This window comes from Pelophylax lessonae, assembly GCF_965119305.1.
Source record: "Pelophylax lessonae genome assembly, chromosome: 4".
Classification (NCBI taxonomy): Eukaryota; Metazoa; Chordata; class Amphibia; order Anura; family Ranidae; genus Pelophylax; species Pelophylax lessonae.
In genome coordinates this window covers 603,870,426-604,014,604 of record NC_138771.1, presented here as the reverse complement: position 1 = coordinate 604,014,604, position 144,179 = coordinate 603,870,426, and the positions used below count along the sequence as shown (strand labels likewise).

The 144,179-nt window shown below is 46.0% G+C and overlaps 2 protein-coding genes across 4 annotated transcripts; both read right to left on the bottom strand.

Annotated features, from left to right (window-relative positions):
- Positions 1-48,707: 48,707 nt before the first annotated feature.
- On the bottom strand, positions 48,708-77,584 carry ZNF653 (zinc finger protein 653). 3 transcript variants are annotated; one of them, XM_082255486.1, is made up of 9 exons: positions 77,253-77,584; positions 75,611-75,654; positions 73,520-73,743; positions 71,917-72,340; positions 68,796-68,973; positions 64,664-64,772; positions 61,754-61,868; positions 61,572-61,671; positions 48,708-49,093 (listed from the first exon to the last, which is right to left on the bottom strand). In XM_082255486.1, the coding sequence occupies exons 1-9, from the start codon at positions 77,522-77,524 to the stop codon at positions 48,916-48,918; spliced, it is 1,644 nt and encodes a 547-aa protein (XP_082111612.1). In that variant the 5' UTR covers positions 77,525-77,584; the 3' UTR covers positions 48,708-48,915. The 3 variants fall into 3 exon arrangements, with proteins under 3 accessions (XP_082111612.1, XP_082111613.1, XP_082111614.1); XM_082255487.1 differs by having other exon boundaries at positions 71,917-72,360; positions 73,543-73,743; XM_082255488.1 differs by having other exon boundaries at positions 73,520-73,740.
- Positions 77,585-88,669: 11,085 nt separating this feature from the next.
- Positions 88,670-113,796, bottom strand: ECSIT (ECSIT signaling integrator). Its single transcript, XM_082256934.1, has 8 exons — positions 113,676-113,796; positions 110,433-110,531; positions 107,177-107,549; positions 105,173-105,396; positions 104,590-104,647; positions 96,207-96,355; positions 92,770-92,869; positions 88,670-89,143 (listed from the first exon to the last, which is right to left on the bottom strand). The coding sequence occupies exons 2-8, from the start codon at positions 110,517-110,519 to the stop codon at positions 88,914-88,916; spliced, it is 1,221 nt and encodes a 406-aa protein (XP_082113060.1). The 5' UTR covers positions 110,520-110,531; positions 113,676-113,796; the 3' UTR covers positions 88,670-88,913.
- Between the last annotated feature and the right edge of the window lie 30,383 nt (positions 113,797-144,179).

Below are 144,179 nucleotides of genomic sequence, written 5' to 3'. Positions count from 1 at the left end.
CATGACAATGAGGTCACTGTACTCCAATGGCCTCCACACTCACCACATCTCATCCAATAGAGCACCTTTGGGATGTGATTGAATGGGAAATTCGCATCATGGATGTGCAGCTGACTAATCTGCAGCAACTGCGTGATGCTGTCATGCCAATATGGACCAAAATCTCTGAGGAATGTTTCCAACACCTTGTTGAATCTATGCCACGAAGAATTGAGGCAGTTCTGAAGGCAAAAGGGGGTCCAACCCGGTACTATAAAGGTGTACCTAATAAAGTGGCCGGTGAGTGTGTATGGTCCGCTTTATGCTTACAACACGTTACAATCTGATTGTATAATCTTTAGATCTAGTAACATGTAGTGCAAAGGCCTGCCTGATTTGATAGTTATAAATTTGATTGTTCAGAAATTGCACAATCAGATTGTAATGCTGACCATACACACTTTGATAAATTGATTGATTTTCTTTCCAATCGATATCTCCCGATATGAACAATCAGTCTATTGTCGATAAGCCAATTGATCAATATGTCACATTGGGGAGGTGGGTTTCGAGCATTAGTTAGAAGATATGATCGTAAATTACCAATCACATCTCTGTTTCCACCATACAATCTTATAATCGGATTGATCAAAATTAGAGATGCCCCGAAATTTCAGCAGGAGAAACATATTGGCTGAAAACGGTGTTATCGGCATTTTGCTGATAAGTGGAAAAAGGTGTTGATAATGGCGCCAAAAACGCACGGGATTTTGCAGCGATTTTACAGGAATTTTGCCGCTATTTTACTGTGCTTATTGTGTGTTTTTCATAGGTCATGTGACGTGACTCAAAAGCCACATAAAAAACATAACAGGGGTACGTTATTGCTGGGTTCTTGCTGCATTTTCAATGTATTTCAACGGGGAGGTGCGTTTTTGGTGCGTTTTTTTTAACTGACCAAAAATGCAGTAAGCAGGATTTTTAAACACAACAACGGAAGTGCAACGAACCAATGTGAAGACATACATAGAATTCAGAGGGATACATTCTTCTTCAGCTTTTCTTGTGCTTAAGGTGCAGATAATGGTCGACAAATTAATATTTATTTAAATTCATGATACTAATTAAAAAGTCCAACATAATAAAATTATATATATAAATATATATATATATTTTAAAAACTGTAATTTTTGGAATTTTTTCCTGCATTTTCGGTTTCAGCACCAACATTTTCATTTGGTGCACCTCTAATCAATATACGATTGCATTCATGATGATTGTAGCTCAGTGCTGCCAATCGATGCTACGCCTTCAATCATTTTCTGCCCTGGCTGATCTACTCAGTTTGATCAAATCTGATCTATATCGATAGAAAAGGAGGTTATGGATGTTGCATGTTACTGCAGGCCACTATCAAAGTATGGGGGGGGGGGTGCCAAAGGAGATGGGCGGCACTGTGATAGGTTAGGGCATTGTCAGCTGGCTGGAGGTCCGGTAGGAGGGACATGGTGGTCCGGCCCCTGGCCATGGCCCGGTGATCGAGAACCACTGAGCTGGACAAACAGGGAACGCACTGCACATGTTTACAGTTTGGACAGTCCAGAGTGGCTAATAGGGGTGCACAATTCTAGTGACCAGTCTGTCCTGCAAACGGCAGGACAAAGGACGATGGAGGCCTGGGGAGGACTGGGCCAGGGGGCAACTGCCCCTTGTGCCTCCCTGATGCCCCCTAAAAAGGCTTCACCTCTTCTGCCACAGATGTGCCTAAAGGATTCCTGGTGAAGAGAAGTAAAATGTCCCCACTGCTGACCTACTGAGTGCGGGATGAAGACAAGGACAGACCGCAGGCCTCCCCCCCAGCATGGATGGTGTAAACTGTGTCTGAGCAGAGGCCGTTTCCATGCCCCACTGGAGACTCTCCTCCCCCAGGCAGCCCCAACCAAGCTGTCCCAGCTTCCCTAACCGCCCGCTGATGGCCAGGTTGGGAACCCGGATTCGAACAGTAAATAGAGAGTACCTGGAGCCAAGCTTCAGCCTGGAATGGGGGTCAGGAGGAGGCCTAGAAGAGTGAGATTGGGAGGGGGACAGAGTCATTGTACCATGGGCCTCTGGTTTGTACTTCCCCCCTGGGCTGAAAGTTGCCAGTCAGGCCCTGATGAAGGCCCCCCCCATAGCTACATGTGTAGTGGGAGTGGAAGCAGCGATTAAAGCAGGAGAAGCACTAGTATGTAACATTTACTGGATATGGAACAGCACAGGAGGATTTTTGGAACACATTGCTGAAGGTGAACTTACACTTTAATAGAAGCCTTAGGCGGAGGCGTCTTTTAGGAAGGTGGAGGAAGAAGAAGTCAGGAGAATGTCAGAATGTTCCCACAAGGGGTTAAATAATCTCCAGCGCCTGATCAATCGATCGACCCGATCAGACCTAGAGCAGCAGATAAGACAGCCACCCCCAGACCAGCAGGGATCATTAATTATTGATCACAGCTAATGGCTGGTAATTGAGAGCGGAGCAGAGGTGGAGACATTAATTATTCAGTGGGAAGAGTGAAGACCTGATTTTTTCTCTTTATTCCTCGTCCACAAATCCCATCCTATAGAGACACTGGGTATAACTACGCCTCCCCCTCTCTGTCTGCGCACATAGGGCTATAAATGTTTAACGCGATAACGAGTCTGTCCTGTAAGCGCCGTTGTTGGCGGGACTCTTCCTGCGTTTTCCAGGAGACGACTGCTGAGCTCTGCATATTAAGTCCAGTATGACCCGTACACAGGAGCTCTGCAGGAGGTCAGCGCATGCCCCACACAACCATTGGGGTCCTGTGTGTGCAGTGTTAGGCAGGTGTGTTGACTTTGATTTTGGCGCACATTTCAAATGCATTCTTTAAATTTTTAATTTCCAAGTGGGTAGAGTTAACCGCCATTGGCCAAGGCTTGTTAATACTTATACCAACGCATCAAAACACATATTTAGGCTAGATTTCCACTAGTGCGACGCCAAAGTCGCGCGATTTAAAGTGTGACTTTGTAGTGCGACTTTGATGCAAATTTGATCTGACTTTACATTCTCTGACTCAGTCACATTATAATGCGGGCACCTTTTCAAAGTCGCTGCAACTTTAGGTCACATCGATTGGAACTGAGCCATTGAAATTAATTGGGTATGACTTGTCATGTGACTTTATGTGTTCGTGTTCACTAGTGGAAACGGAGCCTAAAGCAGGGCTCCACCCAAAAGAGGAGGCTTCGCTTGTTTTCACCCTCCCCCATTCTACTGCCACATTTGGGGTGGGGGGGAGGAGGGTGGGCAAACTGAGCCAGAAATTCGGCCCCCCTCCTCCCCCTGCAGTCTTTTAGGACACATCAGAAGACTACGGGCCATTCACAAGGCGCAGCGCGACTTGTGCATGCGCAGTAGGAAACTGGCTGTGAAGCGGCAAGGCTTTACTTCCTGTTTCCCTTACTTCAGATGCTGGTGCCTGCACCCGAAGCTGATTGATGAAGCGGCTCGGGTGAGGATATCGCAGGATCCATGGACAGGTAAGTGTCCTTATATTGAAAGTCAGCAGCTACAGTATTTGTAGCTGCTGACTTTTCATTTTGCACTGCAGAAATGCTTAAAACTTGGGCTGGAAGGGTGCGCCACAGGTGACCAGACGATTGGCTGTGCTGGGGGGGGGGTTGTACCTGGTGGGGGCTCCTGCCAGGGCCCCCCATGCTACCTGGGTCTGTCACTGAGGCCTAGGGATCCCCCCTGGGTCCCTGGAAGCCTCATGGTGCCGCCATTTTGTTGAAGCCTGTGTGTTTCTATGCACGTGGTGCTCTGTGCCTGGCGACTGGGTGATTTCCTTCCCAGCGGGATGGGGGTAGTCCCTTACAGTGTTTTACACCTGTTTTGTGGGGGTTCCCCTGGTGACTCATGGAGTCTTTGGAGCACATCTCCCCACCTGATCCCCCTCTTTGAGGCTGCGGGGCCCTCAGGGTCCCAACCATCAATTGATGCACTGACGGCGGTCCTGGAGTCCTTTGTGTCCCGGGTGGAGGTGGCTTTCAGGGGATGGGCTAGCAAAAAGCACCCCCCCCCCCCCGGCTTCCCCTGCCTAATCTGATCCTGAATCTGATTCGGCTGCCGCGGACGTAGGTCACCCTGCTGGGTCTGCAACCACGCGCCTGGTATCCTCGGATAGTGAGGATGATTCCTCCACATCTGCAACTGCGCACGAAAAGGCACTGGTGGAAGCACTGATTGCATCTGTGCATGAGACTTTGAAGATGGAGAACGGAGGTGCAGGTTCCCTTTGGCACTCCCAAGCCTTCCAGAGCGGCAAAGGTTTTTCCTTTCCCCACCTATTTTGACCGAATTGTCGCTAAAAAGTGGGGACGACCAAATTGTCCCCGTGGGGTCCCTAAACACTTTACTAGGCGTTACCCCTATGAGGAGTCCCTTATTAAGAATTGGAGTTCAACCAGTGGTGGACCCTCCGGTTTCCAGATTGGACAAGGCAACCATGATTCTGGTTGAAGAGTCCCCGGCCTTTAAGGATCCGGCTGACAGGAAGGCGGAGGTTGTGGCCCGCAATAAGTACACTCTGGCTGGTTCGGCACCGAGGTCAGTATTCACCATTGCCCTGGTGTTGCAAACTCTGACCGAGTGGGCTAAGCTTTTACGCCGTGACCTGGAGGGAGAACAGCTCCCGCCTGCCTTTGCTGAGCTGGGGTCGAAGTCTTTCAGGGCTTCCTCTGGAGGATCCAAATGAACATAGTCTGGAAAACCAAGAGTGGGCTTCTCCAGACCCGCGGACAGAGCTTCTTCAGCATTAAGGTGCGCCCTCATTGGTATTGGGGGGGGGGGGGGGGATGTCCTTGCTTCTATTGACATCAAGGATGCCTACCTTCACATTCCAATATGTGCCAGTCACCAGCGCTTTCTCCATTTTGCCGTAGGAGAGGAGAATTATCAGTTTGTGGCATTACCCTCAGCTCCTCGGGTCTTCACAAAAAGGTTAGCCCCGGTGCTAGCTTTGTTACGCCAAGGGGGATCGCGGTGCTGGGCTACTTGGATGACCTCCTGTGAACGGAGTCCCCTAATGCTATGGTGGAAAACCTGGAGATCACAATACAAACTCTGCGGGAGTCCGGTTGGATTCTGAATTTTCAGAAGTCTGCGCTGGCTCCGTCCACAAAGATGGACTATCTGTGCCTGACTTTGGACTTGGCCTTAGCCAGAGTGCTCCTTCCCCTGGACAAACTCCAGAAAATTGCAGACTTCAATTCATCTCCTGCTGTCCAGCAGATGGTCATTCCTCCGGACTTGCATGTGGGTGCTGGGCCTGATGGTGTCTACCTTCGAGGCGGTTCCGTTTGCACAGTTCCATACGAGGCAAAGGGAGATTCTGGCCAAATGGGACAAGACACTGCAGTTCCTGGACAATCAGATCCGGCTGAGTCTGGGAATGAAGGAGTCCCTGATATGGTGGCGTCGTTCTCCAGCACTTCGGCTGGGCAAACCCTTCCTCCCCTTGTATTGGACAGTGGTCACCATGGATGCCAGCCTGTCTAGCTGGGGAGGCGTCCTCGGCAAGCATTCTGCTCAGGGGATCTGGACACTGAAAGAGTGCAGACTATTAATAAATGTCTTGGAACTCTTAGCAATCAGACTATGCTTGAACCATAGGACAGATCGTCTTCAGGGATGTCCAGTGTGCATTCATACAGACAATGCCATGACCGTTGCTTATGTCACTCACCAAGGGGGCACAAAAAGTGTCCTGGCGGCTCTGGAGGTAGCCGGCATTCTAAGGTGGGCAGAATGGTTCGTTCCAACCCTCTCTGCTGTACACATTACTGGGGTGGAAAACTGGCAGGCGGATTACCTCAGTTGGCAGGCGTTGGGACCAAGGTTGAGTGGTCCCTTCATCCGGAGGTGTTTCATCAGTTATGTATCCGGTGGGGAATCCCAGAGGTGGATCTGTTTGTGTCTCGGCTCAACAGAAAGGTGCAGAGATTTGTGGCTTAGACGCCACAGCCGCGCTGGTAGCCCCGTGTGGTCATGATCATATGATTTACGCCTTTCCTCCTCTCAAGCTTCTGCCAAGACTTATACGCAGGATCGAGGCAGAAGGGATTCCGGTCATCTTAGTGGCTCCGAACTGGCCTCGCCGGGCCTGGTACGTCGATCTGGTGCGGGTGGTCGCCGATGTTCCTTGGAAACTTCCTCTCAGGGAGGATCTGCTGTCCCAAGGACTGATCTTCCATCCTGCTTTACAGTCGCTGGCTTTGACGGCTTGCTGTTGATGGGTCCATGATTCCTACACTGTTAAAAGCTAGGAAATCTACTTCTAGGAAGATCTACCATCATACATGGAAGACGTACTTTGCGTGATGTGAGTCTCTTGGGGTTCATCCTCACTCCTTCTCGGTGGCTCGGATCTTGACCTTCCTTCAACGGGGGGGGGGGTTGGGGGTTGAACAGAAATTAGCCTTAAGTACCATCCAAGGCCAGGTGTCGGCTTTGGCAGTCTTCCTCCAACGACTTTTGGCGACACAGTCTCTGGTGCGTACCTTTCTTCAGGGTGTCCGACATTTGGTTCGTTGCGGTCTCCGTTGCCGCCTTGGGACCTCTATTTGGTGCTTTCGGCCCTCCAGAAGCCTCCCTTTGAGAATCTTCAGGAGAAGAAAGGAAAGGTGGCCTTTTTGGTGGCTATCACCACTGCGCGCAGGGTGTCAGAACTGGCGGCATTATCCTGTTGTTAACCTTATCTGGGGATTCACAAAGATAAGTTGGTTCTTCGTCCCTGTCTGTAGTTCCTTCCAAAAGTTGTTTCTGATTTTCATTTGAATGAAGACATTGTGTTGCCTTCCCTGTGTCCCAGGCCTAAACATGTGAAGGAAATTGCGGTCTGGGCAATTTGGGTGTACCTGGCAGCTACTGAGTATTTCAGAAAGTGACTCACTATTTGTTCTCGTGGATTGGCCTCGTAAAGGGTTGTCCGCTTCCTCTGCGACCATTTCCAGATGGATCAGACAGTGATCCAAGCCTATTCCATCAAGGGTCAGGTTCCTCCTTTCCCTGTTAAGGCACACTCTACTAGGGTGATTAGTGCCTCCTCGGCCCTCGTCATCAGGCATCAGTGATGCAGGATTGCAAGGCAGCCATCTGGTTGTCGGTGCACACTTTCACAAAATTTTATAAAGTGGATGTGTTTGCATCTGCAGATGCTTCTTTTGGCTGCAAGGTTGTGCAGGCTGCTGTTGAGAGGACCTGATCCTCTTTGAGGGTGTATTGTTTTGTTCAGGTGGGCTCCAGTTCTTTTGGTTGAGCTCTAGTTGCCTGGTTGGCTACTGTTTAGGCTTGGGAATTTTTTTGCTGCTCCCACCCCTCACACTGCTTTGGGATGTCCCAATGGTTAAGAAGATAAGGAGCTGTGTCCGTCAATGAACGAAAGAGAAAATGGGATTTTTGACTTACCGTAATATCCGTTTCTCTGATGTTCATTGACAGACACAGCACCCACCCCTCTGTGGAGTTGTAATTCTTCTGAGACTGTTTGTAACAAAACTGAGTACCTAATAACAGTGAGAGGGAATATACCCCCAGGGACTGCCCATAGGCGTAGCCAGACTTTTTTTCTGCCTAGTGTCCTACTCCTGTAGGGTGCAGTATAACCCAATGATTAAAGTGAAGTTCCGGCCTCAAAATCGATTTTGAGCCATCCATTTGCTGAGTGTCACCTGAAAAAGAAATGGATGCTCCTGATTTTTTTTTTGTTCACTTACCTTATTATAGAAGAAAATATACTCACCTTCCTTCCACTCTCTCCCTCTGCGGCCACGGCCCATGCCATCACTCCTGGCTTGCGATGACTCCTGGGAGCTGAACGTCATCGCTCCCAGGAGTCAATGCGTCTGCACCGGCCCCGCTCGTCAGTTCCGGTGCAGGCGCGGCATACCCTGCTAAACAGCTTCAGGGCATGCCCAGAAGCTGTGCAGGGATGACGCGCCTGCACTGGAAGTGACGAGCGGGGCCTGTGCAGGGCATTCTGGAAATCCGACGTCACCGAAGAGGACGCAGAAGAGGACGCGCTGGCTTCAGCTGCCCACACCTAAAATGTCAGCGCTGGAGAAGAAATTTTCAAGGTTAAGTATTTCTTCTAAAAGGTAAGTGGGACCCGGGACAGTTAAGAGGCTATCCATTGTGGAATATACTAGCCCTGACTGTCCCAGGGGTATTTTTATCTAAATTTCACCCCCGAGGCCGGAACTCCGCTTTAAGAAGATCAGAAGCTGTGTCCGTCAATGTACATTAGAGAAATGGATTTTATGGGAAGTCAAAAATCCAATTTTTCTCATCAGCAGTATATAGCAGTCTTGTAACTTCTATCAGTGTCTGGTTAAAGCTTGTAGGCAGAGTTTTCATTCTACTCTGACTGCCCTATGAGGCTGCAGGATCCCTAACCCTCTGTTTGGACAGTGCTGATTGGCCCTGTACTGATCACATGCATCCTCCCAAAAAAAAAAAAAAATACCCCCAAGGCTCTGTACTATCAGGAGATGGATTGGGGACAGTGGAAGAAGGGGAAAATAAAAAAAGATGTAATCAAACAGCCTTTTTACACAATGCAGAGGATTAACCCCTTAGGTTCAACAGTGAGGATAACAAGCATTCTTGACTGCCTATACAGACGGATTTTACTGTTGTGGGTTTAGTAACGTCATAAGGTTTATCTTAATGCATTTTATGTATTAAGATAAAAAAACAGCTGGGGGCAGCAGCCCCCCTCACCCCCTAATACTTACCTGAGCCCATCTTTATCCAGTGATGTTGCAGGAGAGTCTCAGCTGCCCGGGACTCCCCTCCTTATTGGCTCAGAAGCGCGGCACGATTGGCTCCCAATTTGTTGTCAGTCAAGGTCAGCCAGCCAATCAGGAGAGAGAGGGGGCGGGGCCGGGTCATGGCTCCGTGTCCAAAGTGACTCAGCTCGGGTGCCCCCCATAGCCAGCTTAGTAAGCTTCTTGCTGTGGGGGTACTCAGCAGGAGGGAGGGGCCAGGAGAACCGAAGAGGGACCAAAGAAAAAGAGGGTCCGGCCCACTCTGTGCAAAACCAACTGCACAGAGGCGGTAAGTATAACATGTTTATTATTTAAACAAAAAAAACAAACAAAAACAAGACTTTACAATCACTTTAAGCGCCCATTCACACTGGCGCGACACGACTTGCTGGGGCGACCTGCACAGACTTCATATCATTGAAGTCAATGCAAGTCGCCTCCAGGTCGCCCCAAACTAGTACAGGACCCTTTTTCTAAGTCGGAGCGACTTGTGCCGCTCCTATTAGAACGGGGGGGGGAGGGGGGATCAGATAATCATATCAGTACTGTGATTGGCTGTCACAGTAGTCACATGATCAGAAGCCGGTCCTGCCGGCTCCTAACATTAATATGGACCGACAGCTCGGTCTCTGTGCTGAGAGCACGCTCTCTGCAGTGAAAGCTTTGTCGCCATACATGCATATGATGCCATTAAAGCTCACCCTCTTTGCTGCCGCTTATATCTGTTACATAGGCGGCAAGAGATTAAATAAATAAAAATAAAAAAAAGGAAAAAAAGGCAAAAAAAAAAAAAACCCAAGCACTGCAATGCAGTGTACCGTTGTGTAACAGAGCGCAGGCACAATACACACAGCACGCATAATGCGCCCATTGGTGTGAGCAGGCCCTTACCTTCTAAGGGTGGCTACAAAATTTTCATTCCATTTGTGCTTTTTGCAGAAACCGACTACAGTCCATTTAACATAAAGGGGTAGGAGAAGAAAAGCAGCGCCACCTCAGTGTAGATTAAAAGGTTATTTATTACATAAAAACAACGTAGTAACTCACACAGAGGAAATCGTTGATCAGCAAATGGTAATAGTTCTTCTGCAACACTGCAGGGATGTTCGGGAAGTACACTGTGGCGGCCATGGTCCTGGCTGTGCCGGTGGAGTCCGACACTTCCTGTGGTTCTGGCAGCGTTCAGTATCCAGGCTTACATCCAATAGTGGCAGGGGGGTGCTCGCGTTCGGAGCATGCGTGCTCCTTCCTCAGTTTGCCTGAGGAAGGAGCACGCATGCTCCGAACGCGAGCACCCCCCTGCCACTATTGGATGTAAGCCTGGATACTGAACGCTGCCAGAACCACAGGAAGTGTCGGACTCCACCGGCACAGCCAGGACCACGGCCGCCACAGTGTACTTCCCGAACATCCCTGCAGTGTTGCAGAAGAACTATTACCATTTGCTGATCAACGATTTCCTCTGTGTGAGTTACTACGTTGTTTTTATGTAATAAATAACCTTTTAATCTACACTGAGGTGGCGCTGCTTTTCTTCTCCTACCCCTTTTTGTCTGTTGCAGAGTCCCTCTAGCTCTGTATGAAGCCTGCAGCCACCTCCACCATCCATCTCCACTAACCCGAGGGATTGAACTATCCTGCATACTTCCTAAAAAGACTAACTACAGCCACAGTTGAAACTTTTTTCATAAGATCGAATGTACTTGACTCTTTCACTGGCGCAGGTCGAACGTTGTGTATAAGTCCATTTAACATGATTTCCTATGGGACACGTTCACATCTTTGCTTTTTTCAGCCGTTGCGTTATTGGAAAGGGTCGGGAACTTTATTTTTAAATGCAAAACAGTGCTTTTTTGGTTCCATAGACGTCAATAGAAAAGCTGCAAAAAAGCATGTAGTGCGTTTTTGCCACCTTTTGCGTTTTTTAAATTTGCCCAACAACGAAAAAAAAAAGCATAAAAAACGAAAAAACACTGCAAAATCACGTGTGAAAAAAATGCAAAACGCACTGTAGAATGCAACAATCGCAAACTGCATAGATGTGAACTGAGCCTGAATGACTGTCAAGCGTTGGGCTCTGAGCTAAAATACACAGCCAGAAAAAAAAAAAATGGAAATGAATTCCAGGCTGTTCATGGACACTTTGGCTGTATTGATTGTATGTTTGATTGCCGTGTGCGGATTATTGTATCTCTGAGGTGTTACTGCATGATGCGGCTGAACTGCGGAGCCGTACCAATGCAGCAATAGCAGAGACACAGAGGAGACGTGAACGAAGGATGCCGCTGATGATGATGATTGAGGGAGAAGAGACCACTGTAATAGGAATGAAGAGCCGAGTCTGGGAGCGTGCGGTGGGGGGAGGGAGCCAGAAGTCTTTAAGAATGCCCTTGGCAGCAAAGGATTCTGGGAGTTGTCGCTCCTCCTCCTCCCCATTTCCGTGCTCGCTGCATTATTAATAAAACTAAATTATTGATGCTGATTATTCAATCTCGGCTATTTAAAGGGTCGGCTGAGAAGAGGAGCGACAGCAGGAGCGAGGGGGGGCGTTAAGATCTTTAAAAAAAGGGAAAATTACAACCTGCAGGCGTCAAGCTGTAAAAGAACTACAACCCTCAGCATGATACAATGTACAGATCTACAATAGCCTTATGAGGAAGTGACTATAAAGCTATTGTAGATCTGTAAGTCGTATCATGCTGAGGGTTGTAGTTCTTTTACAACTTGACCTAGAGGACAACCCTCTATAAATGGTTGATTTAGGTGCAGTTGTATTTAAACTCTTGTAGCTCGTCTACACCCGCCCTTCTCATCAAAAAGTCCACTGTACATACAGGACTACGAGGCAGACCATTAGTAGGCTTATCGCTCTGCCCTATCCAATATCAGACAATGGTGGTGTCATGCTGGCTCTGCCCTGTCCTGTCTTTAAAGACCTATCTCCAGAGATGGCCCATCATACCAGGAAGAGCTGTATCAAGCTGGCTGAACACATTACAATCAAACTGTACAATCTGTTTTACAATGCTACGTTGTGTAACCATACATACAGTGCATTGCGAAAGTATTCGGCCCCCTTGAACTTTTCGACCTTTTGCCACCTTTCAGACTTCAAACATAAAGATATAAAACTGTAATTTTTTGTGAAGAATCAACAACAAGTGGTACACAATCATGAAGTGGAACAAAATTTATTGGATATTTCAGACTTTGTTAGCAAATAATAAACTGAAAAATTAGGCGTGCAAAATTATTCAGCCCCTTTACTTTCAGTGCAGCAAACTCTCTCCAGAAGTTCAGTGAGGATCTCTGAATGATCCAATGTTGACCTAAATGACTAATGATGATAAATAGAATCCACCTGTGTGTAATCAAGTCTCCGTATAAACCAGGCAGGTCCAAAATACTGTTGTGGAGAAGATTAAGCTGGATTTGGATACAAAAATATTTCCCAAGCTTTAAACATCCCAAGGAGCACTGTGCAAGCGATAATATTGAAATGGAAGGAGTATCAGACGACTGCAAATCTACAAAGACCTGGCCGTCCCTCTAAACTTTCAGCTCATACAAGGAGAAGACTGATCAGAGATGCAGCCAAGAGGCCCATGATCACTCTGGATGAACTGCAGAGATCTACAGCTGAGGTGGGAGACTCTGTCCATAGGACAACAATCAGTCGTATACTGCACAAATCTGGCCTTTATGGAAGAGTGGCAAGAAGAAAGCCATTTCTTAAAGATATCCATAAAAAGTGTCGTTTAAAGTTTGCCACAAGCCACCTGGGAGACACACCAAACATGTGGAAGAAGGTGCTCTGGTCAGATGAAACCAAAATCGAACTTTTTGGCAACAATGCAAAACGTTATGTTTAGCGTAAAAGCAACACAGCTCATCACCCTGAACACACCATCCCCACTGTCAAACATGGTGGTGGCAGCATTATGGTTTGGGCCTGCTTTTCTTCAGCAGGGACAGGGAAGATGGTTAAAATTGATGGGAAGATGGATGGAGCCAAATAGAGGACCATTCTGGAAGAAAACCTGATGGAGTCTGCAAAAGACCTGAGACTGGGACGGAGATTTGTCTTCCAACACAAGACAATGATCCAAAACATAAAGCAAAATCTACAATGGAATGGTTCACAAATAAACATATCCAGGTGTTAGAATGGCCAAGTCAAAGTCCAGACCTGAATCCAATCGAGAATCTGTGGAAAGAACTGAAAACTGCTGTTCACAAACGCTCTCCCTCCAACCTCACTGAGCTCGAGCTGTTTTGCAAGGAGGAATGGGCAAAAATTTCAGTCTCTCGATGTGCAAAACTGATAGAGACATACCCCAAGCGACTTACAGCTGTAATCGCAGCAAAAGGTGGCACTACAAAGTATTAACTTAAGGGGGCTGTATAATTTTGCAAGCCCAATTTTTCAGTTTTTTATTTGTTAAAAAAGTTTGAAATATTCAATAAATTTCATTCCACTTCATGATTGTGTCCCACTTGTTGTTGATTCTTCACAAAAAATTACAGTTTTATATCTTTATGTTTGAAGCCTGAAATGTGGCAAAAGGTCAAAAAGTTCAAGGGGGCCGAATACTTTCGCAATGCACTGTATGTTACATCATGCATTAATGAGCATTGCAGCAACCCGACCCATTTATTCTGCACAGCCAGTCAATGCATAGCAGGTTTTAACAGATCTGCACCTTTTTTTTTATTTTTTATTAGGTGATCATATAAATAAGCAATGTTTCGGGACCTCATAGGGACCCTTCATCAGGCATCACATACCTGATGAAGGGTTCCTGCCTGGTCCTGAAACATTGCCTATTTTTATGATCATGCAATAAAAGAAGGTCTTCACTTTAAAACAAGCTTGTTGGTGTGCCGATGACATATCTTATCCATGTTGTACACCATGACCAATCAGGAGTTGTTGCAGCACCCTTTAAGGTCCCATTCACATCTGAGCGTAATGGGAACTCAGATTTTGGAGCGTTTCTGCTTGTCGCGCATAGGGCAGCCCTTTCACTTGAAATGTATTGATTTATTACAGGTACTTATATGGTGCCGTCAAATTTACACAGCACTTTACATATACACACACTGGCCACTTTATTAGGTACACCTGGTCAATTGCTTGGTAACGCAAATTGCTAATCAGCCAACCACATCGCAGTAACTCCATGCATTTAGCATCTAGACATGGTTAAGGTGACTTACTAAAGTTCAAACTGAGCATCAGAATGGGGAAGAAAGGGGATTTAAAGTGGAGTTCCACTCAAATTTTGAACTTTACTGATTTCAGCACTGTTATGTCTTGTTAAAATGAATTCGGCTATAATTTTTGTTTTCTGTTCCGTTACCTTATTTTAGCACATTGTTTGTTTTACTTCCTCCTTCAGCAGCTGTGGCGCCATACGTCACTTCCGGCTTTGCATTGGGTCCTGGGAGATGTGTGTCATCAATCCCAGGAGGCAATGGGCGGCCGCTCCTCACATGCATTCTGGGTAGCCAGCTTGCACGGAATACAGGAAGAGGGACACAGCGGCTTCAGATGCCCACACTGGAGATGGCCGCGCTCTGCAAGCATTTTTAAAAATAAGAAATTCTGAACTAGATGTAAATCAGAGAATAGTGGTAATGTACATGGCGATGTATTAGTATTGGCATGGTTGTTTGCACCAGATGGGCTGGTCTGAATATTTCAAAATCTGCTGATCTGCTGGGATTTTCACACACAACCATCTCTCGGGTTTATAGAGAATGGTCCGAAAAAAAGAAAATATCCAGTGAGCGGCAGTTGTGTGGAGGAAAATGCCTTGTGGATGTCAGAGAAGAATGGGCAGACTGGTTCCCCATGATAGAAAAGCAACAGTTACTCAAATAACCACTCGTTACATCCATGGTATGCAGAATGCCATCTCTGAATGCATAACACTTTGAACATTATTATTATTATACAGGATTTATATAGCGCCAACAGTTTGTGCAGTGCTTTACAATGTGAGGGAAGACAATACAGTTACAATACAGTTCAAACCAGGAGGAACTAGAGGGCCCTGCTCGTTAGAGCTTACAATCTAGAAGCAGATGGGCTACAACAGCAGAAGACCACCACGGGGTGCCACTCCTGTCAGCTAAGAACAGGAAACTGAGGCTACAATTTGCGTAGGCTCACCAACATTGGACAATAGAAAATTGGAAAAACGTTGCCTGGTCTGACGAGTCTCCATTTCAGCTGCGACATTCAGATGGACGGGTCAGAATTTGGCGTAAACAACATGAAGCATGGATCCATCCTGCCTTGTATGGATCCATACAAGACCAGTTCAGACTGCTGGTGGTGGTGTAATGGTGTGGGGAATTTTTTCTTGGCACACTTTGGGCCCCTTAGTACCAATTGAGCATTGTGTAAACACCACGGCCTACCTGAGGATTGTTGCTGACCATGTCCATCCCTTTATGACTACAGTGTCCCCATCTTCTGATGGCTCCTTCCACCAGGATAATGCACCATGTCACAAAGCCCCAATCATCTCACCACTGCTTTCTTCAACATGTCAATTAGGTCACTGTACTCCAATGTAAACAAAACGCAAAAAACAGTGAATCGGTGCGCTGTTCTGATAAATAGTGTAATATCTTTAAAAAGTTTATATAGTGATAGAACTCATGGCAGTGTATAAAGGGAATCCAGAGAATAACTTGCAACAAATGTCCAACCAAAAATCAAAATCGGCTAATATGTGGTGTACAAAAAAAAAAAATCTTAAATAAACATGAATAAATAAAAATGCAATTGAAGAAGGTAAAAAAAAAGAGTAATCTTCTCCCAATGATAAATTAATAAAAAAGTCCATCAGTGCATGTGTGCTCCACAGTACACTTGAAATCTTCAGTGATCAATAGCGATTCCTATGCCTGATCCAACCACCTAATATCCACCTCTGGGTACAATGCACGCTCACCTGAATCAAACCGATATCTTGCAGTGTAAGCAAAGCACGCCTCAAAGTAATCCTCTATCTTCCCTTTGAGTCCTCCTCTATCCAGAGTAGTTAGGCTCCACAGGCACATTCAAACAAACAAGATAGTTTAATTGTGCAGTACATTTTAATCAAAGATTTATTTAGTTAAAAGCAACTTAATCCAATGCACTCACATTTAAAAGGGCTTGTAATTCGCCTTAAAATATTCCCAACAACAGAACAGCTTTAGCTCACCAGCTCCCTAGCATGGGTTGCGGTGACACCGGGTCTGATGTCACAGGCTCCTCCTACACGCTACGTCACTTGTCACGTGACTTCTTCAGGGTAGGAGCATAATTTGCCCTAAAATATTCCCAACAACAGAACTTGACAGGCAACAGCTTCAGCTCACCAGCTCCCTAGCATGGGTTGCAGTGACACCGGATCTGACGTCACAGGCTCCTCCTACACGTTGCGTCACTTGTCATGTGACTTCTTCAGGGTAGGAGCATAATTCGCCTTAAAATATTCCCAACAACAGAACTTGATGGGCAACAGCTTCAGCTCACCAACTCTCTAGCACGGGTCGTGATAACACCGGTTCTGACGTCACAGGCTCCTCCTACGCATTACGTCACTGGTCACCCGACTTCTTCAGGGTAGGAGCATAATTCACCTTAAAATATTCCCAACAACAGAACTTGAAAGGCAACAGCTTCAGCTCACCAGCTCCCTAGCATGGGTTGCGGTGACACCGGATCTGACGTCACAGGCTCCTCCTACACGTTGCGTCACTTGTCATGTGACTTCTTCCGGGTAGGAGCATAATTCACCTTAGAATATTCCCAACAACAGAACTTGATGGGCAACAGCTTCAGCTCACCAACTCTCTAGCACGGGTCGTGATGACACCGGTTCTGACGTCACAGGCTCCTCCTACGCATTACGTCACTAGTCACCCGACTTCTTCAGGGTAGGAGCATAATTCACCTTAAAATATTCCCAACAACAGAACTTGAAAGGCAACAGCTTCAGCTCACCAACTCCCTAGCATGGGTTGCGGTGACACCGGATCTGACATCACAGGCTCCTTCTACGCGTTATGTCACTAGTCACAACATGACTTCTTCAAGGTAGGGGCATAATTCCCCCTAAAATATTCCCAACAACAGAACTTGACAGGCAACAGCTTCAGCTCACCAACTCCCCAGCACGGGTCGCGGTGACATCCTCCTACGCGTTACGTCACTAGTCACATGACTTCTTCAGGGTAGGAGCAAGGTGACAGAAGTCAGAACAATGTAGTCTCCAGCTTAATTATGTGTTGTCATAGTAACGTCATTCCGAGTTCACAAAGCAAGACAGTGGCATACAATCAGCTACTGTATGTGAATGGGTAATACAACATTGCTAATAACAAAGGCATTTTAAATCACTGCTATACATTCATGTATTCCCAATTTATACATTTCATTAATTGCAGTGCTAGAGTACAAACTGAGTATTTGTATGGGAAAATGTAACGTGAAAAACATAAAAGATATCATTATAAAAATGTTATTAAAAGTATTAGAAAGAGTCAGTGTAAGTGTACTCCAATGGCCTCCACGCTCACCAGATCTCACCTTTGGGATGTGGTGGAACCGGAGATACACATCAGGGATGTGCAGCCGACAAATCTGCAGCAACTGTGTGATGCCATCATGTCACTATTGACCAAAATCTCTGAGGAATGTTTCCAATACCTTGTTGAATCTATGCCACGAAGAATGAAGGCAGTTCTGAAGGCAAAAAGGGGTCCAACCCAGTACTAACACAGTGTACCTAATAAAGTGGCGGGTGAGAGTATATTGCATATTCACATCAGTCTCTGCCCTTAAGGCGCTTACAGTCCAAGGTCCCTAACTCACATTCATTCATATACGTACTAGGGCCAATTTAGACAGCATCCTATCGACCTACCAGCATGTCTTTGGAGAGTGGGAGGAAACTGGAGTAACCCCACACAGGCATAGGGAGAACGTGCAAACTCCATGCAGGTAGTGCCATGGTTGGAAAATCTTACTGACAACCTTAGTGCTGCCAGGCAGAAGTGCTAACCACTTAACCACTGGGAATGGGCTGCCCTACACATGACAAATTCTCCAAAACTTTATTGGAGTGGAGCAATGGTGAGTTTTTTTTTTTTTTTTTGCTGCATGTTTTGGCAAGTTTTTAGTACGTTTGTTGCGCAACAAAATGCGTGGGAAAATGCTTATCTGCTAGCGGCGCTTAGGATGCCATTAACGACACCTCAAGCACAATATGTGTTTACAGTATGCTGAAATGCATGCCAAAATGTGTTTTCTGTGGCTTTGTTGGGAATGCCAGAAACATCCAGGCACTGAGTTCTGTCCTCTGAGCCACTAGCTACTCTGTGTGCATCCAAGTTGGAGCTGCACGCAGGCAGCCCATAGAAAAGGAGGCAGACGCAGCGGCTGCACAGGTCACAATCGCATGTGTCACAGTGTCCGTGTTCAGATCTGTGCACCCAATCCAACCCGCATGTCAAATTTTGACATGTAATTGTGTTTGTGCAGCTGCTGAGTCTGCATTCACTTCTCTGGGCTGCCTGCATGCACACAGTGGCTCAACACAGAAGATGAAACTCAGCGCCTGCCTGAATGAACCCCCTAATCACATGTTTGACTCCAGTATGATTTGTAAGAAGAACATACTTGAGTTACCAGGAGTTATTTCTCCGTGCACTAAAACACAGGACCGTTCTGGTGCCTTGAGTTGCCTTAGATTTACCAAAATGTATCCGAAACAATCTGTTCCATCTGTAGCCAATCAGACAGACGTTCGTACTACAAAATTCTTGGTGGATCGAAAGAAAATTGCACAATTAGATTGTTATGTTTGTGGTCAGCCTCAGAGTACCCAAAGGCTGTAAACCACGTGTGTCAAACACAAGGCCCGGGGCCGAACTCGGCCCTCCAGGCTTTATCATGTGGCCCTTGCACATCTCCTGCAGCTGCAGCACCCCCCTTGTCTCCTCCCCCACCTGGTCTCAGCAGTTGACAGTAAAGCAGAGGACAGAACACTCTTCTGTCAGATCCTGCCTTCACCCTGCAGCAGCGGAGAGGCTGGTCTCTGCCCCCCCTCCCCATCTCAGCAGTTGGCAGCAACGAGGACTGGACTCCTCCTACAGATCCTGCGCCTCTCTGTGCTGCCCTAGCACCCCCTCATCTCCAGCCCCCTGGTCTCAGCATTCAGCAGACTCTGGCAGCTTACTCCAGTCCTTCTCCAGACCCTGCACCGTCCTTCCCAGCTTCTTCCTGACAGCAGCACAAGGTAAGGGGGTGCACTGTGATGTAAGGGAAGTTGGGAGACTCCTGACTTCTGATGGTTGGGGGGCTCTTGACATCTGGTGTAAGGTATAGGGGGGGGGGGTGCTCTGGACATCTAGTTACAGATATAACCGGCCCTATGAGGGCAACCACAATGCTGATGTGGCCTGTGATGAAATTGAGTTTGACGCCACTGCTGTAAACATTGCCCCACCCTGCTCATGCCCTCACAGTGAGGCTGCCCATACACAGATCAACTCCCCCTCCTACACTAAACAGCGTGGAAGGAGGAATCTCCTGCTGATCGGAGCCGCCTGACACAGGCATCGGCTTCCCCGCTGACGAGCGGGGGCAGAAATGTGCCGCCGGTGGCACGCGCTCGCCCCCTAGACTCCCGAGAGCGAGTGCCGTATATGTACGGCGATTCGCCCAAGAGCGGCTGCCTGCCGCAGCGGTCGTAAAGTGTATAATTTAAATATAAGTATAACCCGCAATTTAATCTCCCTGGTCTCAGAGAAAGGCAAAGATATGTTGGATGACATTGGCGTGTGAGATGCAAGAATACCCAATTCATAGAAAATTGCTTAATTCCTCTGTCAACACAGTCAGGGTTGATGGGGGAATCCCTCCCGCTGCGTTATTGTGTTTTGACAGCGGGAGGTTACCCAGCCATCAGAAAACAATGATCATTGCTGATCAAAGGTAAGAAAGTCGATAGATCGACTTCAATACAACCAGCCTGCCCATATATGGATCAAAATTCCGGTTAGCGCTTAACTGGACACATTTTCATCTGTCTAAGTCCAGCTTTACACAATCATATTAGAGTGGGTTGAGTATTGTATTGGTTTATTTGTAGTTTTTTTATCATTTTTATTTTTTTTTAAATATATATTAAAAATAACAATATTTGATACCATTTTATATTTATATTTTTTTATGTGATCTAGATATAACCTTTATACTCTTCTGTATTTATTTATGAGAAGCCCATTGTGTAGTCTAAATGGAGATATATTTAGCTGGCCCGCTATCACTGTGGAGCCCACATGGTAAATAATGCTGGGTACAAAAAAATACAAGGTTGGGCAGATTTGCTGAATGGTATTTTTGAGAGATCTTTGCCTATTCTCCTGCTCTATAGAGCTTTTTCTGGGTCTTTGTAAAGATTTCAATGAGCCACTTAAGAGAAGGAGACCGATCCGCACCTGCTGCACCAGCGGACAAGTGACGGCTCTTCTGAGGATACAGGTCAAAAATACACTCACAAAACTCCAAGCTCCCTTCTCTCATCTCTTTTGGAAGAGAAGTTTAGATCTCTAAATATAACCTTCTAGTAGGTTTTTCTGATAATGCATAAATCAAATGATGTCCTAAAGAAGTTTATACTTCCCAAATGAACCAAATCCTTCGGTCCCTCTTATTTGTCCCTCTTGTTGATCCAATGTACAGACTCCTATACACAGAGTAAATGTATTATTTAACTCCCAAAATTATTATACTAAAATGACCTTTTTCAACCATGGTTCCTTCAGAGGTTTCTATGGGTTCCTTGAGCAGACTGATCTCCCATCGACTGGCTATTGTTGTTCTATGCCCTCTCTCGGGGAATCCTGCTTGGCAGTTGGATGTCTTTGGATAGGATTGTGACCCTCTTGATGTGTATGGGAGGAAAGGTTGGTGTCCTCAAAGCGTCCTACGAGATAAGGCCTCTCAGGCCTCCGGCAGAGCCATGACAGCGGAGCTCTGGAAGTGCAGGTCGGTATCAAAGTCCTGGGCAATCTTCCTGACAAGTCGCTGATAGGGCAGCTTTCGTATGAGCAGCTCTGTAGATTTTGGTAGCGATGTATCTCTCAGAGAGCCTCAGTGTTGGGCTTGTAGAAGTGAGGCTTCTTGACTCTTGCTAGTGGTCGGGGCTATCTTGCAGGTGGCTTTTGTGGTCAGGTGCTTGCAGGGAGCTTTTAGTCAATGGACATACGAGCGGTCTGGTTGGATTTTGCCCAGCTGATGCACTGCTTCTACCCTCCAGATCTCTCCCACATACAATGGCCACCAATGCCGAAGGGGCAATTTTCCAATAACCACCAAGATAGGGGGTGCTACAACACCGACCTGTGGTTCTCAACCCTAGGGAAACCAGTGCCTGGTAAACTCTTAAAGACCTTTTATGCTCCAACATTTCAGCAACTGATGGGTAGATCTTAATCGACCTGTTGCTGACCCCCATTCTAAATCTTCCCTACTCTATGCATAACAAACAAAAAAGAAAGTTTAACTTATAAGTTATGGATTTAAAGTGTATTTATTTCAATAAGAAGCTATAGGGCTGATTCAACAGAACTACGGTAGTAAGCAGCTCCTGCCAACCTGGGCCCTCCCATCTACTCCTACAGCTAGAACCTAGCAGAAAGTCAGGACCTGGAAGGAGGAAGGCTGTGCCCAGTGGGTTAGAAAACACCATAATTCTTTACTAAGCGTGGTTCTATTCTGTTATTATTCATTCCATTTTAAGATTATTACTGAAAATCATGTTGTTGTATATATGCAACGGGCTGTTAAATGATCTGCTATGGGTGTCAAATGCACAAGGTACGCCAAAATATTTTAGTTTAAACCTTTCTACAACTTCATGTTAATGTTCCATGAGCTGTTGGTATAATTATTTTTGACAGGGGTTCCCAAAGACCTAAAATTAATTTTGAGGGTGCCTCCAAGTTGCAAAGGTTGCACTACAGGTAACCAACCAAACCACTTTTTGCATTATTATTATTTATTGCATGTTGTGGAGAAGCCAAGATAAAAGAAAAGGTAAAAAGGTGATTAAAAAAAAAAAAATCATTTTTGTGCGCAGTAATCCTCACGGTCCATGAAAGGGTATGGGGCGTGGCAGCGGGCGTGTCCTTGCCTTACATACTCTGTGCTTAAGGCTCCTTTCACACTATCCGTCCGTCGGACGGATTCCGTTTTTCTCGCCGATCCCCCGCTGAGCAGCAGGAGGACAGCGGTGTGTCCGCGCTGTGTGCGGAGACACAGCTGTCAGTTCCCCATGCATCTCCAAGGGGGAAATTGGATGGGAACGGACCGTCAGTCCGTTCTCATCCGATCCCATCCGATACGCTGGACGGATGGAAAATAGGGTTTCCATCCGTCCAGATTTGACGGATCGGGTCGGATGTCAGCGGACATGTCTCCGCTGACATCCGATGCCCCATAGGAATGCATGGGGGGACCGTTCCGATCCGCCAAAAAAACAGACAGGCGGATCTGAACGGTCCGCCTGTGTGAAAGGGGCCTAAGGCTGTATCGGATGTTAGTGGAGACATGTCCGCTGACATCCGATCCATTAAATCTGGACGGATGGAAACCCTATTTTCCATCCGTCCATCGGATCGGATGTGAGTGGACCGACGGTCCGTTCCCATCCGATTCCCCCATAGAGATGCATGGGGACCTGCCAGCTCTGTCTCCGCACACAGCGCGGGGAACAGCTGTCATCCTCCTGCTCAGCGGGGGATCGGTGGATCGATCCCCCGCTGAGATAAACGGAGTCCGTCCGATGGATGGACTGTGTGAAAGGGCCCAAAGGGTGTCCCTGTGTCTCTTCTAGGAAGAATGAGAGAGGGACGCCTTTAGGGCCCAACCACATTAAGAACTGCATGGGAAATACAAAGGAAGGCACTGCGTGTTCCTGTGCAATTCACATGCAGTTCTGTGCATTTTGAATGGGCTGAAATCCCACAGCACCAAATAGAGTGCATGCACTACTTTTGGAAACGCACTGCAACCGGACTGCATGGTACTTTTGGACAATGCAAGCCGATGCGGGCAAACACACAGCGTTTGTGACCTGCGTTCGGTGCGTCGGTAACTTTGCACTGACACCCGCTGCAGATCACAAGGGAAGTGCGATTTGAATGTGTTGCTGGAAAACAGGCGCGGTAGAAATAGGCAGTTGAGACACCGTTTTACTGCTCACCCGTTTCCCTTAAAGAGGAAGTAAAGCTTCCTCTGTAACTTGTACCTATAGGTAAGCGATGATAAGGCTTACCTATAGGTACTGTAAATATCTCAAACATGCACCGTTTAGGAGATATTTACTTTGCATTCAGCCAGTGACATCACTGGTGCATGCCGTTCCTTCAGAGCCCTGTGCCGGATGGTCGGAGGATGTGAACCTGGAGAGAAGACAGGTGAACATGTTGGTCATCTCAGGCGGCACTGCGGGGGCTCCGTTCGAAAGTAAGTATTTCATAATGAGCTAGTATGCAATGCATATTAGCTCATTATGCCTTTGTCTTTTATTTTTGTTGAGGGTTACAACCTCTTTAACCTAACACAGAGGCTGGAGGAGGTTGTACACATGCCACGGCAAAAACGATACTCTGTTACGTCCGATGGGCAGTATTCAAGTGAGTGGGGCTGCTCCGCAACCGTGTGCAGTGCACACACTTGTGGCAGGCTGGTTCTAGATTTTCAGGGTTAAAACAGGCATTGACATTTTGCTTCGCAGCCATCTTTCAACTGCCCTCTGTAAAGCGATCCACCATGGATTGCTTTTCAGAGAAGCAGCAAGGGCTGCCACCACTGCAAACAAGCCCTTAATGTTTCATTTTGACCTAAGTGCACTTTTTTGACCTACCCCTAAAAATGCCAGTTGACTGGCTATCTCTGGCTCTAGTATCTTCTAGAGCCAGAAGAGTCTCCGACCTGCAATAATCATACAGCTAGGGATCTTATGAAGAAGCCAAGCCTTGGATCAGCATGAGAGCCAGTTTGATAAATAGGAATTTCAGCAAGGGCATTCTACACATGGGTCAAATCCTGGGAAATAAAGTGTGGGAACTTACCCAAGATTACCATCCCCAACTTCAAAAAAAAAAAAAGTGTTTGTTTGTGTATATTTACCTCTCTGTCTGTCTCTCATGTCTCTCCTCTCTCTCGTCTCTCTCTCTCTCGTCTCTCTCTCTCTCTCGTCTCTCTGTCGTTTCTCTCTCTCGTTTCGCTCTCTCGTTTCTCTCTCTCTCTCTCTTTTGTGTCTCTCTCTCTCGTGCCTCTCGTGTGTCTCTCGTGTCTCTCTCTCTCTTTTGTGTGTCTCTCTCTCTTTTGTGTCTCTCTCTCTCGTGCCTCTCTCGTGTCTCTCTCTCTCTCGTCTCTCTCTCATGTGTCAGGCAGAGGCGGAGTACATTTGGTATCACTCCGCCTGTGACAGAAGCCGGCACTATACAGGAAGCATCGGCTCTGCTTCCTGTAGTGCCAGCGGTTTACAGTGATGCTCCGGGATGGTGGGTCGGGAACCCGCAATCTGGATTTACCGACCCGCCATCCCAGAGCAGGAGGTGGCGGGCGCTCGGGGGAACTGGAATGGCGTTCCTGTTGTAGAATAAGTACAGGATCGCCGTTCCCATAGAACTCGAGCCCTGATTCTACATTATTTTTCTCTGGTTTCCTTTAAAATTAATGTAAATGCAATCAATAAAATCTAATTTAATTTTTTTTTTTAACATCTTCTGCTCTTAAACACCTGATGATCTTATGCTTCCCGTTATCGGGGGACAACCATCTGTCCCCGTCTACCATTTATGCTCCTGTGTTGTCATCCTTTCCTATGGACTTCTGAAGGAGGACATTTTAACATTATTGGGGATCACATTAGGTAACTCTCCCTGAGAAATGCCATGCAGCCATCGCTGGGGTGCATGTGGCCCAGAAGTAGCGGCAAATTGGCGGCAGGAGATAAGCAGCACTGAGATTCAACAAAGAATGAAAAAAGAAAAAAAAAAAAAAAGGTGAAAACAATGGTTTTAATAAAAAAAAAAAAAAAATAAAAAATAAAAAAGCAATAACTGTTTTAGTAAACTTTTCAAGCACCATTATTTTAATATGTTCAGATGTGTTCTGATCTAGTTAGCATTGCAGTATACTTTTTAAAATTAAAAAAATGAATTAATTCTCTGATAGTTTTGCGAGTACTGCTTGCGCTGTGCACCCTCCCCCAGGCCACGGTCAGTGCCGGTAACGCGTTTCTACTACTTTACAAACGCATGGCCGCACCTTCATCACAGGCTGCTCCTATGTGTGCGCAAAGGGCTCACAGGGGCAGAGACACGGCACTACCATTGGTTTTGGTCAGAGGTGGTACTAACGCACAAAACTGTACTAACCTCCAAAACTATAGGATCCATTTTTTTGTTTCATGTTTTTAGGGGGGGGGGGGGGAATGGGGCACTATGGAGGCAGTTAAATCATAACGCATCTAAACATGATATAATAAGGGTGCCCAGAGTCCAGCTTTAACTAAAGATTTATGCAGCACAGAATTATGCACAACAGATAGCTAGTGGCATAGTAAATGCAAAGCAATAATAAATATCTTCAACCCAGAAATAATGCAGTCACAATGACCAGGAGAGGAAAAAAAAAAACAGAATTCTACATCCCATAATCCCCTCCTTTCATCCATTTGCTTTCTATCAAAACCTCCTTTTATTGTGCTGTAGCAGCACGTGGATTGCAATTATAATGAAGTGTGCTTGTTCTGGCTAAGTCTGCGGCGCCCTCTGCTGGGCACATAATATATATATATATATATATATATTATACATATAAGTCGCGCTAAATATTAGATGGAGATGTGAAGTCCATAAAAGTCCAAAACAATATTATTGATAAATTCCAGGACCAAACTCCCTTAAGGGTATGTGCTTACCAGATGAAGGTAAGGAAAAGGCAGTCTCGCTGCGTGGAAACTTGTCACCTTGACAGTAGATCCAAGCTTCTATGATCGATCAACTCAGTGGACATGGGATCATGAAAAGCAAAAAAAGTACCGCAATAGCGTAAAACCCAACAAACAAATTGTGACTATCACCAAGGTGTGGGTAAATGAAAATTGTGATGTGATATGACCTCCACCACAATAAATGAAATAAATAAATCATGCAAAAATATAGGGAACTTAGGGTGAATAACCCCTACCAGAGAGGTTAAGGGTTGATGCCTTAAGTGATTAATGTGTATCGGTTGGAGTAGCCTCTTACCAAACAGAAAAAATAATGACACAGTGAAGAAAACGTTGAAAAAAAGGTAATCGTGCTGAACCACCACCAGCTGAATTCGCCTCTTACCTTGGATAGATATAGATTAGCCAAAGTGCACTAAGCAAATCCAGTGTACCACTCAGGAGCCAGCAATTTCACACCTGTGAGAGTTGCCTCTTACCACATATGAAGTTGTATCAAGCCTATAGGGTAAATCAAGTGGCCAAAGACCGACCCCAAATTGAATCCAAGCCTGTGTGTATACGAATAACCAGGGGATCCGACCAGAGGTGTAGGTAACTGGGTCTCAGAAGTTTCAGCAATATAGGATATCACCACTGCAACAGGGAGCGAGAACCGCAGATGAAGACCACGAACTGAGAAGCCGCAACACACTTGTAATCGACCGCACAGACTCATGAACACGGAGGGAGCTGGACAGAGTTGGCCTAGTGACTTGTAGTTTCGTGCACTCAGTGCAGAAGCAGCCCTCCTCTGGCAGGCAGAGGAGGGCTGCTTCTGCACTGAGTGCACGAAAGTCACTAGGCCAACTCTGTCCAGCTCCCTCCGTGTTCATGAGTCTGTGCGGTCGATTACAAGTGTGTTGCGGCTTCTCAGTTCGTGGTCTTCATCTGCGGTTCTCGCTCCCTGTTGCAGTGGTGATATCCTATATTGCTGAAACTTCTGAGACCCAGTTACCTACACCTCTGGTCGGATCCCCTGGTTATTCGTATACACACAGGCTTGGATTCAATTTGGGGTCGGTCTTTGGCCACTTGATTTACCCTATAGGCTTGATACAACTTCATATGTGGTAAGAGGCAACTCTCACAGGTGTGAAATTGCTGGCTCCTGAGTGGTACACTGGATTTGCTTAGTGCACTTTGGCTAATCTATATCTATCCAAGGTAAGAGGCGAATTCAGCTGGTGGTGGTTCAGCACGATTACCTTTTTTTCAACGTTTTCTTCACTGTGTCATTATTTTTTCTGTTTGGTAAGAGGCTACTCCAACCGATACACATTAATCACTTAAGGCATCAACCCTTAACCTCTCTGGTAGGGGTTATTCACCCTAAGTTCCCTATATTTTTGCATGATTTATTTATTTCATTTATTGTGGTGGAGGTCATATCACATCACAATTTTCATTTACCCACACCTTGGTGATAGTCACAATTTGTTTGTTGGGTTTTACGCTATTGCGGTACTTTTTTTGCTTTTCATGATCCCATGTCCACTGAGTTGATCGATCATAGAAGCTTGGATCTACTGTCAAGGTGACAAGTTTCCACGCAGCGAGACTGCCTTTTCCTTACCTTCATCTGGTAAGCACATACCCTTAAGGGAGTTTGGTCCTGGAATTTATCAATAATATTGTTTTGGACTTTTATGGACTTCACATCTCCATCTAATATTTAGCGCGACTTATATGTATAATATTTATTAGGGTGTGGTCACACTTGAAGTTGCTGCTGTTCTAATTTATCTGTTCCTTTAGCGCGGTTATTATTCCCTTATTCCACATATATATATATATATATATATATATATATATATATATATATATATATATTTTTTTTTTTTTTTTTTTTTTTTGGTTTTCTTTTTTTTTTGTTTATAGAGCAAAAAATAAAAAACCCAGTGGTGATCAAATACCACCAAAAGAAAGCTCTATTTCTGTAAAAAAAAGAAATAAAAAAGATATACATTTTATTTGGGTACAGCATTGCATGACCGTGCAATTACCAGTTAAATTAGCTTAGTGCTAGAAAGCAGAAAATGGCCAGGTCATAAAGGGGGTAAAACCTTCCGGAGCTCAAGAGGTTAAACTTTGGAAAAAAAAAAAAAAAACCTGGAAGCTGATTGGTTAGTATGTACAGCCGCAGCAGATTTTGCACTGTCCAGTTTTAGTAAATCAACACCATTGTGTCATTAGGGATGAAGGCAAATGGGCAGGACAGATGCCATATGACACCGAGTTAGCAGGTTGATAGAACAGAAGAAGGCTTACTAATCCTAAACAATGGCCAGGATCCAGACCAGAAAACTGAGCAAAGGCTGACAATAGAGATAACAGGCCAACAATCAGGACAAGCGCAGATAGGTACAAAACCAGTCCTAACAATAAACGGGAATAACCTGTATTCAGGACATGAACAGCCAGTCAGACAGCCTTTCTTCTAGGACAGTGGTCTCCAAACTGTGGCCCGTGGGCCATATGTGGCCCATTCCATGCCTTTATCCAGCTCCTGGGGATTCCTCCCACAGCTATGAAGCTCTATTCCCCCCCACTGATATAAATGTATTTCTTTCATTGACACTAATGATGGGGCACTATTTCCCCTATTGACACCAAAGATGGGGTACTATTCTTCCCACTGACGCCAACGATTGGCCATTATTCTTCCCACTGACACCAAAGATGGGGTACTATTTCTCACATTGACACCAATGATAGGCCATTACTCCTCTCACTGACACCAACGATGGGGTACCATTCCTTCCACTGTCATCAATGATAGTCCATTATTCCTCCCACTGACACCAACGATAGGGCATTATTTTTAGAACTAATACCCATTATGGGGCACAATTCCTCCTCCTAATGACCACAGTCTGGGCCCCCTAAAATCCGAAGGACAATAAACTGGCCCTTTATTTTATTTATTAAAAATGTACATTATACACTATAAAGCAGACAGGTTATGGTAAAGTGGGCTAAGAGGGACCAAAAACCCCTCCTTTGAACCAATGTGAAACACAGAAATCCCTTAATAAAATAATAGGTAATCTGCATATTTTACTTCCATCACAAATCCCAAAAATAAGGAGTTTATTTTTCATTTTAGGACAGCAGGCAGAGCCATGCAAAATTTCCATTGTGCTGCTGGACAATTCTGCATCTAGAAATGCTGGTTCATTTCACAAATACAGGGTAAGATTATAAAGTCATGCATTTCTAAATGTTCCAGGCTTGTTACTCATCATCAGCTCAGTGTATGGAAACTGTGGCTTCTATCAGAAAGAATAATCAGACAGGCAATCTAAAGGTAGGGGCGGCACAGTGGCTTAATGGTCACTACTTCTGCTTTGCAGCACTGGGATCCCTTGGTTTGAGTCTTGGCTGGGACACTATCTGCATGGAGTTTGCATTGTCACCCTGTGTTGGCATGGGGTTTCTCCGGGTTCCCCGGCTTCCTCCCACACGCCAGACATTCTGGTAGAGTAATTGGCTTCTGGTTAAATCCGCCCTAGTATGTGTGTACAAAATGGGTTACGCATGTGTTCTCACATTCTGCATGGCGGTCTGAAGCCAAGCAATTGGGGGAACATTGAGGAAAGACCTGGCGCAAAAAAAATTGCCAAGAAATTTCTATGGAAAAAAGCTTTCAAGTGTTTTAGGCATAGGGCCAAGAGAGCTGGCTGAGAGACAAATATGCAGAAATGTACAAACATGGTGGTGAGGCCCCAAAAGGCTCTCCAGTGAAAAGCATAGCAGAGCCTTGATAAACAGATGGTATCTCCAGGTCTAACTTCCATCACAAATTCAAAATGAAGCAGTTTATTCCTCATTTTAGGAGAGGGGATGATGCCAAACAAAAGGATGGCTTGGGAATTCTTAGCTTTTGAAGAATGTAGTATAGATAGGGTGGCTGCCAGAGAGAATAGCGTGGGGTGGGGAGATACCAGAGAACATAATGTGGGTTGGAAAGATACCAGAGAACAATGTGGGAATACCCAGAGCATAACGTGGGATTGGGGAGATACCAGAGAACATAGCGTGGGGGGGGGGATACCAAAGAGCAAAAACGTGGGACTGGGGAAGATACCAAAGAGCAAAAACGTGGGATTGGGGAGATACCAGAGAACATAGCGTGGGACTGGGGAAGATACCAAAGAGCAAAAACGTGGGACTGGGGAAGATACCAAAGAGCAAAAACGTGGGACTGGGGAAGATACCAAAGAGCAAAAACGTGGGACTGGGGGAAGATACCAAAGAGCAAAAACGTGGGACTGGGGGAAGATACCAAAGACGCGGGATTGGGGAGATGCCAGAGAGCAAAAACGTGGGATTGGGGAGATGCCAAAAGAGCAAAACGTGGGATTGGGGAGATGCCAAAGAGCAAAAACGTGGGACTGGGGGAAGATACCAAAGACGTGGGATTGGGGAGATGCCAGAGAGCAAAGACGCGGGATTGGGGAGATGCCAGAGAGCAAAAACGTGGGATTGGGGAGATGCCAAAGAGCAAAAACGTGGGATTGGGGAGATACCAGAGAGCAAAAACCTGGGATTGCGGAGATACCAGAGAGCAAAAACGTGGGATTGGGGGATACCAGAGAGCAGAACGAAGGAATGGGGGATACCACAGAGCATAATGTGGGATAGGGGGATTCCAGAGAGCATAGTGTGGGGTGGAAGGATACTAGAGAACATGGCGGGGGGAATAACAGAGAACATAGCGTGGGGTAGGAGGATACAAGAGAACATAGCGTGGGGTAGGAGGATACAAGAGAACATAGCGTGGGGTAGGAGGATACAAGAGAACATAGCGTGGGGTAGGAGGATACAAGAGAACATAGCGTGGGGTAGTAGGATACAAGAGAACATAGCGTGGGGTAGGAGGATACAGAGAACATAGCGTGGGGTAGGAGGATACAGAGAACATAGCGTGGGGTAGGATACAGAGAACATAGCGTGGGGTAGGAGGATACAAGAGAACATAGCGTGGGGTAGGATACAGAGAACATAGCGTGGGGTAGGATACAGAGAACATAGCGGGGGGTAGGAGGATACAGAGAACATAGCGTGGCGTAGGATACAGAGAACATAGCGGGGTAGGAGGATACAGAGAACATAGCGTGGGGTAGGAGGATACAGAGAACATAGCGTGGGGTAGGATACAGAGAACATAGCGTGGGGTAGGAGGATACAGAGAACATAGCGGGGTAGGATACAGAGAACATAGCGTGGGGTAGGAGGATACAGAGAACATAGCGTGGGGTAGGAGGATACAAGAGAACATAGCATGGGGTAGGATACAGAGAACATAGCGTGGGGTAGGATACAGAGAACATAGCGTGGGGTAGGAGGATACAGAGAACATAGCGTGGGGTAGGATACAGAGAACATAGCGTGGGGTAGGAGGATACAGAGAACATAGCGTGGGGTAGGAGGATACAGAGAACATAGCGTGGGGTAGGAGGATACAAGAGAACATAGCGTGGGGTAGGAGGATACAAGAGAACATAGCGTGGGGTAGGAGGATACAAGAGAACATAGCGTGGGGTAGGAGGATACAAGAGAACATAGCGTGGGGTAGGAGGATACAAGAGAACATAGCGTGGGGTAGGAGGATACAAGAGAACATAGCGTGGGGTAGGAGGATACAAGAGAACATAGCGTGGGGTAGGAGGATACAAGAGAACATAGCGTGGGGTAGGAGGATACAAGAGAACATAGCGTGGGGTAGGAGGATACAGAGAACATAGCGTGGGGTAGGAGGATACAAGAGAACATAGCGTGGGGTAGGAGGATACAGAGAACATAGCGGGGGGTAGGAGGATACAAGAGAACATAGCGTGGGGTAGGAGGATACAGAGAACATAGCGTGGGGTAGGAGGATACAAGAGAACATAGCGTGGGGTAGGAGGATACAGAGAACATAGCGTGGGGTAGGAGGATACAAGAGAACATAGCGTGGGGTAGGAGGATACAAGAGAACATAGCGTGGGGTAGGAGGATACAAGAGAACATAGCGTGGGGTAGGAGGATACAGAGAACATAGCGTGGGGTAGGAGGATACAAGAGAACATAGCGTGGGGTAGGAGGATACAAGAGAACATAGCGTGGGGTAGGAGGATACAAGAGAACATAGCGTGGGGTAGGATACAGAGAACATAGCGTGGGGTAGGAGGATACAAGAGAACATAGTGGGGGGGTAGGAGGATACAAGAGAACATAGCGTGGGGTAGGATACAGAGAACATAGCGTGGGGTAGGAGGATACAGAGAACATAGCGTGGGGTAGGAGGATACAGAGAACATAGCGTGGGGTAGGAGGATACAAGAGAACATAGTGGGGGGTAGGAGGATACAAGAGAACATAGCGGGGGGTAGGAGGATACACAGGCAGGTATGTGGACACCTAAAGAAGGATCCCCCCCCCAGAAGAAAACAGAAGAGGAAGGAAGGATCAGAACCTGAAAGTCATGTGACTGGGCATTTGGGTAAGTAGAAAGGGTATTTAGAAAGTGTTTTTTTTTTCATTCCACTGTTCAGAGTTGTAAGAGCGAGGGGGTTTGTTTTTGTCCAGAGTAGGATACAGAGAACATAGCGTGGGGTAGGAGGATACAAGAGAACATAGCGTGGGGTAGTAGGATACAAGAGAACATAGCGTGGGGTAGGAGGATACAGAAAACATAGCGTGGGGTAGGAGGATACAGAGAACATAGCGTGGGGTAGGATACAGAGAACATAGCGTGGGGTAGGATACAGAGAACATAGCGTGGGGTAGGAGGATACAAGAGAACATAGCGTGGGGTAGGATACAGAGAACATAGCGTGGGGTAGGATACAGAGAACATAGCGGGGGGTAGGAGGATACAGAGAACATAGCGGGGGGTAGGAGGATACAGAGAACATAGCGTGGCGTAGGATACAGAGAACATAGCGGGGTAGGAGGATACAGAGAACATAGCGTGGGGTAGGAGGATACAGAGAACATAGCGTGGGGTAGGATACAGAGAACATAGCGTGGGGTAGGAGGATACAGAGAACATAGCGGGGTAGGATACATAGAACATAGCGTGGGGTAGGAGGATACAGAGAACATAGCGTGGGGTAGGAGGATACAAGAGAACATAGCATGGGGTAGGATACAGAGAACATAGCGTGGGGTAGGATACAGAGAACATAGCGTGGGGTAGGATACAGAGAACATAGCATGGGGTAGGAGGATACAGAGAACATAGCGTGGGGTAGGAGGATACAAGAGAACATAGCGTGGGGTAGGAGGATACAGAGAACATAGCGTGGGGTAGGAGGATACAAGAGAACATAGCGTGGGGTAGGAGGATACAAGAGAACATAGCGTGGGGTAGGAGGATACAAGAGAACATAGCGTGGGGTAGGAGGATACAAGAGAACATAGCGTGGGGTAGGAGGATACAAGAGAACATAGCGTGGGGTAGGATACAGAGAACATAGCGTGGGGTAGGATACAGAGAACATAGCGGGGGGTAGGAGGATACAGAGAACATAGCGGGGGGTAGGAGGATACAGAGAACATAGCGTGGCGTAGGATACAGAGAACATAGCGGGGTAGGAGGATACAGAGAACATAGCGTGGGGTAGGAGGATACAGAGAACATAGCGTGGGGTAGGATACAGAGAACATAGCGTGGGGTAGGAGGATACAGAGAACATAGCGGGGTAGGATACATAGAACATAGCGTGGGGTAGGAGGATACAGAGAACATAGCGTGGGGTAGGAGGATACAAGAGAACATAGCATGGGGTAGGATACAGAGAACATAGCGTGGGGTAGGATACAGAGAACATAGCGTGGGGTAGGATACAGAGAACATAGCATGGGGTAGGAGGATACAGAGAACATAGCGTGGGGTAGGAGGATACAAGAGAACATAGCGTGGGGTAGGAGGATACAGAGAACATAGCGTGGGGTAGGAGGATACAAGAGAACATAGCGTGGGGTAGGAGGATACAAGAGAACATAGCGTGGGGTAGGAGGATACAAGAGAACATAGCGTGGGGTAGGAGGATACAAGAGAACATAGCGTGGGGTAGGAGGATACAAGAGAACATAGCGTGGGGTAGGAGGATACAGAGAACATAGCGTGGGGTAGGAGGATACAAGAGAACATAGCGTGGGGTAGGAGGATACAGAGAACATAGCGGGGGGTAGGAGGATACAAGAGAACATAGCGTGGGGTAGGAGGATACAGAGAACATAGCGTGGGGTAGGAGGATACAGAGAACATAGCGTGGGGTAGGAGGATACAAGAGAACATAGCGTGGGGTAGGAGGATACAGAGAACATAGCGTGGGGTAGGAGGATACAAGAGAACATAGCGTGGGGTAGGAGGATACAGAGAACATAGCGTGGGGTAGGAGGATACAAGAGAACATAGCGTGGGGTAGGAGGATACAAGAGAACATAGCGTGGGGTAGGAGAATACAAGAGAACATAGCGTGGGGTAGGAGGATACAGAGAACATAGCGTGGGGTAGGAGGATACAAGAGAACATAGCGTGGGGTAGGATACAGAGAACATAGCGTGGGGTAGGAGGATACAAGAGAACATAGTGGGGGGTAGGAGGATACAAGAGAACATAGCGTGGGGTAGGAGGATACAAGAGAACATAGCGTGGGGTAGGAGGATACAAGAGAACATAGCGTGGGGTAGGATACAGAGAACATAGCGTGGGGTAGGAGGATACAGAGAACATAGCGTGGGGTAGGAGGATACAAGAGAACATAGTGGGGGGTAGGAGGATACAAGAGAACATAGCGGGGGGTAGGAGGATACACAGGCAGGTATGTGGACACCTAAAGAAGGATCCCCCCCCCAGAAGAAAACAGAAGAGGAAGGAAGGATCAGAACCTGAAAGTCATGTGACTGGGCATTTGGGTAAGTAGAAAGGGTATTTAGAAAGTGTTTTTTTTTTCATTCCACTGTTCAGAGTTGTAAGAGCGAGGGGGTTTGTTTTTGTCCAGAGTTGGCCTTTAAGTGCCGGTTCACATTAGTGCGATCACAGAGATCGCATGTAATTCAGAGCGCACTGCTCCTAAAATTACATGCAATCTCTGTGCGGTGCAAAATCAGCCATAAAGTTTGTATGTCTGAATTCGCACCGCAATCGCACCCAACACGCACAGGACCCTTTTTTTGGTCTGCAGCAGAATCGGATCGCATGGTGGTTCACACTTGTGCGATCCGATTCTGTGCTAACTTACAGATCGCACTGCGATATGCGATCTGATCTGGGGGTGTCGTTGACTTTTAATTGACACCCCCAGCGTATCGCATATGGCAGTGTGAACTGCCAGGGGTGCGGATGCGATGCGGGAACACGCTGTATATTCGCAGCGTTCCCGCATCTCAGAAATGTGACCCGGGACTAAGTATAACTCCAATGTAACAAATCAGATACTGTAAATCACAGCAGTGAAAGTTAACCTAACCTTGCCAGCATCCACAGTGCCCCCCAACCTCCCATAGTGGCACACAGTGCCCCCCAAGAGCCCTTAGCCCCCACAGAACCTTCCAACTTCCCACAGTGCTCCCCAGCCTCCCACATTGCTCATCCCCAACCTGTGGCAAAGCCTCCAGCCCCTCATAGTGCCCCCAGTCTCCAACAGCGTCCCCCAACCTCTACCAGACCCTCTTATCACCAGCAGTGCCCCCCCACAATACCCCTACAAAGGCTAATCTAATCCATACCCCCTCTATTACATTCTACATGGCATAGGTGCTCCCATCAGGTTTCAGACTATTCTGTGCCACACCTGCTTCAATACATTAACCACAGCACAGGCATCTCTGATTTATTAAACTGGAGAGTACAAAATCTGGTGCAACTCTACATAGAAACCAATCAGCTCCCAGGTTTTATTGTCGAACCTTAAAGTGATTGTAAAAATCTTGTTTTTTTTTTTGTTAAACATAACAAACATGTTCTACTTACCTGCCCTGTGCAGTCGGTTTTGCACAGAGTGGACCCGATCCTCCTATTCCCGGGTCCCTCTTCTGTTCTCCTGGCCCCTCCTTTCTGTTGAGTGCCCCCACAGCAAACGGCTTGCTATGGGGGCACCCGAGCTGCAGCTCCATGTGTCCATTCAGACACGGATCCCCAACCCCGCCCCCTCTCTCTCCTGATTGGCTCACTGAATTTGATTGACAACAGCGGGAGTCAATGGCGCCACGCTGGCATCTTAGCCAATCAGGAGGGAGTGTCTCGGGCAGCCAAGACACTCCTGCAACATTGCTGGATAAAGATGGGACTCAGGTAAGTATTAGGGGGCTGCTGCACACAGAAGGCTTTTTATCTTAATGCATTAGGATAAAAAAAACCTTCTGACTTTTTAATCCCTTTATTTGAACAAGCTGAAGTTAGAATCTGGTGCAGCTGTGCATGGTAACCAATCAGCTTCTGTGTGCTTCAGTTTTAGTAAATCCCCCCCGTGTCTTAATTTCCCAACAAATAATCAGAAACAATACTGTAGAAATTAAATATATATTTTAATATAAACATGTAGTGAACTAGCGCTCATTAGTGAGGCAAATACTTTCCCCCATGGAGGGCAAGACAGAAAGGAGACAGTTCTTAAAATAAAAAATAAAGACAGGATCAAAAAAATATGAATGCTTAAAAAGCACCCATAGCTTATAAAACCAACATATTTCAGACAATATACCTGAGTCCGCAGCAGTGTACCCATTCCCTGAACTGGGGTTCACCAATTCCTAGCTGGGAAAGGCTGGATAATGGCTCAGGTCACAAAGAGGCTTCCTATTGCTGGTTAAAGGAACAGTGTCAAATTTAGGCGATTCTGATACTGGAGCTTCAGGAACAGACATTGAACCCTGGTTCACACTGAATGCAGCTTTGAAATCGCACTACTTCAGCGTCATTTCAAAGCCGCTGGTCAGTGCGATTTCATGCTCGCCAACATCTGTGTGACTTCATGCACAGAAGTCAACGAAAGTCGCACCCGAATTCGCCAAAAAAAGCAGAGGAACCTTTTTCAAATCGGTGCAAGTCAGAGTCGCACTTATTTGAACAGGGTGTGACTTATGCATTTATGAACTGTCAAATCACGACAAGTTGCACCAGTGTGAGATGGATTTTCGGCTCCATAAGCAGATGTCACGTCCATGGTGTTGTGCATACAGACCTCCATCATGTGGCTGCACTCACCACGTGTACATCATCACTAAAGTCAGAGGAAAGGATTGGTCGCATGACCATTGAATACCATTTAATAAAACTTTATTGTCCCTTCGGTATCAACTCCCTCCAGCAGTCTCCTGCTGACGCATTTCTCACTAGTATATATAGCCTTAATTGTAGGAGGTGGAGCTTAGGTCCAATACCAGGGCAAAACGCATAAGAAGAGGAAACCGTCTGGTGAGGTTTTACCGATGAACATCAAAGCTTTATTGCATTTAGAGGTCATGCAGCCAATTCTTTTCTCTAGTTTCTGGGACAAATCCAATGTGAGGTTGGTGCCCCTGTGGCTGGTCACCACAGACAGTACAGTCCTTGGAGCAGCACCCATGGTTCATTATGTACAGCAGGGCTCGACAAACCCGGGCGCCAGGTCGCATTTGCGACTAGAATTAGCGACCTGGCGCCTGGGGTGCCCTGCATAGGGTGTCCTGTCCCTTTTGAGCCCCCCACCTTCTCCTCGAGTGCACGGACTTCCGCGCTGTCCAAAAATTGAGGCCCCGGCTTTTCGGCCTTCTTCTGTGAGATGAGAAAGGCTAGGGCAACTGGCGCCCTCTTGTGGTGGCCGGGAGTAATGCATGTTCTTAATGCCTTTCCATCTCCTTCCAAAGAGGAAATGAAAGGAAAGTTTTTTTTTAAGGCTTCATCTCTCTGTCCAGTTACCTTTGCTTAAAGGTAAGTGGACAGGGAGTATGGTTATTATTATTAATTTATTTTTTAAATGGAAAAAAAATAAATAATTTTTTCTTTTTTTTTTTTTTTTTTTTTTAATTATTAAAAAAAAGTTTTTTTTTTTTCCAATTCTTATTAAAAAAAAAAAAATTGAGAGATAGAGATAGAGATAGATATATATATATATATATCCCTTTTTTTGTTCTTTTTTTCCTCATCGCCGTGCCACAGCCGAAGGCCCCTTTCACACAGGCTGTCTGATCAAGTCCGCCTGTCAGTTTTTCAGGCAGACCTGATCGGACCCTTCAGTCTCCTCTATGAAGCAGTAATCTGCCGCCATCTGATCCTGTCCGCCAAAAACAGACGGATGGTGGTTCTATTTTCTATCCATCCCGTTGATCGGATCAGATGGCATCGGATGGAAAGAGACAGTCTGTTTCCATCCAATTGCGCTATAGAAGAGAGTGGAGTTCTAGTCGTATTTATTTGTAAATTTAGTATCCGTTTTATTAAATAAAGCTTGGTTGTAAGCCCCGGTTCACACTTATGCGATGCGGGAAGGCTGCGAATTCGCAGCATGTTCCCGCATCGCAAGCGCGCCCCTGGCAGTTCACACTGCCATATGCGATACGCTGGGGGTGTCAATGTAATCTTAATGACACCCCCAGTTTGATCGCATATCGCAGGGCGATCTTGCAGTTCGCACAGGATCGGATCGCACAAATGTGAACCGCTGTGCAATCCGATCCTGATGCGGCTGCAAAAAGGGTCCTGAGCGTCTTTGCTGCGGGTGCGGTGAAAATTTAGCCATACAAAGTGTATGGCTAAACTCGCACCGCACAGCCGATCGCATGTAATGAAGGAGCAGTGCGCTCCGATATTACATGCGATCGCCGCAGCCGCATGAGTGTGAACCGGCACTTAGTTTAAAAAAAAAAAAAACTGGCTCCTAACTTTTTTAGCTGGCTCCTAGATTTCAGGCAAATTTGTCAAGCCCTGATGTACAGAATCAATAATACACTATTTGACCAAATGATTGTGGACACCTTACCATGACACCTATATGAGCTTCTTGGTCACCCTATTATCCTAAAATAATTATATCTAAATTCATGTGTATTAATATGGATCTAGCACCAATTTGAAGCTTGGAAGGCTTTCAACACGATTTGAGTTGGGCGAAATTCTGGCTACAGCCTGTCGGCGTTCCAGATCTATTCAGTATATATGACCTGTTCTTTTGTGATCCACTGTATTATGTGTAGTGTGTTTTTGTATATTGTCTAATTTTATCCTTGTGTAATAATAGACGTATTATGATTTTATATTTTTTGTATCATGGTTGAGTACATTAGACTGTAATGGTACCATTAAAGTCCCTCTAGCCCTCCCAGTTTCCTAAATCTTTTTTCTTCTTCTTCTTTTGGTTCCTCCTCTTTTATGTTTTTCTTCTCCCCCTTTTTCTTGTGTCCTATTACCTTATCCATTCTCCTTGTCTTTCTCTTGCTATTGGCCCAGTGGATTCACAGCCTTTTGAACCCATTGTGCCATCCATTAGGGAATACATTCCCTCATTACAAGATTTGAGCGTTTCCTGGAGGAATTTGTGCCCATATTTTTTTAATGCAAGGGCTAATATAGCACCGTCAATTTATGCAGCACTTTACATATATAATGTACAATCACATCAGTCCTCAAGGAGCTTACAATCTAATGTCCCTAACTCTAACATAGATACACATACTAGGGCTAATTTAGACAGGAGCCAATTAACCTACCAGCATTGCTTTGGAGTGTGGAAGGAATGCCAGAAGAACATTTTTAAGGTTAGGTACTGATGTTGGATGAGAAGACTTGGACTTGCAATCAGTGTTCTCATTCATTGCAAAGCTGTTCAAATAGGGTTGAGATAAGGGATGTGTGCAGGATACTCAAGTTCCTCCATACCAACCCATGTCTTTATGGAGCTCATCCCTTCTCAGAGGAAAGGGATAAAATAACCTCTTACCCTAAAAGCTGGTTTATTGAAACAAGCTGATGCACAGACATTACTAAAGGCCCGTACACACGTACCGATTGTCGGCCGAAACTGTTCGGCCGCCGAACGATCGGCCGATTTTCGGCTCGTTAGTATGATGCTTCCGACAGCCGACAGCGCACTTTCGGCCGAACAGAATCTGTCGTGCAAGCATTAAAATTTTTGTATGCCGACACCAGAACGGCCGATTGTTCGCCAGTCAGTACAGAATTTGGCCGACAGACAGCAGATTTGCAAGACTGGGCATGCTCAGAAAATAAAAAAACACAGGGAAAGTTAACCATCACATGACATCACTTCTGCAGTCGGCGGACAAAATTTGTGTGCAGTCTTTTGCACTTTTCAGCCCGGGGAAAAAAAGACAGCCGATCGGTCGGCCGATGATCGGTACGTGTGTACGAGGCATTACTTAACACGTTTTAATCCTAAACAGAGCCTAAAGGAGAAGTGCAGCCAAAGCTCATTTGGCTGCACTCCTCCTATGAATCACAGGAGTGCAGTTCCTTCTGCAGTCCTGTGACCCATTTTCAGCAGACAGCACAGGGCCGGTCCGGGCTCAGGCAAGATCGCGACTATATGGTTTGGATCCGCACACATGCCTGAACGGGCACCCGGCTCACTCTCTCAGTGAGCCACTGAGAGCCTGAGGCGGCTGCTACTGTCCCCTCCACAGCCCAGTGCTCCAGTGAGCACAGGGAGACAGAACAGAGAGCTGCTGACTGACAGTCACCAGCTCTTTGCTCAGGGAGCCCTGAGAACTGAGCGACTGGCGGTGTTTGAGCACTCGGTTCTCAGTGTTAGAGCTGGCAGGGTCCACTGCTGTATCCACCTAGATAAGTATGATTAAAAAATGATTCCCCATACTTCTCTTGTACCAATAGAGGCAATGATTATGCTCCATTTAAGAGTGAAATGGGTTAGAGTTGGTTGCGCTTGGTGAACTTGTCTGTACATTGGCTTGTTTCAATAAACTGAACTGGCTTTTACAATGAGTGGCCGTTTTCCCTCTTTCTTCTGAGGACTGATATGCTGGCTGATGGAGCGGTTCATGACCATGGGGAGCCGGCTCCTGATGCCAGGTGATTGGTGAGGAGGGGGAAGCCTGCAGCGGAACATTGTTTTCTCAGCATGTATTATTGGGGCTGGCTCTGTGCTAGGCCTGCACGATATTGGAAAATAAATATATTGCGATATTTTTTTTCAACGATATATATTGCGATATTGAGAGACCCGTCAATCCAGGCTAAAGTCAACAATTACCTTACAAGGGACACCTGGGACAGCCACGGTTAATGTTACTGTAGGGATGGGATGAGTTTTGCAGCAGCCCTGATTGTATATATTATATACTGCGCTGGGAGTCTGGGACAGCCAGGGTTAATGTTACTGACACTGTAGGGAAGGATGCTGGGAATGGATGGAAATCATGAAGCAGGCAGCAGCACAGCCTTCTAAATTTTAATTGCAGATACAGGGAAGGCCAGGGTTAATAATGGTACTCAATACTCTCAGTGACAGTGTGGAATTGGATTATTCAGTCTCTCATTCTCGTCGGGACTCACAGTGGTGGTAGGAGCGGTGGACTAGGAGCCGGTAAAAGATCACAGCCGCATACACTGACTCACTCCACTTCCGTACACTGCAGCTCACACATTAAGTCTCCGCCCTCAGCTAGTTTTCTCAATGGCACAGCAAACCAATCACGCTGTATCGGCACAGCAAACCAATCAGGTGTGCAGGCACGCGTGATTGGTTAGCTGTGCAGCTGCTCACCGCTGAAGTGTGGGACGGCTGTGAGTCCTCCTTCGAGTCCCGACTTCTCCCTGCCTATGCAAAATATCGTGACCTCGGTGATATGAATATCGCCCACGTCCGCAGAACGATAGTCGATATCATATAGACTATCGTTCAGCCCTACTCTGTGCACAGACATGCTGGAACAGAAAATGGTCTTCCCCAAACTGTAGGCAAGAAGCACACAATTACCTAGACTGTCTTGCTATGCATTAACATTACCCTTCATTAAAAAACACCTAAACTCAATCATAATGGGAGGTATCAACATACATTTGGCCATAGAGTGTACTAGGAAACTTAGACTGAGCCTGCATGCATTGGAATAGTACAGACAAGTTCCTTTATAAAGGCTTTTACATAAATAAAAATTTGAAGCACAGCAGTTGCAATTTATATGTAGTGTTACCAATAAGGCCCTGTTCACATTTGTGCTGTTTTTGGGTTATCGAGGAAAGGCCCCCCCTCCCCTCTTCCTTGGAAGTCTTTCAACAAGATTTTGGAGTGTTCCACAACAAAGGGGGGGGGGGGGGGGGAGTAAAGGGTCACCAATTAGTAAATTGGACCTACATTGACAAAAATGCATCAAATAAAACCTGAAGACAATTTAAAAACATTAACAACTCATGTGTTACCAAATATAAATACTATTAATGACCTAATGACAGATCTGTCTTTGGACAAGTCATTAATAGTATTTTAATTTGGAAACATATGAGTTGTTAAATGGTCTTCAGGTTTTATTTGATGCCTTTTTGTCAATGTAGGTCCAATCTACTGATTGGTGACCCTTTACTCCCCTCTGCCAGAGATCCGGCTGTGGACTGATCCCTTAGCGCACTGATGTGCATGGCCCTGGTTGACAGACTCCCTCCTATCATTATTCTGACTTTTCTAGCCCCAACATCCTGTACAACCAATAGGTATGGAGCTTTTATGGGAGCTTTTGCATGGCCGATTGGTGTAGTTTTCTGTGTTTGAAATTTCTATACACTGTACCAATGTATATATATATTAATTAACTGTGAACAAGTGCTTGACTGTATCCTTGTCTATCCAATAGTAAAATTCTTCACGCGTTTCCCTGGAGAAGCCGAAACAGCGAAACTGGTCGGAAATAATAAATGATATTACTTCCATATACAGTAAAACCTTGGTTTGAGAGTAACTTGGTTTGAGAGCGCTTTGCAAGACAAGCAAATTTTTTAAATAAATTTTGACTTGATATACAAGCGATGTCTTGATATACAAGTAGCGTCATGTATAAAAAATAAAAGAGGAGCCTCTAAAGTGTAGCAATATGGTTACATTTAATGAAGGTTCAATATTTAGCAACTCACATGGTTGATGATTAAAACAGGCACATCTAAGTATGCAGGCATCTGGGGTAAAGCTGTCCACATAGACCGTCCTCTGCACAGCCATCGTCATCATCCCTTCCTTGCTGCACTCCATGAGTGATTCAAAGCCTCACTTTCAGATCACTCTACTGCAGGCTATTCTTCCCGGTCACGATTGCAGACTTACAGTGGTGAGAGCCGGTGGTTCAGAAGATGGTCTACGTGGACAGCTTTACCCCGGATGCCTGCACACTTAGGTGTGCCTATTTTAATCATCAACCATGTGAGTTGCTAAATGTTGAACCTTCATTAAATGTAACCATATTGCTACACTTAGAGGCGCCTTTCATCTCATTCTGTAGCTCTGCTAGATTTTGCTTCTAATCCCCTTGGGAAGGCTGCATATTGTGGATGGACATTTTATGGTTACACAACCTATCACATTGCTATAATCTTTGTATATAGACTATAAACTGAAGGACTTGTGGAACGAATCATCTGAGTTTCCATCATTTCTTATGGGGAAATTTGCTTTGATATAAGAGTGCTTTGGATTACAAGCATGTTTCCAGAACGAATTATGCCCGCAATCCAAGGTTTTACTTAATTGAGAATTGGCTAATATATGGGTATATATCTGGATTTTTGTCTTACCGTAAAATCTTTTTCTCTGAGGTTCACTGACGGACACAGCTCCATGTCTTCTAGACCATTGGGCTTTATGCTGCTCTCTCTAAGCGGACTAGGCGGAAACCTTTTTGGTTAAGCCCCCTGAGGCAGTCCCACGGGGTTTACCATCACTTCCTGCTATAGGACTTCAGTTTGTAACAAGCAGTGTCAGAAGAATACATAACAACCCAACAGAGGGGCAGTGCTGTGTCCATCAGTGAACCCCAGAGAAAAGGATTTTATGGTAAGACAAAAATCCAGTTTTCTCTTTCGTTCACTGACGGACACAGCTCCATGTCTTCTAGACCATTGGGATGTCCCAAAGCAGTATCAATATGAGGGGTGGGAAAAACACAGCAATACGTATAATTTCCAACAAGGCTAAACATAGCTAACCAGGTAACAGGAGCTCAACTAGTAACAACTGGAGCTCACCACCAGGAAAAAAAAAATGACACCCTCAAGAAGCGGAAGCCTCTGCAACCGCAGCCTGCAAAACTTTGCGGCCAAACGCTGCATCCAAAGATGCAAGTACACCCACTATCTAAAACTTTGTGAATGTGTGTACAGACGACCACGTAACCGCCTTGCACACGTAAACCACTGATGCCGGATGACAGAAGGCCCAGGAGGCACAAAGCGCCCTCGTAGAAGGTGCTTTTACAGGGAAAGGAGGAACCTGACCCTTAAGCGAATAGACCTGCACCACCCTCTGCCTGATCCACTTGGAAATGGTCACAGCAGATGCAGCCTGCCCGTTACGAGGTCCATCCATAAGAACAAAGAATCAGATTTTTTAATTGGTTTAGTCATCGCCAGGTACACCAGAATCGCCCTGACCACATCCAAGGAATGTAAAGCAATTTGCTTAGGATGTTTCGGCTTAGGACATAAGGACAATATCACAATATCTTCATTCAAATGAAACCCCGAGACAACCTTAGGAAGGAACGCCTGACAGGGTCGTAACACCACTTTGTACTTATGAATCACCGGGTACGGTGACCATCAGGATAACGCAGCCAACTCCGACACCCTACGTGCGGAAGTAATGGCAACTAGAAAGGCCACCTTCTGCGACAGAGTGAGCACAGGAAGTCCTCAAATATTTTCAAAGGGAGGCTTTTGAAGCACCGACAGTACCAAATTGAGATCCCACAGAGGCACCAGGGATCTCACTGGCAAAGCCAAATGGCGAACTCCCTGCACAAAAGTATGAGCCAAGGACTTCGCTGCCAACGGCCTTTGGGAAAATAAAAGCGGAAATCTGGCCGTTGATGGTGGCCAGAGCCAAACGTTGATCCACACCTAGTTGTAGAAACTCCAACAGGCGAGACACAGAAAAGGAACAGGGAGAAGGGAGAAGGGAGAAGGGAGAACCCCCCCCCCCCCCCCGAGACTCACACCAAGTAATGTATGCCTTCCAAGCTCGATAAAACCTTCCTGGAAGTAGATATCCTAGCTTTCAATAGCGTAGGAATCACCGACTCCAACAGCCCTCTATCCTTCAAAAACAACTGGAATCCCTTCTACCTCGATTCTGCGTAGCAGTCTTGACAGAAGTTGTATTGGAGGAAAGGCATAAATCAGACGATACTGACCCCCAAGGGGCCACCAGGGCGTCTGCGGCGGCGGCCAGAGGATCCCGAGACCTTGACACAAACCTCTGCGCCTTCCTGTTGAGACGGGAGGCCAGCAGGTCCACATCGGGGGTCCCCCATCGAAGGCACAGCTGATGAAAAACCTCAGGGGGAAGAGACCATTCTCCCGGATCCAATGTCTGCCGACTGAGATAGTCTGCTTGCAAATTCTCTACCCCTGGAATGTGCACAGCAGAGGGCCGAAACATATAGTTCTGCCCACTTCAAGATACCGCCCACTTCCCGGGCGGCCAAGGCACTCTTTGTGCCCCCTTGATGATTGACATATACCACAGCCGTAGCATTGTCCGATTCCATCTGCACAGGGCGTCCCTGCAGACGATCTGTCCATTGAGACAGAAAATCTGATCGACTGAATCTCCTGGATGTTGATCAGCAGCCTGGACTCTTCTCGAGTCCAAACAACATCTTGGGCCAAGTACACTCCCAAGACACCTCCACATCCAGACAGACTGGCAACCGTGGTGATCGGTGAGGGGCAGGGGAGTAGAGCCACCATAGCAGAGACTCCCTCGAACTCCGACTCAACAGAATCAAATTGTCCAAAGACAGTGGATCCTTGTTCCATTTGGACAGAATCTCCCTTTGCAGAGGTCTAGCATGGAACTGCGCGAAAGGGAACAGCCTCGAAAGTGGAAATCGTCAGACCCAGAACTTGCATGCAAGTCCTGAGCGACGACCGACAGTTGGACAACAGGAGCCTAACCGCATCCTGTAGCTTCAGAAGTTTCGCCTGAGGAAGAAACACCCGGGCTGACGCTGAGTCCAGCGTCAGACCCAAGTAATCCAGCTTGGTGGATGGAGTCAGTTCCGATTTCTGAAAATTTTGCGTCCATCCGAACTCCTGTAGAGTTTGCACAGTAATGTCCAAGTCGGCATCTCAAGCAAAGGAAGACTGCACGCAGAAGCAGATCGTCCAGGTATCCTACTACCACGATCCACTTCGGTCGTAGCAAGGCCAGAACTGGGGACAAAACCTTTGTGAAAACCCGAGGAGCTGAGGCGAGACCAAAAGGTAAAGCCAAGACTTGATAGTGCTCCTTGCCCATGGCAAGAATCGCCACGGTCACAGATACCCTGGCAGCAAAGGGGGCCGCATCACAAATGTATTGTAACGCCTGGATCAACTGATACGCCAGCTCTGGAGGGTGTTGATTCCATTCCAGATCCTGACGTAAAATCTTTGCCTATTCCGTTAAGGTCTGAGCAAACACTGGTCTCAAAATTGAACCAGCCACGGTGAAAAGATAAGGTACCAGAGCCTCATGTCTGGTCAGTTACCGGAGCCACGGGATGCTTAAAGGATGGAGAATCCTCCACTGGCAAAAGTGTGGCCTTATTTAGCCTGGAAACCTGAGAGTCCACCGACGGTGGAACCGTCAAGTTTCTTCAGAAGAGGCTCCTCAAAGGGATATCTCCTAGCGAAGCGCTTAGGTATTCCAACCATGCGTTCCAGGGAAACCCACTGATTAGTGACAATCTCGTCAAAATAGGCAGGAAAGGGGAACACCTTAGTTACCCTGGAAGATTTTCAGGTGCCAAACTTCCCCGGCATTGCCGACTCAGCGTCCGCTAAGTCTTCCCACTTTAAAGTTTCCCGCACTGACACAATTAGGGCCTCCACCAGCGCTTTTTCATGCGTGGCTGCGGAGGAGGAGGACTCCTTACTAATAGAGCATTCAGCGTGTGTGGACGCAGACCCAATAGGCTGACTCTTATCCGCGGTGGCCAAATCCACCTCAGAGTCTGAGGAGGCAGAGGATACAGGTGAAGGTGGGGCGCTTCTTGCTAGGCCTCCTTTGCAGGGCCATATCTACTTTGGATACAAGTGACTGCAGGGCTTGCCTCATGGCTGCCAGGGCAGACTGAGACCCAGAGGGTCCCGCAGCTTCCAGAAGTGGGTCAGGTGATCATACACGCTCCAGAGACTCTACTGCCAAAGGGTTAAGTGGAGCCGCGCTGTGCACAAACGAAAAAAAAACGGAGACCCCACCCCTGCGCGCACCGCTGGAGCACCACAAGAATCAGTGGCGCTGTATATAGCAGAGGAAAGTTTGTATACACCCAGAGACTTACCACCCAGAGCTGAAGAGCGGTAGAGACAGTCTGCCACACTGCAACGTAAAAAAGAAGAGCAAGCGCCGACATTGACACTAGAAGCCCCCGCAGCACATCACCGCACTCAAGACTACAAGAAAATGGCCGCCATTATTCTCTATGGGGAAACCAAAAACATGGCCGCTTAACTACACAAACATGGCCGCCGAAGCTGGGCATACAGAATCCACGGCAAAATGGCGTTGACACGCGGCGTTGCACAGGACCCAGGACCCCAGGGAAAAAGGTCAGACACCAGGAGGGGACTCCCCCCGCAGCACCCAGGTACAGGCACCCCCAAAAGGAGGGCCGACAGCAGCACCCACAAACCACTCTCCGGCCCAACACCAGACAAGCCCCCCTACCCAAATGCACCCGTGCCTTAAGAAGGGCTAAGGGGGGGGACAGGGGGCAGGTGAGGGCAACCTACGCAGGGGGAACCCCGCTGTGGAGATGGGGGGGGGGGGTCGGGAAACATGAGGGGGAGGGGAGGACACAGGAAGATGCCTACCATCTCCAGGGAGGGCTCGCGACCACCCCAGCAATCCCGTATAAAAGGAGACACTACTCACCACGGCACCAGGAGGTACGCTGCGACTAATTGTGACTGCTGTCGTAATCAGGGCTATGCAACCTCGCGAGGGGTTTTACTCACTGGCAAGCACTCGTCCAGTGGGGCTATGTCGCGGTCAACCTAGCGCGGAGCTAATAATTGGGTCGTGTTCGCAGGGCAGACTGGGAAGACCATAAGGATCTAGGATATCCAGTGCGTCGCCCAGTCTGTCTGTTGATTGTGATTCACACAGGAACAAGTTAATTGTAGTTCACACAGGAACAAAAACAATAAAGAAAAAGCAAAAAATTCTATTTAAAAAAGAAAAATGCCAGGACCACAGATCCCAGCAGAGAGCCAGGTCCTTACTCCTGACTAGGCAGAAAAAAACTGAAGTCCTATAGCAGGAAGTGATGGTATACCCTCTGGGACTACCTCAGGGGCGTAACCAAAAAGGTTTACACCTAGTCCTACTCCTAGAGAGAGCAGCATAAAACCCATAGCTCTAGAAGACACGGAGCTGTGTCCGTCAGTGAACGAAAGAGAAAAAGGTTATATATATCTATCATACATATCTCTTTTCTACAAATAAATGCTCATATTTTTACTATAACAACTTGTGGTATTACGTGTTAAAGCACCTTGAAAGTCCCACACCCCTTCGACTTATAGATTATCTGGGATGTTGGAGCTAGCTATGCTTGCCTGATTTCGGTTATGTCCACAACATCTACAATTTATAATTCAGAGATGTGAACAGGGCCTTTATATACAATTGCTCTTTAGAGAGAGATTAGTTCCTTTATTATAGAAGAGTCTTTGCTGGTTGCTGTGTCTCCTGGCAATCACCAATGGATCTCTCCATACTACCCCCTACCAGCATAGAGCACACTGATTTGACAACGTACCCTCTACTCTCTCCTTAGTGTGACATGAATGTGTATCAGTCAGCTGACCCCCCCTTGTGCCATGTCACGTGACCTCTCCTTCTGGATGGCTCTTTAGTTTGTGGAATTTGACACTTTCACGTTTCTCAAAAAGCTTGCCGCAATGCTCGCAGGAGAAGCTGTACTGGATCTCCGAGCCGTGCTTCTTCATATGCCAGTTCAGAGAGGCACGCTGCCGACACTGGTACCCGCAAACTTCACACCTGTAGGGAAAATATGCCATTAATGTATGGTTGGAAGGACCATATTCATACCTTACAACAACAACACCTGCATAAAAACCAACAGATGTATAAAAATGTTATCTAAGGGCCCCTTTGGTTCTGGCCATTAAATGGTGAATCACACAAATATCAACTTTTTGAAGGCAAAACTACCTTATTAAAGGTCCTAGTATCTTACTCTTATGAGACCCAGTAGCTGGGCTTGAGAGACAACCTGGAAAATATTAAAACATCCTTTCCATTGATTTTAAAGCCAAACTTTGGGCAACTAAAAAAATGAATCCTTCCAGTGGGGTTGGGCCTGCGTTGCAAGGACTAATTGTTTGTTTTGGTCTAGAGCAGCGGTCTCCAAATTGCAGCCCTCTGCTTGCTTTTATCCGGCTCTTCGGGCACTATTGTCATCCACTGATACCAACAATGGGACATAATTCCTCCCAATGACACCAAAAGATGAGGCACAAGTCCTCCCAATGACACCAAAAGATGGGGCACAAGTCCTCCCAATGACACCAAAAGATGGGGCACAAGTCCTCCCAATGACACCAAAAGATGGGGCACAAGTCCTCCCAATGACACCAAAAGATGGGGGACAAGTCCTCCCAATGACACCAAAAGATGGGGGACACGTCCTCCCAATGACACCAAAAGATGGGGGACACGTCCTCCCAATGACACCAAAAGATGGGGGGACACGTCCTCCCAATGACACCAAAAGATGGGGGGACACGTCCTCCCAATGACACCAAAAGATGGGGGACACGTCCTCCCAATGACACCAAAAGATGGGGCACAAGTCCTCCCAATGACACCAAAAGATGGGGGACACGTCCTCCCAATGACACCAAAAGATGGGGCACAAGTCCTCCCAATGACACCAAAAGATGGGGCCACTATTCCTCCCAATGATACCAAAGATGGGGCACGATTCGTCCCAATGATACCAAAGATGGGCCACTATTCCTCCCAACGACACTAAAGATGGGGCACTAATCCTCCCACTGACACCAATGATGTGGCACAATTTTTCCCCACTGACAATGATGGGGCACTATTCCTCCCACTGATACCAAAGATGGGGCATTGTTTATTCCCACTGAAGGCAGGACCTTTTCTACTCCTAATAGCCACAGTCTGACCCCCTTTAAGTCTGAAGGACAGTAAACTTGCCCTTTGTTTAGAAAGTTTGGAGACCCCTGATCTAGGACAACAAAAGAAGATTTTCTTACCTGATCCTCTGCTCCTTCCCACAGCTAGACTGGTCCCTGCAGCATCTTCTCCCCCATAAATGGAGAGAGAAGAGCAGCGCCATCTCAGCGTAGCAACAAGACACCTTTATTGCACATATAAAAGAGCAATTCACAAGATGGAGAGATGAAAGGGCGTGAGTGTAGAGCCGATTAAGTCGTCTGCACTGGTGGCTCTCAGCGCTTCCAGTGTATACGGGTACACTTTGATGTGGGGGTGAAGTCACTTCCAGGTCCGAGGTTAGGGGACGGGGTGCGTGTTCAGAACCTGCATGCTCCTTCAGGCAGAATGGAAGCACTGGAAGCCACCAGCGCCGCCAGCTTCATTGGCTTTTCACTCACAGTGGCATGGACCCTGGCTCCGCAAGCTGATGATCACCTGTTATACAAAGCGCTTTCATCTCTCCATCTTGTGAGTTGCTCTCTTATATGTGCAATAAAAGGTGTTTTGTTGCTACACTTCGATGGCGCTGCTATTCTCTCTCTCTCCATTTTTGTCTCCAAAGTTCCTTCTAGCTCATTTTAGAGCTGGCAGCCGCTGAGGTCAACGCCACCCTTGGATTCACCGATTACTTATTATTGAACTTTATCCATCCAGCATCTATCCAGTACTAATACACCTATGCAGGTCTCCATAAGAGTTGTCCCAACCTATCTCTAGCGCACCAATAACGGGTTTATCTTCTCCCCCATAATACAGCAGTCTAGGGCCTTGACGTCATCAAGACGAAAGCAGGGTCCATAGCTGTGCAATAGACGTGATGACCCTGATGGACAGTCCAACATCAGAGCTTGAGGGAGTACCATCTGTTGGGGGAGCAGAGGAGCAGGCAAGTAAAACAGTTTCTCCTCTCCCCTAGACAAAATGAACAATTACCCTAGCAGCACAGGCGCAGCCCCACTGCTAAGGATAATATAACATTTTCTAGAAGTTGGGCTTTAATTACAGGATTAAGGCCCTTGGCAAAAAAAGCTTCAGAAGGTTTACTTTAACTATTAAATCTACATTTAGACAACAGAATGTTCTTTCACCGCTTCTGGATTAGGTACACCATGCACTGTTGATGACCACTGATGGTCCATGAGAATATTTTGGTGGTTCCCAGAGGTTCTGCTGCAAATCAACATTGTTGCGGATGTACTGTATACCATCCACTGTTTTCAGTGTTGTTCTCAATGCCCGGTGGCAGTCAATACTGTCAGCGTGCATTGATAACCAAATGCCTCCTCTGTAGTTCTGGCTCCTGTAAACTCAGAGGGAGAAAGCCCGGAGAGAAGTGCAGAGCGCTAGAGGTGAAGGAATTCCAATGGCATTGCTGATCACAGACTGTGGGAGGGAGCACGGAGCTCGAGGACATAGCTAGATAAGGAGGTGAGATCTGTGTAAGACAGCAGTGTAGTGCAGATGGGAAGGGCCAAAGAGCCCACAAACATCATTCAATATCCTAGACAGCTTAAAAAGTATATCTGTAATTTGCCAGTTCAGGACACAGCAACAGGTTTACTTTAATCTGCCCATTCCTGGCAATGGGAACTTATCTTTCTTTACTCCGTACAGCACTGGGAGCTGCAAGAGTTACTCAGTACTTTCACGTATGGAGTGACATGGGACTCACTCCAGTGGCTGAACGGAGCATCAGGACAACAAAGGAAAGAATATTGTATGCTGCTGGGGAGGTCTGCATTAAAGTGAATGAGCAAAGCACATATTCTCTTTAGTTCCAAAGTGATGCAGATTACTTTTTTCCTCCCTACTTTGAAATTACAAATCCTTTGTCATGTAATCATTCATATATTTCAAACCACTATTTATTTGGGATTTCAACTTCAAAATGTAACAAATGACATTTTTTTTTAAAAAAGCCGCACAGTTGTGCAGACCCGAAACTGTAGCACAGAGTTCTCAGCACTGATGAACAGGATAGCTATACGATGTTAGTCCATTCAACTCACCAGTTTCTTCTGAGAACTGAAACATGAGTTTTGGATGGATGCATCCTTTAAAAATGGTTCTGACAGACTAAATACAAAATTCAACTAGTGATTTGACCAAGAATATCAGGGCCATGCCAGCAGTTAACAGGGAGTATAGAAAAGTTCCAGCCAAAGTGATCTCTTCAGCCCTATGCATTGTGGTAACGCGTATTCCTGCAATAGGTTTTGATGTGTGGCAGTTTGTGTGCTGTGTTGCACAGCAAGTGCGCTGCAGTGCGTTGCGTTCAGAGTCCGTTCATTTTTTGGTCTGTTGCCATGTGTTGGCAGTCTATTCAAAATGAATGGTTTCCCTTACTGCAGCACAAATTACTGCGGGCACTAATGCACTGCAATGGACCAGAAACGTGTGCTAGGTATTTTACTGATCCCCCTCCAGCGCACCCACTGTTGGTATACACCCATCCACCCACAGGTCTGAAGAGCTGCAGTAATAGTGTAATAAGAAGATCCAAGAAAAAACAAATCTATACAGTAATACCCCAGCAATCTACTGACAGTATTGCCACTTCTAAGGCCTCTTGCACACTGCAGCTTAAAAAATCTCAGTACAGCTTTTTTTTTTCTGAGCTAAAATACAGCCCATTCATTGTAATGTGCCTATGCACACAGGCGCAAAAACAAGCGCCGTGCATTCTTCAGTAAGAACAAAATAAAAAAATCTGCATTTTTGGACAGTAATTTACACCCAATGCACGCAAATACGCGTGATTACTAGTGTTGAGCGAACACGGACTGTATTATTCGTGTTCGTACCGAATAATTGGATTTTTTGTACCCGAACACGGACACGGACACTTTACTGTATGTTCGGGTAAAAATCCGTGTTCGGTCGTTTTATTTCCGGGTTTTGCATGCTTTGGCGCTCTTTTCATGGCGGGCTTTCAACAGCCAATCAACAATCGTTTAACTGGTGTGCCTTAAGCCATCCCAGCCATGCCTGCAAATGTCTCAGTAGCTGTGATTGGCCGTCTGAAGCATGTGACCAAGTCTTTATAAGTTCGAGGCAGCCGCAGCGGCGTCATTATGCTGCTTAGATTCAGGGACAGAGCACACATCAACGTGCTGGCTGCTGATTAGGGAAAGATAGGCAGGAAAAAACCATTTGTGTCCGGATAGAATTGAGGGACAGGTCGGAGTGTTTAGGCAGGGCGAGTTGTAGGCATTTTAGGGATAGAGTCTGCTGAATTATAGGGTCAGTGTCTTCTACAAACTACAATCGATATTGCTGTGTGGGGGGTGGGGTGAATCTGCACTCAATCCTGATCTACGATCTCTTCTCAATCCTGTTAGGGACAGAGTCTGCTGAATTTTAGGGAAACTGTGTTCTACAAACTACAATCGATATTGCTGTGTGGTGTGGGATTGGAGATAGGCAGGTGTCAGTGATCCACATCCATTTTTCTGTGTGTGAGCTGCAGTGAACACAATCTTTTTGGGCTGCAGTGAACACAATCTTTTTGGGCTGCAGTGAACACAATCTTTTTGGGCTGCAGTGAACACAATCTTTTTGGGCTGCAGTGAACACAATCTTTTTGGGGTGCAGTGAACAAAATCTTTTTGGGGTGCAGTGAACACAATCCTTTTTGGTGTGCAGTGAACACAATCTTTGTGGGGTGCAGTGAACAAAATCCTTTGTGGGGTGCAGTGAACACAATCTTTTTGGGGTGCAGTGAACAAAATCCTTTTTGGGGTGCAGTGAACAACATCCTTTTTGGGGTGCAGTGAACACAATCTTTTTGGGGTGCAGTGAACAAAATCCTTTGTGGGGTGCAGTGAACACAATCTTTTTGGGGTGCAGTGAACACAATCTTTTTGGGGTGGAGTGAACAACATCCTTTTTGGGGTGCAGTGAACAAAATCCTTTTTGGGGTGCAGTGAACAAAATCATTTTTGGGGTGCAGTGAACACAATCTTTTTGGGGTGCAGTGAACACAATCTTTTTGGGGTGCAGTGAACACAATCTTTGTGGGGTGCAGTGAACACAATCTTTTTGGGGTGGAGTGAACAACATCCTTTTTGGGGTGCAGTGAACAACATCCTTTTTGGGGTGCAGTGAACACAATCTTTTTGGGGTGCAGTGAACTCAATCTTTGTGGGGTACAGTGAACACAATCTCATACTTCTGAAGGTTTGAGGGTGCTGCCTGTTCCATACTCCCCCTACTCCTCATCTAGCCTTTTAGGGGTACAAACAATAGTAATTGGGGCCTAGTGTGGTTGTGTACGTGTGATATACATACACTTTTTTGGGATCATATTTTCTATTCCGCTATTTAATCAAAAACCTTTGGGGATCAGTTAAATTGGGGGATAGTCTGTGTTGGTACGTGTGAGAGAGATCCACCTTTCCAAGTTGTTGGGGTTCATCTCATACTTCTGAAGGTTTGAGGGTGCTGCCTGTTCCATACTCCCCCTACTCCTAGCCTTTTAGGGGTACAAACAATAGTAATTGGGGCCTAGTGTGGTTGTGTACGTGTGATATACATACACTTTTTTGGGATCATATTTTCTATTCCGCTATTTAATCAAAAACCTTTGGGGATCAGTTAAATTGGGGGATAGTCTGTGTTGGTACGTGTGAGAGAGATCCACCTTTCCAAGTTGTTGGGGTTCATCTCATACTTCTGAAGGTTTGAGGGTGCTGCCTGTTCCATACTCCCCCTACTTCTAGCCTTTTAGGGGTACAAACAATAGTAATTGGGGCCTAGTGTGGTTGTGTACGTGTGATATACATACACTTTTTTTGGATCATATTTTCTATTCCGCTATTTAATCAAAAACCTTTGGGGATCAGTTAAATTGGGGGATAGTCTGTGTTGGTACGTGTGAGAGAGATCCACCTTTCCAAGTTGTTGGGGTTCATCTCATACTTCTGAAGGTTTGAGGGTGCTGCCTGTTCCATACTCCCCCTACTCCTAGCCTTTTAGGGGTACAAACAATAGTAATTGGGGCCTAGTGTGGTTGTGTACGTGTGATATACATACACTTTTTTGGGATCATATTTTCTATTCCGCTATTTAATCAAAAACCTTTGGGGATCAGTTAAATTGGGGGATAGTCTGTGTTGGTACGTGTGAGAGAGATCCACCTTTCCAAGTTGTTGGGGTTCATCTCATACTTCTGAAGGTTTGAGGGTGCTGCCTGTTCCATACCCCCCCTACTCCTCATCTAGCCTTTTAGGGGTACAAACAATAGTAATTGGGGCCTAGTGTGGTTGTGTACGTGTGATATACATACACTTTTTTTGGATCATATTTTCTATTCCGCTATTTAATCAAAAACCTTTGGGGATCAGTTAAATTGGGGGATAGTCTGTGTCGGTACGTGTGAGAGAGATCCACCTTTCCAAGTTGTTGGGGTTCATCTCATACTTCTGAAGGTTTGAGGGTGCTGCCTGTTCCATACTCCCCCTACTCCTCATCTAGCCTTTTAGGGGTACAAACAATAGTAATTGGGGCCTAGTGTGGTTGTGTACGTGCGAGATACATACACTTTTTTTGATCATATTTCCTATTCCGCTATTCAATAAAAACCTTTGAGGATCAATTGAATTGCGGGATAGTCTGTGTCGGTACGTGTGAGAGAGATCCACCTTTCCAAGTTGTTGGGGTTCATCTCATACTTCTGAAGGTTTGAGGGTGCTGCCTGTTCCATACTCCCCCTACTCCTCATCTAGCCTTTTAGGGGTACAAACAATAGTAATTGGGGCCTAGTGTGGTTGTGTACGTGTGATATACATACACTTTTTTTGGATCATATTTTCTATTCCGCTATTTAATCAAAAACCTTTGGGGATCAGTTAAATTGGGGGATAGTCTGTGTTGGTACGTGTGAGAGAGATCCACCTTTCCAAGTTGTTGGGGTTCATCTCATACTTCTGAAGGTTTGAGGGTGCTGCCTGTTCCATACTCCCCCTACTCCTCATCTAGCCTTTTAGGGGTACAAACAATAGTAATTGGGGCCCAGTGTGGTTGTGTACGTGTGATATACATACACTTTTTTGGGATCATATTTTCTATTCCGCTATTTAATCAAAAACCTTTGGGGATCAGTTAAATTGGGGGATAGTCTGTGTCGGTACGTGTGAGAGAGATCCACCTTTCCAAGTTGTTGGGGTTCATCTCATACTTCTGAAGGTTTGAGGGTGCTGCCTGTTCCATACCCCCCCTACTCCTCATCTAGCCTTTTAGGGGTACAAACAATAGTAATTGGGGCCTAGTGTGGTTGTGTACGTGCGAGATACATACACTTTTTTTGATCATATTTCCTATTCCGCTATTCAATAAAAACCTTTGAGGATCAATTGAATTGCGGGATAGTCTGTGTCGGTACGTGTGAGAGAGATCCACCTTTCCAAGTTGTTGGGGTTCATCTCATACTTCTGAAGGTTTGAGGGTGCTGCCTGTTCCATACTCCCCCTACTCCTCATCTAGCCTTTTAGGGGTACAAACAATAGTAATTGGGGCCCAGTGTGGTTGTGTACGTGTGATATACATACACTTTTTTTGGATCATATTTTCTATTCCGCTATTTAATTTAACTGGGCCTCCATGCGAGACCTGTGTGCCTTGTTGCGCTGTTTTGAGTACTCCACCAACATGGCCAGTGGCAATGACGCCGTTCTCAGCTTAACTATCCCACTTCTATGCCTCCTTGAAAAAACAATTCGGGCGATGATGGAAGAGGATGTGGCACAGGATGAGGAGGAGGAGGAGGATGAAGAGGTAACATTTCCAAGGCTTTCAGGGCAGTCATTCGCAAGGGGCTCCGAGGGTGGGTTCCTGCACACGCAAACGCCAGGGACGCAATTGTCCAGCAGGGGCACAGTTCTGGAGGATGAGGAGGATGAGGAGGAGGAGGAGCTGGAGGAGGAGATCGAACCATGTTCACAGCAGGGTGGCACCCAGGCCAGCTCATGGCCATCACTGGTGCGTGGCTGGGGGGATACAGAGGACACGGACGATACACCTCCCACAGAGGACAGCCTTTCGTTGCCTCTGGGCAGCCTGGCACACATGAGCGATTACATGCTGCAGTGTCTCCACAACGACCGCCGAGTTGCCCACATTCTAACTTGTGCTGATTACTGGGTGGCCACGCTGCTGGATCCCCGTTACAAGGACAACGTACCGTCCTTAATTCACTCACTGGAGCGCGATCGCAAGATGCGCGAGTACAAGCGCACGCTGGTAGACGCCATGCTGCTGGCATTCCCATCTGACAGCGGGGCCACAGTGGAAGCACAAGGCAGAGGAGGAGGAGGAGGAGGTCGCCAACGCAACCAGGGCACCGCCAGCACCTCAGAAGGCAGGGTTAGCATGGCCGAAATGTGGAAAAGCTTTGTCAGCACGTCACAACAAACAGCAGCACCAGCAGCTCAGATGGAACGTCTTAGCAGGAGGCAGCATTTTACCAACATGGTGGAGCAGTATGTGTGCACACGCCTACATGTAGTGAATGACGGGTCTGCCCCCTTCAACTTCTGGGTCTCCAAATTGGGCACATGGCTTGAGCTTGCCCTTTACGCCTTGGAGGTGCTGGCGTGCCCTGCAGCCAGTGTATTATCTGAACGGGTATTTAGCACGGCTGGGGGCGTTATAACAGACAAGCGCAGCCGCCTGTCCAGAGACAATGTGGACAAGCTCACGTTCATTAAAATGAACCAGGCATGGATCCCACGGGACTTTTCCGTACCTTATGCAGAATAGCAATGGATACCGACCTTACCCACCCATTGTTCCATTTTTGCTCTTTCTCACTCTTTTGGGGTGTACCCTCATTTAAAATTTTTGAAAAGAAGCAGTGTTGGCTACCTCGTCCTCCTCCTCAGGGCCAGATTAATGTAGGGGCTATTGGAGCTGCAGCTCCAGGCCCCTACCTTTTATATAGGCCCCGGGTTGGCCATATTCACTGTTACCGCTCTTCTGTCACTTGTAAACACAGAAGTCTGGCTTCTATGCTCGCTTCCCCAGGCAGCACCCTCAGAACCTCCCCACACAGCGTGAAGGCCGGACAAGGAGGGACAGTTGGCGATGCATGGATGTGTTTATGGGCTTCAGAGACAGCATCCCATGTTGAATTAGGCATGCATGGCTGCACCCTTCCTCCTCTGGGTGCATGGCAAGGCACGGCCCTTAAGGCCCTTCAAAATCCTCAGCACCAAGCCCATGATGCTGTTAATCCGGCCCTGGTCCTCCTCCACCGCCGCTTCCACCTACACCGCCCATAGGTGTGCGCAGCCTATTGCATTAAGGTGTGCACCCCAAAGTTGAAATACACATGCATGTGTTTGCCAGCAGGGAGAGTAATGTATCGGGGCGATGTACCTGTAGGCAAGGAGAAATAGAGCAGAGCAGGTCCCAGGGAGATCTTTCCCATCTCCTCACTGGCAATGCTATGTGCCCTAGGTGATTAGGGTGTGCCCAGGCACACCCAGCACACCCTGTGCGCACGCCTATGTCACCGCCACATCCACCACCACCTCAACCTCCCTCCTACTCCATATGGGCCTCGTCCTTCAGAGATGAAGAAGAACATTGTTTTATTTTTCTGTTTTTTTTTTGTTGTTTTAAGTTATTTCCCTATCCACATTTGTTTGCAGAGCACTTGCCATGCTCTTAATTACGTTTTGCTGCCATTTGCAGCACTCTAGCCCTTTCCTTTGGTGTTTTAGAGCCATTTTAGTGCCTTAAAGTTCGGGTCCCCATTGACTTCAATGGGGTTCGGTGTCCGGGAAAAGTTCGGTAAAAGTCCGGGACACGGACCCGGACTTTTTTTTAAAGTTCGGCCGAACCCGTCGAACACGGACATCTAGGTGTTCGCTCAACCCTAGTGATTACCAGAACGCGAGAATACATTTGCGTGAAAAGACGCTAATTTGCACGAACACATATGCGCAAAAATGCACACGAATGCACGAAAATGCGCGCATTTCAATAAGATAAATATGCCTGAAATTTACAGCTGAAAAAGGAGATGCTCAAACAGGAGTATTGTGTGTAAGAGGCCTAAAGCAGCATTAAACCCAAAAGCAAAACATTATATTGCAGCTTACCAATTCCTTGAAGTGATGGCTGCATTTGTTTTCTTTTTTAGGCTTGCTTTCTTCCATTTTTTTATCTAGTGATCCAGCCAGCAAGTCTGTTTTTCAAAAGCTCAAGTACTCCAGCAGAATGTATCCATTTACACGGATGAGACAAACCACTTAACACTGGCTAAAATCATCAGCTTTTATTTATTCATGTAAAAACTTTTATCCTAAAATGGAAAAAACTATTTGCTGTAACTGATTATAAAGAATGACGTGGAGTTTGGCTTCAATTAATTAGTGTATTTAAATATGCTAATACATTTAACACTGAGTTCTTCACTGAGCTGTGATTTACTAATACAGTGGTGTGTTACTGGCCAGATCACCAGGTGAAAACAGAGGGAAAAAAGCCAATGAAAATAAAATGAATGCAGCCACCACCATCACAGCCATGATTGGTAAGCTGCAATAACACATTTTTGGTTTTGGGTTTGATACCGCTTTAATTTAACCACCTTAGCCCCGGAAGATTTTGCTGCTCAATGACCAGGCCACTTTTTTCAACTTGGCACTGTGTGACTTTAACTGACAATTGCGTGGTCATGCGACGCTGTACCCAAACAAAATTTACGTCTTTTTTTTTCCCCACAAACAGAGCTTTCTTTTGGTGGTATTTTATCACCTCTGCGCTTTTTATTTTTCGCGATATTAATAAAAAAAAAAAGAAAAAAAAAGTGAAAATTTTGCAAAAAATTGACATTTTCTACTTTGACTGTTAAAAAAATATCCAATATATTCGAATTTTGTCATATATTCAGGCCAAAATGTATTAAGCTACATGTCTTTGACAAAAAAAATTCTCAATGAGCGTATTTTTATCCACTTTAAGATCGGAAGATTTTACCCCCTTCCTGACCAGGCCATATTTTGCGATTCGGCACTGCGTTACTTTAACGGACAATTGCGCAGTCGTGCAACGCTGTACCTAAACGAAATTTATGTCATTTTTTTCCCCACAAATAGAGCTTTCTTTTGGGGGTATTTGATCATCTGTGCGATTTTTAATTTTTGCGCTATAAACAAAAAAATTGCGACAATTTTGAAAACAAAAATTGAAAAATCAAAATATTTTAACATTTTAGGCTAATTTGTTTTCTGCTACATATTTTTGGTAAAAAAAAAAAAAAAAATCACAATAAGCAAATTTTGATTGGTTTGCGCAAAAGTTATTGTGTTTACTAACCACGGGAAAGATTTATGTCATTTTTATTTTTTTTCTACTAGTAATGGCGGCGATCTGCGATTTGTTGCGGGACTGCGACGGACAGATCGGACTCCTGACATTTTTGACACTTTTGGGGGTACCAGTGACATTACTACAGTAATCAGTGCTATAAATATGCACTGTTACTGTAATAATGACACTGGCAGGGAAGGGGTTAACACTGTTTGTGATCAAGGGGTTAAATGTGTGCCTCATGCTTACTGATGTGTGTGGGGGGAGGGGGTTCTGTGACACAGACAGAGATCGCAGGTTCAGCTATGCTGAATCCTGTGATCTCCTCCTGTCTGTCACAGAGAAGATCCGCCTGCTTTGTTTAAATAAGCAGGCGGGTCTTCTCACTGTTTCCACGACGATTGGGGGAGGGAGGGGGCAATCGCTGCCTCTCTTCCCCCGGCCCGACTCCCGCTGTGTCTAAACACAGCGAGAGCACGCCGCCGGAATCACATGAACTCCAGCCACGTAAGTCTACGTCACTGGACCCAGGGGAGCCGCCATGCCGCAGTAGGATTACTGTGAGCGGTCGGCAAGTCGGCAAGTGGTTAAAAAAAACCTGCACAAATACCATGTGACATAAAATATTGCAATGATACACCATCAGCTATGCTGAATCCTGTGATCTCTTCCTGTCTGTCACAGAGAAGAAGTGGTGGTTAAAATGTATATCTTTACTAAGTGCCAGGAGCATAGCTATCACTATACTTATGGTGCTCTGACACTAGAATAGCTGTACTCCCAGGGGTCAGTGAAACCGTTAGTTTTAAGTAAGTGACAATTCCACAAGCTGGCATGCACCTTGTTGGACTTAACCCAGAGTAATCCAGCACAGAAAACTGCTGAATTCCTGGAGTTCATTAACATCACTTCCATGTGCATGCAGATGCCTCTAGCACTGACAATCACTTACTGTAGAGGGGTCTCCCCTGTGTGGGTCCTTCTGTGCACCTCCAGGTGACTTTTCCTTTTGAAGGATTTGCCACATGTCTCACAAATGAACTCACGGATCCCTAATAACAGACAGGCAGATGTTACACATACACAGTGCAGAGCGTTCCCAGCCATCCTTACATAGATCACATTGGTGTATACCTGTGTGTATGATCATATGGCGCCGCAGGTGGTTGGACAAGTAGAATTTCTTTCCGCAGCCAGCCTCCGGGCACACCTTGGTCCTGCCTTTCCTGTGCACCAAATTTATGTGATTCTGTAAGGTGAATTATAGATTAGTATTAGAAATGAACATAAATACAAAGGATACAAAGCCAAGTGTTCCAAGAGACTGATACAAATTCATACATTTTTTTGTAAAAACTTCCTGCAATCTAAAGGGTCATACACATGGGCCAAATATTGGGCAGCATCAGCCAGTTCAATAGAAACTGGCCAACATTCGGCCCATGTGTACGGCAGCTGGTCTGACAGAGACCAAATGAACGTCCAGCTTCTGTCAAATAAGCTTGAGTGAAAAAGGTCTACCGATCGGTGTGTTCTGGCGGGGGGGGGCAGTCACCCTGTCAGAACACAATAGCTCAGCGGGGGAAATAGCTGTACTAACATCAGTTAGTACATGATCCACTTCCAAGCTCTTCAGTCTTTTTTCGTTCAGCCCACTGGGTTGAACAAAAAACAAACTGATAGCGTGTACCAGGCTTAAGGGATAAGTTCACCTTTGGTAACATGTTACACCCATATTCAGCGTGTAACATGTTACAAACTAACCAGCCACTGTTTCCCCCCATCTGACAGCTAGCGGGCCACATCACTCATTCACAGTGACCTGTGTATGGAAAAAACGACAAGGTCCAGCTTGTAGTTTCCAATGAACTACCATGGTACTGTGGAGCACCATGGTAGTTTATAATCTCTTCCTGTCATATTGTATCTGCTTGCCCTTATGGGATGTACAGGCACACAGATACACTGGCAGATCTTCTGGAGACCTGCATGGCACCAGCAATCTGCTGATCGTGGGTGAAATGCTTTACAGGCTCCAAAATACATTTTAAAAAAATTGCACTTTTTTACCTGCATAAAAAAAATGTGCATTTATTGTTTTTTTCTAAAAAGTAAACTTAATACTTTAAGGCTGCGTTCACACTACAGAGTTTAGAGAACCTGCAGAAAACCCTGTAACACATATGCACAATTTTGTGTGTTGCTGTGCTACATGCATAGGCACCCTATTAATTTCAATTGGCTGCAAACATACACAACAAGTGTGACAAATTAACTCTTGCCTCTTTTTGAGCTTCGCCTGTTTTTATGGGTTTGATGCACTTTTTTTGCATGAAAAACATGTGTATGGAATTTCAAAGAAGCATTGGCATTTACAAGCGTATGGCTGCGTACAGCCAGTTATTTGTATGGCAGACTGTACACGGCCCCTGCGGCCTTCCCAGGTGCAGGAAAATGCCTTGAATTTTATGCTGGGCATATTCCATCCTCAAGGGAATGATATTTGCGCTTAAGACAGAAAAATACTAAGACAATATAAAATATAGGTACACAAGGCTGCTAGCTCAATAGGAAGATCACAGTCCATATAAAGTAGTAGATATATATTAGGAGCTGCGCCAGACATATATTAAACAATCTATCACAGTAATACAGTCCATGAACAATCTAATGGAGTAGAACTGCAGGTAGAAAGAAAGGACCCGATCCAATCAGCCAATCACCAGTGAATAGTGAGAGAGATGAGTTACACCCTGTGCTGACACCCCTAGCCTCTTACCGGAACTTTTGACCCTCCTGTCACAGAGTGGTCAAACAGGCATAAGAGCAAACAGCGCTCGGCGTAAATGATGGTTCCTAGTCACATTCCTCACATTCCTTAGCAGGGAGAGAGAACTTCACAATTCCCAGATGTACAATGCCTTCACAGGACCCCACAGAAGGAATGTGAGGAATGTGACTAGGAACCATCATTTACGCTGAGCGCTGTTTGCTCTTATGCCTGTTTGACCACTCTGTGACAGGAGGGTCAAAAGTTCCGGTAAGAGGCTACGGGTGTCAGCACAGGGTGTAACTCATCTCTCTCACTATTCACTGGTGATTGGCTGATTGGATCGGGTCCTTTCTTTCTACCTGCAGTTCTACTCCATTAGATTGTTCATGGACTGCATTACTGTGATAGATTGTTTAATATATGTCTGGCGCAGCTCCTAATATACATATTCCATCCTCTCACCGTACGTGTTCATGAGGTTTTAGGTGCAATTACTGCAAACAAGCCATTTCTGTAGTGGTAAATGAGACTCCTGCACCTGCTAACCGGTAATTGGGCCTACTCTTCTTGAGCTAACCGCTTCAGCTGTCTAAGGCTTAAAAAGTAGAGATCTTGACATCATCCGCCCACTTCTCCATCTCAGCCAATCAGAAGAAGCCTTATATTCAGTCTTAAAAAAAACACTAGGCTTCCTGTAAATGGCTGAGAAGCAACTCAGCTTGATTTTATTTTGTTCTACTGACTCTACACCAGGAATAATTGAAGATTTCAACCACTTAATGTTTTTACAGACCGCCGGCAGCGTATACACCCTGGTACATGCTATAATGAGTGGACATGGTTGGTCCGTCTGCTGATTGTCACTGCCTTGGAGGCGACCATCTTGTTGGTTACAAACGGTAAACTAAAATTGTCCACTCATTATATCGTGTACCGGAGTGTAAAGGCTGCCGGTGTTGTGTGAAAACACCAAGTGGCCGAAATCTCCAATTATTCCTGGTGTAGAATCACTAGAACGCACACGGTCGGAGTAGAGTCACTGGAAGTGACATGGTTAAAGTTCTCGGAAAGTTGAAGTTTTCGACAGAACACCGGCAGCTGATAGGAAGTCCCCATACCACTGCCGAAACACAGAAGTGCATACAGCATGAAGCTGAACAACGTCGGCAGTGAGATCAGAAAGACCATACAAAGCGGGGGGGGGGGGGGGAAGAGTAGCGTACAAACATAGGTAAGAGGAAAGGGGTATAGGCAGCATACTATAGTCATACCTGAAAGCTGGCAAGAGCCGTGTAGACCTGGGCACAGCCCTCATAGGGACAATGGAACATCTCTAACACGCCATCACCATCTGTAGCCCGGGAGCGTCGATTCTTCTTCCTGATACAAACAGGAGGAAAAGCGCACACTGCAAGTTTTGGGTATATGTGAGTTGTAAAGGAAGTGCTTGTTGAAACATTACAGCTTCAATTTCAGGTTTTGGAATTCCTGCTTCCCTCTACATGCTGTGGCTTCTCCCACTGGCTCCTCCTATATCGCCACAAGACATGCAAGCAAATGAAGGAACCACAGTGTGTGGCAGGGAACAGGTAATAAAAACCCACCCAAATACTTGCAGCAGCCAGGGAGCAGCAACTGGGTGCCTCTGTGACCAATCAGCAAATACCAGCGCTGTCATGTGGCAGGAAAGGATACAAATCCACAGAATCCTTACATAGTTACATACAGTAGTTAATCATGTTGAATAAAAAAGACACAAGTCCACCTAGTTCAACCAACAGAAAAAAAAAAAAAAACTAATAGAAAACCTTCTTATACAGTAAAATAGAGTACACAGTAAAGCATGCTCTAATTTGCTAATCTCTCATAGCTGAGCTCCTCCATGCTTCTTATTTTGCTGCCCATCTCTGCACCGTTTTGATATCCCTTTTGTGAACTGGTGCCCAAAACTGAACTGCATATTCCAGATGAGGTCTTACTAATGATTTGTACAGGGGCAAAATTAAAATCCTGTTCACTCTCTACAGCTATACACCTAAATAATCACCGGTGCTATGGTGAACCATTGATAGGTAGCACCAGCAAAGCCTCAAAAAATACAAAATGTTACCAGAACACCATTTAGATGCAACATGGAGCATTTATTAATCACCAACTAAAGTGTAAGGTATGATGTTTCGGGCCCCCACGTGTCACTTTTGCTGATGAAGGGGTCCTCAGCAGGCCAGAAACATTGCACTTTAGTTGAGGTCTAATAAATGCCAAATTGTGTATCTGAATGGTGTGCTGGTGACTAGAGAGGAGCCAATCACAAGCAGCTAAGGCATTCTGCGCCCCGCAGGTGCATATACACTAGGGATAGACCGATATGGTTTTTTCAGGGCCGATACCGATATTTTGGTCACAACGTATCGGCCGATATTTTGGACATTTATAGTTTTGAAAAATAAAGACAATTTTTGACACAAATCTGGTACTGAACATGTTAATTTTTGTTAAATGCTTAATGGCTGGCACCCTGTGGTGGCTGGCACAAGGGCCTGTGGGTGGCTGGCTGGTACAGGGCCTGTGGGTGGCTGGCTGCCTGGCACCCTGTCTGTGGGTGGCTGGCTGCCTTGCACCCTGTAGTGGGTGGCTGGCTGCCTGGCACAGGGCCTGTAGTGGGTGGCTGGCTGGTACAGGGCCTGTGGGTGGCTGGCTGGTACAGGGCCTGTGGGTGGCTGGCTTGCTAGTACAGTGCCTGTGGAAGGCTGGCTGGTACAGGGCCTGAGGATGTGGGTGGCTGGCTGGCACCGGGCTGCTGTGGGTGGGTGTATGGCTGTGATACACTCCTGCGAGACTAGTCTTGACTCTAGACGAGGCTGTCCAAGGCGAGGAAGGCGGCCTAAGAAGGCAGAATGACGTCACTAAAATATCGGCAATATCGGCCAGTTCCGGGGCCAATACCAATATATCGGGAAAGTGCATATCGACCCTCAATATATCAGCCTTGCCGATAATCGGTCTATCCCTAATATACACCCCATTGTATACATGCTGGCAGGGAATGCCTTGGCCTCTAGCTTTGTGCAGTGACAGCTCAGACTAGGATCTAAACAGGCCTGAGCTCATCTCTACTGGTGACAAAGTGGGGTAACTCATATACCCAGTGCAGTGACTGGCCTCAGGTGTTACACAGAGATGAAACAGCTCCTCCTACATAAGTTTTACTTATCTGCAGCCCTTTCTTCTGTATACCCCTTCATAAGTGTGCAATTGTGATAAAAATCCTTCTGCATCTGAGAGGAGCAGAAAGGAGTGGGTGAAGAGCCGCAGTTACAGTGTGTTAGAGCTGATTGGAGGAAAAGGACACACCCCCTCCACGAACAGCACAGAGGAACAAAGGAATATGCAGAGCTGTGTTCTGAATAGACAGGCTGTGTGCTGAGCTCTCTTCCTCCATTACAAATGTATCTCATGTGTTGGGAAAACTTCTCAGAAGAGATTGAGTGAGAATGCTGATAACAGAGGAAGGAAGCACCAGAGAGACACAACACTTAGGGCTCTTTCACAAGGGCGATCAGATCCGCCTGTCAGTTTTTTAGGGGGATCTGATCGGATCCTCCATGCAGCTCTATGGGGCAGCGGATGTCAGCTGAGACACCTCCGCTGACACCCGCTGCCATCCGTATCCGATCCTGTCCGTGAAATCAGGACGGATGGAAACCCTATTTTTCCATCCGTTCAGTAATCGGATCGGATCTGATGAGAGCGGACAGGCGGTCCGCTCTCATCCAATCCCCCATAGAGGGCAGCGGGGGCTGAGACACCTCCCTCTCCGCTCTGCAAGCGGAGACGGAGCTGTCATCCGCCGGCTCAGCGGGGATCGGCGGATCGATCCCCGCTGAGCAACACGGATCCGCCTACGGAGGCGGACCGTGTGAAAGAGCCCTTAGAGCTTTGGAGAGAGACAGGTAAACACTATAGATATGCGTTTTGTTTAGATTTCATGACTGAGGTTTACCACCACTTTAAAGCAGAAGTTTACCCAGAACAGCTCGTTCTTTAGCAAGGAACATACAGTCACCGGCCACTTTTTTTAGGTACACCTGTTCAATTGCTTGGTAACACAATGTACATTCCACATTAATAATTATACTACCAAAGTTAGTGTGCACTGTAAATTGCCACCAACTTTGCTCCTGTTTCTTCTTGCTGGAGGCTGCCATTTTGTTGAAGCCCAGATCCCCTGAACAGCAGTAATTCAAAGTGGAATTAAACCCATTAATAGAACGGTTCAAAAAGCGGTAACATTCCTGGAATGTTGGGATTGCTAACTGTTACATTTGCCTGTGCTCTCGGCCAAACTGTCAAACCATCAAATGGCTGGAGTTTTAACTGATCACAAGTGCAGCACAATGGGAGCTGCAGATCAACCAGAAGCAGCTTCTTGGCTGTAAAGGATGGGAGGGTTTAATTCTGCTTTAAAGCAGAGTTTCGCCCCCCTTAAAATTAAAAGTCAGCAGCTACAAATACTGTAGCTGCTGACTTTTAAATAGTAGAACTTACCTGTCCAGGGTGCCCGCGATGTCGGCACCCAAAGCCAATTTACGTATTAGCTCTCGGGTGCCGCCGCCATCCAGAGTAAGGGAACCCGGCAGTGAATCCCTTTGGCTTCACGGCTGGTTCCCTACTGCACATGCGCAAAGCACACTGCGCTTTGTAATTGGCCCAGCAGTGGAGGAATAAGGAGGGGGCCGAACTTCCGAGGGACAGCGGCGCGGCACTGTCTTCCAGGAAGTGGGGAAGGGTACCTGTCAAAAACAGGTACCCCCCCCCCCCTCCCCCCTGAAATGTGGCACCGGAGGGGGGGGGGGAAGCCGATCAGCGGAGTTCCACTTTTGAGTGGAACTCCGCTTTAAGGCTGTCAGCAAATGGGCCTCTTAAGATTCAGTAGTGCTTACTGCTTAAAAATAGAGAGCAACTGAGCATGTGCAGAGCAGGGTGAGACAGCGTATTACTGGATTATAAACAGTATAGCCACTTATTTTTAATGTTTTACATCGCTATACCTGTAAAATGGGGCAGCCTGAAGTGATCTAGCAGGACTTCATTTTCTGACTAAAATTCCGCTTTAAGCACTTTAGTAAAAGGGAGTGAGTCGCATGCTCCCCCCGCCTGGAGCCAATACCTATTCCTCTTTTCTCCAGCAGCTGAAGGTAAATTCATTAGCAGTTTATGATTTTAGCAAATAATAAAAAACATATAAAACAATTTTGTTCTTGTAATTCTGTTAGGAAACATAAGGTTGTTTGAAAAACACAAAAAATTAGGGAATACCAGCAATAAGTATATCTATGCCTAGTGGTGCTAGATAGAAGGTGACCCACATACTAGGATAGAGAGGCGAGAGCTGGTACTCACTTCTCAGGCTCTTTTGGAACCGGCACTGTGTTCTCTGCCTGATAGTCCACACTAACCATAGGTCCTGGTCCAGATGGTTCCTCCACGGAGTCCACATCCGGTAACTGAGAACTGAGCACCAGTCTGGGAACTTCGCATTCCTCCGATTCCTCTTGCAGGGTGTACAGTGTGTCCTCATCTAGGATAAAGTACAGGAGGTCAATCTGTCCATCTTGTATGTACAATATCACTGATACCATGTGGTAAGAGAACACGCTACACCACATATCTGACTTCTATTGGTTGTAAAGGAAAAGTCTCCAGCTACCAACTATATTGCTAATGCCAATCTGGGCAGCAAGTGCCTTAAAGCGGAGTTCCACCCGAAATTTATACTTACCTCCATCTTCTCGCTCCCGGTCACCTGAAAAACAAATGGATAATCGCAATTTTTTTTTTTTTTTCACTTACCTTTTAGAGAAAATATACTCACCTTACTTCCTTCTTCCTCCCCTCGGCGGCCACGGCGATTCGTCACTTCCTGGCTTTTGCAATGATTCCTGGGAGCTGAACGTCATCGCTCCCAGGAATCATTGCGCCTGCACCGGCCCCGACGTCAGTTCCGGGGCGCGCGCGTCATTCCCTTCTAAACAGCTTCTGGGCATGCCCAGAAGCTGTGGAGGGATGACGCGCGCGACCCGGAAGTGACGTCGGGGCCGGTGCAGTGCATCGTGGGACCGAAGAAGGAGGAAGAGGACCGAAGAGGACGCGGAAGAGGATCGTGCTGGCTTCAAGCTGCCCACACCTGAGATGGCAGCGCTGGAGAAGACAATTTCAAGGTAAGTATTTCTCCTGAAAGGTAAGTGCAACCCGGGACAGATCAGAGGCTAGCCATTGTGGAATGTGCTAGCCCTGACTGTCCCGGGGGTATTTTTGTAAAAAAATGTATAACCAGGGTGGAACTCCGCTTTAAGGATAAGTCCACCTTAACACTAAAATCTCTACATCTACAGACATCCACAATCTAAGATCAACTTATCTAACCCTGTAAAGAAGAAATCGCTATACATACCTTTTTTGAAGTCGCTCCGGTCTGGTTCCACGCTGAGCTGTCAGCGGCGGCTTCTCCGTGGAGGCGGGTGCAGAGGACACAGCCGACAACAGAGGCCCCATAGTAAGTCTATGGGTGACGTCACTTTCCTTTCATTTCACAGCCATTGTCAGCCGTGTCTTCTGCAAAGCTTCAGCCGCTGAAGACGGACCAGATCAGCTTCAAAAAAGGTATGTATAGGGATTTCTTCTTTACAGGATTAGATAGGTTAGTGTTAGATTGTGGATGCCTGTAGACGTAGCAATTTTAATGTTAGGGTGGACTTCCCCTTTAAAGTGGACCTAGTAGCACATATATTTTTTTCACACATACACCTAATTCATAAAAAAACACTTTTGGGAATTACCTCTCACAGATCCAGTTATCTAAATTTCTCACCAGAAAGATGGAGCCATCTTTGTTCAGGCATCATCCAGGTTCAGCATCTATTTCCTGGACTGAGATACTGGTTTAGAGATGACACAATCATGTAAACCCTGGTGCTTCTGCGGCCCGCACCCCCCCCCCCCCCCACTCCCAATCCCCCATTTAGGCAGTGAAAGAACTTCTCCCCCCCACTCACTTTCACAATGTAAAGAAAACGCAGCTGTGCGGGACTCTGCTGCATCAGTGATCTGTGAATGACTGGACTACAACTACCGACAGCCTTTGTGACTGTCGGCTTGTAGTTCTCTATGAACTACCATGGCACTGTTGAGCATTGTGGTAGTTCGTGGATTCTTGCTGTCAGTGTGAAACTGCCTGTCTGTACAAGGTACGGGCAGACAGCTTAAACGGACAGCGTGCAGGAGAGCTGCATGGGATCAATGATCTGCTGACCACTGCTGCAATGCTTTCCAGGCTCATAGCACAAAAAGAAAAAAAAATGCACATTTTTTTTGCTGGCAAAAAATTACCCAGCAAAAAAATGTGTATTTTTTATTTTTATTTAAAAGGTGAACTTATCCTCCAACACTTTAAGAGCCGGTCCACACTAGCGCGACTTGTCAGCCTGACAAGTCGTGCTCCCTCGCGGTCCATTGACCGCTACAGGACCCGTTCTAATAGGAGCGACACAAGTCACTCCGACTTAGAAAAAGGTTCCTGTACTACTTCGGGGCGACCTCGGAGCAACTTGCATAGACTTCCATTATGTGAAGTCCATGCAAGTCGCTCCGAAGTCGTGGTGCATGGTAATGCACAAGTCGACCCCGAAGTAGTACAGAGTCGTGTCGACCCAGTGTGAACCGACTAAGACTTCAGTGTAGGCCCACTTTAAAGAGAACCGGTCATTCCAGTAATGTCAGCACTGCCCTGGGTATTACAAATCTAGATTGCAATCCTGCACTCTTGCATAAAAGCCCAATGGTGGAAAATGTGAGAAAGGGAGTAAGCCCAGGTTCATATTATTGTGACAAGCGTCTTGCATGTAGGCAGCAACGGCCCCCTCCTTTTTTTAAAAATAAGTTTTGTCGCTTTGAACTGCATTCGTGCTATGGCACCATGCGGTTTGGTGTGCAAAGAAAACGCTGCGTTTGCTGATGTGTGAGGGTGCCACTAACAATTATTGGCACCTCTGAGCATCTGCTAAAGTGAAGAGCATTTCTCTGCAGGTCAGGAATGTGCATGTTCTTGCGTGCAATCTACAACTCGCAGATATATGAACCTAGCCTAAGGGCTGGTTCATACCAGATGGAAAGGTTCTGCTTTCTGCAGATGTGCACAAGTGCCATTCATTCCTAATGGCATTTCCACACATCTAGCTAATGCGAGTGCATTAGCAGCCACCAAAACATGGCTTTGTGTGGCGACATTTTAAAAATCTTGCCGGCAATACTTTGCGTGTGTTTCTGTGCATTTGGTAACTCACTTAAATTAATGAGCGGTCCAAAATACACCATGCAGAAAAGTGCAAAAACGCATGCACTAGGACACACATTTTATGGTGCGAACCAGCCCTAAGACAGTGTGAATAAAGGCATCTGATACTGTTGAGAAATCTAGCGCCTTTACCTATGACACTATTCCTATAAACATGATCCTGCAGGCTACCTGTCATGGTCACAGCACCACTCTGCTCCTCCTCTTGCTCCTCAATCTCTGTCTGTGTGAATGCGGACACGGCCTCAAGTGCTGTCCCAGTGCCTTCCTCTTCACTGCTCCCATCCGTCATGTTCAGCTGGATCCCCTCGGCTGCCAATGCCTCATACCCAGGTCCGGCAATGATAATGACTTGTGAGGGGCAGCCAGCAGCCACCACCTGTCCCAGAGCTTCCTGAGTCACTTCTTCAAAGAGTCCTCTGGCAGTGGGCCCAATGGGGACACACACTACTGTCTCTGCGTCATCCGTGCATGGAGCCTCCCCCTCAGTCACCTTCTCTGAAGGCTGAGAGTACACAGCTTCATCCGGCTGCTCCAAGTCTTGGCACGGTCCTGTGGACTGGGTCAGGGGGTTGGACCTGGACGAGTCATCTGACTCCGCTCCATCTTCATACCCTGTGAATGTTGAAACAAAGAAATGCAGTCAGAATAAATACTGCAGTAAATGGGCATAACGACACGTTTTTAACATGTTTTTAAATCATTCAAAAGGTACAGAATGGTGAAAATAAGTAACTTGCGCATATGAAGGCTTCCCTGTGTAGGAGCTTCCTGTAATAAAGACCGGTTACTGCTACTCTCTCTCCAAGTGCAGGGTGACTGGTCTTGTCTCCATCCCTTGCTGTAGTTTTCTGCAGGCAGCCTGTAGTGGGTGGGGCCTGTTGGGCCCCTCCCACTGCTCTGCTCTCTGCATAGGCTATGTATAGCACAATGATAATATTTCTGCTGGTTTTTCAAGGTAATATTTGTTTTTTTAAAGACATTTTCTGTACACAAAGTAGATTTATATCCTTTTGGCTATTGAGGAATGTATTTTATTTTGTGTCATTAGTACAGTGACATAGCATATTTTTTAGCACTGATCACTGTTGTAGTGTCACCGGTCCCCAAAATATGTCAAAAGTGTCAGTAAGTGTCCCGACTGTCCGGGGTAATATCGCAGTCCCGCTATGAATCACTGATCGCGCCATTACTAGTAAAAAATAAATAAAAATATCCCATGGTTTGTAGACGCTATAACTTTTGCACAAACCAATCAATTTATGCTTATTGGGATTTTTTTAACCAAAAATATGTAGCTGAATTCATATTGGTCTAAATTGATGAAGAAATTCGATTTTTTTTTCAATTTTTTATTGGCTGTGTTTTATAGCAGGAAGTAAAAAAATATTGTTTTTAATTTCTTTTTAAAATTGTCAGTTATTTTTGTTTATAGCGCAAAAAATAGAAAAAAAGCAGAGGTGATCAGATACAACCAAAAGAAAGCTCTATTTGTGGGGAAAAAAAGGACATGGATTTTATTTGGGTACAGTGTCGCATGGCCGCGCAATTGTTAAAGTAACGCAGTGCCGTATCGCAAAAAATGGCCCGGGGGGGGGGGGGGGGGGGCGGAGGTAAATCGTCTTGAGGTCAAGTGGTTAATGAAAGCTCTTTATTATTATACTGTAGCAAAAAACAGTCAACATTTGGATGTGTATTTTAACATCATTATGTTGTCTGTGGGCTGTCATGTCACTCTTATCAGCGTGTATCACACATATCACATTTAAAGGACAGTTGCAGTAAAGTCTACCTTACCCATTTGGTTTAGGGCCTTCAAAGGACATCGCAATTCCTGGTAAAAGTGGTGTCCTGCCTGGCACTGCCACACTGCCGTGGTAGATAAAAGGTCATCAGCGTTGAGCTCCGATAGGCCAGGCTCATGGGGGCAGTGGCTCTTGTGACCGCAGTACCATGTCACCAAACTGAGCAGATCGTTCACACAGCCGCGCTGTCCTGCTGACAAAGGATAGGAGCTTCTGTTACTTATCTCCTGTATGGCAGCAGCTTATACCGCTATACCGACAATAAATTTACATAAATCCAAAATCACTTCCAGTCCAGGCTTGAAGAAAAAAAAAAAAAACGAAAGTGAATGATCAAAAATTTTCTTTTTTTGATCTTCTGCTTTTAAAAGGTAAAGAAGAAATTTAGGGTCTTTTTGACCCCAGATCACTTCATTAAGAGGACCAGTTATCCTTCTATTACAAGGGATGTTTACATTCCTTGTAATAGGAATAAAAGTGATAAAAAAAACAATTAAAGTGATATTTATATTTTTTTTTTTTTAAATACCAAACATATTGTACTTACCTCTTCTGTGTGGTTGGTATTGCACAGGGCAGTCCAGATCCTCCTCTTCTATGGTCCCTCTTTGCTGCTCCTGGCCCCTCCCTCCTGTCGAGTGCCCCCACAGCAAGCAGCTTGCTATGGGGGCACCCGAGCCGAGCTGCAGCTCCGTGTGTCCATTCAGACACAGAGCTGCTGTTCGGCCCCATCCCCTCTCTCTCCAGATTGGCTAAATTACTTTGATTGAAAGCCACAGGAGCCAATGGCGCTCAGGCTGTGTCTCATCCAATCAGGAGAGAGAGTCCCGGGCGGCCGAGGGACTCGTGGACATCGCTGGAGAGAGAGGGATCTCAGGTAAGTATTAGGGGGTGCTGCGGAGGCTGCTGCACACAGAAGGTTTTTTATCTTAATTCATTGAAAGCATTAAGATAAAAAACCTTCTGACTTTACAACTCCTTTAAACTGACAGTGTAAAAATAAACAAAATTTAATTAAAGCATCCCCATCCCTCTTGCTCGTGCGCAGAAGCAAACGCATACGTGAGGTTCGCTCACATATGTAAAACGGTATTTAAAGCGGTAGTATATTAAAAAAAAAAAAAAATCCTGCAAGACAAAGGCATAATGAGCTAGTATGTATCGCATACTAGCTCATTATGAAATACTTACCTTAAAACGAAGCCCCGACACCGCTGTGGGGGCGGACATGATCCCTCGGCGTCTCTTCCGGGTTCAGCGGCTCCGGCGCTGTGAGTGGCCGGAGCCGCAATGGACGTCACCCGGCGCAGGGTTTTAACTTTCCAGCAACTTCCCGTCAAGGAACTCTGAAGGTCCGCCGGACCTTCAGAGCGCATGCCCTGCTAGCGTCAGCGGCTGCATGCAGTGCAAATATCTCCTAAACTGTGCCAGTTTAGGAGATATTAATTGTACCTACAGGTAAGCCTTATCAAAGGCTTACCTGTAGGTAAAAGTCACAAAAATCGGTATACTACCACTTTAAACCACATGTGAGGAGGTGTCACTGCGAACGTTAGAACGAGAGCAATCATTTTAGCGCTAGACCTCCTTTGTTACTCTAAAAAGGTAACCGGTAAAGGCGTCTATGGAGGTTTTTAAGCACCGTAGTTTGTCGCCATTCCTTGAACGGCCACAATTTTAAAGCGTGACACGTTAGGTATCTGTTTGCTGGTCATAACATCATCTTTCACATTAGACAAAAAATTGGGGTAACTATTGTTTGTTTGTTTTTTTCATTTATTAAAAAGAAAAAAAAAGTGTTTGCAAAACCGCTGCACAAATACCATATAATATAAAAAATTGCAACAATCGCCATTTTATTCCCTAGGGTCTCTGCTAAAAAGAACAAAAAAAAAAAGCATAATCTTTGGAGGTTAGAAGTAATATTCTAGAAAAAAATACTAATTGAAACTTGTAAACAAAAAGTGCCAGAAAAAGTCTGATCTTAAAGTGGTTAAAAACTACTGGAGTTCCTCTTTAACTACATCCCCCAATAATCACCCAGGCCAATGAACACGTACTATTCCTGTGCTGCGAGCCAGACTGACGATCCTCGCATGGCTTCCTGGAACACAAAAACACAGAAAAAATAAAAAAGTGTAAATAAAGTTTAATTTAACACCCAGTATGTACACATACACAAACATGCCAACATATTACATTTGGACCGACTATCGATAACATGGAAATTTCTAAATTAGCCAAACCAAACACCACCATGTAGTCGCGTCCTAAGAAAATGCGTTCGATTTATGTAGACGGCCCGAATTCTACTGGAAACGTGTCCAGATTTGAAAATATTAAGACGCGTTAGCTGGACTTGGGCTTTATTTATTTGCCACTGACTTAGGGCTCTTTCACACGGGCGGTCCGATCAGATCCGCCTGTCAGTTTTTCAGGCGGAAATGCAGCTCTATGGGGCAGCGGATGTCACCGGAGACACCTCCGCTGACACCCGCTGCCATCCGTATCCGATCCTGTCCGTGAAATCTGGACGGATGGAAACCCTATTTTTCCATCCGTTCAGGTATCGGATCGGATGAGAGCGGACAGGCGGTCCGCTCTCATCCGATCCCCCATAGAGAGCAGCGGGGGCTGAGACACCTCCCTCTCCGCACTGCAAGCGGAGACGGAGCTGTCATCCGCCGGCTCAGCGGGGATCGGCGGATCGATCCCCGCTGAGCAGCACGGATCCGCCTACGGAGGCGGACCGTGTGAAAGAGCCCTTAAGGAACATTAAAAATACCATGCCCATCTATGACAGGGTGACAACACTGCTGTGCACTTTCACTGCAAAGCATTGATTATCAGTGCAGACCCTTGGGGGGGTTGCCACTAGAGCCACCAAGGGTTGCCCACCCATGGCCACCAGGGATGGCAATCAGGACTCAGGGACCCTTTTAGTGCCGCCCATGATTGCCATCTGTCAGTGCGTCCCACCAGTGCCCATTATTGCCCACCAGTGCTGCCTATCAGTGCCCATCAATGCTGCATATCAGTGCCCATCAATGCTGCATATCAGTGCCCATCAATGCTGCATATCAGTGCTACCTATCAGTGCCTCATCAGTGCAGGAAAAAATGTATTTACAAAATTTTATAACAAACAAAATTTATTTTTTTCAAACTTTTTGGTCTTTTCTCATTAGTGTAGCAAAAAAGAAAAAACCTAGCGGTGATCAAATACCACCAAAAGAAAGCTCTATTTATGGGGGGAAAAAAAGACATAAATTTGGGTTAGGTACAGTGTTGCATGACCGCGCAATTGTCATTCAAAATGCAACTGCGCTAAAAGCTATAAATTAGCCTGGGCAGGAAGGGGGTGAAAGTGCCCGGTATGGAAATGGTTAATATATTGATTAGCATGATTATATTGAATGTTATTCTCTATTCTATAATCAGCCTGCAAATAATGAGCTCCACCTACTTGGTACATAGGACTGCCACCTCATCCCTGTAATCCAGGACACACATATATAATTACACAGGTTCTGGGATGGATAAAGGTGGTAATTACACTCACTTAGTGCATTATGTAATTATATAAGTGTGTCCTTGTGTACCGGGATGAGGTGGCAACCCTACCTGGTGCATGACTGGGTGATGGGCAGTGTGGGTCTCTCTCTCTCGCAGTGCATGCCGGGACACTCTCTGGTACTCTCACCCTCCTCGCTCCTCCAGCTCCAACAGGTAAGCGGCCAGCTTGGCGTCAGTCCAGGCCCCGCCCCCGCTCTCCGCCCCCTTCTCCCTCCGCTGCACCCAGGCTCCGTGCGCCTCTCCCAGGTACACCCGGCGGCAGTCGTACTTCTTCCTGGACTCCAGCCGGCGCCGCACCCGGTCCGTGTCCGTCAGCCGTGGCCTGCCCCGCACCTTCCTCCCGCCGCTGTCTTCATCGTCCTCGGAGGAGAGAGCCTCCGCCGCCACCGGCGTCGCCATCTTGCTACACCCGCGGTGACGTCATCACAGCCACTCCAGCAAACTTTATCAGTACTGACATTCCACCTACAAGGACAGAGGAGTCAGGGGACAGCTCACATTGGAGCTTTAGGTTTTATCTCCATGGTGTTATTTCACCTGATAGGGATAGTATGGAGGATGAACTCCACACAAATATTAAACCTGATTATAAAGTATTAGCTGGAGTTTGGTTTCAATTTGTTATTGTGTATAAATCTTCTAGAGCCGCACGATTCTGGATAAAATGAGAAACTATTTGTTTTGCCTAAAATAAAGATCAGGATTCTTGGCGTAACATCTTTCACATTATACAAAAGAAATTGGGCTAACTTTACTGTTTTATTTTTTTATTCTTTTCTTTTTTTTGTTCATTGAAGTGTATTTTCTCCCCCCCCCCCCCAAAAAAAAAGGGTGTTTAACCACTTTAAGACCAGAAGATTTTACCCCCTCTTCCTGACCAGGCCCTATTTTGCGATTCGGCACTGCGTTACTTTAACCACATCCCTGCCCGCCCTATAGCAGAATGACGGCGGGAAGGTGGTTGCATTATCCTGACCGGACGTCATATGACGGCGGCAGGATAATGCGCTCTGCGCGCCCCCCCCCCGGGGCGCGCAGAGCGGCGATCGGTGATGCGAGGTGTCACACTGACTCCCTGCATCTCTGATCTCGGTAAGCGAAAAAAAAAAAACATTAACTATCCAATTCTTTTTCAGGTTTTTTTTTTGCTAACTGATGCAAAAAAATTTTTTTAGGGTGGAACTCCGCTTTAACTAGGGCTTATTTTCGGGGTAGGGCTTATATTGCAGCCATCCTAGAAAACAGAGATAGTTCTTATTTTCGGGGTAGGGCTTATATTGCAGCCATATTAGAAAACGGAGATAGTTCTGATTTTCGGGGTAGGGCTTATATTGCAGCCATCCTAGAATTCGGAGATAGTTCTTATTTTCGGGGTAGGGCTTATATTGCAGCCATCCTAGAATTCGGAGATAGTTCTTATTTTCGGGGTAGGGCTTATATTGCAGCCATCCTAGAATTCGGAGATAGTTCTTATTTTCGGGGTAGGGCTTATATTGCAGCCATATTAGAAAACGGAGATAGTTCTTATTTTTGGGGTAGGGCTTATATTGCAGCCATATTAGAAAATGGAGATAGTTCTGATTTTCGGGGTAGGGCTTATTTTTGGGGAAACACAGTAGGTCTGCCTGAAAAAGAGACAGGCAGACCTGATTGGTCCGATCATGTGAAAGGGGCCTCAGGGGTTACACTGCCCTCATTTACACACCGATTTTCATCCTTTTGATCTAAAAGAGCAAAACGATACAATGTTTCTCTTTATCTTTCAGCGCTGAGCAATGTTGTGATAAACTTTGCCAGTTTTTTTTTTTCTTTGACAGCTGTGAGCAGAGAACCGCTCTGCACTGTTACATGAATCCTAGAAATGCCGGATAAAGATCGTGAGGGGGGTTGAAAAGAGGAGATCAAGATTTTTTAACAAATAATCGTGCAGCTCTAAAATCTTCTAGTACATCTAACACTCCCCTCCCTCAAACTGACAATGCTGCTGTCCAGTTGTGCCCCATGTGCTCCTTCATCCAGAGTTTGGGCACTCTAATACAGGAGGTGTGTTACTGGCCAGATCACCAGGTGACAACAGATAGAAAATAAGCCTAAAAAAAGAAAATGAATGCCAGCCACTGTATCTAACTGGTAAGCTGCATTATATTACATATTTAATTTGGGGTTTAATACTGCTTTAAAGTAATACTAAACCTAAAAATGCTTTTTTACCTTAATGCAATGTTTTCAGTTTCCCTGTGCCCCCCCCCCCCCTTCCCTGTGTGAAGGGGAAGAGAGGGGAGATAAGATCAGCACCGTGCATGGCTGCATCTATTCTCCCCTTCCTTCCTCTTTATACAGCATTCGAGCAGCATCGGGAGCCATTGGCTCTTGCTGCTGTCAATCAAATGCAGTGAAAATGTGGGGGGCGGGCCTAAGTCCCAGTGTGTAAGTCTAGGGATCGCGGCTCCATAGACGCATAGGTCGGGAGCGAGCACGCACCCTGTGTCCCTATACAAATGGCTTGCTATGGGGACACAAAAAGAAGAGGAGGAGCCAAGATCGCCACCGGAGACCTGAGAAGAGAAGGAATGGGGCTGCCCTGAGCAATACACTGCACAGAGCAGGTAAGTATAACATCATGTTTGTTATTTTAATTTCAGACTTTAGTAACACTTTAAGGATGTTCGTCTTCTCAATAACATATTACATATGACTATTTTCTGTTCCCATTTTCAACCAGCAGGTGGAGCGCTAGGCTTTTCACATATCCTTGAGGCTTACCTTATGTTTTGACAGAGTACAATAGCTCAAACTGAAATCTACACACACACTTTCATTCTTTGGATTTCAGGTCTGAAGTGAAGTCCTTGAACCCGGTGCAATATGTAATCTTGTCTTCGTTCCAAGGTGGATTTCAGGCTTGCATTCCCTGGTTCATACAATGCAATGCAGGTGCCTGTCCATAGTTTGCTGGATTGTACAGATTGCCCTGTAGCAGGGTGGATTTGATTTAAATCACTAGTAAAAAGTATTTTAAATCATAATTTTTAAAGAGCAACTGCCATCTCTGTCCCGCAGCAGCTCCTCCCCTGACCTGCTGTTCACTCCCCGACATTCCCACTCACTTTAATGGGACAGCTGGTGATGCGGCAGTGACACAATAAGGTGAGGGATGTGGCCGCAGCAGGTTAGTGGATGGCCGCTAACAGGCTCTGCCATGATGGATCTGAAATGAGAGGTGCTCTTTAAATTTAAGGACTCATTCTTGCTGGTAGTTAGTGTGAAATTGTGTGAATGCATCAATGCAGTGCATGTTATCTCAGTTTTCAGAGCTTGGATTCATTGAATGAGTTTACCAAAAATGTAAGTATTGCAGAATATACAGCCTCATGCTACATAACTAAGCTCCGCTTCATGCTGAATAAACCAAATTATTAATGTATATTAAATAGAAAACTATCTTTAGATACATTTTTGCTCCAAAAGCATTTTATTAAAATAAATCTGCTAAAACAAAAAAAAAAAAAAAAAAAAATCAGATTTAAATAAAAAGAAAAAAAGATCAGATTTAAAAAAAAAAAAAAAATCATTAATTTTTATCCACCCTGCCGTGTAGGATAGTTGAAGGGCAACGGTCCTTATCCACTGAGAGAAGGACTGCCCAGATGTTGAAGGAGAAAATCCAAGACTGCACAGAGACACTGGAGTCACTGCATGACATGGGGTGCACTGGAGTTGCTAGATAACAAGGGGCACAATGGGGTCACTAGATGACACATGGAGTACTGGAGTGACTAGATGAGGTGTACACTGAAATCACTAGATGACACAGGGGTGCATTGGAGTCACTAGATGACACGAGGGGCACTAAAATTACTAGATGACACAGGGGTGCACTAAAGTCGCTAGATGACATGGGGGCGCAATGGAGGAGTGACTAGATAATACAGGGTGCACTAGAATTACTAGATGACACGGGGGCACAATGGAGTGACTAGATAATACAGGGTGCACTGGAGTTGCTAGATGACACGGGGGGCACACCGGAGTCGCTAGATGACACGGGGGGCACACCGGAGTCGCTAGATAACAAGGGGGCACAATGGGGTCGCTAGATGACACGGGAGTACTGGAGTGACTAGATGACACATGGAGCACTGGAGTAATTAGATGAGATGGGGTGCACTGGAGTCACTAGATGACACGAGGGGCACCAAAATTACTAGATGACATGGGGGTGCACTAAAGTCGCTAGATGACATGGGGCACACTGAAATCGCTAGATAACACAGGGGCGCAATGGAGTGACTAGATAATTGGGGCGCAATGGAGTGACTGGATGACACTGGGTGCACTGCAGTCGCTAGATGACATAGGGAGTACAATGGGGTCACTAAAAGACACAGGGGTGTACTGGAGTGACTAGATGACACAGGGAGCACTGGAGTCACTAGATGAGAGGAGTAAACTGGAGTCACTAGATGAGACAGGGGAGCACTGGAGTCACTAGATGACACGGATAGTCTACAGACGGGTATGGTGCCAGCTGATTGGAAAAAAGTCAACGTGGTACCAATATTTTAAAAAGGGCCGAGATATATCCCGGGTAACTATAGGCCGGTCAGCCTAGCATCAATAGTCTGCAAGATTTTGGAGGGGATGTTAAGGGACCACCTACAAGACTTTAGTAATGAAAACTGTATTATCAGTAGTAATCAGCATGGATTCATGAAAAATCGTTCTTGCCAGACCAATCTATTAACCTTCTACGATGAAGTGAGCTGCAATCTAGATAAAGGAAAGCCTGTGGATGTGGTGTATCTGGAATTTGCAAAGGCATTTGACACCGTTCCCCACAAATGCTTACTGTACAAACTAAGGAAGGTAGGTATGGACCATAAGGTGAGTACCTGGATAGAGAACTGGCTCCAAGGGCGAGTTCAGAGGGTGGTGATAAATGGGGAGTACTCGGATTGGTTGGGTGTGGAAAGTGGGGTCCCCCAAGGTTCTGTCCTGGGGCCAATCCTGTTCAATTTATTCATAAATGACCTAGAGGATGGGGATATCTAGCACAATCTCAGTATTTGTGGATGATACTAAACTAAGCATGCCAATATCTTCTGGGCAAGACGTGGAAACCTTACAAGCGGACCTGAACAAAATAATGGGGTGGGCAACTACATGGCAGATGAGGTTTAATGTTGAAAAATGTAAGGTAATGCACTTGGACATCAGAAACACGAAAGCAAGCTACTCACTAGAGGGGGAACCTCTGGGTGAATTTAAGATGGAAAAGGACCTGGGGGTACTGGTAGACAACAGGCTTGACAGTGGTATGCAATGCCAAGCCGCTGCAAACAAAGCCAACAACATACTGGCATGTATAAAAAAGGGGATTCACTCCAGAAATAAAGAAATTATTCTCCCACTCTACAAGACTCTGGTCCGGCCACATCTGGAGTATGCTGTCCAGTTCTGGGCACCGGTCCTCAGGAAGGATGTGCTGGAACCGGAGAGAGTCCAGAAAAGGGCAACAAAAATAATTAGGGGAATGGAGGACATCAGCTATGAGGAAAGACTACAAGCATCAAACTTATTCTCTCTGGAGAAAAGACGCTTGAGGGGGGATATGATATCAATGTACAAATACTGTACTGGTGAGGACCCTAGCATAAGGAACAAACTTTTCAGAGAAAGGGAATACAATAAGACACGTGACCACTCGCTAAAACTAGAGGAAAAACGGTTTAACCTTAAAATACGTAAGGGGTTCTTCGCTGTCAGAGCAGTAAGGATGTGGAATTCTCTTCCACAAGCAGTCGTATCAGCAGGGAGCATCGATAGTTTCAAAAAACTATTAGATGGGCACCTTAAAGACCACAACATACAGGGGTATACAATGTACGGTTAACAGCAAACACACACACACATCATAGGTTGAACTGGATGGACTGATGTCTTTTTTCAACCTCACAAACTATGTAACACAGGGCGCTGAAATCAATAGATGACACGGGGCGCACTGGGGTCACTAGATGAGACAGGGGCGTACTGGAGTGACTAGATGACATGGGGTTCACTGGAGAGACTAGGTGAGACAAGTACAATGGAGTCAAGATGACACAGTGAGCACTTGGGGACACCAGAGGCTGGAAACAGACACTGAGGACACAGGGGATACAGATAAAAAATCAGTACCACCCCGTCTCAGCTTAAGTGTAGCAACATGCTGTTTGACAGCCAAACCATGTTTCACGTCATAATTTAGAGCAGTGGGAATCAGGAGAGCTTTCTACTAAATGCCCATGGTGCCGGCACTCTGGGTGAAATCTTGAAGTGCGGGTGTTTGCGCGCTGAATCCCTTGAGAGGCGAGTGTGACGCTTGGTGCAAGAGTACAGAACAGAGTATTGGTATTTAACCCACGCCTTGGAATCTCCCCTGCCTAGGTACAGTTGTGTTGAAAATAATAGCAGTGTGTTCAATAAAGTGAGTAAAGCTGAAAATCCTTTATAATAGCTTTTATTTCTATACATACAAATGCATTGGGAACACTGCACCGTCTATTCCAAATCAAAATATGAAGAAAAATGTTTTAACTGTTATCACTTTACAGAAAGTGAAGAAAAAGGAATATCGGGCTCCTCCAAAAAAATAGCAGTCTACAACTCAAACATTAAGGCCCCATGGACACAGGGCATTTTTGCAGCTGCTGTTAGGAGCATCAGACAGTTTTTTTTGCAGCTTAAAAACGCCCCTCCATGTTATTCTATGGCCTCATGCACACACAGGGCTTTTAGGAGCTCCAAGTGCCATAGGGGTTTTTAAGCTGCAAAAAAAAACCCAGGACCAGTGCGTTCTGGAGCTACAGCGCCAAGCTGTAAAAACATCTGACGGTGCTAAAGGCTGAATAACGTTGCTTATACAACGTTAGGCCATGTTATACGTTTCTTTTTTTTATGTGAAAATCAATGGTTCCCTCTGGGAGCCTATTCATTTGAAAGGAAGGCGCATCGCAAGTCGGATCAGGATGTGACTTGCGGTCTGAGAATCTTGAGGGGGAACTCCACACCAAACTGGTAAAAAAAAACAGCGTGGGGGTCCCCCCCCAGGCCCTTTGGGTCTGGTATTGATTTTGAGGGGAGCCCCACGCCGAAAAAAACAGCGTGGGGTCCCCCCCAAAATCCATACCAGACCCTTATCTGAGCATGCAGGCCAGGAAAGGGGAAGGGACGACCATACCAGGCCACAAGCCCTCAACATGGGGGGTGGGTGCTTTGGGGCAGGGGGGGCTCTGCACCACCCACCCCAAAGCACCTTGTCCCCATGTTGATGACAAGGGCCTCTTCCCGACAATCCTGGGAAGTGATTGTGGGGGTCTGCGGGCAGGGGGCTTATCGGAATCTGGAAGCCCCCTTTAACAAGGGGGCCCCCCCAATCCTGGACCCCCTCCCTATGTGAATGGGTATGGGGTACATTGTACCCCTACCCATTCACCCCATAAAAGGCAGTGTATGTAAATAACGACAGGAGACGCTTTGAAAAGTTTATTAAAAATCTTCATCCAGTCTTCTCCCCTCCACTCTTATGCCCTCCGCTGTTCTCCCCTACACTATTCTTCTTCCTCTGGTCCTCCTCCGACGATGTCTCCGGTGATTATGCCGGCTCCGGGTCTGCGCAGCTGGTTATATAGCCATTAGGGGCGTGGCCTCCCTGTGACATCACCAGGAGAACACGCCCCTTTATGTCACAGATGACATAAACAGGAATGGTAAAATACCACTGATGAGCCATGTTTTTTACTTTAGCTGTGGAGGCAGAGACCAGGGGTGTAAACATGCCACAGTGCTTTGCTTCATGGCTGTGGCAGGAATTATACCCACTATCGCTTTCAGCAGGCATGGCGCCCGCTGAGCACAACCCATTCAAGTGAATAGGGCCGCTCTGCAAGCACCCTGCAACCATGTGCAATGCATGTGATTGTGTCACACTAGTGTGGGATTTAAGGGGTTAATGCAAGCTGTGAGAAGGTGATGCAACAGCTCCTCACAGCTTATCAAATGCTCTCTAAAGAGCAATCCGAATGTGGATCACCGTTTAGAGATCAAACCACATGTGAACGAGTCCACATTGTTATTCTTTGAAAAGAGAAAAAAAACATATGTATACCGGTCAGTCATAATACCTGCTGTGATCCAATCACAATCTTTATTGACAGGTTGCACAAATCTCTTAAGGCCAACTTGATGAATTCCATACAGCAAGATTTTCATGTTTTCCCAAAGCTAAGCTGATAAATATGACATCACATCGGCACTGATGTCAATATAGATGAAGTGTAACACAAAGCAATCCCCTCCAGTGTGATGAATAGAGACTCTTCCTTAAAGCGGTTGTAAACCCTATAAAAAAAAATAAATAAAAAAAAAAAACCTGCAAGACAAAGGCATAATGAGCTAGTATGCATAGCATACTAGCCCATTATGTGTAACTTACCTTAAAACGAAGCCCCGACACGGACCCCCGGACATCGCTGCGGGCGCTTCCATGATCCCTCGCCGTCTCTTCCGGGTTCGGCGGCTCCGGCGCGCTGATTGGCCGGAAGAGACGGCTCCGGCGCGAAGATTGTCCGGAGCCGCGATGATGTCACTCCCGCGCATGTGCGCGGGAGTGATTTTTCCAGCAAGCTCCGGCAAACATAATTGAAGGTCCCCCCGGACCTTCAGAGGGCATGCGCCGCTCGCGCGAGCGGCTGCATGCACTGTAAATATCTCCTAAACCGTGCCGGTTTAGGAGATAATTATTTGTACCTACAGTTAAGCCTTATTATAGGCTTATCTGTAGGTAAAAGTGTCAAAAAGCGGGATACTACCGCTTTAAAGTGGGAGTAACTCCCATGGACTAATTTTACCTATAGGAAAGTCTATGGGTACAGTAAATATTTAGGAGATATTTACTCATAAATCCGCTTGCGATGTCACCGGCGCATGCGCACTGACAGAACGGCATACCGTGCCATTCCTTCGGAGCCCTGTGCCGTGAATGGCAGGAGTGACATCATCAGGGCTCGTCCAATCAAAGGACCGGAGTCTGCCAACCCAGAAGAAAGACTGGGTGAAGATGGAAGCCCTGTCAGCGGTGACAGCGCGCTGCTGGAGGGCTTAATTTTAAGGTAAGTTTCACATAATGTGCTAGTATATGATGCATACTAGAACGTAATAACTTTACCTTGCAGGTTTAAAAAAAAAAAAAAAAGAAAAGAAAATGGCGGTTTACCACTGCTTTAAAAGCCAGGCCGAGCCTTGTTTGATCAGTATGGGCGATGCAAAGATTTGAAATTATTCCGCTCAATAACCTTTAAAGCCAGTAGCAATGTCCTATTTTAGGACTCCAGCCAAAACATTTATTCTAGTTTTGTAGAGTGAAGAAAGGTTTGAACATACCAGTCCTTCTTTATTGCTGTCTATGTCTGTATTGGGGAGATTTTCCTTCACTTCCTGTCCCAGAAACAGAACTGGAAAGGAGGAGCAATCTCCTAAATGCTAGGGGGAAACCTCCCCATTTGACGTCTGATGAACAGGTGTCCTCAGCTGGAAGATTTCCCCTCTATTACTGTCCCATGACAACAACTGCAACATATAAGATTTCCTCTAACCTTCTATACTGCTAATAATAGCCACAAGCAAAAAAAAACAAAAAAAAAACAAAAGGGGGGATGGCAACCTCTTAAAAAGGGCCAGATACAGCAGTAAGTAATCAGTTTAAACTTTCTAATATTTTCCACATATTTCCAAAATTATCACAAAAAAAAAAAAAGGTTTGAGCTAGAGTTCATCATTAAAGGATTTGTGAAGGCAAGAAGGTTTTTTATCTTAATGCATTCTATGCATTAAGATAAAAAGCCTTCTGTGTGTAGCAGCACCCTAGCACCCCTCAGATGAGCCCCGTCTGTATCCAACGATGTCCGTGAGTCCCTCAGCCATCCAGGACTCTCCCTCCCGAATGGCTGAGACACAGCAGCGGCACCATTGGCTCCCGCTGCTGTCAATCAAAGTCAGTTAGCCAATCAGGAGAGAGAGGGGGTGGGGCCGAACAGCAGCTCCAAGGATACAAGGAGCTGCAGCTCAGCTCAGTTGCCCCCATAGCAAGCTGCTTGCTGTGGGGGCACTCAACAGGAGGGAGGGGCCAGGACCACCAAAGAGGGACCCGAAAAGAGGAGGATCCAGGCTGCTCTGTGCAAAACCAACCGAACAGAGGAGGGAAGTATAACATGTTTGTTATTTAAAGAAAAAAGAGACTTTACAATCACTTTAAAATTCCCTCTTACCACCTTTTTGGAAAATAATCTAAAAGAACAGCTAGTAGTAGTTGGTCACATTTAGCTAGACTTGCTCTGTAATGTTGTTTCTAGCTTCTGCAAACCACTTCTTCAGTTCCAATAAGAGTCGGTTCACACTATGGCGACACGACTTCGGGGGCGACTAATGAAGTAGCCGTGCACCGCGACTTCGGTGCGAATTGCACGGACTTCACATAATGGAAGTCAATGCAATTTGCTCCGACTTCGGTCAAAAGTAGTGCAGGAACTATTTTCTAAGTCGGAGCGACTTGAGTCGCTCCTATTGGAATGGATCCCATAGCACAGAATGGAGCACGACTTGTCAGGCGACCAAGTCGCCTGACAAGTCGCGGTAGTGTGAACCGGGACTAAGTGTCATGGACACACCTCCACCCTTACATCCACACAGGTAGCAGACACCTTAGTCCCCTAGATGTTTGGCAACAATTCTCAATCTTGAAAATCAAAGGATTAACACCTGTGCAGACTTCCTGGCACCAAGGATGGGAGTAAATAACAAGTACAGGGTGGTCCTACAATTTTCACACCTCCTGTCCCGTTGTTGGATAACCAACATCTAGATGTTCTAGCAGGATTAAGGTATGACTATCAATGTTGGGGTATCTTTCCAGCACTCATAAGAACTGAAGAAGAGGCATGGAGAAGCTATGAAGCATCCTCAACACTACAGCTGAATGGACCTAACTGCTACTAGAGGATTGATCATGACCCAGATAAACGTGAACATTCACAGACTACACTAAAGTATTTTCTTGGTGTATGGATGGTGGCTCTGAGGAAGAGACGTATGCCTTGAAACGCGTCAGCCGTCATCCTAATAGGACAAGGGACATTCGTATGGACTACTCTCGATACTCAAGATGTGAATGATTTATACCTTTGCTTGTGAGTAGCCAATTCTATGTTTTAACAATAAAGCCTATATTGAGGATAATGCGCTAGGTCGATGCGCCTTTCTTTGTGTTTCTTGTTTGCAGTATTGTTGGACTGCCCCAGTCCTTTTAGGCAGCAGGATCCTAGCCATCCAAGACGCCATTTTGAAAGTCCCGTGGGCAGAGCAGTCAAGGAGTCGGCTTTTCTGAGAGCAGGAGATAGGTGGTTTATCCACCTTGTTTTGTATGGATGCCAATGTATGTACAGAATCGAAGGAAACAACTTGGCCAGAAAAACATGAGCATGAGACATGGGAGGGCAGGTGAGCAGGTTAAGTGGGGACTTTTATGGGTTACAAGGTGGAATTTCCACACACTTCGACTAAGAACCAATCTCAGCATCTGACAGCGTGGCTTCTCACATGTCTACTGTCGAATGCCTTCGTATTTAAAGAAAGCAAACAGCCATTTTCAATTCTTGTCCTTTACTGGGTGCATCTTCAGTGTAGCTGGTGTGCACAGCTCCAGGTTTATACTGTTTATACTCAGTCCTGACAGCATCTCTCCATAGATGTATTACCGCTCCATTCTGAACCTCTCCTCTTGAACGATCTCCTCATCGCTCTCCTGTGGTGAACTGTTCTTTTCTTTCTCTGGAACGCTCAGCTCCTGTGGGCCAGAGGTTAGTCGGAAAAGGACGGGAACCTCCCCAAGAATTGGATTAGTCTCTTGCAGTCCGTGAATCCATTTGACCAGCAGCTTTTCATCTCCTGCCATGCACATAGCGTAGACTGGGCCTTCCTCCACTGTAGGCCAAGGAAAAGAAAAATGGAGTCATGGTACATTCATTCATACAATGCCAAAATAAGTATTAAAGTGGTTCTAAAGGCAGGAGGTTTGTTACCCTAAAGTGGTTGCAAAGGCTCAAGGTTTTTTACCTTCATGCATGGTAAAAAAAACTTCCTCTGTGCAGCAGCGCCCCCTAATACTTATCTGAGCCAGATCTTCCTCCAGCGATGTGCACGAGAGCCTCGTGGCTCGTGAATGAGCCTGCTTGGCTATCCCCATTGCAAGCTGCTTGCTCTAGAGGCACTCTGAAGGAGAGAGGGGCCAGGAGCGCCGGTGAAGGACCCAAGAAGAGGAGGATCAAAGCTACTCTGTGCAAAACCACTACGCAGTGGGGTTTGACAGATTATCAGTTTGGCCGATATTCACTTTTTTTTTTAAGTATCGGTAAAGGGGGGGGGGGAGGGAGGGATTAGAGCGCCACCTGATTACACAGAGCAGGGTTCGTCTTACCTGGCACGGGCGCTGTCATACGAAGTCCCGCCTCCTACCTATGATAAACAGTAAACAGCACACTGGTGACGTCTATCATAGGAGCCGGTTCAGGAGGCGGGACTTCGTATGACAGCACCCGCGCCAGGTAAGCAGAACCCTGCTCTGTGTAATCAGGCGGCGCTCATCCCAATCACTGGTCATTAGAGATTAAATACAAGACTGAGGGGTCATTGGCAGCATTTAAGCACTACAAAGTGTGTAATAAGAAATGTAAAGATGAAATCAGGGTGGCTAAAATAGAACACGAGAGACATATAGCGGAGGAGAATAAAAAGAACCCCAAGAAGTTCTTTAAGTATATAAACAGTAAGAAAGCGAGGCCAGAACACATTGGCCCCATAAAAGATGACAAAGGAAATATGGCCACTGAGGACAGAGAAAAGGCGGAAGTGTTAAATAATTTCTTCTCTTCAGTCTTCACAGAAGAATCGGGGGGCTACACGAACCTTGCTTGTAAGGCCGAACTAAATAATACACCTCAGGAAGTGCCGCCATGGCTAACAGAAGATAGACTTAGAGCTAAGCTAGAGAAACTTAACATAAATAAATCCCCGGGACCGGATGGCTTGCACCCGAGGGTTCTTAATGAGCTCAGCCAGGTGATTGCCAGACCATTATTCTTGATCTTTAAGGATAGTTTACAGACGGGTATGGTGCCAGCTGATTGGAAAAAAGCCAACGTGGTACCAATATTTAAAAAGGGGCCGAGATGTATCCCGGGTAACTATAGGCCGGTCAGCCTAACATCAGTAGTCTGCAAAATTTTGGAGGGGATGTTAAGGGAATACATACAAGACTTTAGCAATGAAAATGGTATTATAAGTAGTAATCAGCATGGATTCATGAAAAATCGTTCTTGCCAAACCAATCTATTAACCTTCTACGATGAAGTGAGCTGCCACCTAGATAAGGGAAAGCCTGTGGATGTGGTGTATCTGGACTTTGCAAAGGCCTTTGACACCGTTCCCCACAAACGATTACTGTACAAACTAAGGAAGGTAGGTATGGACCATAGGGTGAGTACCTGGGTAGAGAACTGGCTCCAGGGGAGAGTACAGAGGGTGGTGATTAATGGGGAGTACTCGGATTGGGCGGGTGTGGAAAGTGGGGTCCCCCAGGGTTCTGTCCTGGGACCAATCCTGTTTAATTTATTCATAAATGATCTAGAGGAGGGGATATCTAGTACAATCTCAGTATTTGCAGATGATACTAAACTAGGCATGCCAATATCTTCTATGCAGGATGTGGAAACCTTGCAAGCGGACCTGAACAAAATAACGGGGTGGGCAACTACATGGCAGATGAGGTTTATTGTGGAAAAATGTAAAGTAATGCACCTGGGGGGCAAAAACCAGAAAGCAAGCTACTCACTAGGGGGGGAACCTCTGGGTGAGTCTAGGATGGAAAGGGACCTGGGGGTACTGGTAGACAACAGGCTTGGCAGTGGCATGCAATGCCAAGCCGCTGCAAGCAAAGCCAACAGAATACTGGGATGTATAAAAAAGGGGATTCACTCCAGAAATAAAGAGATTATTTTCCCGCTCTACAAGACTCTGGTCCGGCCACATCTGGAGTATGCTGTCCAGTTCTGGGCACCGGTCCTCAGGAAGGATGTGCTGGAACTGGAGAAAGTCCAGAGAAGGGCAACAAAAATAATTAGGGGAATGGAGGACATCAGCTATGAGGAAAGACTACAAGCACTGAACCTATTCTCTCTGGAGAAGAGACGATTGAGGGGGGATATGATATCAATGTACAAATACTGTACTGGCGACCCTAGCATAAGGAACAAACTATTCAGAGAAAGGAGATACAATAAGACACGTGGCCACTCACTAAAACTTGAGGAAAGGCGGTTTAACCTTAAAGTGCGTAAGGGGTTCTTCACTGTAAGAGCAGTAAGGATGTGGAATTCTCTTCCACAAGCAGTCCCAAATTAAATTTTTAGCATTTTTTTCACACAAATAGAGCTTTGTTTTGGTGATATTTGATTACCACTGGGTTTTTTGTTTTATTGCTAGACAAATGAAAAAAGACCAAAAATTCAAAATAGAAAAAAAAAAAAATGTTTCTTTGTTTCGGTTATAAAATTTTGTAAATAAGTACATTTTCTCCTTTCCTGGTGGGCACTGATGAAGTGGCACTAATATGCAGCACTGGTGGGCACTGATGAGGTGGCACTAATATGCAGTACTGATATGCAGCACTGATGGGAACTGATAGGCAGCAATGATGGGCACTGGTAGATGGCAATGATGGGCACTAATAGATGGCACTGATAGGCAGCACTGATGAGGTGGCACTAATATGCAGTACTGATATGCAGCACTGATGGGCACTGATAGGTGGCAATGATGGGCACTGATAGGCAACATTGATGAAGAGGCAATGACAGGCATTACTGAATAGGCATTGATTTGCATCCCTGGTGGGCACTTTTTGGCATGACAGTTGGGAACCGCTAATGGGGGCTGCACTGATAATCACTGCCCTGATTATCAGTGCAGAACCCCCCCCCGGTCAGGAGAACTTCTTATCGGCTCTCCTCGTGCCCTGTCAGCAGGAATAGAGGAATGCCGATAACAGGCACTTCCTAGTAACTCCGTGATCATCTGTGATTGGACACAGCTGATCACGTGGTAAAGAGCCTACGTCATAAGCTCTTTACTGAGATTGGGGATGCGGTGTGTTGGAGCGACACATCGCACTACCGATCGTCGCGCTGCGTGCCCGGGGGGCAAGCAAGTGAGGCTCATCCTGCTGGACGTCATACAACGTACAGTCAGGATAATGTAACCCCCGCACGGCCGTCATTCTGCTATAGGCAGGGCGGGATGTGGTTAAACTTTTCATCATCTTTGCAGGGGATCCAGGAATTCGACACTCCCGGAAGTGTCAGTTTCCTGGAAGACTTCACTGGATTGGAGTGGTGCTCGGTGGCACATGTAGCAATAAAGGTGACTGAATTCACTCTTCTTTTACAGGTATGGCTTGGTTTAAATTGTTCATACAGCAGCAGCATCACTATAAGGGCTTATGGGAAGAAAACAGAAAATATTTAGTACACGTTTCAAGTCAACAAATGCTTTACCTTCATCCACATCGAAGGTGTGATCATCACCGAGATCTCGATCCAGGTCCAGGTCCAATTCGATTGGGTAATAAAAACTCCTTTCAGGGTCTAATGTTTTCTGAAAACAGAAGACAGACACTGAAATGAACATCAGAACTCCAATTACAGGTAACAAGCTGGGTGACTGCAGAGAACCTATAAAGGGAGAATCTATAAACCAGTACGTATGGAGTAAGAGAAATATGGTACAGCAAGCATGTCACTGTGATAAAGGTATTTTTATAGAAAAGTCCCCAACTATTCGGAACCCAGGATGTGGGTTGCCTTCGTCCTTATTTTGATACAAAAGGCAAGAAAAAAACCCCCTTGGGTGGGACTATGTAGGCTACCACACATCCAATAAGTATAAAAATATCATTTTATTCAATATATTAAAAAAGATCAATGGATCATAGTGTGCAAAAGTATGAAACGCAAAACAGACAAAGACAGATACAAGGTATAAAACCAAAGTAATAGAATTAAAACAAAACAGCAGCTAGTATACGGTATAAATCACGAGATGTGAATAGGCATATAGAAATCCTCCAAACCCGATGCGTTTCAGGTGGGATCACCTTTCTACAGGGGTGTATAGATGGAGTATTGCAATTTCCAGATAAATATTCAAGGCAGCGCAAGCTTGCCGTATACAGTGAAGAGCCGTAAAGAGCAGATGGAGGAGAGAAAGTGCTGTGGATGACGATGCCACAGCGAGGTGGTATTGCCTGCAAAGAGATGGCAGGTGGATGGCAGCTGCAAAATCCCCCTAGGGTCTCACAAGGATCCCCAAAAATGGGTTGGTCAGAAAATTGTCCCACGCTGACCACCCTGTATCAGAAGTCTTTGAGGTATGTATGATGCCATGAGTTAAATGGCATAGCAGCATTAACCCATACTTCCGGGAAACCGCATATGTATGGATAAGTATGTCCAATGTTTTTGCGGCTGCCATCCACCTGCCGTCTCTTTGCAGGCAGTACCACCTCGCTGGCATCGTCATCCACAGCACTTTCTTTCCTCTATCTGCTCTTTATGGTTCTTCACTGTATATGGCCAGCTTGCTGCCTTGAATATTTATCTGGAAACCACAATACTCCATCTATACACCCCTGAAGAAAGGTGATCCCACCTGAAACGCGTCAGTTTGGAGGATTTCCATATGCCTATTCACATCTCGTGATTTATACCGTATACTAGCCACTGTTTTGTTTTAATTCTATTACTTTGGTTTTATGTGTGGTAGCCTACAAATTTTTTTACAAATAAATAAGTGAAAAGTGTGGCGTGGATTTGTATTCAGCCCCTCTGAGTCAATAAATTGTAGAACCGCCTTTCACTACAATTACAGCTGCAAGTCTTTTTGGGGATGTCTCTACCAGCTTTGCACATCTAGAGAGGGACATTTTTGCCCATTCTTCTTTCCAAAATAGCTCAAGCTCTGTCAGATTGGATGGAGATCGTCTGTGAGCAGCAATTTTCAAGTCTTGCCACAGATTCTCAATAGGATTTTGGTCTTGACTTTGACTGGGCCATTCTAACACATGATAATGCTTTAAATTAAACCATTCCATTGTAGCTCTGGCTGTATGTTTAGGGTTGTTGTCCTGCTGGAAGGTGAACCTACGCTCCAGTCTCAAGTCTTTTGCAGACTAACAGGTTTTCTTCTAAGATTGTTCTGTGTTTAGCTCCATTCGTCTTCCCATCAACTCTGACCAGCTTCCCTGTTCCTGCTGAAGAAAAGCATCCCCACAACATGATGCTGCCACCACCATGTTTCACGGTGGGGATGGTGTGTTCAGGGTGATATGCAGTGTTAGTTTTCCACCACACATAGTGCTTTGCTTTTAGGCCAAAATGTTCAGTTTTGGTTTCATCTGAGCAGAGCACCTTCTTCCTCATGTTTGCCGTGTCCCCCACATGGCTTCTCCCAAACTGCAAACAGAACTTCTTATGGCTTTCTTTCAACAATGGCTTTCTTCTTGCCACTTTTCTATAAAGGCCAGATTTGTGGAGTGTACCACTAATAGTTGTCCTGTGGACAGATTCTCCTACCTTAGCTGTGGATCTCTGCAGCTCCTCCAGATTTCCCATGGGCCTCTTGTTTGCTTCTCTGATTAATGCTCTCCTTGCCCGGCCTGTCAGTTTAGGTGGACGGCCATGTCTTGGTAGGTTTGCAGTTGTGCTCTTTACATTTTCAGATGATGGATTGAACAGTGCCCTGTGAGATGTTCAAAGCTTGGGATATTTTTTTATAACCCAATCCTGCTTTAAACTTCTCAACAACTTTATCCTTGACCTGTCTGGTGTGTTCCTTTGGTCTTCATGATGAGGACTTAACAGAACAGCTGTATTCATACTGAGATTAAATTACACACAGGTGGACTCTATTTACTAATTAGGTGACTTCTGAAAGCAATTGGTTCCACTAAATTTTAGTTAGGGGTATCAGAGTAAAGGGGGCTGAATACAAATGCATGTCACACTTTTTAGATATCTATCTGTAAAACATTTTGAAAACCATTTATCATTTTCCTTCCACTTCACAATTATGTGCCACTGTTGGTCTAACACATAAAATCTCAATAAAATACACTTACATATTTGGTTCTAACATGACAAAATGTGGAAAATTTCAAGGGGTATAAATACTTTTTCAAGACACTGTATATACTGGAGTTTTTTTTTTTTTTATATATATACTAGTATTGGCAGTAATCAGTGACTAGCAGGACTGTGAGTGCAGTGAACTGACAGACACTGACATCACCAGTGACACTAATTCAATGATCAGTGCTGAAAGTATACACTGTCACTGTACTAATGACACTGGCTGGGAAGGGGTTAACATCTAGGGGCAATCAAGCGATCAATTGTGTGCCTAGCGAGTGTTAATGTGCTTACTGTGTGCTGCTTTGTACTACAGATTGATTTATTTATTTTCCCCAATTGCTCCCTCTATATAGAGCTCTGTGTTTTTTTACCAGCACATAGCTCTAGACTGATTTGACAATGCTGATCAGTAGGTCCTGGCCATGAATCATTGGCCTGGATCTGTTGATGAACTCCCGCTGTGCCAAATCACAGGGGAGTAGGCAGGCAGGAGCGCTCGCTTTCCAAACCTGGTACCAGTACGTCGCTGTGCCTGTAGCTGCCACCCCACCACATGTAAAAGTACTGTGGTGGGTCAGCAAGTGGTTAAAAAAATATGCTGTGCATTTTTACACACAACTACTCATCAAGTGCTCATCCACTGCCAGTGTTAGAGGCTAGCAGTGCAAACTGCAAAGATCAGAGTGAGTAAAGCCCCCCTGAATACAGAAACGTTAAAATCAGCATGCTGAGACTTGCAGTTCTGCAGGAGCTGGAGTGTCACAAGGTGCCTACAGCTCACATAAATAGACGTACTCGCTCACCTCCTTTTTATTAGCATCAGGTTCAGCGCGTAAGACATAATAATTTACGCATGTCTTCTTTAGCCATAAAGGAAATGGACCTTCAACTAGGACAGGGTAATTGTGATCGTGTTCTGCTAGACTGGACATCTGATCTGGTGACTGGATACCTGTAATAGATCACAAACAGCAATGAAAGGTTTCTCTGCCTTTTACTCCCTCTCCACAAGGTGGCAGCAGTGCACACATGTTTGGTAGAAGTTTGTAAAATTGGCCATAGACAGCAAAGGGCAGTCAGACCTGCAGATATGATCTGACCCCGACATTCATACAGGCGAGAACATCTTCTGAAATATGATAGCTGCCATTGCTAACCTATGAAGATACATGTTCCATGTCCTCAGAATATGTAGAGACATAAATGATGGCGATATGTCCCATACTGCTGATATGATGATAATCTCAAATAAAGTCCTATAAACTGCAGTACTCTATGGCTGTGCTGTTATCCAAGTACCAGTGCATCTCTCAGCAAACATATTCACTGGAAGTCTTCCAGCACAAGACATGGAAAGAGGAGGCAGAGCCGGGCGGTCAGGGTCAGGGAATCTGTTCCCACCACCTCTCTATCTATTCCCCGCCACCTCTCTATCTAATCTCCGCTACCTCTCTATCTATTCCCCGCCACCTCTCTATCTATTCCCCGCCACCTCTCTATCTATTCCCCGCCACCTCTCTATCTATTCCCCGCCACCTCTCTATCTAATCTCCGCTACCTCTCTATCTAATCCCCACCACCTCTCTATCTAATCCCCGCCACCTCTCTATCCAATCCCCGCCACCTCTCTATCTAATCTCCGCTACCTCTCTATCTATTCCCCGCCACCTCTCTATCTATTCCCCGCCACCTCTCTATCTAATCCCCGCTACCTCTCTATCTATTCCCCGCCACCTCTCTATCTAATCCCCACCACCTCTCTATCTAATCCCCGCCACCTCTCTATCTATTCCCCGCCACCTCTCTATCTATTCCCCGCCACCTCTCTATCTATTCCCCGCCACCTCTCTATCTAATCCCCACCACCTCTCTATCTAATCCCCGCCACCTCTCTATCTATTCCCCGCCACCTCTCTATCTATTCCCCGCCACCTCTCTATCTAATCCCCACCACCTCTCTATCCCATCCCCGCCACCTCACTATCTATTCCCCGCCACCTCTCTATCTATTCCCCGCCACTTCTCTATCTAATCCCCCACCACCTCTCTATCTATTCCCCACCACCTCACTATCTAATCCCCGCTAACCTCACTATCTAATCCCCACCACCTCACTATCTAATCCCCGCTAACCTCACTATCTAATCCCCGCCACCTCACTATCTAATCCTCACCACCTCTCTAGCTAATCCCCCCACCACCTCTCTAGCTAATCCCCGCCACCACCTCTCTAGCTAATCCCCGCCACCACCTCTCTAGCTAATCCCCGCCACCACCTCTCTAGCTAATCCCCGCCACCACCTCTCTAGCTAATCCCCGCCACCACCTTTCTATCTAATCCCCGCCACCACCTCTATCTAATCCCCGCCACCACCTCTCTATCTAATCCCCGCCACCACCTCTCTATCTAATCCCCGCCACCACCTCTATCTAATCCCCGCCACCACCTCTCTATCTAATCCCCGCCACCACCTCTCTATCTAATCCCCCCGCCACCTCACTATATAATCCCCGCCACCTCTCTAATCCCCGCCACCTCTCTAATCCCCGCCACCTCTCTAATCCCCGCCACCTCTCTATCTAATCCCCACCACTTCCATATCTAACCCCCAACACCTCTCTATCTAATACCCCCAACAACTCACTATTTAATCCCCGCCACCTCACTAATCTAATCCCCGCCACATTTTTATCTAATCCCCCCGTCTCTCTATCTAACCCCCCCCCCCACCACCTCTCGATCTAATCCCCCCCACCTCTCCATCTAATCCCCCCAAGTCTCTATCCCATCTCTCCTTTTCACCTCTCTATCTAATCCCCACCACCTCTCTATCTAATCCCCGTCACCTCTCTATCTAATCCCCGCCACCTCTCTATCTAATCCCCGCCACCTCACTATCTATTCCCCGCCACCTCTCTATCTAATCCCCGCCACCTCTCTATCTAATCCCCGCCACCTCTCTATCTAATCCCCGCCACCTCTCTATCCAATCCCCGCCACCTCACTATCTATTCCCCGCCACCTCTCTATCTAATCCCCGCCACCTCTCTATCTAATCCCCGCCACCTCTCTATCTAATCCCCGCCACCTCTCTATCTAATCCCCGCCACCTCTCTATCTAATCCCCGCCACCTCTCTATCTAATCCCCGCCACCTCTCTATCTAATCCCCGCCACCTCTCTATCTAATCCCCGCCATCTCTCTATCTAATCTCCGCCATCTCTCTATCTAATCCCCGCCATCTCTCTATCTAATCCCCGCCACCTCTCTATCCAATCCCCGCCACCTCTCTATCTATTCCCTGCCACCTCACTATCTATTCCCCGCCACCTCTCTATCTAATCCCCGCCACCTCTCTATCTAATCCCCGCCACCTCTCTATCTAATCCCCGCCACCTCTCTATCTAATCCCCGCCACCTCTCTATCTAATCCCCGCCACCTCTCTATCTAATCCCCGCCACCTCTCTATCTAATCCCCGCCACCTCTCTATCCAATCCCCGCCACCTCACTATCTATTCCCCGCCACCTCTCTATCTATTCCCCGCCACCTCTCTATCTATTCCCCGCCACTTCTCTATCTAATCCCCGCCACCTCTCTATCTAATCCCCGACACCTCTCTATCTAATCCCCGCCACCTCTCTATCCAATACCCGCCACCTCTCTATCCAATCCCCGCCACCTCTCTATCCAATCCCCGCCACCTCAATATCTATTCCCCGCCACCTCAATATCTATTCCCCGCCACCTCTCTATCCAATCCCCGCCACCTCTCTATCTAATCCCCGCCACCTCTCTATCTAATCCCCGCCACCTCTCTATCTAATCCCCGCCACCTCTCTATCTAATCCCCCACCACCTCTCTATCTATTCCCCACCACCTCACTATCTAATCCCCGCTAACCTCACTATCTAATCCCCACCACCTCACTATCTAATCCCCGCTAACCTCACTATCTAATCCCCGCTAACCTCACTATCTAATCCCCGCCACCTCACTATCTAATCCTCACCACCTCTCTAGCTAATCCCCGCCACCACCTCTCTAGCTAATCCCCGCCACCACCTCTCTATCTAATCCCCCCGCCACCTCACTATATAATCCCCGCCACCTCTCTAATCCCCGCCATCTCTCTATCTAATCCCCACCACTTCCATATCTAATCCCCAACACCTCTCTATCTAATACCCCCAACAACTCACTATTTAATCCCCGCCACCTCACTAATCTAATCCCCGCCACATTTTTATCTAATCCCCCCGTCTCTCTATCTAACCCCCCCCCCCACCACCTCTCGATCGAATCCCCCCCACCTCTCGATCTAATCCCCCCAAGTCTCTATCCCATCTCTCCTTTTCACCTCTCTATCTAATCCCCACCACCTCTCTATCTAATCCCCGTCACCTCTCTATCTAATCCCCGCCACCTCTCTATCTTATCCCCGCCACCTCACTATCTATTCCCCGCCACCTCTCTATCTAATCCCCGCCACCTCTCTATCTAATCCCCGCCACCTCTCTATCTAATCCCCGCCACCTCTCTATCCAATCCCCGCCACCTCACTATCTATTCCCCGCCACCTCTCTATCTAATCCCCGCCACCTCTCTATCTAATCCCCGCCACCTCTCTATCTAATCCCCGCCACCTCTCTATCTAATCCCCGCCACCTCTCTATCTAATCCCCGCCATCTCTCTATCTAATCCCCGCCATCTCTCTATCTAATCCCCGCCATCTCTCTATCTAATCCCCGCCACCTCTCTATCCAATCCCCGCCACCTCTCTATCCAATCCCCGCCACCTCACTATCTATTCCCTGCCACCTCACTATCTATTCCCCGCCACTTCTCTATCTAATCCCCGCCACCTCTCTATCTAATCCCCGCCACCTCTCTATCTAATCCCCGCCACCTCTCTGTCTAATCCCCGCCACCTCTCTATCTAATCCCCGCCACCTCTCTATCTAATCCCCGCCACCTCTCTATCTAATCCCCGCCACCTCTCTATCCAATCCCCGCCACCTCACTATCTATTCCCCGCCACCTCTCTATCTATTCCCCGCCACCTCTCTATCTATTCCCCGCCACTTCTCTATCTAATCCCCGACACCTCTCTATCTAATCCCCGACACCTCTCTATCTAATCCCGCCACCTCTCTATCCAATACCCGCCACCTCTCTATCCAATCCCCGCCACCTCAATATCTATTCCCCGCCACCTCAATATCTATTCCCCGCCACCTCTCTATCCAATCCCCGCCACCTCTCTATCTAATCCCCGCCACCTCTCTATCTAATCCCCGCCACCTCTCTATCTAATCCCCGCCACCTCTCTATCTAATCCCCGCCACCTCTCTATCTAATCCCCGCCACCTCTCTATCTAATCCCCGCCACCTCTCTATCCAATCCCCGCCACCTCAATATCTATTCCCCGCCACCTCTCTATCTATTCCCCGCCACTTCTCTATCTAATCCCCGCCACCTCTCTATCTATTCCCCGCCACCTCTCTATCTAATCCCCGCCACCTCTCTATCTAATCCCCGCCACCTCTCTATCTAATCCCCGCCACCTCTCTATCTAATCCCCGCCACCTCTCTATCTAATCCCCGCCACCTCTCTATCTAATCCCCGCCACCTCTCTATCTAATCCCCGCCACCTCTCTATCTCTATCTATCTCTAATCTTCCCTCCCACCTATTTTGTGATCTCTCCACCTTAATAAATTCACCATCCCTTTCTCCCCCCATAGCCTAGTACACACAATAAAAAAATTGTACCAAAAATACCGCATACTAAGCGTAGGTTTGTACGATAATCTGATTGTTAGTACACAGCTTTCGAGAGCGGATCACGACAGTTCATCCAAAATTATTTGAAGGGAAAAAACACAAAAAATGTTCTCATACAAAACCAGATCATACGATTTTAGTTTAATCAGTACAGAAATCTTAAAAAAAACAAAAAAAAAACAGAAGACCAAGACTGTGCATGCTCAGAAAGGAAAGACAATACAATACAATACATTCCATCACTTAAAAGTTGTATTGTGTCATACAAGAATTTTTGTAACTTTAGTATCCTCTTCATTTTCAAAATGAGATTAGCATGCAAAAAAAAATGGATGATCATTGTGTGTAAAAGGCTTAACGCTCTCTCTTGCTCTTTAATCCATCACTCTAATTTTTCCCTTTCTCTTTTTAAACTGTCTAGGATATAGAGAACACACAATGGAGATGTAGACGTATAGAGAACAGGGCACTGCAGTATTCATGAACCTGGCTTTATGAAACACACCTACTCTAGGGATGCACCGATGCGGATACCAGGCATTTCAGCGAGTATCGGTTCTCACTCAAATGCTCCCGATACCGAAAACAGATACTTCCGGATCGATGGACGTCCTCGTTGGTTGCCCGCACAGTACTGTCTCCATATTGGAGCAATTCTGCCCGCTCCTGGCATTTCGGTCGGCGGTGACAAGCCCCGATGGCAGCTGTCATTTCCAGGTGCGCCGGCCTTTGCCGGCTCTGTCCATCGATCCGGCATCCATTTGGCTCACCACCTGCCCCCAGGAGCTCAAGGGTTAGAGGCAGCCATTCATTCCACCAGGCTCAGGAACCTTAGAGTCACAGTGCCTCACCGGCACACTACCATCTCCCTGCATGGGCTTGTGATCGATTTACCCAATGTCATCAGTCTGTTCAGTTTTCCAATCAATGATTGCTGCTTTGAACTTCTAATCTGTCTCTACCTACTTACTAGAACAGCGCAACTAGAACAATTTTGTGAGTTCTAAATAGGGATCGACTGATTATCGGCAATGCCTACATATCGGGGGCCAATATGCGGTTTCCCTGATATATCGGAACCGGCCCGTGAGGTTACCGATATTGCTGATATTCCAGGAAAGTGCTGTACCGGAGTGATGCCTGCAGCTAGAGGCATCACCCCGGTACCGGTGTCCATAGCCGATGGTCGGCTGTCTTGTAATGACAACCGATGCTGCTGAGAAGCCGCTCGGCTGTCATAACAAGGAGCGGGAGGGGACGCCCCCCCCCCCCCCACCACCTACCGCGGCTTACCCGGGTCTCCTATTCCACCGGGAGCCCAGGGCATCCTACCTCCACAGCCACCAAAGAGAAGACCCGATCAAAGCTGCATTCGGCTCTGATCGGGTCTCCATGTAATAACCCGGAAGTGATGTCATGACATCACTTCCGGGTATTCAGCGCCAGATTCAAAAAAATGACAGCATTCAAAACAGCCAAACTTGCAGAGAAGGGGTTTGGGGTCTTTTACACCCCAGATCCCTCCACAACAGTACCTGTGAAAAATAAAAAAATAAAATTGTTTTAAATGTCCGAAAATATCCGCCGATACCCGATGACCAAAATATCGGTATCGGTACTAAAAAAAACTATATTGGTCGATCACTAGTTCTAAGCTACCCACTAGATGGCGCTTCTATACACACATGTAAATTGCATGTGATTCTTTGCAGTGCGATTTGCACCAATTTTTTTGTATTCATGCAAATTGCACCACAAAGTATCAGCACTTTTAGCACTTTACTATTTATGTATTTTTAGCAAGTGCTGTCATTCTTTATCCTTTGTGTTACTAAAGTATCAGTATCGCCAAGTACTTGACTGAAAGTATTGGTACTTGTACTCACCGATAAAAAAACGGTAAAATCAAATGTATAATAATAGCCCAATCTGTGCGTCTCAGTTCGTTATATCATACATTCAGCGGCGCTTCAGCACACACAATGTATGTGTGCAAGTATATTAGTCAGTTCCTGCAGTGCTTCAGAGCCTGCAATTGCAAACTAGTCCCAACTCCACAGGATGTGCAGTCACAGCCAGCAAAAAGATTTCTCCTCTGATGTTCAGCACCAGTGATTGTACACACAGTATCACTAATCCTTCACCACACCGACTGTGCACCCCTATGAAGTGGCCACTCACCGAATTGCCCTTGAAATATCGCCTTTATGCATAAGCTGCATGAGCCCTTGCTTCTAGTCGGTCTGTCGTCGCTTAGGCACGTCCAGATCCTATCCGTCCACCAGGGGTCACTATCAGGCTGTATATCTCCTCAGTGCAATTTGTAAGCAAACGACATGAAGCAAGAGAGTAGTGTAATACTGTTTCGACTTTATTAATTAAATAAAACTTCCCTCCCCTTCAGCGTATATGCTTACATTTCAATCCTCTGTTGAAGTCTACCAGACGAAACCGGTCAGGATGCACGTACGCTGCTGCTGAGGAGACGAAGGGAGGATACCGCTGTTGTTCTGGATCTCGCCTGTTAGCCGCAGGAGCGCTGTAATCCACAGCAGGGACTAGCTCGCGGTCGGCGAGCGGCGGTACCTTTCAAAGCCTCTGTGTTTATGATATGCGTGCAAAGGGTGATTGAAATGTAAGCATATACGCTGAAGGGGAGGGAAGTTTTATTTAATTAATAAAGTCGAAACAGTATTACACTACTCTCTTGCTTCATGTCGTTTGCTTACAAATTGCACTGAGGAGATATACAGCCTGATAGTGACCCCTGGTGGACGGATAGGATCTGGACGTGCCTAAGCGACGACAGACCGACTAGAAGCAAGGGCTCATGCAGCTTATGCATAAAGGCGATATTTCAAGGGCAATTCGGTGAGTGGCCACTTCATAGGGGTGCACAGTCGGTGTGGTGAAGGATTAGTGATACTGTGTGTACAATCACTGGTGCTGAACATCAGAGGAGAAATCTTTTTGCTGGCTGTGACTGCACATCCTGTGGAGTTGGGACTAGTTTGCAATTGCAGGCTCTGAAGCACTGCAGGAACTGACTAATATACTTGCACACATACATTGTGTGTGCTGAAGCGCCGCTGAATGTATGATAGAACGAACTGAGACGCACAGATTGGGCTATTATTATACATTTGATTTTGCAAGTTTTACGTTTACAGTGGCAGCTAGTGCATTAAAAGGATGCACAGAGTGACATGTTTTACATGATTTTATCTACATGATTTTATTTACTATTGATTCATGATTTGAGTAGATATATTTATTTCTTTATACCTTACACTGATTTATATATATATTTTAGCGCCGGGCGGGTGGTTGACGTTTTTTAGCATCAGTTACCTTTTACGATAAAAAAACGGTATCGGTGAAACCCTACTACTTACCCACAAGATGTGTGTGCTCTTTAACTGTCCCATCTTCACACTGTTCTGTTGATGGTAGCTATAAGAGATCATAAGGTAAGATCAATACACATGGATAAGAAATACGCTGAACATATGCAAACAAAACCACGGTCATAAGAAACGATGAATACTGACCATTTTCAGGAGAACGGAGAGCTGAAAACTGTCCGTATCTTGGTTGTGCTGTTAAGATTGGTTGAATCATAAGGTCACTTGAGACGCAGCAGTCGCATGGACGGTCACTGCTCCCAATCAGACAACCATGCGGGTATATGGCTCCGAACGCAGACAGTGGGAGTTCAGTTCTGTGCATCTGCATCAAATTGAGAGCAATGACCATCTGTGCGGCTGCTACGTCTCAATTGGCATCAGTGGAGGACTGCCTGCAAGGAAATGCACAGAACATTCCTGCACAGGATTGCACTATAGTACAGTCACCCGTGTGAATGAGGCCTGACAACTATGTCCCATACAGAACATTACTTCTCAAGTCTATAAGGGATATACACAGAAATGATGGAAGTGGACTACAAGAAGAGTGGTGATCAGTGGCAACCCTCACCTGGTACACTGTGATATGGGCATCCTTGTCAGCTGCCATACGTTCCAGGCACAGCTTTGACATAGAGACAGGGTCGGCCTCAATACCAACTGGAACTGGATATGGGTTGGTGTTCCTGAACCTGGGGAACCAGTACATTATCCTCTGGTACTTCTTCATAGGGTGGCTAAGTTTCCCAAATGTTTGTATTAGCAGGAAACGGGTGTTCTTGTCAGGGATGACGCCTAGAGGAAGAGAGAGCTTGTTAACCCAGAAGAAAGGGCCAGATTGCAGCTACCATTTCTCTAACTCAGAAAATTAGAGCAGACATATGATCACACATTAAACTGTCCTCTATCCAAGTTTTACATATTAGACCCTGTAACAAGAAATGAAGCCCGTTCATTATCAGACCTTTCTGTGGCCCATAGCGCCTCCTGGGTAATGTCACCCTGTAATTGGAGGGTCAGACTCCAAGTCACATAGCTCCTCCTGTCTGTGTCACCCTGTGATGGGAGGGATAGACTCCATGTCACATAGCTCCTAATGGGTGGTGTCACTCTGAGATGGGGGGCCAGGCTTCATGTCACATAGCTCCTCCTGGGTGATGTCACCATGTGACGGGAGGGTCAGACTCCATGTCACGTAGCTCCTCCTGTCTGTGTCACCCAGTAATGGGAGGGACAGGCCCCATGTCACATAGCTCCCCATCTGTGTCACCCTGTAATGGGAGGGAAAGACTCCATGTCACATAGCTCCCCCTGTCTGTGTCACCCAGGGGTGGGAGGGTCAGACTCCATGTCACATAGCTCCTAATGGGTGGTGTCACCCTGTAATGGGAGAGATCAGACTTCATGTCACATAGCTGCTCCTGTCTGCGTCACCCTGTGATGGGAGAGACAGACGCCATGTCACATAGCTCCTCCTGTCTGTTTCACCCTGCGATGGGAGGGACAGACCTCATCTCATATGGCTCGTCCTGGGTGGTGTCACCCTGTGATGGGAGGGTCAGACTCCATGTCACATAGCTCCCCCTGTCTGTGTCACCCTGTGGTGGGAGGGTCAGACTCCATGTCACATAACTCCCCCTGTCTGTGTCACTCTGTGACGGGAGGGTCAGACTCCGTGTCACATAGCTCCCCCTGTCTGTGTCAGCCTGTGATGGGTGAGTCAGACTCCGTGTCACATAGCTCCCCCTGTCTGTGTCAGCCTGTGATGGGTGAGTCAGACTCAATGTCACAAAGCTCCTCCTGTCAGAGTCTGACCCTCCCACCACAGGGTGACACAGACAGGAGAAGCTATGCGACATGGGGTCTGTCCCTTGCATTACAGGGTGACACAGACAGGGGGAGCTATGTGACATGGAGTCTGTCCCTCCCACTGTGACATGGAGTCTGACCCTCCTATCACAGGGTGACACCATCCAGGGGGAGCTATGTGACATGGAGTCTGTCCCTGCCATTACAGGGTGACACCACCCAGGACAAGCAATATGACATGGGGTCTGTCCCTCCCATCACAGGGTGACACAGACAAGGGGAGCTATGTGACATGGAGTCTGACCCTCCCATCATAGGGTGACACAAGAAGGAGGAGTTATATGACATGAAGTCTGTCTCTCCCATTACAGGGTGACACCACCCAGGAGGAGCTATGGGCCACAGAAAGGACTGATAATGGATGGGCTTCATTTCTTGTTACAGGGTCTAATATGTAAAAAGGAGCTATGTGACACGGGTCTGTCCCTCTCATCACAGGGTGACACAGACAGGAGGAGCTATGTGACATGGAGTCTGTCCCTCCCATTACAGGGTGACACAATGTCACAGTGGAAGGGACAGACCCCCCAATGTCACATAGCTCCCCCTGTTTGTGTCACCCTGTGGTGAGAGGGACGGACCCCATGTCATATGGCTTCCCCTGGGTGGTGCCACCCTGTAGTGGGAGGGACAGACTCCATGTCACATAGCACCTGTCTGTGTCACTCTGGGCATTATAGTTAAAACAGTGGACACAACATTTTACCATTATTCTCCATCTGGTCCAACACCTTGATGGCGCATTCTTGCTGCCGGGGATAATGGTTGAACATTGTTTGGATGTAGTTTTGGGGAACAAAGACCTCTTTGGGGAATACATCAAGGATTTTGTTGTAAACCTCCAGGTCTTTCTCCAGTCCAAATTCTGGCATCCATTTAAGAGCAGCCTCGATCATCTCCACATGTCCTCTCCTCCGGACATCCCGACCACAGTACATATCCAGCACCTGGACAAACGAGGCCTTGTCCTTCTCCTGTTTGCAAAAGTGCTCCTCAAAAGGTGTTAGTGCTTTGGGTGCATCATCGGCTTTAGGCGGGGCAGGTGTGGATGATGAGTGGACCATACGCACAAGTCTTACCTGCGGGATGTTATACAAAACACATTTTACTAATTCCTCTCCACAGCAATGTTAGCATTTTTTCCATGTTTGTTCAACAGTTTATCGAATCTATATTTTCAGGATAAAATACACTGAATTTTATTTTATTGCACACAAACACAATTTAATCCCAGTTTATTTGTACAAAGTAATAAGTGAGGTGGTGTAGCGTAAATAAATACCAAACGTGTCAAATTTTTAAATCTGCGTGTCTGTAAAACTATGAAAAATCGTATTACCCAATATTATCAATACAATAGATGGCACTTCAAATACAGTAAACGATAAATAATGGTCCTAGAATTATTGCTCTCACTCGTGTCTGTGAGTTGCTTTTGTTTTTATTGAACTTTATTATAATTTTATTTTTAACCACTTGCCGACCGCCGAACGACTATTTAGGTCGGCGGTCAGCCCCTCACAGGCAGAGTGACGTAGGGATACGTCGCTAGCCTGTGAGGGTCTAGGGAGCGAGCGCACTCCAGCAGACGTCCTCTGACGAAACGCGTCACTTCCGGTTTTCAAGCATCTGACCGTGGAACGCGGAAGCTTCCCGGGAGACCGAACTGATCACCAACAGCCTACACCGTGAGTGTACCTATGCTTGCTACTCTACTGCCATTTATTTATTGCACAAATGGGGTTCCCTTTCTCTTGCATTCTATGATACCGATTGGCGTGTGCCTGCTCGCCGAGGAGAAGGAACCTTTACGATTGTGCTTACCTTAGTCAAGTGAAAAACTACCAAAACAGGTTGTATACCAGTTGCGACATCTGGTGGCCACACTGTTTTACACAGTGGGAATTTCTTTTTTCACTTGTCTTGCTTGCACTTCTCATGGATCACCCTAATAATAATTTCACACTGGTTCACCAATTTCCAGTGGCACTATTCATTTTTTTACTGCACCGAATTTATTTATTTTTTATCTGCACTGTATCTATTTATAATTGGAATAAAATTGCATCACTATTTCTCACTAATGCTTATTTATTTCTATTTTGTCATTTGCTGATGTAAACAAAGCCGCCTGTCATTCTCCCCTGTGTAGGAATGGTGATCATACGGTTCTACTATGTAGGACCATTGATCTCTGTTCCTACACCTCAAGCCACAGCCAATCACAGTTAGAATCACGCCCCTAGGGATACACATAACCCCTCCCTCTCAAAAAAAGTTAACCCCTTCACTGTCAGTGTAATTTTACAGTAACAGTGCATATGTATAGCACTGATTACTGTAGAAATGTCACTGGTAATCCCAAAAGTGTCAAAAATGTCAGTCAAGGGTCCGATCTGTCCACCGCAATGTCGCAGTCCCGCAAAAAAAAATCGCAGATCGCCACCATTACGCGTTAAAAAAAAAAACAACAAAAATGACAAAAATCTTTCCCTTTGTTAGTAAACGCAATAACTTTTGCGCAAACCAATCAAAATACGCTTTTTGCAATTTTTTTTACTTTTTTTTGGGGGGGGGATTTCATATAAAAAATATTTGTCAAATATTGTTATTTTTGCAAGATTGATGCTATTTTTTGTTTATAGCGCATGATCAAAAAAATCGCACAGGTGATCAAATACCACCAAAAGAAAGCTCTGTTTGTGGGAAAAAAAGGATGTCAAATTCGTTTAGGTACAGCGTCGCACGACCGCGCAATTGTCCATTAAAGTCGCGCAGTGCCGAATCGCAAAATAGGCCCTGGTCAGGAAGGGGGTAAAATCTTCTGGGGCTTAAGTGGTTAAAAAATATTTTCCTTTATTTATTTGAATTGCTATCACAAGGTGGGTGCGAAGCTCCCTTTTTGGGAACATTGGGCAGGTGAGAGCTCCCCTTTAGGCCCCTTTCACACTTGTCCGACCTGAAAGTCACGTGACTTTGACGCAATTTTGCTGCGATTTTGACGCAACGTGAAGCAATGCCTGTGTAATCTTGAGGTCAATGGACCTCAAGTCGCATCAAAGTCAGACCAAAGTAGTGTAGGAAGCCGCATAGATATGAATGGTACTCATTGGAAATTATGGGGTATGACTTGTAATGCGACTTTGCAGTAACAAGTCGCAGGACAAATCGCACAAGTGTGAAAGTGACCTTATTGAGAGATCTATTAGATCCCTAATGTCTCCTCTGCCCTTCACTGAAGCTAATCAAGCACAGATTGTGCTTTATTTTCCCCAGGAACATACCATGCCATAGAATACTGGGATGTATAAAAAAGGGGATTCACTCCAGAAATAAAGAGATTATTCTCCCGCTCTACAAGACTCTGGTCCGGCCACATCTGGAGTATGCTGTCCAGTTCTGGGCACCGGTCCTCAGGAAGGATGTGCTGGAACTGGAGAAAGTCCAGAGAAGGGCAACAAAAATAATTAGGGGAATGGAGGACATCAGCTATGAGGAAAGACTACAAGCACTGAACTTATTCTCTCTGGAGAAGAGACGATTGAGGGGGGATATGATATCAATGTACAAATACTGTACTGGCGACCCTAGCATAAGGAACAAACTTTTCAGAGAAAGGAGATACAATAAGACACGTGGCCACTCACTAAAACTTGAGGAAAAATGGTTTAACCTTAAAATACGTAAGGGGTTCTTTACTGTCACAGCAGTGGGGATGTGGAATTCTCTTCCACAAGCCGTGGTATCAGTAAGGAGCATCGATAGTTTCAAAAAACTATTAGATGGGCACCTTAAAGACCACAACATACAGGGGTATACAATGTACGGTTAACAGCAAACACACACATCATAGGTTGTACTGGATGGACTGATGTCTTTTTTCAACCTCACTATGTAACATCTTATATATATATATATATATATATATATATATATATATATATATATAGAAGTCTGCTCACCTGTGGTTTGCACGGTTCTACCCCCGACAGCCATCTTGCTGAAGCACACAGATTCTGAGCGGACACCAACCAGCGTAAAGTCCTCATGATTACAAGTCTCTGCAGTACAATGAAACATATTATTACACATCCATATAGTCTGCAAACCTCTCACAGTCTCAAGCTAAAAAAAAATCCACCTACAAAGTCCAGATAGTAATACAAAATGATGTTCACCCTCCCCTCCTCCAATCACAGAATACCTTGCATTCAGTGACAAATGCAAGTTGTATGAATGGAGGAGGTGGAATGTGAGCGACCCACATAGTGTCACTGTAAAGTATGTGCTGTATGGCAGTCAGAGCTGCAAGACTCAGCACTGGACGTTGAATGCTTACTGTACTGTCAGGTATGAATTAAATCCCCACTCTGGAAAAAGGGCCAAATGTTTTTTTATTTCATAGAGCAGGGATATGCAAACTATGGCCCTCCAGCTGTTGCAAAACTACAAGTCCCATCATGCCTCTGCTCTGGGTGTCATGTTTGCGGCTGTAAGAGTCTTGCCATTCCTCATTGGACTTGTAGCTCTGCAACAGCTGGAGGTCCAAAGTTTGCATACCCCTGGCATAGAGTAAGGGAGGCTTTTAACTAGGGATCAACCGATTATCGGCAAAGCCTATATATCGGGGGCTGATCTGCACTTTCCTCGATATATTGGAGTCGGCCCCGGAGGTTACCGATATTTCAGGAAAGTACTGTACCGGAGTGATGCCTGCAGCTAGAGGAATCACCCCGGTACCGACGTCCATAGCCAATGGTCGGCTGTATTGTAATGACAACCGATGTGGCCATCAGCAGGACCGGTATCTGTTCCTTTGTGCAAGGAGGAACAGGATGAGCACTGCCAGAGCCCTACAAAATGACCTCCAGTAGGCCACTGGTGTGAATGTCTCTGACCAAACAATCAGAAACACTTCATGAGGGTGGCCTGAGGGCCCGACGTCCTCTAGTGGGCCCTGTGCTCAGTGTCCGACATCGGGAAGCTTGATTGGCATTTGCCATTGAACACCAGAATTGGCAGACCTGACACTGGCGCCCTGTGCTTTTCACAGATGAGAGAAGGTTCACCCCGAGCACATGTGACAGACGTGAAAGGGTCTGGAGAAGCCATGGAGAACGTTATGCTGCCTGTAACATCGTTCAGCATGACTGGTTTGGTGGTGGGTCAGTGATGGTGTGAGGAGTCATATCCATGGAGGGACGCACAGACCTCTACAGGCTAGACAATGGCACCCTGACTGCTATTAGTTATCGGGATGAAATCCTTGGACCCATTGTCAGACCCTACGCTGGTGCAGTGAGTCCTGGGGTCCTCCTGGTGCACGATAATGCCGGCCTTATGTAGCGAGAGTCTGCAGCCAGTTCCTGGAGGATGAAGGAATTGATACCATTGGATGACCCAAATACTCGTCTGACCTAAATCCAATAGAACACCTCTGGGATATTATGTGTTGGTCCATCCAGCACCACCAGGTTGCACCTCCAGTCTGTTCAGGAGCTCATTGATGCCCTGGTCCAGATCTGGACAGGAAATACCCCAGGACACCATCCGTCGTCTTATTAGGAGCCTGCCCCGACATTTTCAGACATGCATAGAAGCACGTGGGGGCCATACAAACTACTGAGTACCATTCTGAGTTGCTGCAATGAAATTTCAGCAAAATGGACTATAGTGCCTGCTGCATTATTTTTTCACTTTGATTTTCGGGGTGTCTGAATTCAGCCCTCTGCAGGATGATAATTTCCATCAAACAATGTGGCATTCTTTCCTTCCTAACACATTACCCAGTCCATACCAGTATAGACCCTAACACATTACCCAGTCCATACCAGTATAGACCCTAACACATTACCCAGTCCATACCAGTATAGACCCTAACACATTACCCAGTCCATACCAGTATAGATCCTAACACATTACCCAGTCCATACCAGTATAGATCCTAACACATTACCCAGTCCATACCAGTATAGATCCTAACACATTACCCAGTCCATACCAGTATAGATCCTAACACATTACCCAGTCCATACCAGTATAGATCCTAACACATTACCCAGTCCATACCAGTATAGATCCTAACACATTACCCAGTCCATACCAGTATAGACCCTAACACATTACCCAGTCCATACCAGTATAGATCCTAATGCCCCGTACACACGTGCAGATTATCTGCAGACTTTTGTCTGCAGACTTACCTTTTCTATGTAGTGCAAGGGCCTGCCGGATTGCATACAAATTGAAAGTGTTTAGGTTTGACCTCATATTATATGGTTTTGGTAAGTCTGCAGACAAAAGTCTGCAGATAATCTGCATGTGTGTATGGGGCATAACACATTACCCAGTCCACACCAGTATAGATCCTAACACATTACCCAGTCCATACCAGTATAGATCCTAACACATTACCCAGTCCATACCAGTATAGATCCTAACACATTACCCAGTCCATCCAGTATAGATATCCAGCATAAGATTTATCCCCATTGTGTTTTCAAAGTCTTCCTTTATATTTTTTGAGCAGTATATAACCTAGAGCGATTTTTTTGTTTTGTTTTGGATGGAGTGGAGAGGGATTAGTACCCCTGGCAGTCTTTTTTACTGTCTGTGTCCCCAATAGGGACATTCACCCTCTCTATTTGCCACTGACAGCGAAAGAAAATCACAACTTTTGGGTTGTCACTAAAACAGGAGGGAAATCTTCCAATGGGGACACTAACCAGGAATTCCCTCACTTTGCAGGGATTTCCTCTCACTTCCTGTTTTGGCTATGGGACAGGAAGTGAAGGGAAATCTCCTCAATGGGACACAGATGACAAAAAACCCGACTGACGTTATAACCCTACTAAATGATACGTTTTGCCTTTAGTTCTACTTTAGGAAGATGTTATAAAGATTGTGCAGTGTTTGGTCAGCTGCTGAGCTTGTCTCTGAATGTTGTTTTGTATTGTTTAGTTCAGGTTGAAGTCACTGTTGAATTCTGCAACACCATAACGGGGCTGATAGAGAAAGTCTACATCAGTCTCCCACAATAGCCAATCAGATCTCTAGCTGAAAGCCCAAACCTGCCCAGTGGCTACAATTAGCCTAACCCAGCAATGTGATTACACGTGGTCATGACCGCACACTGAGGTCACGTGTGTCCCCTCCTCCCCTCCAGACTGTGTACACAGCACACACCGTACAATGCATACACCGACCTCCCATACACACCGATTACCCGAGCACAGGTCCAGGACCTCTGTACTGCGGCCTCAGTGTCATTCTTAGTCTCTGGGCGCCGCCATCTTGCCGGAGAGTGACGTCACTCCACACTTGTCATTAGAAAACAAGAGCTGTCCCCTCTCCTGCTCTGTAGTCTGGTCTCCGGGAAAATGGCCGCTGTTAAAAGCTGCAGAGACCTGCATTTTACCTGTGTGAGAAGAGCCATAGCCAGCACTGAGGAGGAGCAATGTGATAGAGAAGCTTTAATAAACTTGTCATCAATCATGTATGGGGCAGATATTACTGACCTCCATATGAAGATGATGATTCTCACCTGGCTTTTATTCCAAAGCACTGACTTTACAAGCCAGGCAAAAAAATTAAAGTTTAATCACTTCTGGACCAGTTCTGGATTTGCCCCCTTAATGACCAGGCAATTTTTTTGCAATTCTGCACTGCGTTACCTTAACAGAAAATTGCGCGGTCGTGCGACGCTGTACCCAAATAAAATTGATGTCCTTTTTTTTCCCTACAAACAGAGCTTTCTTGCGTTGGTATTTGATCACCTGTGCGATCTTTATTTTTTGCGCTATAAACAAAAAAAATATAGCGACAATTCTGAAAAAAATAAAAAAATATTTTTTACTTTCTGCTCTATAAACATTCCCACTAAAAAAATTCAAAATTAGAAGTTTTCTTTATTTTAGGCCAATTTGTATTCTGCTACATTGTTTTGGTAAAAAAATAAATCTGAATAGGTGTATATTGATTGGTTTGCGCAAAGTTATCGCGTCTACAAACTAGGGGAAAAATGTATGTCATTTATTTATTTAATCAGCGATTGTTAGCAGGAATGTAACATCGGACCCCGAACTGACATGTTTGACACTTTTGGCGGTACTAGTGACATTACTACAGTGATAAAAATATGCACTGCTACTTTAATAATAACACTGGCAGGGAAGGGGTTAACACCAGGGGAGATCAAAGGGTTACATTTGTCCCTAGGGGGTGCTTTCTAACTGTGTTGGTAATGTATTCACTGTAATTCTAAATAAGAGGAACACAAGACCCCTGTGTTCCTACTGACAGAATAGTAGTCTGCCATGTTTACTTCGGCAGACTGCTGTTTTGTCTCCACGGGGAGCAATCACGGGTGCCCGGCGGCAATCGTGGCCGCCGGACCCCCTGATTGGCTCCCTCTATGGCGAATGTGCACACACCCCCACTTGCGGGACCATGAAGCGACGTACAGTTACGTCGTTTCGCTGGACAGAGCTGACCTGCCGCAGTATATGTACTGCTGGCGGTCGGCAAGTGGTTAAGGGCTCCTTCTTACATGCGGCTGCTCCTCACCACTTGTTTCAAACCTGAAAGCATTTAGAAGTAGAACCACTTGAATGGCTTGGGTTTGGGGGTGGTATTACCCACTGCACAACCTGAATGGGTCTTATTCGGCAGTGGTATTACCCACTGCACCACCTGAATGTCTTGCGTTTGGGGGTAGTGGAACTGCACTCAGGTAGATGAAAGCAAATAAAGTAATTTATTCTTCAAAATCATAGATGAACAGACAGTGCAGGGAACAGGTAATCCAGGTTAACGCGTTTCACGGCTCACACGGCCGCTTACTCATAACCGCAGATTGGGACCCATTCAAGTTTTGCAGTGGGTAATATCACTGCTAAACGCAAGCCATTCAAGTTGTGGAGAGCAGCAATTCAGGACTGTTTAAGGACTGTTTATTTGTTGTTGTTAGGAGGTAGCAGGGAGGTTATTGTTCATGTTTGTTCCCTGGTTATGGGACGAGGAGTCATTCCCTGCCTTACCACAATTTGTAGCCATACCCAGAGTATAAATAGGCAGAGTGTAAGGTAGAAAAGAGAGTGTGCGGGTTCATTACCAGGACAGCAGTAATACAGAAGCTCATGGTGTGGCCTTAATTGGATATCGAGGGGCCTGGAGAGTAGATGACTTTCCCTAGCTGGGGGACGCCGTGTCCAATAGTTGGGTTCACAAAGGGTGCAGGAAGAAAGGAAATCCTTTCATGGGCAATGCTGACAACTACATTTGGCGTAGTTGGCAGGATAGATCATGTACAGATGGCGTAGAGTTCTAGGACTTTCCAGTATATTCTAGAACTGAGGCAGGTTGTTGTTGGAGGAACTGGCAAGAGGAACACAAAAAGAGTTGCATCTTCAAGGCGGTTCATCAGTTGTGTAAAGTTGTGGCCGAAAATTAGAAAGGTGACTGCCCGCACTGGGACACGAGGCTCGATGGTAGATACTGGAGTGGACTGGTGTTTTGGAAATCTGGGGATTCTGAGATGCTGCTGTCCATTCGCCCTGATTGCTGGGGAGTTTTCCTGCAATCCATGCTGTGGTCGCAATGTATGCTTTGCCATTGTTTCCTGTTCTGTATGCCACCAGAACACGAGGAGCCAAAGGACTTGCAGCTGTCCTGGGATACTGAGCCAGCGATTGCCCCGGAATTAATTATTTTCTTAGAGGATTTGTCCATGTTAGGTAGTACAGGGACATGCTTTCAGGTCCCAGGTAGAGATTGAACTGGAGAGGGGACTTTTATTGCACCTCTTGTCTAACACCTCTGGGAGTGGTGACAAGAAGTATGAGGACACAGAGTGGCATGAGGGCTGATGTACTGGGCAGTGCCAGCTGTTGGTTGCACGATACAGATGATGGTGGATGACCAGACAGGGACCCAGAAATGTTGATTCTTGATCACTAGACAGGAGCGAAGCCAGGACACAAACTAAAAGGTTTTAACAGCCGGGCAGCAAGGTAGAGGAACATCAGACAGAGCCAGCTTTAGGATACAAGCCAGGATCAGTTCACAGCCAGGCATTGAGGTACAGGAACATCAGGGAGAGGTAGAGTCAGGATGCAGGCCAGGATCAGTTCACAGCCATGCATTCAGGTACAGGAACATCAGGGAGAGGTAGAGTCAGGATGCAGGCCAGGATCAGTTCACAGCCGGGCATTGAGGTACAGGAACATCAGGGAGAGGTAGAGTCAGGATGCAGGCCAGGATCAGTTCACAGCCGGGCATTGAGGTACAGGAACATCAGGGAGAGGTAGAGTCAGGATGCAGGCCAGGATCAGTTCACAGCCAGGCATTGAGGTACAGGAACATCAGACAGAGCCAGCTTTAGGATACAAGCCAGGATCAGTTCACAGCCAGGCATTGAGGTACAGGAACATCAGGGAGAGAGGGAGAGGTAGAGTCAGGATGCAGGCCAGGATCAGTTCACAGCCGGGCATTGAGGTACAGGAACATCAGGGAGAGGTAGAGTCAGGATGCAGGCCAGGATCAGTTCACAGCCAGGCATTGAGGTACAGGAACATCAGACAGAGCCAGCTTTAGGATACAAGTCAGGATCAGTTCACAGCCAGGCATTGAGGTACAGGAACATCAGGGAGAGGTAGAGTCAGGATGCAGGCCAGGATCAGTTCACAGCCGGGCATTGAGCTACAGGAACATCAGGCAGAGGTAGAGTCAGGATATAGGCCAGGATCAGTTCACAGCAGGGCATTGAGGTACAGGAACATCAGGCAGAGGCAGAGTCAGGATACAGGCCAGGATCAGTTCACAGCAGGGCATTGAGCTACAGGAACATAAGGCAGAAGCGGAGTCAGGATACAAGCCAAGGTCACATCGTGTAGGCAGGAATCCAAAGACAGGTCAAAGGCAAGCCGGGTCATGCATGGGAAGGCAAATATAGCAGGTCAGGACACTCGTAAAGCAGGAACTAGCTGAAGACCAATCTATTCGTGCCACAATTTAGCTTAAAAGCTAAGTTCACCATTTTTTTTAAATCTAGCTCCCTTATGTACCAATATACCATTAATGTACCTCAGTTGCAGAAAAATAAAAGTATTCTTTGATTTTGAGAACAAGGCCTTACCTTAGCCCTTGCTGTATTTCTTAGAAAGCTTCATCACTTGCTGGTGTGTAGATTTGGGCCAGAGAAACCAGTAAAACACAGGAAGAAGTTTACCAGCTGACCTCATTAGCACACCTTTACCCATCAACTATGTTTGCGCAGAATCCTCGTCATTTCTCCATGCGTGCATTTGCCTGGCTTCCCCAGCATTCCTTCAGATGAGCTCAGGCCACATGCTGAATTCTGTAGATACAAAACAAAGAAATGGCGCACCAGCCTAGCGCATAATCCTCAGCGAGTTTATTGATAATAAAAAGATAAAAATCAGCTACTCACAAACATGCGTGAAAGTCAAGCATTAAAATTCCATAAAGCAGCATCATTACAGGAGTCCGATATCTCATAAAAGCAGAGGGCTGACGCATTTCAAGGCCGTGCCTCTTCCTCAGAGCCACATGCTGAATTCCCTGGGGCTGCAGGGAGGACATCACTGATGTAGTGCAAGGGCCTGATGGGATACAGAGTGATTGGATAGATGGTGTGTCTTCCTATTATATAATTTTAGTAAATTTAAAGGGGATTGTACAAAGATTGTACAATCAGATTGTATAGTGTGTGGCCACATTTATACACCTTAAACAGTGATGGAAAACCTTGTCACCCCAGATGTTTTGGAACTACATTTCCCATGATGCTCAACTACACTGCAGAGTGCATAAGCCTAATGGGAAATGTAGTTCCAAAACATCTGGGGTGCAAAGGTTTAACATCACTGGGCTAAAATGACCAAGTTACGCTTTCAATATCATCATTAACTGTTAACGGCACACCAAACACAGAATCAAGCACACATTTTTGCCACATTGTGATGCAAGGAAGTGAAGGCTTCTGGGAGATGTCATAACAGGAAGTGAATGCTGGAAGAATCTACAGGAAGTGATGGAATCTGAAAATCATTTAAAAATTTTAAATAAACTGATACATTTTTAAACCTCCTATGGATAAGGCAAGTGAGAGAAAAGAACATTAGAGTAGCTGGGCCAGAAATGGCATTGGAATAGGTTCCTATTTATTATGAAAAGTGAAATTCTGCCCACAACGGTAAACTTATCCTTTAAATAGGCTGTTTGGCGCTGATGCCAGTGCCGATTGTGCATGCTAATACGTTTGTGTGTGCGTGCTAATACACGTTTTGCAGTCAGCCTTTGTTCAGAATTACGAACATGGGCATGCTGTTCTGATACGTACTTGTGTTTCTTACATGTGCCATGTAGAAAGAGGGATGGGGGGTAAGGGGGTGTTAGGAGGTGACAGGAAGGTTGCTTTTCATGCTCATTCCTGGGTTATGAGGCAAGGAATTGTTCTGAGCCTTACCACTAGATGTCACTATTCCCCAGAATCTAGTTTGCTAGGTAGAAGAGAGAATGAACAGGTTCTAAGCATGAACAGCAGTAGAACAGGAGTTCCTGGTGTGGCCCTTATGGGATATTGTGTGGGCAGCGATGTAGGACTCCATGTAGATGGCTTTCCCCAGCTGGGGAAGACCATGAGATCCTGTCCCTTAGTTGAGCTCAGCTTAGGAAGAAAGGAAACCCTTTCCTATGCAAAAGCTGACAACTGCTAACAGGAAAAATAACCTTTTTTGTGATTACTGTTGCAAGCAAGTAAACTTTTGAGAAGTTGCTGCAATCCCTCACCCCCCCATCTACTCACAGTCCCTGACCTGGCCCTTTAGGCTCGCCATGGTATCAAGCTGCTGAAACAGGGCTCTCTTTTTTTTTCTTTGATTAACTTATAAGTTGATTTTCCCTGCCAAAGCATGTGTTTTTTAGATACATATGTAGCAAGGTTTCCAGGCCAATGGCCTGATGTGGGTCTGCCATCAGTACCGGTGATCTCTCCAGCCCATGTGAGCTGTGACCCTGGGTGTGATAACTGAAGCAGCGACAACTCCGGCATCTTTGTTTGTGTTTTTTATTGGAATTAGGGGATGGGAGAAGGGAATGAGTGGGATACTCCTTGAGGCTTGAATTAGTTACAATTGGGACTTTACTTCTGAAATGCCCATTGGCGCTTCCTTGACACCAACCGGCGCCAGCCAACGCTCACTGACACTGAGAACACTCTGTATAACAGAAGAAGTGCTGAATCCTCGACTTATAGCCCAGAAGATCCAAGACTGAGAACTGTAGAACTCCTGACACTGTTGTGCTGTGGAAGTCACTGAATACTTTCCCCCCCGCCTGGCACAGCTTGAGGTAGTATATAGTAGAACTCTGTATAGCTGTCTCTGTAACTGGCACGCTCTGTACAATTCAGGGCCCAAACTGCAGTTGCCCCTTTTGACCTCAAACTCTTCAGGGTCCACTGACTATGTACCCCCTCTGTAGCTTCAGGGTCCTCAACCTAGGTACCCCCTTTCACAGCTAGCTGACACTGGATCCCAGAACCTCTTCCGCAGTGGTCCCCTCTGACTCTGGCAGACCCCCAGGGGCAATCCGCAGTACTCACGACCTGTGTAGGCTTTCCTGGGACTGGACCCCTCTCTCTCCGCAGGCTCTCGGCACACCGGATCCCCTCCACTCCCTCAGCACTCTCTAGATTGTCAGGCGACACCCCAAGACATCCACCTTCCTCAGACAGGAGGAGAGACAGCCGCACTCTCCATCCTGGGACTCTGCTCCCGCCAAAGACACCGTGCTAAGCACTTCCCCCCAGACTTATACCCACTCCCAGAATCCCTTGCAGCATAATCTGCCTTCTGGGGTAGTTACAAGCTGGGATGTGTCCCCTGATTGGGTTTCCCACACTGCCCTATGAGAAGCCTCTCACAGGAGCCAGTGGGGACACTTCTCCCCTCAGCAGGCACATCTGGAAGCCATGACACCCTAGCTAAAAAAATTACAGCCCTGCTGTTAAGCAGACAAGACCCACTATACATTTACCTAGCACCTACCTGTAGGGTGCTACACCTACAATTGTGACATGCAGTTGCAGTCCAATTTCCTTCTACTCCTGGGCTGAGCTCTGACCCTCTAGAGCAGCCTTTCTCAACCTTTTCAACACAATAATTTCAAAATAGTTTTCAGGTCTCAGGGAACCTCTACTAAAAATGACTAGATTTACAACTCATGATACATTAGTGTGATGGTCAGTGGGATGAATGCTCCTTACACTTGTGGAGTGCCATTTGAAAGTATTACCTTCTTCCAGATAGCTAAAAAGATAAATTGTGCCAGGGGAACTTATCTGAGAGGTAGAAATTGCTCATTACTCAAGGGATCCCTAGTAACCTCTAGCGAAACCCAAGAGTTCCACAGAACCCTGGTTGAGAACCACTGCTCTTGAGAATCTGTTGATACAGGAAGATCTTCCCAAGCCCCTTTCATCTATATACTCTTAGTAGTTGTCCCTCTTAAAGCTGTAGTAAACCGTGGCAGTTTAAAAAAAAAAAAAAAAAAACACTCGTAAGGCAATTGCATAATGTGCTAGTATGCATCACATGCTAGCACATTATGAAATATTTACCTTAGAACATAGCCCTCCAGTGATGCGCTGTCACCGCTGAGAGGGCTGACATCTTCCCCTGGTCTTTCTTCTGGGGTCGCGGGCTCCGGTGGTGTGAGTGGCTGGAGCCGTGATGTCATCACTCCCACACATGCTCCCTCAGTTCCGGCACGAAGCTCTGAAGGTCCGGCACGGTATGCCAAACCTTCAGAGCGCATGTGCCAGTGACATCACCGGCTTCATCCAGGGTGAATATCTCCTAAAAGGTGCTCGTTTAGGAGAAATTCATTTTACGTACAGGTAAGCCTTATTGTAGGCTGACCCTATAGGTAAAAATCACTAATCTTTAAATCTTTAACCTCTCCTAGGATTACCTCCCTTTACGATTAGTGGCATGCAGATATCCCAGCTCTCTCTGGCGATGACTGGGAAGACCGTCTCTTGACATTTGTACCTGCTATGATTTCTGCAAAAGATCAGCTCCTCCAATAAAAATTTGTACACAGGATTTATTATACTCCCCAATGGCTGGCTGCAATTTATCCGACTAGAGACGCAACATGTGCACGGTGTGATTCAGCTGAAGGCTCCTATGACCATATGTTCTGTTTCTGTCCCAAACTGGGCCCCTACTAAAATGTGGTGACTACTATTAACACGGTCGGTAATTTGCTTGGGATTTGGGACCCCCAGATTATGCTTTTGGGCCTTGTAGACCTGATTGAAAGTATTAAAGATATTAGGCTGTTTGTATTTTACTCTATATTATGCCAGAAAGGAAATCCTACTTGGGTTGGCAATTCTGCCAACACTGTCTAGATGGAAGGAAGCGGTAAACCAGGGTCAGGCTCTTCCGCTCTACAAACTTACCTACATGAGTAGGAATTGTCTGGCTAAATTCAACAAAGTATGGAGTGGCTGGATAGACGCAAAAGGCCTTGGTGTGATAGAACACTGTTTAGCCCGGTGGATTGACACTAGGGCTGGGTTCTTATGGCTGGAAATGTTCTGATGCCCCCCCCATGTTTTATCTCTCTCTCTCTTTCTCACCTTCTCTCTCCATCTACCATCGCTCCTTAGTTTTTCACATCTTGGGAATTGATGACGTAGTTAGGGTTGGCTTATGTATACTATCTGTTTAGTTTGCTGTCTAAATTACAGCACAATAAAAAACCTCTGTCTATATATACTGCTATTTGAGTTGTGTAATTTATGGAGATTCTAACCTTACATTTGTAATCACTCTTCTGGTATGCTGATCTTCTGGTTGGCTTGCTTTATACCTCAGTTGTTGTTGTTGTTGTTGTAATAATCATTTACATAAAATTTTACTAATTTCATTTTTACATTTTTAATGTAGCACTGTCCCCATAGGGCTTGCTGTGTGATGACTTGTTGGGCCTCCTCTGATTACCAGCAAACAGTCACTTAGGGACAGTTCCCACATTCATCCTTACTCCCAATGGCTCGTTGCTCAATAAACAGTCCAGGGGTGTTGTTTTTTAGTATTGTAGTGGTGTGCCCCTTTATCCAGATGCAGGTGCAAGTCCCTTTAACTCAATTCCCCATAAGCCTCTGGGCTCCCAGCATCCCCTGAGTTCCAGGACATGCCCAGGGAGTATAAATGCCAGCTCCGCCCAGCTTCCTGTGCTCAGAGAGATCCTGCCTGATGGGACAGCAGTGACTGGGCAAGTGAGCTGTCCCCAGGTGCTGGGTCCTCATTCGATAAGCCTGGTGTGTGGGCCTCCAGCAGTGAGCACAAGAGCACACGGTATTTATCCAAGCCCCAGTCACTGGAGAGGACTCTGTTACAGTCCATGTGGAGAAGTTGTCCAAGCAGTCGGTTGGTCCTATCTACGGCCCCCAGAGCCTCCTGACCAAAGTCAGCATCAGCAGTGCCTGTGTGAAGTCTGTGCCAGCAGGAAATACCCTCAACTCCCAGTCTGCTGAATGAACGATTAATCTCTGGGAACACGTGAGAATATTCAGATCTTTTCCTATCTGTAAACTGAACTCAGAACACTCTGCTGCCATCTAGTGGCCATTACTAGAACTGCAATATAATTGTTTTCACACGTTTTATGAATATTTCTCCTTTCCTCATATTGCTGTTTTGTACTGCAAACCCCTGTTCACATGATCTCCTGTGTAATCTACGTTCCACATTGTTAAGTAAAGTAGAAATTGCACATCACCACTGGTCTGATCATTGGCTGATACCATTACATAACAGTATTTATTGTGGAACTTGGAAGGGAATAGTGGAATACTTCAACTTGAACTATATACATTGGATAAGGACAAGGTCTCACTGCTTAAACCATACTGCCATATGTATGGAAAGGGTTAGGTCTCCTTGCTCTTTCTCTCCAGCAATAGACTTGGTGATCTAAATTCTCTTCAAGACACTCACTAGCTTCATGTGGTGGACGAACAAGGGGCTCATACGCATAGCGGACTTTTGCGATCATAGGGGTATTCTGACGAGACAGGCACTGATTGAGAAACATGCCTTACCTACATCTGAATTCTATCACTTTGCCCAAATTGTCCACTGCCTACGCACTTTATCCCAGCTCTCTGATATCATGACCATGACTCCCATGGAGTTTCTTTGTCGGAAATACGACAAGCTTCATGGATATATCTCCGCACTGTATAACCTGTTGTCTGATTCTTCTGTAAAATTATCATACATGGTTCAGTGGGAGGCCGACCTACAAGATAGTATTGAGCTGGTCGACTGGCGACTTATGGCTCAGGACGCCTCCAGATTGTTAATCAATACCTCAATTATTGAAGCGAACTACAAAGTATTGATGCGCTGGTATATGGTACCGACGCAAATTTCAAAATATGTACCTGGAGCATCTTCTTTGTGTTTTCGTGGCTGTGGTCAGGAAGGAACCATGTTCCACATATGGTGGCAATGCCCCAAGGTACGCCGCTATTGGATAAGGGTGTATAATTTTATATACACCCTTACGCAAATTACTGACCAAATCCCCACAACAGGCTTTGTTGGGTCTGGGGGTGGACACCGCCACGAGGGCGCAGAAAAGGCTCATTACATTTATTTTCACGGCTGCGAAAATAACGATAGCACGATCTTGGAGGTCTCCGGTCCTGCCATTCAAGCAGCTCCGACATAAACTTACCTGGGTTATGCTCAATGAACGTATGTCGGCTATGCTGAATGATAAAATGAAACGGTTTGATAAAGTGTGGGAGCCGTGGCTCCGCTATCTTACTGGTAGTGATTAGCGGGAGCTGCGTCATGGGGGTATCAGGGAAGTGGGGCACGGGCACGGGGCGCGGGGCGGGGGTCCTCCTCTTCTCTCCTTCTCTTCTTTCTTCTTCTTCCCTTTCTTCTTTACTTCTATCTCTTTGACTTTTTTGATGTGTCACAAAAGCCCACTCGAGCATTCCCAATTACGATACCTAAGTGTGCTTACATTAGCTGCCCTGGAGCCGGGACATGGCGATGGGCTGCATAGGTGGCTGATAATGCGGGGGTTTTGTTTTTATTGTTTTCCACATTTCTAGCCCCTATTGCTCGTGATAATTTGTTGCTTGTATCCACTAATACTTGTTTTTGATTGATGTTATCCTGCTTCATGTTGGACAGTTTAAAGGCTTTTCACTTTTCCCAGACGACAGCGCATGGTGGCAGTTTACGCCGTTTGTTTATTTTTATTTTTCTCTGCTTTTTATTTTGTGATTGCGATGGGATAATTGGGACTGATATGCCTATGTTAACAATGACAATTTTTGTACCTTTGATGTTCTTTTCCAGGGGTCCTCAAACTATGGCCCTCCAGTTGTTCAGGAACTACAATTCCCATCATGCCTAGTCATGTCTGTTAATGTCAGAGTTTTACAATGCCTCATGGGATGTGTAGTTCCACAACAGCTGGAAGGCCATAGTTTGAGGATCCCTGTTCTTTTCCATAAAACATTCAATAAAAATCATTGAAAACAAAGACACTCACTAGCTTCCCCTTTACTGACACCCATCCACTGACTTTTCTAGGTGAAGGGATGGCCCCCCTCAGGTCAGGCCCCTTTTCACAGATCTGTACTTACTATACTGCAGAATCCGATCCTTCCAGTGTCTCCCCTCTCAGTCAGCTCCACAGGACCTCCGGGTTCAGTTCCTCTCTAGTTTTTTAGGCCCTTACGTCGACTACCTGAGGTTGCATGGCACGGCCTGTTTTAAACCTTAAAATGCTACCTGCTGCGTTGCAACCAGTTGCAGGGTGGTTGCAACGTGGCCCCATTCACTTCAATCACATTCGGCAAAATTTTTTTTTTATAGGTACTCTTGTGGAGGGATCTGGGGGTCTAAAAGACCCCAAACCCCTCCTCGGAACTTAAAAGCATTCAAAACGCCAAGCTTGGCTGTTTTGAATCCTGTCATTTTTTAAAATTTGGCGCCGGGTACCCGGAAGTGATGTCATCCGGGTTTTTACATGGAGACCCGATCAGAACCAAATGCGGCTTTGATCGGGTCTTCACTTCGGCGGCCATGCAGGCTGGTTGCCCGGGTCTCTCGGTGGGGGGGGGGGGGGGGGGAACGTCCCCTCCCACTCCTTGTAATAACAGCCGACCGTCTGCTATGGACGCCGATACCGGGGCGATGCCTCTAGCTGCAGGCATCACTCCGGTACAGCACTTTCCCAAAATATCGGCAATATTGGTAACCTCATGGGGCGATTCCGATATATCGGTGGAAAGTGCATATCGGCCCCCGATATATCAGCTTTGACGATAATCGGTCGATCCCTAGTTTAGATACCCTTCACCCCCAACTCTTCTCCCTCTTCTAACACAGAAGCCCATCACATCTTCTGATTGTGTGTCGGTAGAGGGCTGCATAGGAGGAAGATACAAGGGATGATGGAACTGAGGGTTGCTAATGATTTCACAGTCCTGCTCCTATTTGTCACAGGTACAGAAGGAAAAGAAACCTGTGCTAAGAAAATGTGGAGGCTGCCATTTTCAAACGCTCCTTTTTAAAAATGCTAGTTGCCTGGCTGATATGTCTGAAGACTCTATAAATTCCTGGAAGCAGTACTGTATGAAAACCAGGATGTCTGTTTTTACAAGCTGCATGTATGTTCTAGGTCAGTGACTCAGAAAGTATTGAGGCCAGAACCAACCACACAGCCAATATTTCCATAGGGAGATAAGGATGTGTTAGCTTGTTTCAGTGCCAATCACTTTGAATGGCACCTCAACTTTCTAAGGCACATGCATTCCAGCACACCACTCCATATTCCCGTTGCACACATTCCTGGAAGAGGCTCTAGGCCAGTGGTTCTCAATTCCGGTCCTCGGGACCCACTAACAGGCCAGATTTTAAGTATTACCTTGGGGGATGCAGACTAGAATACTGCAATCACTGAGCAGCAAATGAGATCACCTGTGATGTAATTTAGTTATCTTGCAAACCTGGCCTGTTGGTGGGTCCCGAGGACCGGAGTTGAGAACCACTGCTCTAGGCTACTGGGTGCAACCACCAGCTGGAGATTGGATCATTCATGATACAGTGTGGATATTTGCCAGCACACCACGGATTTTCAAGTTGAGTCCAAATGGTATTTATTGAAGAGGGTGCAACGTTTTGGAGTCACACAGGCCCCTCTCGTCAGGCATGTGATGCCTGACGCAGAACCCCTTCGTCAGGCATGCCGTCACATGCCTGACAAAGGGGTCCTGTATGACCTCAAATGTTGCACCCTCATGTTTGTGATTTGATCATACTTCAGTAAATACCATTTGGACTCAACTTAAAGATCCATGGTGTGTTGGCAAATATCTAAACTGTACAATGCTGTGGCATGTACCTTTTGCTCTTTGTTGTGCACTAGCAGCCTATTCAAGAAGAATGAGCTGTCTTATATTATTTATTACAGGTACTTCTATAGCACCATTAATTTACACAGCGCTTTACATATACAGTATATTTTACATTAGTCCCTGCCCTCAAGGAGCTTACAATCTTAGGTCCCTAACTCACATTAACACATATACATACCAGGGCCAGTTTAGACGGGAGCCAATTAACCTACCAGCATGTCTTTGGAGTGTGGAAGGAAACCCACACAGGTACAACATGCAAACTTCATGGAGGTAGTGTCGTGGTTGGGATTTGAACAACTGACCCTAGCGCTGCTAGGCGGAAGTGGTAATCACTTATCCACTGTGCTGCCTATAACACAATGCAAAAGAACAAGAAAGTGTGAATTTATATCCATGTGTTGTGGCAACGTGCATTACCTCCAAGGATGCATTACGGTGCTACTCCCCCAGGGTACACCTATGCTCTGCAGCATATGGCAATGTACCATAGTGTGTTGCAGTGCATTGTGTCAACATTTTGTGAATTGTCAGCCATTTTTTATTCCATTGGGGTAACTTTATACAACCCACGTTACTGCATGACATAACGCACCTTAACCTACATGCATTAACACACCACACAAATATAACTGGGCCCTTAAAATGGAACTAAGCTAGCGTGGGGGAGGTCGCAGGATCACTTACCATAAAATGCAGGTATGCATGGCCTGCTTACACATTAAGACAAACTTACCTCTGATTCTGCCCTTCTCCAATAATGACTTCTCCATCCTGGCTTTGTCGCTTCCATTTTCTCCGATTTTTCTTCTGGACCCAGGTTTCTTCCTTTTTGGCCATTGGGTGGTAATTGAGGTTGCTTCTGTGCATGCGTGCTGGAAATACAATATTTTGCCTATGGCTGGTCTCTGCAATATTTCCCAGATGCCAAGAGTGTACTCTAGTGCTGTATCTTGGCCTAGGCCAACAAGGCCCAGGCCTAGGGCAGCACTTTGCTTGGGGGCAGCAAAAAAGCTGATGGAGCTGCACTGATATGCTGCCCTGATGGGCACTAATATAATGCACTGATGGCCACTGATAAGGCAGGACTGACAAGCTGCACTGATAGGGCTGCACTGATAAGGCAGCACTGATGGGCACTGATATGATGCACTGGTGGCCACTGATGGGGCTGTACTGATGGCCACTGATGAGGCTGCACTGATATGCTACACTGATGAGACTGCATTGATGGGTAGTAATGAGGCTGCACTGATGTAGCTGAACTTATGGGAACTGATGAGGCTTCACTGATGGGCACTGATAGACTGCGGTTGTGGTCTGTGGTTTACAGATGACAGGGTGGGTCATAAACAGGAAAGGGTGTGGCCTTTCCAGGATGGGGTGGGTCATATTTAAATTAGGGGTGCCAGAGTTTAGTCAGGCCTAGGGCAGCACAAAACCTAAATACTCCACTGGTGTACTCTGCACTGCACATGTGCCTCAAGTGATATACATAAAATAATTGCTAGGCAATAGGGAAAGTTTTTTTTGGCATATGAGACATACTAATGTCTTTAAAAAATTAAATCTACCCGCTAGCATTTTTTATTTTCTTCTGCAGTATACTGTAAAGCATAAATACTGCTGAGTCAAGGCCATAACTTTCATCTAATTTGCCCTATTTTTTTTTCTTTCAGAAATTCATATCCTCCTTTCTTCTTAGCTTGGTGAATATGCAATGGAATGTTATCTTTCCTGGTTGGCACCTCACCCATTGTTTATTGAGACAAGTTGCTGTCTGTCCTGCCCAACCTGCTAAGTGAGTTTCTGTGGCGACCTGTATTATATTCCCTGACCTGATCTTCCAGCTTACTCTACCAACTCCTACTAGGAAAGTTTGCACTTGGTAGAGGCCTAAGACCAGTTAAAGCATTTATTTCAGTTTTGGATAGAGTTGGAAAGACGTTGAACAGTGGATGACAACACACAAGGTATACAGAGCCTCAACTGCGGCTACTGGCATCACCAAAGGGCTACACATAATGTTCAGTATAAGTAATGCTAAAGAGAACTGTCAGGGACTTCTGGCATACAATGGAAAATGATAACAGAGACTGTGAACATGCTATAGCAGCCTTTTTCAACATTTTTTACCCAAGGTAACCCCTAAAATAACTTGCAGGTCCTGAGGAACCCTTATAAAAATAAGAAAAATGCCCTTCATATTGATAGTCAGTAGGACAAATTAAACCCTTAGAGTAGGGATCAGAATACTACCTTTACAGACTACTAGAAAGTTCATTTGTATCATGCTGTTAGTTTTTTCAAATGACGTTGGGCAGAACTAGGCAGATGCCATCAAATAGGAGGTCAATCAGCCACAGCTCAAGGAATCCCTAGCAACCTCTGAAGGAACCCTAAAGTTCAACGGAACCCTGGCTGAGAATGGCTGTGCTATAAGTTTGGTTGGAGACTGCAGATACAATGTAAATGGGGATCTCTAAACTTTATTAACAAAAGGCCAGATTACTGTCCTTCAGACTTTAGGGGGGCCAGAGTGTGGTCAGCGTGAGTTGAAAATATCCCAGTGTCAGTGGGAGTAAACAATACCTCAGTGTCAGGCCACCTGTGGCCAGGTGACGACTGCACCCTGTTGGAGACAGGGGTGCAGCGCAAGGTAGTGAACCTGATAGCAGACTGCTGTGGATGGACCGGAACCTGAGCCCAAGATTCCCCAGGGCGCGGAGTCTAAGACCGTGCAGGTGTTCACCAGAGCCTCTAGTGGTGAGGATGGACTTGGCTGCAGCTGGTCCCAGGTCACGGCCCCTGGGGTCCCCCGGGTCACGCTCCGTAGGGAGAGAAGGGAAGCAGCCACTCAGGACACACAGAATGGTGATGGGTAAGCCGAGGTTGGGGTAACAGGCAGACCAGGGTAACCAAGGGACAGGCCAAAGGTCAGGGTAACAGGCAAACAGGAATAGTCAGAGACAAGCCAAAGTCGGTACACAGAAAGGTAGATCAAGCACACGGCAAACAGGAAACAAACACTGTTGAACAGCAAAGCAGACCTGCAGTGCACTGGTTAATATAGACCTTCTGTGATGACCTGGGTGGGACAGGAACAGGAAGGAGAGGTGATAAAAAGGAACCAGAAGTGAAGTCTGATCTCTAATATGGACATGAAGGAACAGGTAAGCTGCCAAACACTATTGCAAATCCATGACACTCAGGCTTGGTGATCAGAGGCAGTAGGAGAATCACATGGCGCCTGTTGTCAGTAGGAGAAAGAATAGTGCCCTACCACTGGTGTCAGCGGGAGGAATAGTGCCCCATCATTGGTGTCAATGGGAAGAATAGTGCCCCATCATTGGTGTCAGATGGAGGAATAGTGCCCCATCATTGGTGTCAATGGGAGGAATAATGCCCCATCATTGGTGCCAGTGGGGAAAATAGTGTCCTATCATTGGTGTCAGTAAGAGGAATAGTGCCCCATTGTTTGTGTCAGTGGGAGGAATAGTGCCCCATTGTTTGTGTCAGTGGGAGGAATAGTGCCCCATCATTGGTGTCAGTGAGAGGAATCCTGCCCCATTGTTGGTGTCAGTGGGAAGAATAGTGCCTCATTATTGGTGTAGCACCATACAGGTAGGTGCTAGGTAAAATGTATAGTGGGCCTTGTCTGCCTAACAGCAGGGCTGTGATTTTTTTAGTTAGGGTGTCAGGGCTTCTAGATGTGCCTGCTGAGGGGAGAAGTATCCCCACTGGCTCCTGTGAGAGGCTTCTCATAGGGCAGTGTGGGAAGCCCAATCAGGGGACACATCTTAGCTTGTAACTACCCCAGAAGGCAGATTAGGCTGCAAAGGATTCTGGGAGTGGTTATAAGTTTGGGGGGAAGTGCGTGGCACGGTGTCTTTGGCGGGAGCAGAGTCCCAGTAAGGAGAGTGCGGCTGTCTCCCCTCCTGTCTGAGGAAGGTGGATGTCTCGGAGTGTCGCCTGAGTGTCCAGAGCGTGCTGAGTTGAACTGAGGGGATCCGGTGTGCTGAGAGCCTGCGGAGAGAGAGGGGTCCAGTCCCAGGAAAGCCTACACAGGTCGTAAGTACTGAGGATTGCCCCTGGGGGTCTACCTGAAGTTAGAGGGGACCACTCCAGAAGAGGTTCTGGGATCCAGTGTCAGCTAGCTGTAAAGTGGGTACCTAGGTTGAGGACCCTGAAGGTACAGAGGGGGTACATAGTAAGTGGACCCTGAAGAGTTCAAGGACAAAGGGGACACCTACAGTTTGGGCCCTGAATGGAATAGAGCATGCCAGTTAAAGTGACAGCTATACAGAGTTCTACTACATACTACCTCAAGCTGTGTCAGGCGGGGGGGAAAGTATTCAGTAACTTTCACAGTACAACAGTGTCAGGTTCAGTTCTCAGTCTTGGATCTTCTGGACTATAAGTCGAAGATTCAGCACTTCTTTGGTTCACAGAGTGTTCTCAGTGTCAGTGAGCGTTGGCTGGTGCCGGCTAGCGTCAAGGAAGCGACAATGGGCATTTCAGAAGGAAAGTCCCAATTGTAATTAGTTAAGCCTCAAGGAGTATCCCACTTATTCCCTTCTCCCGTCCCCTTTATTCCAATAAAAACCACAAACAACGATGCCGGAGTTGTCGCTGCTTCAGTTGTCACACCCAGGGTCACAGCTCACATGGGCTGGAGGGGATTCCAGTACTAATGGCAGACCCACACCAGGCCATAGGCCTGGAAACCTTGCTATATTGGTGTCAGTGGGAAGGAATCATGCCTCTTTATTGGTGTCATTGGGATGGAATGGTGCCTCATCATTGATGTCAGTAGAATGAATAGTACCCTGAGGGCAGGATTAAGTCAGGTAAAGGGCCACATCTGGCCCGCGGGCCCCAGTTTGAAGACCACTGGTGTAGAACAATGTGAAGGACTGAGGACAGGTTACACAAGGTTAGACGACATCACTTCTACTACGCCTTTACAAATTAGTGCTCCCACAACTAACTGCAGGCCAGGGGTCAAAGGGTCACAAAACAAGTGCCAAATGACTGCATATGCTTGGTTACCAGGAGTTTAGAACTTTTGTTGGGTTTTAAATGCTCTCTGTGCAATGATTAAGGAAAATTCTAGAAGTTATAACCCCGCCCAACTCTGTCTCAAACAAAAATTAAATTTGGCTGGTATCTAATAGTAGGTATTCAACTGGGGTTGGAATGTGGAATGGAATGTGAATAACTACTATTAGATATACCACGGCCTGGATAAATGAGAACATTCACAGACTGATAGCCTTTATTGTGTAACTTAGTAGATTTTTAATATCATTTAACCATTAAAACCTGTTTTACTTCACAATTACCTTTTTGTGCTTGTTTCAGCAGTATAGTGTAGCACCCCCTAGATAGGGGCTAGGATAGGTAAATGTATTTCTTGGTTCACTGTAATCAGTGATCTGTGTGCGTTCTGTGTTTCTCTGGCTAAAGGGGTTCCCCCAGTCTGTCTGGAAATGTTCTGGAAGATAGTGGACTGGGAAGGTCTAATTAGCAGCTGAATATTTATGCAGCCAATTTGTAGGGGAATGATGCCCTGATGATGGCTGGGAGTGTGAAACAAGGGTCTTGTCCCTGAGGAGGAAATCACATCCTGGGGGGATGGGCTGTTTTCCCTCTAGACAAGCCTGCCATGTGTCCGTAGTTCATCGAAGTCCCAGCTACAGTGCATTGCGAAAGTATTCCCCCTTGAACTTTTCGACCTTTTGCCACATTTCAGGCTTCAAACATAAAGATATAAAACTGTAATTTTTTTTGAAGAATCAACAACAAGTGGGACACAATCATGAAGTGGAACAAAATTTATTGGATATTTCAAACTTTTTTAACAAATAAAAAAATGAAAAATTGGGCGTGCAAAATTATTCAGCCCCCTTAAGTTAATACTTTGTAGCGCCACCTTTTGCTGCGATTTAAGCTGTAAGTCGCTTGGGGTATATCTCTATCAGTTTTGCACATCGAGAGACTGAAATTTTTGCCCATTCCTCCTTGCAAAACAGCTCGAGCTCAGTGAGGTTGGATGGGAGAGCGTTTGTGAACAGCAGTTTTCAGTTCTTTTCACAGATTCTCGATTGGATTCAGGTCTGGACTTTGACTTGGCCATTCTAACACCTGGATATGTATATTTGTGAACCATTCCATTGTAGATTTTGCTTTATGTTTTGGATCATTGTCTTGTTGGAAGACAAATCTCCGTCCCAGTCTCAGGTCTTTTGCAGACTCCATCAGGTTTTCTTCCAGAATGGTCCTGTATTTGGCTCCATCCATCTTCCCATCAATTTTAACCATCTTCCCTGTCCCTGCTGAAGAAAAGCAGGCCCAAACCATGATGCTGCCACCACCATTTTTGACAGTAGGGATGGTGTGTTCAGGGTGATGAGCTGTGTTGCTTTTACGCCAAACATAACATTTTGCATTGTTGCCAAAAAGTTCGATTTTGGTTTCATCTGACCAGAGCACCTTCTTCCACATGTTTGGTGCGTCTCCCAGGTGGCTTGTGGCAAACTTTAAACGACACTTTTTATGGATATCTTTAAGAAATGGCTTTCTTTTTGCCACTCTTTCATAAAGGCCAGATTTGTGCAGTATACGACTGATTGTTGTCCTATGGACAGAGTCTCCCACCTCAGCTGTAGATCTCTGCAGTTCATCCAGAGTAATCATGGGCCTCTTGGCTGCATCTCTGATCAGTCTTCTCCTTGTATGAGCTGAAAGTTTAGAGGGACGGCCAGGTCTTCGTAGATTTGCAGTGGTCTGATACTCCTTCCATTTCAATATTATCGCTTTCACAGTGCTCCTTGGGATGTTTAAAGCTTGGGAAATCTTTTTGTATCCAAATCTGGCTTTAAACTTCTCCACAACGGTATCTTGGACCTGCCTGGTGTGTTCCTTGTTCTTCATGATGCTCTCTGCGCTTTAAACGAACCTCTGAGACTATCACAGTACAGGTGCATTTATACAGAGACTTGATGACACACAGGTGGATTCTATTTATCATCATTAGTCATTTAGGTCAACATTGGATCATTCAGAGATCCTCACTGAACTTCTGGAGAGAGTTTACTGCACTGAAAGTAAAGGGGCTGAATAATTTTGCACGCCCAATTTTTCAGTTTTTTATTTGTTAACAAGGTTTGAAATGTCCAATAAATTTCGTTCCACTTCATGATTGTGTCCCACTTGTTGTTGATTCTTCAAACAAAAATTACAGTTTTATATCTTTATGTTTGAAGCCTGAAATGTGGCAAAAGGTCGAAAAGTTCATGGGGGCCGTCAATGCACTGTATGATAGCTGGGGGCCTACTCTACTGAAAGTTCTGCTGAAGCTAACTGAGGGGACTTTTCATTCGGGGATCTAGTCTGGTATCACTGGAAAAGTGTCTGGAAGATATTGGAAGGTGGCGACCAATTATCCAAGGACATTAGTGAGTACAGGCTGGTGTGAGAGATCCTCAAGACTGTGTGCTACTGCCATCCCTTCTGTGCTAGTCAGTTTTATCCAAAAGGGAAATTGTGTGTCATGTAATTTATATCTTGGTCTATTAACTGATTGCACAAGGACCTTTGGCTTACATTACTGCTGCTGCTGCTTATTTCTGGCAAAAGAGTCAGTTTACTATTAAAGTGTTCCTGGAAAGCTCCGTCCAACATTTGGTGCATGCAAAGACCCGAGTTCACCAAAGAGACAGTTTAGCGTCCTCATGTTCACTACTCAAAGTTATTGGAGTATTCCACAGTCACTTGATCCTATCCAAGATCAATTTCTACAATAAAGCATCAGACAAAGCATATCCCTAGACTGTTCATTTAGCCAAAGGAGTGACTGTGTGCCTGGCTGTGGGGCATTAAGGGAGAAAAGAGTCCAGAGCATCTATTCAGCATCTCCTGCAGGGCTTGTGCTACATTATTTTTACTTTACACCTCACCCTTTAGGCCAGTGGTACTCAACTCCGGTCCTCAGGACTCACTAACAGGCCAGGTTTGCAAGATAGCTGAAATACATCACAGGTGATATCATTTGCTGCTCAGGGATTGCAGTTTTCTAGTCTGCATCTCCCCTAGCAATGCTTAAAATTTGGCCCGTTATTGGGTCCTGAGGACAGGAGTTGAGAACCACTGCTTTAGGCCCAGTTCACACTGGTGCAACATACGCTCCAACTTTGAGAACACATATCACATGATAAGTATAAATCAGTGGTTCCCTATGAGAGCCGTCTTAACTGGTCCAACATAAGTCGGTCCGACTTTGAAAAAGGTTCAAGATTTTCAGCCCATTCATTATCATTGAAGTCGGATCATCAAGACATCATCTTAACTGACCTGACTTGTGCTCTGATAGTTTGGAATGGAAACCCCACGCCAAAATAAAAAATAAAAAAAATGGTGTGCCCCCCCCCAAGACCGTACCAGACCCTTTGGATTTGGTCTTGTATGGATTTTTAGGGGAAAACCCCAGGCCAAAAAAAAAAACGACATGGGTCCCCCCCAAATCCATACCAGGCCCTTATCCGATCATGCAGCCAGGCAGGTCTGGAAAGGGGGGGGGCAAGCGAGCAAGCCCCCCCCCTCCTGGACCATACCAGTCCCCATGCCCTCAACATTGGGGGTGGGTGCTTTGGGGCAAGGGGGGCTCTGTACCCCCCATCCAAAGCACCTTGGGAACAAGGGCCTCTTCCTGACAACCCTGGGCTGTGGTTGTGGAGGTCTGCGCGGAGGGAGCTTATCGCTTATGAGGTTGCAGTGGTGAAAGCAGAAAATGGGCATCGCAGTTTGTTGTGTTTGGGGCTGTGAAGCCCATTGTGACCCATGTCCACAGCCAAAAGTTTCTACAATGGTCACATGAACATCAGTACTGGACTACGGAGCAATGGAAGAAGGTGGCCTGGTCTAATGAATCACGTTTTCTTTACATCATGTGGATGGCCGGGTCCATGTGCGTCACTTACCTGGGGAAGAGATGGCACCAGGATGCGGTATAAGAAGGCAAGTCGGCAGAGGCAGTGTGATGCTTTGGGCAGAGTTCTGCTGGGAAACCTTGAGTCCTGCCATTCATGTGGATGATTGGTGTCCATGCCTTAATGGGTCAGGGCTGTTTTAGCAAAACGGGGCCATACTCATAGGGCCATACTCAATATTAGGTGGGTGGTAATAGTGTTATGGCTAATCAGTGTATGTAGCGCTACTCCCATAGGAGCTGCAGGTATTTTGCCCAGGTCTTCCCAAACTCCAGCCCCGCAGCCAGGCACAAGGTATTTTCCACAGCCAGGTGCACACAATATTTTCACGCGTTTCTTCAGTGATCAATCTACTAGGGGATGTTGATTTTGTTGTTTTTTTATTTTTGGAGAATTTGGATAGGGATGAGGGTAGTAGTGGAATACTCAAAAATTGAGAACTATGTACACCGAGGATTTACTCTTCCTTTCTTGCCTAAGCAGTAGTAGAACTTAGTAGGGCAAAGTTCATTCTCTTTAGTGGATAATATCTGAACTGAGCTCTACAGGACCACCAGACGGTGTCCCCTTTAAATAGACCCACAGCTGACTATAACTAGGCACTAGAGGGTCCATAAAGACATGGATGAGCAAGTTTAAAGTGGAGGAACTTAACTTGCCCGCACAGAGTCCTGACCTCAACCCCATAGAACACCTTTGGGATGAGCGCAGACTGCGAGCCAGGCCTTCTCTCCAACACTGGTGCCTGACCTCACAAAAGAGCTTCTGGAAGAATGGTAAAACATTGCCATGGACTCATTCCTAAACCTTGTGGACAGCCTTCCCAGAAGAGTTGAAGCTGTTATAGCTGCAAAGGGTGGGCCAACTCAATATTGAACCCTACAGACTAAAGCCTCGTACACACGCATCGATTATTGGCCGGGAATTTTCGGCCTACGTCCGATCTGCCGATTTTCGGCTTGTTAGTATGATGCTTCTGACAACCGACTCCGACTTTTCGGCCGAAAAAAATCTGGTGTGCAGACTATAAAATTTTTGTTGGCCGTCAACACAACAGCCGATTTTCCATCAGTCAGTACAGATTTCGCCAGACAAAAATCTGAAGATCAAGACTGGGCATGCTCAGAGAAGAAAAAACACACGGAAAGTTAACCAGCACATGACATCACTTCTGAAGTAGATTTTTGTTGGGCGAGAAAATTTGTGTGCAGTCTAGGCACATTCCAACCAGCAAAACACCACTCTGGACAAAAGTCGGACGATCGGTCGGCCGATAATCGTTGCGTGTGTACAAGGCATAAGACTGGGATGCCATTAAAGTTAATGTGCGTGTAAAGGCAGGTGTCCCAATACTTTTGGTAATATAGTGTACCTAGGAGGGTGCTACATGGCACTTTTCCACTGCAAGTACCGGCTCGGCTCCTCTCGGCCCTGCTTGGCTCGGTTTGGTTTTCCACTGCATGGTACCGCATAGTACGGTGTTGGAACGTTTCGGTACGGTTTGGTATGGTTTGCTTTTCCACTAAGTAGTAAGTGGGTGGGATAACAACAATTCTCTGACCAATCAGTGGCTAGTAGTGACAAACAGTCAAGGCTGCATGCAAAGGATTGTGGGATATGGTATCGATACGACCCTCTTGGAACCACAACCGAGGTGGTACTGTTTAAGCGAGCCGTACCGTTCGGTTCCATGTAGTGGAAAAGCGCCGCTGTACCGTACCGTACCGTACTGAACCGTTCCAACACCGTACCATGCGGTGGAAAAGCGCAAAAGCGAGCCGAACCGTTCGGTTCCATACAGTGGAAAAGCGCCATTATATACAGATCTATAGATATTATCTAAAAGAGGGATATCTGGAACCGAGGATGTGGGTTTGAAAGTCATTCTTCCAAAGAGGGACAGTTGGAATCTATGAACGTACCTGGTCTAGGCTTGGAAATTCTTAGATGAACATAAATACAGAGGCTAGGGGAAAATACAGGAGAGAGGCCAAGGTCAACGACAAAATGTCACAATCAAGTACGATGACAAATGAGCAGGGGGAGGATTGGTCGAGTAACAGGCCAAAGTCAACATCAGCAGGTCAGGAGCAAATGTTAAGCCAAGATTGAGACGGGTCAGCTTTAGTAATGCAGAACAGCCAGTGAGTAGAGTCAATTGTCCGGCAGCTGTCCTAAAGAGGTGACAGCTCCTCTTTACTTTCTTATGTGCAGTAGATTGGTCAAGGTGGTCTTCCCTGCACATTAGATGGCTTCATGTTGGAGAAGTTGCAAAGGAACATGACTTCACAAAGAATAGAGACATATAGAATGATTTCCTTTTATTTTGGAGAGGTCTACTTTCACTTCTTGTCTCCAGACAGGAAGTGAAGGGAAATCTCCCCAATCGGACGCAGACAGCAATAAACATTCCCTGCTCTATCCAACACGAAAAAAAATGTTACCCTTAAAACACATAAACGCTAGAATAATGAAAAAAAAAATGTGGTAGTAAAGCTTAGGTCATGTAAAGTGTTTAGTTTTAGATAGATTAGGGAAGAGTTAAAGCAGTATCACTCCCAAAAGCAAAGATTTATGCTATTGCAGCTTAGCAATTCTTAGATGCGATGGCTGCATTCGTTTTATTTTTTAGACTTTAATTTTTCTATTTTTATGTGGTGATCCAGCCAGTATGTCTGATGTTTTTTAAAAGAACAAGCTCTCTTGCAAATTGTATCAGTTACAGGGTTGGAACAAACCCTTTACCACTGACAGGGGTGCTTACAATGATCAGCTTTTATTTGTTTATACTGTATGTAGCTGCTTATGTAGTATTAGATGGGGTTTGGCTTCAATTTAGTGTATTTAAATCTCCTCCCCCTAGACTTACAAAGCTGCTGTCAGAAGCTGCCCCCTGTGCTCCTTCATCCAGAGTGGAGGCACTTTAAAACAGTAGGCGTGTTACGGGCCAGATCACCAGGTAAAAACAGAGGGGGAAAAAGCATAAAAAAGGAAAACTACTGCAGCCCCCCATATAATAGCTGGTAAGCTACAATTTATTACATTTTGGGTTTTGGATTTATTACCTCTTTGCTGTGTGTACCATTGGAGGAATGTTCCTTAAAGCGGAGTTCCGGCCACAAAATCGACATAATCGATTTTGGGCCATCCGCTTGCTTTTGGTCACCTGAAAAAGAATTGGATAGTTACGATTTTTTTTTTTTGTTTACTTACCTTGTTATTGAAGAAAAATATACTCACATTTCTTCCACTTCCTCCCTCTGCGGCCGAGGCCCGCGCCGTCACTTCCTCTTTGCATTGATTCCTGGGAGCTGAACGTCATCGCTCCCTGGAATCAATGCGCCTGCACCGGCCCCACTCATCAGTTCCGGTGCGGGCGCTCATTCCCTGCTAAACAGCTTCTGGGCATGCCAGGAAGCTGTGGAGGGATGACGCGCCCGCACCGGAAGTGACGAGCGGGGCCGGTGCAGGCGCATTCTGGGAGAAGAGGACACGGAAGAGGACGCAGAAGAGGACGCGCTGGCTTCAGCTGCCCACATCCGAGATGGCAGCGCTGGAGAAGATATTTTCAAGGTGAGTATTTCTTCTAAAAGGTAAGTGGGACCCGGGACAGTTCAGAGGCTATCCATTGTGGAAGGTACTAGCCCTGACTGTCCCAGGGGTATTTTTATTGAAAAAACATTTTCGTGGCCGGCACTCCGCTTTAATTTCCTGTCCCTGAGACACAACAGGAAGTGAGGGATGTAGATAATGCTTCCTGGTACCCAAGTACTTATTGGTAGATTTCCCCTCCCCTCATGTCCTAGGGAAAACCCTAAAATTCTGAATTTGCTCTCACCTTTGTTCCTCGGTGACAATGGCCACCAGCACTAATAGAGAGGGTGAATCTCCTTAACCACTTGCTTACTGGGCACTTATACCCCCTTCCTGCCCAGGTCAATTTTCAGCTTTGAGCACTCTTATATTTTGAATGGCAATTGCGCGGTCATGCAACACTGTACCCATATGGCATTTTTATCATTTTTTTCTCACAAATAAAGCTTTCTTTTGGTGGTATTTAATCACTGCTGGGTTTTTATTTTTTGCTAAAAAAACAAAAAGAGACTGAACATTTTGAAAAAAAAAGCAAAACGTTTTTCATATTTTGTTATAAAATTTTGCAAATAGGTAATTTTTCTCCTTCACTGATGGGCACTGATGAGGTGGCACTGATGGTCACTGATGATGTGGCACTGAAGGGCACTGATGAGGTGGCACTGATAAGCTGCACTGATGAGGTGGCACAATGGCCACTAATAGGTTGCACTGATAGGAACTGATGAGGTGGCACTGGTGGGCACTGATAGGGGACACTAATGGGCACTGATAGGCTGCACTGATGGGAACTGATGAGGTGGCACTGGTGGGCACTGATAGGGGACACTAATGGGCACTGATAGGCTGCACTGATGGGATTTGCTGACAGCTGATCACATGGTAAAGAGCCCGCTGTGATTGGCCCTTTACCTCGATCAGTGATCAGCCCAGTCTGAAGGACTCGGCGATCAGAGCAGGGTGCGCGGGCAGTGCGAAAACCAGAGGACGTCCATATATACGCCCTGCCAGCATTTTAAGCCTGCGCTGTAGCCGCCTTTTTGCTATAGCACAGGCACCAAGTGGTTAATGGAGACACACAGACAGCACTTGACAGTGCAATTGCCCGAAGCACATCCTATGGGTGTGAACATCTATGCAATAAGATTCAGGTGCGGAAAAAAGGGTCCTGCACCATTATGGTGTGGATTTGATACAAGTTGAGCCCATATGGCTCAAATCTCACCGCACAGACATTGAATGTGATGTGCACAGGAATGGAGTGCGACTCCTGTGCGAATCACATGCGTTGTCTGCAATGCACTGGTGTGAACCGAGGTCTAAAGTAGAACTTTATATAAATGGAGAGGGATCTGTTCACCTGTCAGTTTTTTTTGCTGTCTCTGCCCCCATTAGGGAAGTTCACCCTCTCTATTTCTCCTTTTTTACCATTATCATTTAGAGTGAAAGTGAAAGAAAATCTTAAGTTTTGTGTATAAACCAAAACAGTAATAGAGGGAAATCTTCCAATGGGGACACTAGTTCTGGTGACAACCAGGGATTCACTCACTTTACATGGATTTCCTCCCTTTTTTTGTCTATTGGACAGGAAGTGAAGGGAAATCTCAATTGAGCACAGATGGCCAAAAAACCCGACAGGGGTTCTTCCTTACTCTACCCAAAACGAAAAAAAAAAAATTTGGCTTTAGTTCTACTTTAACGTTTTACTAATCTCAGGACCCTGCAGTCACTATATCTGGTCTCCCACAGTACACAGAACATAGAATTGCGATTATTTTAGTAAATTTAAAGGCTAAATACCTTTTCTCATCAGCAGTATATAGCAGTCTTGTGACTTCTATCAGTGTCTGGTTAAAACTTGTAGGATGAGTTTTCATGCTCCCCTGACTGTCCTATGAAGCTGCATGACCCCTGACCCTCTGTCTAGACAGTGCCGATTGACTCTGTGTTGATTACATGTACCCTTGCCCACAAAAAAAAAACTGTTTAACAATACACACCAAACTGAGCATGTGCAGAGTGCTCCCAAGGCTCTGTATTATCAGGAGATGGATTGGGGCCTGTGGAAGAAAGGGGGGATAAGAGAAGATAAGATCAAACAGCCTTTTTACACAATGCAGAGGATTAACCTCTTAGTTTCCACAGTGAGTATAACAAGCATGCTTTACTGCATATACAGGCTGATTTTACTGCTATGGGTTTAGTAACACTTTAAGGTACTGCTTTTTCACTTGCATCCCTCTTCTTTAAGGGCAAGGGTTTGTCCTTAGGCTTAGGGGCCAATGTAGATCTATGCAGGGACTTCTCATTAGGCAGGTATGTTGTCATGCATCAACGCACATTTCCTTTGCGCGATGACATACGTTATAGATGAGCGTTGACGTGCATTACAATGCTTTTTAAATTTTAGAGTCAATAGAGTTAACAGACATTGACAAAGGCTTGTTAAAATGATTGTCATGCTTAATTTTTTTTTTTTTTAAATAATAAACATGTTATACTTACGTGAACCGTGCAATGGTATTTGCATAGGATGGCCTCGAACCTGTTCTTCTTGGGTCACGTGACTTCCTCATGACGCAACGCGTAGGAGGTACCCGGAAGTGACGTGTAGGACGGGACGGAGCTCCCATAGCGTTTTATATTACTCGGATGCTGGAATCAAGAGTCTGAATTGTAAGTGTAATACTTTATTGCTCAAATAAAAGTCTGTAATACTACACCATGATGGCCGTGTTTGTTTAATGAGCCCTTGAGGAGGAGGCATAGAATAAGGAGACCGGATCCCAAAAGACCCATTGAGGGAAACCCCAGGTGATTGTTGGTGACCGGAGTGATACGGAGGATATGTTTAGAAGGACCTGCTGCCAATAAGACACCACGCTGGAGCCGAGGAGGATTGTGAACTATCACCCTTCCAGGCATACAACACAGGCGCATTACCCTCAACATTGAGGTGAGAATTTAGTACACCTATAGGTGGCACAAGGTGGAGGATAAGAAGTCACACCACTCTTTTCACTATGATTCACAATATTATCGTTATATAGAAAGTAATCTGAAATAGCAATATTTGAAGATTGATCACATGTACTAATTGGACTGGACATCTGAAGATATATGGTTCTGTTGATTTGAACATACAATTTGATACATTGTTTTATAAATTATCTAGTTATGTTTATATATTTATAGTTTTTATGAAGAATATCACTACAAGCACTGAGCACTTTAATAGCATTTATAAGAAGCACAGCTGTATTTAATTCATTGGAGACTGGATCATTTTGGGACAATGTTATTTGCCTTTTTGCACATTTTTTTGATACTTTGTTGAAGAATTGTCTAGCAAATGTATTTATTTATTTTTTCACCAAGCACGGGGCACTTTTTTATACATCACTTAAAATAAGAACAGCAATAAAACCACTTAATTGCATTGGATATAATATCTATATAAATGAACCACATAAGATAGTCAGAGATACTACAGAAATAGACAATTCATATACATCTGAAATTATTTATTTAATATTTATTTATACACGAGCACTTTAAAATGTTTTTTTCACACCTTTGAGGCGCACTACAACCCCCCCACCCATTTAATATTTACAACTGTTTTATAGTACCAGTTCTCGTGGTGCAGCATCAAGGTAATAAGCAGAATCCACGATAGCGCAGGGACCATAACATATATATAAAAATCAGTTTTATTTACCTTAGCATAAAAACAACAATTCTATATGGACACGGTTGTACATGGAATACATATACATATTACACCAATGTTAACAGGCGAGAAAGGATTGATGGCCTCGACCCGACGTGTTTTTCGGGGCTTTCACAGCTCCTTCTCAGGGGTGTGGTTGGCATTAACCTTACAAATTCCATTGGTGTATACAGCACTGCCATGTCAGCATTTAAAAACAAGATCTCAGGAGAGCTTCCACTTGGCCTAAGGACATGATTAGCACCCAATGTATATTCAAGGCTGTGAGGTAGGTATGGTTAGTAAGTAATACTTAAGCAACACTTAGCCCGACCATTGTGATTCTTGGCTACTGAGGCCCGACAGACTTCTAGTACAGACTTCTGAGGCCTGACAGGTTCAAGTATCAGTGAGCATATAATGTGACCTGTTTTTCCTGAGGTTTGAAGATGTTCCATAGATACAGTATGTAGGTACCAGATAGAATATCCAATATTGATAGGTGGTGCAAAAGTGTCAGTTAAACCGTAATATATTTATTACACAAAAAAATATTTAAAAAAAGAGTAGGGTCATTACATTTACAATAATGAATAAAACACTTGTAACATCAAGGAAGCTATACAGTCAATATCCAACTCAGTCACTGTGTTTTCCCACTTCTTCAGGACTGAAACATAAGCATTCCAGTACAGAATAGTGATAGATACAAATCCATCTCACATACGTGAAACATTAAAGAAACATGGCGGCAGGCATGATGGTTCACCACTTTCCACCATCACCCTGCAACACCCAATCCCCCCCTCCCCCTGGCCTGTATGGGGACACTGAAGGCACAGGAAGGAACATATAAAGGCTACTTACAATTTGAGAATCTAAAACCCATAGGGATAATGCTGGTCTCCCAGAGTACTATATATCATGCTGG

Bases quoted from the DNA above. Each gene is read 5' to 3' on its own strand.
- ZNF653 (XM_082255486.1), bottom strand. From the start codon at position 77,524: ATGGCGACGCCGGTGGCGGCGGAGGCTCTCTCCTCCGAGGACGATGAA. The intron at 72,341-73,519 runs GTCCTTTAAATG...GATGGAGCGGAG, and splicing joins AGGTAGACTTTACTGCAACT to TCAGATGACTCGTCCAGGTC. The intron at 49,094-61,571 runs GTAAGTGATTGT...TTTTCCCTACAG, and splicing joins ACAGGGGAGACCCCTCTACA to GTGTGAAGTTTGCGGGTACC.
- ECSIT (XM_082256934.1), bottom strand. From the start codon at position 110,519: ATGAGGACTTTACGCTGGTTGGTGTCCGCTCAGAATCTGTGTGCTTCA. The intron at 107,550-110,432 runs GTGAGCAGACTT...AACATCCCGCAG, and splicing joins TAGAACCGTGCAAACCACAG to GTAAGACTTGTGCGTATGGT. The intron at 96,356-104,589 runs GTAAGTAGTAGG...GATCTATTACAG, and splicing joins AGAGCACACACATCTTGTGG to GTATCCAGTCACCAGATCAG.